Genomic DNA, 131,512 nt, shown 5'->3' on the forward strand with positions numbered 1-131,512 from the left:
CAGATTTGCAGATGTGTATACCCCTAAACAAAACATCTGCATAGACAAGTCCCTAGTACATTTTACCGGGCGCCTTGGCATCAAACAGTACATCCCCAGCAAGCGCGCCCGGTATGGGGTCAAACTGTATAAGCTCTGTGAAAGGGCCACAGGCTATACATATCGTTTTAAGTTCTATGAGGGAAAAGACTCAAAACTGGAGCCGGTCGGATGTCCTGACTACCTGGGGAGCAGTGGCAAGATTGTCTGGGACTTGGTGTCACCCTTTCGGCACTTACATCTAGTCGGAATTTAATGCTGTGGCACCGCGCGACCTAGTCGCCGGGGCTTCCCCCAATGGCTCGGTAGCACCCGACTTGCACGGGGGGAGAGGGCTGCCTTGTGTGACCAAGAACTGCTCGCGGTGAAGTGGAGGGACAAGAGGGACATTTACCTTCTGTCCACCATTCACGCAGACACGACAGTGCAAATTGAAAGGGCAACTGGAATCATTGTGAAACCCCTCTCTGTCCACGACTATAACCTTCACATGGGAGGGGTGGACTTCAATGACCAGATGTTGGCTCCTTATTTAGTTTCCCGGCGCACCAGACGCTGGTATAAAAAGGTGTCTGTATATTTGATTCAATTGGCTGTATATAATAGTTTTGTTCTCTACAGTAAGGCTGGGAGAACAGGATCCTTCCTAAAATTCCAGGAAGAGATCATTTTGGAAATCCTGCATCCAGGAGGGTCCGTGCCCCAAGTCCCTGATGTAGTGAGCTGGCTACATGGCAGACACTTCCCCAGTGTCTATCCTGGTACCCCAACTCAACGTTCCCCAAGAAAAAGATGTTGTGTCTGTAGCAGGGGTGGAATAAGGCGTGACACCACCTTTTCTTTGTCCTGACTGTCCTGACCAGCCTGCCCTATGCATAGGGGAGTGTTTCCAGAGGTACCACACACAGGTACACTTAGTATAGGGATTGCGTGACACAGTACAGGCACACAGGGGTCTTAGGGCCCTTTCACACAGAGCTGCCACAAACCTTTCCTTTCACCTGGGACAAAGTGCATAATGTACTTGCCACATCTCTGGGCGATTTGTGCTTTGCACATTGTCCCATGGGAAAGGAGAGGTAAAAAAAGAAATAAAAAAAAATCACAGGTAAGCAAAAAAGTTAATGTTCTGTTTCAAAATTTAACCGCCTCCGGACCGCCTAACGCAGGATCGCATTCCGGAGGCGGTCGAGTCATTCCTCCTGGACGCATCCGTGCGTCATCTCGCGAGATGCGAGATTATGCAAACAGCTTGCCCGCGCATGCGCATTGCGGGCCGGCAAAAGTTCAAGGAGTATTTCGTCACCAGCCAACCAATGATCATCGCTGGCAGGCTAGTGATTTTCAAAAAAACTAATCAAAAGCCATTTAACACTTTATATTTATAAATATAAGGTGTTAAATGGCTTCTGTGCTCCTCTACTGGTCCTTTTCGTCGGTTGGTCCCAGCAGAGGAGCACAGATCACTGTAAGTACACAAGACACCACACACTTAGCCCCAGATCACTCCCATCACCCCAATTAACCCCTTGATCACCCCTGTCAATCACTAGTGAAAGGGAAAAAAGTGATCAGTGTAAACTGTCACTTTTTTTTTTCACTAGTATTGACGGTTAGGTTTTAGGATAGTTTAGGCCCCTTTGGTAGGTAGTTAGCGTCGGTTAGCGCCCAGCCCACCGCACAGCAGTCACTGATTTGCTGATTAGCGTATCGCTAATCAGCATTTGTACTGTTATAGTATCTGTAAGTGATAAGAACTGATCACAGTCAGATCTATAATAGTATTAGTGTCACCTTAGCTCGCCCTCCACCCAAAACGCAGTGGCCCAGATTCAGGTAGATTTGCCCATTACTTACACCTGAGCCGCTCAGCTGAATTTCTCTGCGCTGGAGCAATTTTGCCAAATTGCCACCTGATTCAGGAATCGTTTGTTCATTTAATTTGCTCCTGTTTAAGGCAAAGCTGAGGGCGCAAGGCCGTGCAAGTCAAAGTGGGTGTGCCCCTATGTAAATGAGGAATTTTCGGCTCAGCAGAGGTTTGCTAGCATAATTTCAGGGCAAATCCTGCTCAGCTGCTTGCACTGAGCAAATAAATAGGAGCAGACTTGCGCAGGTTCTTTGCTGAATTTCATCCTGCTTTTTCCTACCCCCCCTGAGCAAGGAAATTCAGCCCTTTTGCAAGACATGGCACCTCCCAAAGGGACCAAAATAAGGAAGGCCAACTTTGTGGCTGCAGAGATGGACATCCTGATTGCTGCACTCCAGCAGCATAAGGAAGTCCTATATGGTGCCCAGCGGGCAAACACCACCATTGCCCAAAGGAGGGCTATATATGAAGCCATTGCCCTGGACATCAATGCCCTGGGTAATGAAGTGCGTACCTGGGATGACATCCAGAAGAAATTAAATGATATGAGACATTTGGCCATCTTTTGCTAACTTGCCCCTGCTTTTAACAGGAGCAAGTTTGCCCAGGGAAAAAAGCTTGCACGCTTCCAGCGCAAGATGCGCATCACACGCGCATGTTTCTGAATCATCGGCAGTACCTAATTTGCATATTCGCTGAGGGAATTCCATGAAGGCGCAACTTACACCCCGTGCAAAATTGCACGAAAATTGCGCAGGAACAGCTAGGCTGCGTGCGCGGGAAAATGGCCGCTTTTCAGGCTTAACTGGTTTACAGAATCAGCCGCAAATTTGCATAGGAGCAAATCAGTACTTGCGCGGCGCAAATCACACTTGTTCCCGCGCAAGTGCTTCTTGAATCTGGGCCAGTGTTTGCCCGATCAGGCCTGATCGGTCGCCCACACGTGCGTTCACCCACCCCCGCCGCAGTGACAAAAATTATTATTATTTTTTTATCACTGCACAATCACTTTACAAGCGCTGCGGCGATAAAGTTTTGATATTTTTTATCAATCGCAGCGGCTTCCGGTACTTCGCAAGCCTCCAATTTGTAAGACAGGCTTGCTTTTTTTCTTGGGTAGTCTCAGGGAATACCCTCCAAATTTAGTTGACCAAATGGCAAATAAGGGGTATTCTTCTGAAGAGGCCTAAAGGCTTCTGACCCAGTCGGATGAGGAATGGGAACCCTCATTTGACGAATCCAGCGGGTCAGAATACGAACCCGTAGAAAGCAGTGGCATTCTGACCCAAAGTTCGGACGATGAGGTTGAGGTCCCTGATACCACCAGGCGTACCCGGCCCCGTGTTGCTAGACCACAGGTTGTGCAGGATCCGCTTCAAGGGCAGCAGAGTGGGGCTGGCGCTGTCGGATTACGTGGTGAGGCATACACCAGGAGCGCAGCCCATCCTGGACCTAGTACCAGCACTGCCGTACAACATGGTGAAGTGGCGAGCGAGCACCAGAAGGGCAGTTGAAGCTGGTACGGTGGCACGTGCAGTAGTTCCCCCTTCGCAGCCACCGCACAGACAGGCCTATAGAGCCCCTAGAGTCCCTGAAGTGCTGGCAAACCCTGATTGGCAGCCCCCAACTTCAGCCGCACCAGTAGTTCCCCCTTTCACCGCCCAGTCTGGAGTTTGGGATGAGACAGCTCAGATCAGATCGGCACTGGGGTTTTTTGAACTGTTCTTGACTGCGTGGCAGAAACAAATCGGTATGCCACTCAATATATAGCCGCCAACCTGGGAAACTTTTATGCCCAGTCTTTCCGGTGGAAACCCGTCCAAGTTTCAGAATTTAAAACTTTTCTGGGCCTTCTCCTCAACAAAAAAGCATGAATTGCGGTCATATTGGTCCACGAACCCAATTCATCACATGCCCATGTTCTCTGCTGCCATGTCCAGGACACGATTTGAGACCATCCTGCGTTTCCTGCACTTTAGTGACAACAGCACCTCTCGTCCCAGAGGTCACCCAGCTTTTGACCGGCTCCACAAAATTTGGCCCCTCATAGACCACCTTAACACCAAATTTGCAGATTTGTATACCCCTGAGCAAAACATCTGCATAGATGAGTCCCTTATACATTTTACCGGGCGCCTTGGCTTCAAACAATACATCCCAAGCTAGCGCGCCCGGTATGGGGTCAAATTGTATATGCTCTGTGAAAGGGCCACAGGCTATACCCACAAATTTTGTGTCTATGAGGGTAAAAATCAGACCCTGGAGCCGGTCGGTTGCCCTGACTACCTGGGGAGCAGTGGGAAGACAGTCTGGGACTTGGTGTCACCCTTATTTGGCAAGGGGTACCATCTTTATGTGGACAATTTTTACACAAGTGTCGCCAGGGCTTCCCCCAACGGCTCGTTGTCACCCATCTTGCAAGGGGAGAGAGGGCTGCCTTGTGTAACGAAGAACTGCTCGCGGTGAAATGGAGAGACAAGCGTGACATTTACATGCTCTCCTCCATTCACGCAGACACGACAATATAAATTGAACAAGCAACCAGTGTCATTGAAAAGCCCCTCTCGGTCCACGACTATAATTTGCTCATGGGAGGGGTGGACTTCAATGACCAGATGTCGGCTCCTTATTTAGTGTCCAGCTGCACCAGACGCTGGTATAAGAAGGTGTCTGTATATTTAAATCAATTGGCACTGTATAATAGTTTTGTTCTTTACAGTAAGGCTGGGAAAACAGGATCCTTCCTCAAATTTCAGATCATCGCGAACCTCCTGCATCCAGGAGGTTCCGTGGCCCCAACCACCAGTGTAGTGAGCCGTCTACACGAGCGACATTTCCCCAATGTCGTTGCTGGTACCTCAACCCAAGCGTCACCCCGAAAAAGATGTTGTGTCTGTAGCAGGAGTGGAATAAGGCGTGACACCTGCTATTTCTGTCCTGACTGCCCTGACCACCCTGCCCTATGCTTAGGGGAGTGTTTCCGGAAGTACCACACACAGGTACACTATTAGCATAGGGATTGCATCACACAGGACAGGCACACAGGGCTCTTAGGGCCCTTTCACACAAAACTGCTGCAAACCTCTCCTTTCACCTGGGACAAAGTGCATAATGTACTTCGCCACATCTCTGTGCGATTTGCGCTTTGCACATTGTCCCATGGGGAAGGAGAGGTTTGTCCTATAAAGGTTAAAAAAGCAAAAAATAAAATAAAAATCACCGGTAAGCAAAAAAGTTAATGTTCTGTTCCAAAAGTTCAATAAAGTTTATAAAAGTTAATGATCTGTTCAAATGTTATTATAAAGTTCATGTTAATAAATTTATTGCGTTGCGGCCTGTTTTTTTTTTTTTACCTTCTAGGTGGACCAACCGATGAACCAGCTGCAGCACTGATGTGCATTCTGACAGAAGCATTGCGCTGCTGTCAGATTACACAAAAGTCGGTGTATGCGGCGCTGCAAGACGAGATTTCTCCTCTGCAGTAAAAAAGATACGTTTGCCGAGGCTTATGAGCTGAGGGGGCGGTGTTCATATGCTTTGGCAAACACTTTGTATATAAAAAAATAATAATAAATCCCGGCAATGATTTATTCATCCACATCGATTGATGTGAATGGAGAAAACGGGTTTGCCAGGGCATACGAGCTGAGTGGGTTTGGATGTTGGGCGGAGCTCCTATGTCCTGGCAGACGCCTTTCCCCTCCTTTTTTTTTTTTTTTTTTTTTTTTTGGGCAGAGATTTTTTCATCCACATTGATCGATGCGAATGAAGAAATCTGTGCCGTTAATTTTTTCTTTCAGCCCAGAGGCTGAACGGAAAAAAAAATATCTCATTACCCGTATGCTCAATATAAGGAGAATAGCATAAACTCCTAATGCTGGCCATACATGTAATAATTGCGGAGACCCTCAATTGTGCGCAAAGGGGCCCAAATTCTAAAGAGCACCTTTAGGATTTCACAGGGCATTTTTTACACATTTGGATTTCAAACTACTTCTCACGCATTAGGGCCCCTAAAATGCCAGGGCAGTATAAATACCTCACAAGTGACCCCATTTTGGAAAGAAGACACCCTAAGGTATTCGCTAATGGGCATAGTGAGTTCATAGAAGTTTTTATTTTTTGTCACAAGTTAGCGGGGAAAAAAATTTGGTTTTTTTTTTGTTTTTTTTTGTTACAAAGTCTCATATTCCACTAACTTGTGAAAAAAAAAAAACTTCCATGAACTTACTATGCCCATCACGAAATACCTTGGGGTGTCTTCTTTCCAAAATGGGGTCACATGTGGGGTATTTATACTGCCCTGGAATTTTAGGGGCCCTAAAGCGTGAGAAGAAGTCTGGAATCCAAATGTCTAAAAATGCCCTCCTAAAAGGAATTTGGGTCCCTTTGCGCACCTAGGCTGCAAAAAAGTGTCACACATGTGGTATCGCCGTACTCAGGAGAAGTTTGGCAATGTGTTTTGGGGTGTCTTTTTACATATACCCATGCTGGGTGAGAGAAATATCTCTCTAAAATGACAACTTTGTATAAAAAAATGGGAAAAGTTGACTTTTAGAGAGATATTTCTCACCCAGCATGGGTATATGTAAAAATACACCCCAAAAAACATTGTCCTACTTTTTCTGAGTACAGTGATACCACATGTGTGACACTTTTTTGCAGCCTAGGTGGGCAAAGGGGCCCAAATTCTAAAGAGCACCTTTAGGATTTCACAGGGCATTTTTTACACATTTGGATTTCAAACTACTTCTCACGCATTAGGGCCCCTAAAATGCCAGGGCAGTATAAATACCCCACAAGTGACCCCATTTTGGAAAGAAGACACCCCAAGGTATTTCGTGATGGGCATAGTGAGTTCATGGAAGTTTTTATTTTTTGTCACAAGTTAGTGGAATATGAGACTTTGTAAGAAAAGAAATCATCATTTTCCGCTAACTTGTGACAAAAAATAAAAACTTCTATGAACTCACTATGCCCATCAGCGAATACCTTAGGGTGTCTACTTTCCAAAATGGGGTCATTTGTGGGGTGTTTCTACTGTCTGGGCATTGTAGAACCTCAGGAAACATGACAGGTGCTGAGAAAGTCAGAGCTGCTTCAAAATGCGGAAATTCACATTTTTGTACCCTAGTTTGTAAACGCTATAACTTTTGTGCAAACCAATAAATATACACTTATTGCATATTTTTTATCAAAGACATGTAGAACAATAAATTTAGAGAAAATTTATATAGAAATGTAGTTTTATTTGAAAAATTTTACAACCGAAAGTGAAAAATGTAATTTTGTTGAAAAAAAAAAATCGGTAAATTTCGATTAATAACAAAAAAGTAAAAATGTCAGCAGCAATGAAATACCACCAAATGAAAGCTGTATTAGTGAGAAGAAAAGGAAGTAAAATTCATTTGGCTGGTAAGTTGTATGACCGAGCAATAAACCGGGAAAGTAGTGTAGTGCAGAATTGTAAAAAAAGTGGTCTGGTCATTAAGGGGGTTTAAGCTAGGGGAGCTGAGGTGGTTAAATAAAGTTTATAAAAGTTAATGTTCTGTTCAAATGTTATATAAAGTTAATGTTAATAAATTTATTGTGTTGCGGCCTGGTTTGTATGTGTCCGCGTCTATGTCCTATAAAGGTAAAAAAATAAAATAGTCACTTTCCCTACCTGCTTTATGACAGTGGTAAATTTGTCAAAATATTTCATTTTTATTTATAAAATAAATACCAAATTTGCCCAAAAATTTCAATTTTCAAAATATCAATTTCTCAGCTTTTAACACAGGTAGTGATACCTCTTAAAATAGTTATTATTTTACATTTCCAATATGTCTACTTCATGTTTAGATAATTTTGTAAATGAAATTTTCTTTTTTTTTGGATGTTAGAAGGCTTAGAAGTTCAGAAGCAAATCTTAAATTTTTAAAGAAAATTGCCAAAACCCAATTTTTAAGGACCAGTTCACGTCTGAAGTTACTTTGTGGGGCTTACATAATTGAAACCACCTATAAATAGCCCCATTTTAGAAACTATACCCCTCAACGTATTAAATACTGATTTTACAAACTTTGTTAACCCTTTAGGTGTTCCACAAGAATTAAGGGAAAATGTAGATGACATTTTAGAATTTCACTTTCTTGACAAATTTTCCATTTTAATCCATTTTTCCCAGTAACAAAGCAAGGGTTAAAAGCCAAACAAAACTCAATATTTATTACCCTGATTCTGTAGTTTACGGAAACACCCCATATGTGGTCGTAAACTGCTGTACGGGCACACGGCAGGGCGCAAAAGGAACGCCATATGGTTTTTAGAAGGCAGATTTCACTGGGATAATTTTAAGTTGCCATGTCACATTTGAAGACCCCCTGATGCACCCTTTGAGTATAAAAATCCAAAAAAGTGACCCCATTTTGGAAACTGCGGGATAAGGTGGCAGTTTTGTTGGTACTATTTCAGGATACATATGATTTTTGGTTACTCTATATTACACTTTTTTTTAACACGCAGGTTGTTATGGACGCGACAATGCCAAATATGACTACTTTTTTGGTTGTTTGTTTCAGTTTTACATAATAAAGCATTTTGAAAAAAATTATTTTTTAATGTCTCCATATTCTGAAAGCCATAGTTTATTTTTTATTTTTTGAGCGACTGTCCTATGTAGGGGCTAATTTTTTTCAGTATGAGATGACGGTTTGATTGGTACTATTTTAGGGTGCATATGACTTTTTGATTGCTTGGTATTACACTTTTTGTGATTACACTTTTTTTTTTACTGTGTTCACCTGAGGGGTTCGTTCGCGAGATATTTTTATACAGCAGGTTGTTAAAGATGCGGCAGTACCGAATATGTATACTTTTTTTATTTAAGTTTTACACAATAACAGCATTTTTGAAACCCAAAAAAATCATGTTTTAGTGTCTCCATATTCTGAGAGCCATATTTTTTTTTATTTCTTGGGCAGTTGTCTTAGGTAGGGTCTCATTTTTTGCGGGATGAGATGACGGTTTGATTTGTATGATTTTGGGGTGCGTATTACTTTTTTATCGCTTGGTATTACACTTTTTGCAATGTAAGGTGACAAAAAATTGCTTTTTCACACCGTGTTTACTTTATTTATTTTTTAAGGTGTTTTCCTGAGGGGTTAGGTCATGTGATATTTTAGTACCTGGTTGTTATGGACACGGCGATACCTAATATGTTAACTTTTTTTTTCTCTTTTAAAACAATAAAAGCATTTTTGAAACAAAAAAAAATCATGTTTTAGTGTCTCTGTATTCTGAGAGCCATATTTTTTTTTTTTTTTTGCCGGATTGTTTTATGTAGGGGCTCATTTTTTGCGGGATGAGGTGACGGTTTGATTGGTACTATTTTTTGGGGCATATGCCTTTTTGATCGCTTGGTGTTCCACTTTTTGTGATGTAAGGTGACCAAAAAAGGATTGTTTTAGCACAGTTTTTATTTTATTTTTTCTATGACGGCTCAGGTAGATATTGTTGTAGAGCCGGTTATTACGGACATGGCAATACCCAATATGTCTTTTTTTGACATTTTTTTTAATTTTATGTGTTTTATTTTGGATTTTTCTTTTTTACTTGAAACTATTTTTTTATTATGAAAAACACTTGTTTTACTTTTTATTTTTGTCCCATTTTTAGACTTCAACTTCTGGGGTCTGATCCTTTATTGTAATACATTACATGTCAGCTTTTATTCTGACAGCCTGCCCGTGAGACCCAGCCTAAGGGCTGGATCTCACAGGCTTCCGTAGAAGTCAAGCCCCGATGCCTATGGAAGGCATCGGGCTTGTCTTCTCTGCCATCAGGTCCCCGCCACTGCAGCGCGGGGACCCTATGGGGAAGCGGAGGGAACCTGTACCCTCCGCGAACCCTCTGTAAGTCGCAGTCAGTTTTGACTGCGCCATACAAGGGGTTAATACACCTGCATCAGTGTTTTCACCAATGCCGGCGTATGCAGCAGGGGTCTGGCTGTCAGTGACTGCCGGGTCTGTGCCGCTGATCAGGCGGGGAGCAGCTCCTGCACCCGCTCGATCACCCCCTAACCTACTTGCACGGTCAACCTTGGCCATGACCCCACAACTGGGCAAGAATCCCTATATTGAACTATGTGTGAGGGTGACACACAAACAGGGAACAACAAACAGACAAACACTAAGAGAATAGCCGTACTGCAAAAAAGTACAAAAATGTACAACAAAAAAAAGTACAAAAATGTGAGAGGCAAACTGGAAAACCAAACATGCCAAAATGTCAGAACCAGGAGATCAATACAATACCAAGTTGCCAGAAGCCAAAAAACATTGTCAAAATATCAATCAAGAAATCAAAAGATGAAGGAGTCTTCAGAAATACCACAAAGAACAGCAGGGGGAGCTAGAGGACTAGAAATTCACCAACACCTGCACATATAGGCGCCGGCCTCTTATACTAAGGAGAGAAGCAGATCACACTGGTGTCCCTGCATGTTGTGTGGAGCAGTCAGCAGTGGTGCTTTGGAGCCCTGATATGTCACCTCATTGATCCGGCTACTATTTCAGAATGTTCAATTAAGTTGATGACTTTGATTGTGGAATATGAACAAAAAACTTACCTCATTGCAAATGGATATAGAACAGTGCAAACAAAGTCTTACCCAATACAAATCTCTTCCCAAATATGATGAATTGCTACAAAAAAGAATTGTTTCTATTAAAGAATTGGAAGAAAGCATCATTGAAACCAAACATAAAATATTACCCCTAAATCCATTCTGAAAATATCTAAGGCTACTTTCACACTAGCGTTTTTCTTTTCCGGCGCTGAGTTCCGTCCTAGAGGCTCAAATCCGGAAAAGAACTGATCAGTTTTATCCTAATGCATTCTGAATGGAGAGTCAGTCCTTCAGGATGCATCAGGATGTCTTCTGTTCAGTCTTTTTGACTGATCAGGCTTTTCAGAAAAACGTAGCATGCAGTATTTTTACCTCCGGCCAAAAAGCCTGAACACTTTGACTGAACGCCTGATCAGGCTTTTTTCCCATTGACTTGCATTAACGCCGGATCCGGCCCCGTGTGTTCAGTCAAAACGGATCCGGCTTTTGCATGTTAAACCCGAAAAATGTGAAAAAAAAGTTAAAGTCCATAAATGGCGGATCCGTTTTTTCCAATGCATTTTTCCATTGTGATCGAAAGCCTGATCAGGATTCAAATGTAATCCGTTTTCACACGTTTTTCCGGATCCGGCGGGCAGTTCCGGTGTCGGAATTGAACGCCGGATTAAAACAACGCTAGTGTGAAAGTAGCCTAAGAGGAAAAATATAAATCAAGTGAAAGCTCCGACTTTGATTCTTCCGATTTGGAATTTTTGGAAACTACTACTGACACCCAGAATTCAGTCCATGGAAAATCAGGAAATAAACCAAGAGCGACTGTCTCATGAACACAATCTTCTTATTATAAAAAACAGAAAAGCAAATCAAAAGCAACAATTAAGTCAAAAATCGATGCAGACGGGGAGGGTGGAAACATAAGAAAATCACACAATATGGCGACCTGTTTTTAGAGGAAATAATTCCTTAGACAGATTCAAGGGACACTATAGATGTTGTGAATTTGTCTGATGCTGTACTGACTAAATACCAATATGAAGTGTTAACATTGGGTTTGAATTTTGTACCTTCCGCTGACTTTAGACTTGTTCTCCACTTTAATTTACATCAATAAATTTGTCAAACATTTTTATGAAGTGGGGGACGGCTCAGAGCCAGCGGTAAACCTTAACTCTCAGATAAATAATATGTTCACTGGTCTTTCATTCAGGAAACAGAAATCTCTTATGGTTCTCACTGAACTTCAGTCTGAGCCTGATAATGATACTGTGGATTGTGCGGCCCAAGAATTTTTGGGTCACTAATCCACAGTTCTATCCCCTGAAATCACGAACAACAGGCATGGACGTGTTTCAGGAAGTCATTGAAAAAGAGTTATCCCTTATCCATGCACAAAAGAATGCTACTCAGCAACGTAGCAATCTTACTAAACATCAAAGAATAGCATTAACAGAACTAAAAAATAGGCAAGACATTATTACTAAAATGGCTGATAAGGGCGGAGCGGTGGTGGTTTTGGATAAAGGCATTTATAAACAACAGATGATGGATATTGTCATGGACTCCTCCACATATAGAAAATTTGAATCTAACCCTATAGAATCATATAAAAATGAGTATTTAGATATATTGTGTAAAGGTAGGGATTTGAGTTATTTTTCTCACAAAGAATATACTTTAAATGTGGAGTCGCCCATTACTCCAATAATGCACGCCCTACCTAAAATACATAAAGGGTTTAATTAACCACCGCTCCGTCTAATAATATCAGGGATAGGCTCTTGGGGCAATGGCTGGATACTATCTTACAGCCTCTGGTAAAGCGTGTTCCAGGGTATGTCAAGGAAGTTTTTTTGAAAAAAAATGGTCACCTAAATATACTTGGTTAACTACTGACGTTGTGAGCCTAATTCCATCCATTTCCCATCATGTTGCGCTCCTATCGTTGGAATTTCATGTACATAAGTACAGTCATCATAATAGTGAGTTCATTGATTATGTATTGGAAGTCACCAACTTCCTACTTACTCATAATTATTTTTGTTTCAATGATCTGTATTTTTTACAAATACAGGGAGTTTCTATGGGGGCCAAGTTCTCCCCTTCACTGGCAAATATTTCCATGTCATATTGGGAGGAACGTTATATTTATGGTACTGACAATCCTTTCTTGGGAGACATTGAGTGGTATGGCAGGTACATCGACGATTTACTCATTATTTGGGCCGCTGATGCATCTGCCATACCCTCATTCCTAAAATACTTGAAAGACAACTCTTATGGCCTGCGTTTTGTATGTTCACATGATGCGTTGCAATTACATTTTTGGACTTAACTAACAGGTACAGCTAATCAGATAATACAAACTAAAACTTACCGTAAATCAGTAGCTGGGAATGCGATACTTAGACCTAACAGTCATCATCCCATACATATGGTAAAAGCTGTACCTGTTGGAGAATTCGTTTGTGCCAGAAGAAATTTCAGTGAGGACTTTTCATTCCAAAGTGAAACTAAAATGATCACTATGCGGCTTAAAGCTAGAGGTTATCCATCTTGGATGATCTCTAGTGCGCAGACAATAGCACAAAAGAAAAATTGTTGGGATTTATTGTTTAACCACCTCAGCTCCCCTAGCTTAAACACCCTTAATGACCAGGCCACTTTTTACAATTCTGCACTACACTACTTTCACCGTTTATTGCTCGGTCATGCAGCTTACCACCCAAATGAATTTTACCTCCTTTTCTTCTTACTAATCATTTGGTGGTATTTCATTGCTGCTGACATTTTTACTTTTTTTTGTTATTAATCGAAATTTAACGAAATTTTTGCAAAAAAATGGCATTTTTCACTCAGTTGTAAATTATTATTTTTTTAAAACCGACATCTATATATACATTTTTCTCTAAATTTATTGTTCTACATGTCTTTGATAAAAAAAAATGTTTGGGTAAAAAAAACAATGGTTTGGGTAAAAGTTATAGCGTTTACAAACTATGGTACAAAAATTTGAATTTCTGCTTTTTGAAGAAGCTCTGACTTTCTGAGCACCTGCCATGTTTCCTGAGGTTCTACAATGCACAGACAGTAGAAAAAACCCACAAATGACCCCATTTCTGAAAGTAGACACCCTAGGATATTCGCTGATGGGCATAGTGAGTTCATAGAACTTTTTATTTTTTGTCACAAGTTAGCGAAAAATTATGATTTTTTTTTTTCCTTACTAAGTCTCATATTCCACTAACTTGTGACAAAAAATACAAACTTCCATGAACTCACTATGCCCATCACGAAATACCTTGGGGTGTCTTCTTTCCAAAATGGGGTCACTTGTGGGGTAGTTATACTGCCCTGGCATTTTAGGGGCCATAATGAGTGAGAAGTAGTTTGAAATCAAAATGTGTAAAAAATGGCCTGTGAAATCCTAAAGGTGCTCTTTGGAATGTGGGCCCCTTTGCCCACCTTGGCTGCAAAAAAGTGTCACACATGTGGTATCGCCGTACTCAGGAGAAGTTGGGCAATGTGTTTTGGGGTGTCATTTTACATATACCCATGCTGGGTGAGATAAATATCTCGGTCAAATGCCAACTTTGTATAAACAAATGGGAAAAGTTGTCTTTTGCCGAGATATTTCTCTCACCCAGCATGGGTATATGTAAAATGACACCCCAAACCACATTGCCCAACTATGAGAATGAGACTTTGTAAGAAAAAAAAAATCATCATTTTCCGCTAACTTGTGACAAAAAATAAAAAATTCTAGGATCTTGCCATGCCCCTCACGGAATACCTTGGGGTGTCTTCTTTCCAAAATGGGGTCACTTCTGGGGTAGTTTAGATTTTTTTTTTTTTGGGGCACAAGTTAGCGGAAATTTTTTATTTTTATTTTTTTCTCACAAAGTCCCCCTTTCCGCTAACTTGGGACAAAAAGTTAAATCTTTCATGGACTCAATATGCCCCTCAGCGAATACCTTGGGGTGTCTTCTTTCCAAAATGGGGTCACATGTGGGGTATTTATACTGCCCTGGCATTTTAGGGGCCCTAAAGCGTGAGAAGTCTGGAATATAAATGTCTAAAAAATTTTACGCATTTGGATTCCGTAAGGGGTATGGTGAGTTCATGTGAGATTTTATTTTTTGACACAAGTTAGTGGAATATGAGACTTTGTAAGAAAAAACAAAAAAACAAAAAGAAACAATTTCCGCTAACTTGTGCCAAAAAAATGTCTAAATGGAGCCTTACAGGGGAGTGATCAATGACAGGGGGGTGATAAGGGAGTCTTTATGGGGTGATCACCCCCCTGTCATTGATCACCCCCCTCTAAGGCTCCATTCAGACGTCCATATGTGTTTTGCGGATCCGATCCACGGATGCGTGGATCCGTAAAACACATACGGACGTCTGAATGGAGCCTTACAGGGGGGTGATCAATGACAGGGGGGTGATCAGGGAGTGTATATGGGGTGATCACCCCCCTGTCATTGATCACCCCCCTGTAAGGCTCCATTCAGACGTCTGTATGTGTTTTGCGGATCCGATCCATGGATGCGTGGATCCGTAAAACACATACGGACGTCTGAATGGAGCCTTATAGGGGGGTGATCATCCCATATAGACTCCCTGATCACCCCCCCTGTAAGGCTCCATTCAGACGTCCGTATGTGTTTTGCGGATCCGATCCATGGATGCGTGGATCCGTAAAACACATACTGACGTCTGAATGGAGCCTTACAGGGGGGTGATCAATGACAGGGGGGTGATCAATGACAGGAGGTGATCATGGAGTGTATATGGGGTGATCACCCCCCTGTCATTGATCACCCCCCTGTAAGGCTCCATTCAGACGTCCGTATGTGTTTTGCGGATCCGATTCATGGATGCGTGGATCCGTAAAACACATACGGACATCTGAATGGAGCCTAACAGGGGGGTGATCAATGACAGGGGGTGATCAGGGAATCTATATGGGGTGATCAGGGGTTAATAAGTGACAGGGGGGGGGGTGTAGTGTAGTGTGGTTCTTGGTGCTACTTTACTGAGCTGCCTGTGTCCTCTGGTGGTCGATCCAAGCAAAAGGGACCACCAGAGGACCAGGTAGCAGGTATATTAGACGCTGTTATCAAAACAGCGTCTAATATACCTGTTAGGGGTTAAAAAAATCGCATCTACAGCCTGCCAGCGAACGATCGCCGCTGGCAGGCTGTAGATCCACTTGCTAACTTTCTGTGTGCGCGCGTTCACAGGAAATCTCGCGTCTCGCGAGATGACGCGTATATGCGTGACTCTGCCTGGGACAGCCGCCTCCGGACCGCGATCCTGCGTTAGGCGGTCCGGAGGCGGTTAAAGATGTCATTAGTAAAAATAAACAATTGCCCACGCTAGTCTTACTTATAGTAATCAATTTTCTCAAATACAGCAGGCATTTTCTAAGTGTATTTCGTTGCTCTATGAAAATGAAATATTATACAAATTGCTGAGAGATGGACACAGGGTGGTCTCGAGACGTCCTCCTTCTTTTGCGACCTCTCTGTCTCCCTCTCTCTTCACTCATGGTTCCAAACAGAATAGCACCAGAATGTGGTTAAAATATGTCGGGTTCACACGGTGCGGTAGTCATCCATGTAGAGTTTGCAGTTATGTAATTCCTACAAAAACATTCCACGACTCTGCTGGCACAAACCATTTCTCTATCAGGTCCTATATTAATTGCAATTCCACGGGGGTGATATATGTTATTAAATGTAAGGAGTGCAAGTTACTTTATGTTGGTTGTACAGTGAGGAAATTTCAATCCAGACTTTTAAAACATCTGAATTATATCACAAATCCTGCATATGTGAATATCTCTAATGCAGCGAGGCATTTTATCATAACACATAACAGAAGTTTACATACTTTTTCAGCTTTATGCTATTGAACGGGTTTTAACCCTAAGGAGAGGAGGGGATCTGAAAAGGTTAATCTCCCAGAGAGAAGCTTTCTGGATTTCCAGACTCAACACCAGATATCCTGCAGGCTTGGACCTGAGAAAGGAGTTGATGCATATTTATTGATTATATATATATATATATATATATATATATATATATATATATATTAATACTCCTTATTATCTGATGTTTTATATACAGTCCTGATCAAAAGTTTAAGACCACTTGAAAAATGGCAAAAAATCATATTTTACATTGTTGGATCTTAACAAGGTTCCAAGTAGAGCTTCAACATGCAACAAGAAGAAATGAGAGTGAGACAAAACATTTTTTGAGCATTCAATTAACTGAAAATAATGATTAAACTGAAACAGGCTGTTTTTCAGCTGATTGAACTGCATAAGCAGGGTCTCTCACAGCGCGCCATAGCTGCTGAGGTGGGACGCAGTAAGACAGTCATTTGGAATTTCTTAAATGATCCTGAAGGTTATGGAACAAAAAAGTCAAGTGGAAGACCCAAATAAATTTCATCAGCACTGAGCCGGAGGATCCAATTGGCTGTCCGTCAAGACACTGGACGATCCTCGACCCAAATTAAGGCCCTTACTGGTGCTGACTGCAGCCCCATAACCATCAGACGGCATCTGAGACTGAAGGGCTTCAAAAACAAAAAACGTCTTCAAAGACCTCGTCTCCTTGAACGCCACAGAACTGCTCATTTGGACTTTGCAAGAGAGCACCAAACATGGGACATTCAAAGGTGGAAGAAAGTTTTATTCTCTGATGAGAAAATTTTTTACCTTGAAGGTCCTGATGGTTTCCAACGTTACTGGCATGACAAGCAGATCCCACCTAAGATGTTTTCTACGTGCCACAGTGGAGGGGGCGCCATAATGGTCTGGGGTGCTTTTTCCTTCAGCGGAACAATGGAGCTTCAGGAAGTGCAGGGGCGTCAAACGGCTGCTGGCTATGTCCAGATGTTGCAGAGAGCATTCCTCATGACTGAGGGCACTCGTCTGTGTGGTAACGACTGGGTTTTTCAACAGGACAACGCTACAGTACACAAGCCCCGCAGTACAAGGGACTTCTTCCAGGAGAATAACATCACTCTTTTGGCCCATCCTGCGTGTTCCCCTGATCTAAATCCAATTGAGAACCTTTGGGGATGGATGGCAAGGGAAGTTTACAAAAATGGACAACAGTTCCAGACAGTAGATGGCCTTCGTGCGGCCGTCTTCACCACTTGGAGAAATGTTCCCACTCACCTCATGGAAACGCTTGCATCAAGCATGCCGAAACGAATTTTGGAAGTGATAAACAATAACGGCGGAGCTACTCATTACTGAGTTCATGTTTGGAAGTTGGATTTCTGTTTTGGGGGGGGTTTAGTTTTTTTTGGAGGTGTGGTCCTAAACTTTTGATCAACTGAAAAACAGGCTGTTTCAGTTTATTCGTTGTTTTCATTAAATTGAATGCTCAAAAAATGTTTTGTCTCACTCCCATTTCTTCTTGTTGCATGTTGAAGCTCTACTTGCAACCTTGTTAAGATCCAGCCATGCTAAATATGATTTTTTGCCATTTTCCAAGTGGTCTTAAACTTTTGATCAGGACTGTATATGCATTTGCCTAATGTAATTGTCCTATCTTTGTTTTTAATCAAAGAACCTAACATTATTAGTGGAGGTTCAAACACTGCGTTTTTTTGTGGAACAATTGGTTGTTGCTTTTTTCTCTTTACAAACAGTCCAATATAGAGAATTTAGCAAAGTTTAATTAATTATACCATACAGTTTCTTTCACCCCCTATATATGTTTGGGTTTATGTACATATAATTTTACGATAAGTTCAATGTATTTATTCTCTAAAAACAAGGCTAGCCAAGCGATCTATGCCCAATTAACTCCATTATCATATACACCTGAACTTTCCGCCTCCCCCTGTTCTGATGGGAGGGTGGAAATAAATCTTTATATATGTGAGTCATTGGGCTGGTTCGTCAGTCAAGAGTAAGAACATGTTTTGTTCGAAACGCGTAGTCTGAAGCAGGATTTGAGAGGACGTGTTTTACTGCCACTGTAATATTCACTGCTGGAAATAAAAGAAACCTTCACTCAAGAATTCTTTTGGTGCTGGATTTATTTTGATTGTTATTTCAGAATGGGCTGCCCAGCAGCCCTGGTTCCCCCATCAACCAGACCCTGCTGCCAGCCGTGACAATGTGTCTTCAAAAGCTGTAACTTTTATTTTTTTATTTTACCATTTAAATCATTTTTGCATCTTTTTTCAGTGACATATGTGGCTTTATAGTTATGCCATTTTACTATAGTATTTTTATTTATTTTTTTCATACCCAGAAACGTAACCAAAAAAAGCAGGGAGAGATATTATTTTTTTTCTATTTTTTTTATAACACATTAAATGTTGTCCCCTTTCCATTACAGGGGTTAGGCTACTTTCACATTAGCGTTTTTCTTTTCCAGCATAGAGTTCCGTCGCAGGGGCTCTATACCGGAAAAGAACTTATCAGTTTTCTCCCCATGCATTCTGAATGGAGAGAAATCCGTTCAGGATGCATCAGGATGTCTTCAGTTCAGTCATTTTGACTGATCAGGCAAAAGAGAAAACCGTAGCATGCCTGACATGCCTGAATGCTGGATCCGGCATTTTTTCCCATAGTAATGTATTAGTGCTGGATCCGGCATTTAAAATACCGGAATGCCAAACCCGTCCTTCCGGTCTGCGCATGCGCAGACCTTTAAAAATGAAAAAAAAATAAAATACCGGATCCGTTTTGCCTGATGACACCGGAAAAACGGACCAGGTATTGCAATGCATTTTTCTGACTGATCAGGCATTTTTCTGACTGATCAGGATCCTGATCATTTAGAAAAAATGACATCCGTTTGCATACAGTTTGCCTGATCAGGCAGTCAGTTCTGGCAACGGAACTGCCTGCCGGAATCAAACAACGCAAGTGTGAAAGTACCCTTATATAGCTTATGATGGAGCAGGGCTAGAAGCTGTGGTGTGGGCTACTAGTGGTCTTTTTTATTACTTTTATTTATACAGAGTTGTATTATGTCTTTTATTGAGCACATGTAATGAGTAAACATCCACAGTACAGGCAGAAAAAGTAAGTGAATCTGTTACGGATCAGTGAATGTGGACCCACTATGCCAACCAACTGGTTTGGCTTTGAGCTAAAGCCTAAGGGCATAATTTCGGCACTCCCCTGGTATTCACCCTTTAACCCCTGTACAGGAATCTGGACTTACCTGCGGGTTAACAATCAGACTGCTACCTCCTGAAATAGTCCCAGTATAGTTAGCAGCTGACCCCCTGGAGTCAGGCACTCTGGCGCAAGTATCAGAGGCTCTAGGCCAGGGATGCCCAACCTGCGGCCCTCCAGCTGTTGTAAAACTACAACTCCCATCATGCCCTGCTGTAAGCTGATAGGTGTAGGCTGTCTGGGCATGCTGGGAGTTGTAGTTTTGCAACAGCTGGAGGGCCGCAGGTTGGGCATCCCTGCTCTAGGCAAAGAAAACACACAAAAAAGGCACAAGACCGCAGATACAAACTGAACAGTCACTAATACTGATTATGTGGTTTTTGGCAGAACTTGGCTGGAAGCCAGAGATGCTGGGAAACCACACCACCATTGCAGAGGCAATCAGAACAGTCTAGAATACTGGAACTGTAGATATTTGCATCACTGAACTAGAGACAATAGGACAGCTTGCGGGCTAGGTCGTGGTGGATGCAGGAACCAAGACTGTAGAAAAGACAACGCACACTGGGAGAACTTAAAGAGGACCTTTCACCGCTCCTGACCTGCCTGTTTTAATAGCTTCATGCATTCTCCAGGTAATAACAATTCTGGAGCCTCTATTCTTATGAATAATTGCTAGCAGTCTGCAGTAAGGGTACAGAGGGGAGGTAACAGTTGGGGGCGTGTACCTGCACAATCTGAAAATGGCAGCACTGATTGGATAGAGTCACACTGTGCAGGTACACACCTCCAACTGGTTATCTCCATTCTGTACCCTTACTGAAGGCTAATAGCAATGCAGTCATAACTTCTAGTAGAAATAATAAAGGAACGGCATAACATACAGACATAAGAATAGATGCTCCAGAATTGTTATTACCGGGGAATGCATGAAGCTATTAAAACAGGCAGGTCAGGAGTGGTGACAGGTCCTCTTTAAAATGGACTTGAACTGAAAGCTGAACTGCGTGTTCTGGAGTACACAGGCAGGATGGGTACACATCAGGAACACAGACAAAAATACAGGCTGGATAATGCAGGTAAATAAAAGAGAAATGCTCAAAGGATAACTGTCACACTTAGACCCTAATTTCAATTTTCATATATGTAGTTACTAATAACATGATATTCCAGAATCAGTTACTATTAGACTGACTTACCCCATATTTAATAAGATTCAGCCCTTAACAACCAGTCTGCATAAAACTGCAATCTCACTATTCAGTTAAGATGGCCGCCACTGCCCTCACCCTGAGGCTAATCCCGCCTGCCCTCACTAGCCAGTAACAATAGCCCCCCAAAAATGTCAGCAACCAGAGCCCTCCCCCCTAAAGGGTTAATCTCCTGCAGCACAAAGGGGTCCTCTTACCACATGTTGCTTTCATTTATACACTGAGCAGACGGCAGATCTCCCTTCCCTTCCCTGCGCTGCTTCAACTCTACTTCTCCAGCTCTGCTGAGTGAGGGAGCATCTGCCAAGCGCAGGGACAGGGAGAAGTGCACACAGCCCAGGCACTGTTATCGGCTGCTGGGGAGGACCTGGCTTTAATCATTTACTCACAGTCCCTGGCTGTCAGTAATCTGACCTTGCACGCTGCATCCTCCGTCCTTCAACACAGAGACGGACCTGCATAGCAACCTGATTTTAAGCACAGGTAAAAGTAGGCAGTACAGGGAACTAAACTGTGGAATTAAGGGGCAATTGAATACACAGTAAAAAGTTAAAATAGGGCCACCAAGGAGATATTAATCACCACAATCCAATACTCAAAAATAATAATATGACAGTTATACTTTAAGCACTAAGCCTTGCAAACACCTTTGCTGGTCATAGGGAACCTTAAAGCTAAGGCACCCTCTATCTGAAGAGGGTGCCTTAAATACCATGGACTGGAAAGGTTTAGTGAGCATGTGTACTTTAAAAGGGCAGACGGGACTGCGTGTGCACCGTAAGGGCACACTAGGCAAGATGATGGAAGCTGCAACATGGATAGATGTTGGTTACCTGGACATCAAATAGCAGGGTGAGTAAAGTAGCGTCCATGTCCACAAGGGACAGGAGCAGGTTGATGCATGAACTGCAAACCTAACAGAATGTGTTAATGACTCTGTGCTATTTGGAAATAGTAGTTTTAGTTAAGGAAATGAGATTAGAAAGGTGGATTCACAGATGTTTTGCCCAAAAAATAAAGGCATACATAGTCTGGTTACTGACAAATACCTTATTTTTCGCCCTATAAGACGCAGAGTTTTAGAGGAGGATAATAAATAAATAAAATGTTTCCATTACAACTCAGGTCAGACCAGCAATCAGACCGCCAATGTGAGGTCACATGGTGCGCAGCCGACAGCCGAGTGGAGGACCAGGAAGTAGTGAGTACAGATCCTTCACCGCTTCCCGGTCCTCCGGTACTAATGAATTGCTTCCAAAATGGAAGCGCTTCATTAGTATTCGCCCCATAAGACGCAGGGGCATTTTCCCCCCACTTTTGGGGGGGAAAAACTGCGTCTTATGGGGCGAGAAATATGGTATGTTCCTCTAAAAAGGATTAGATAACGTGAACCATGCCGTGATGCAAACAAGTTTCAGGAAACCAGAAGATGTATTATAGACATGTATGAAGCAGGAAAAGGCTACAAAAACTGGTTAAACAAATTATCATCACCTGGAGGAAATTTAGGACCATTGGTACCCTCCCTAGGAGTGGGCATCTTGTTAAGATCACTCCAAGAGAACAACATGCAGCCTAAAAAAAGGTGAGAAGGAGCCAAAGGGTAAGTGCAAAAGACCTAGAATAGGCTCTACAAACTGCAAAAACCTGTCTGAGACAGCGATTTGGACTAGCCACAGGAGTGGGGGTTGCACAGGATGAATGGGACTGCAAAAAAGTTCCTGGGGGGGCATTAAAAAATTTGCTGTGGGGCCCAGTCATTTCTAGTTAAGCCACTGCTGGGTACCATGATTTCAACTGGTTCACTTGCAACTATACAGTATGTCTGACATTTTGATAGAGTTGCAATTTTATTCTAATACATTTTATTGCATAAAAGAAGAAATCTCCAATATAAAATTCTGAGCCTGAATTGTGCTGTTAAGGACATCTATTCTGTGATGTAATTGTACACTAAATTTGATGTTCCCGGTGAAAAAACTAGTAACTTATTAACGTTTGGTATTTTTAAATGATAAGTACTTGTCAGTGTCTGTCTTTAAGAATTGTGAACTCTTTTTGATTTATGGACAGCCAAACAGTACAGAAAATATAGGCTTATGGTGCCATCTACTGGAACATAAATGGAAATGCCCTTTCAGCCATTTCCTTAATTAACATGAATGTATATTGTTGCTTCATTTTATGTTTGAGTTAAGCACAAAATCAATATACAAAAACTAAAATACAGAATACAGTTTCTTTTACAGAAAATTCCTACAGTGCATTCAATACACTTCTTTGCATGCATATTTTGTATGCAGAGCTGAACAGGTACAGTAGATTTATTTTTATGGTGGTGGGGAGGGTGGTCGACGGCTGGGAATTACAGAAGTAATCAGAAAACTTCAACCTATTTTTATTTTTTTCTCCAGGAGTGTCTGATATGACAACCCCATAGACATTACATTGAGATCTTCCCAACATATAACATCTGAGTTCTACCAAGTCTGTCTGTAGCTACTTTCTTGTCAAATAGTAATCATAAAATCTTGAAGTCACACGTATACCAGTTTGCAAGCAATGTTCATATTACTCTATAGTAATAAAATAGCAAGTATTACAAAAATGCTGCTTGATTGATGCAAACATCAGCAGTGACCCGCCTCATCCAGTGGTTGGCCAAGCAGTCATCTCCTGCCATTTCCTTTGTGCTAAGCCCAGACCATGAAGTGGAGACCAGTAGTAATCTGGTAAAAATGGCACTGGCTGTTATTGGGGACCATCACCATACCAATTCTTTTATTATTTTTAAACTATTCAAAACACTTTACTAAAAATTTTCCTGTCTGGACAACTAATTTAAATCTGTTCCTGTAGTATGGGAAACATTATCAGCTAGAGTAGAGGGCTGCTGCAATGAGATTCTCCTGCTCTAGCTGACTTGACGTGACTACCTAGTACATGGTGGCATATTTATTTGAGTGGGTGCAATGAAATACATTACTTTTGCTGCAGCCCCTGGATGGGGAAATAAGCGCTGCACATGGCTTGATGAAAATAAAACAGAGAAGAACCTTGTGGCTTTTAGGGTACATTCTCACAGGAATATTTGTGATTTAGGCTAGCTCTGCATGGCGAGGACCAGAAATAATGTGCTCACGTTATCCTGTGGAGCTCTCTGTATGCTGCTGTATTTTAGAATATTTATGCAGAGACTCTAGGGGAGCATACAGATTAATATAAGGCAACCAGATTGACAACATGGACATGCAGGAGGCTTTAAGCCCCTCATACACTTACAAAAGCTGTTGCTTGTCTGCTTCATACCTATGCTTTTCAGTGGGGAGTGAGAATATGCTGCTGCCAGAAGAGTCAGGCACAAAGGAACAGGGGATGCTGAAATTCAATATACCTGATCCTCCTTTGTCTTGACATCTGGAATCAGGACAAGGCCAGGAAATCCACATGAACTTTAGACTCTGATGGCAATAATGGGCCCCAACGGTCTTGAAAAAAAAATAAAAAACATTTGGCGCTTGCCACTAGGGTCTATTTCTATGATTCAAAACCTATTTGACATTATGATCTGGAGGTTAGGTCCTGAGAATAATTTCCTCTGTTGGGCCCATGGAACACCAATCCGATACTGCTAATAAGTATGGGCATCCTTAGTCATACCCACAGGAGCAGCAATAGGTGAGGTGATCAGAGCTTCTTTTGACTTGTACACTATGGGACACATACACTGAACAGTTTTTTTGTTCAAATCTTTGGAAATTTACTTTTCAATTTGCTTCTCACACAGTATTATAAATGTTTGTATTATTATTTATGAATATTATACACTGCCTGTCCAAAAAAAAAAGTCGCCACTTGGATTTAACTAAGCAAATAGTTATGAGCCTCCTATTGGATAATTACTGCATGGGCGATTATCATTCATCTGACAATAAGTTATTTAACCCCAACTGGTGCAATGAGTTGCTTCTCATTTCTTAAACATCCATGTCGAAAGACACATCTCGTGGTTGTGGAAAAGATGTTAGTCTGTTTGAGAAGGGTCAAATCATTGGCATGCATCAAGCAGAGAAAACATCTAAGGAGATTGCAGAAACTACTAAAATTGGGTTAAGAACTGTCCAACGCATTATTAAAAACTGGAAGGATAGTGGGGACCCATCGTATTCGAGGAAGAAATCTGGCGGGAAAAAATCCTGAATGATCGTGATCGGTGATCACTTAAACGTTTGGTGAAATCAAATCTAAGTAAAACAGTAGAACTCAGGGCTATGTTTAATAGTGAAAGTAAGAGCATTTCCACACCCACAATGTGAAGGGAACTCAAGGGATTGGGACTGAACAGCTGTGTAGCCATAAGAAAACCACTAATCAGTGAGGCAAACCAGAAAAAAAGGCTTCAATTTGCTAGGGAGCATAAAGATTGGACTCTGAAACAATAGAAGAAGGTCATGTGGTCTCATGAGTCCAGATTTACCCTGTTTCAGAGTGTTGGGCTTATCATGGTAAGAAGAGAGGCAGATGAAGTGATGCCCCCATCGTGCCTAGTGCCTACTGTACAAGTCTGTGGGGGCAGTGCTATGATCTGGGGGTGCTGCAGTTGGTCAGGTCTAGGTTCAGCAACAGTATGTGCTCCAAGAATGAGGTCAGCGACTACCTGAACATACTGAATGACCAGGTTATTCCATCAATGGATTTGTTCTTCCCTGATGGCACGGGCATATTCCAAGATGACAATGACAGGATTCATTGGGCTCAAATTGTGAAAGAGTGGTTCAGGGAGCATGAGACATCATTTTCACACATGGATTGGCCACCACAGAGTTCAGACCTTAACCACATTGAGAATCTTTGGGATGTGCTGGAGAAGGCTTTGCGCAGCAGTCAGACTCTACCATCATCAATGCAAGATCTTGGTGAAAAATTAATGCAGCACTGGATGGAAATAAATCTTGTGACATTGCAGAAGCTTATCGAAACAATGCCACAGCACATGTGTGCCGTAATCAAAGCTAAAGGCTTCTTTTTTGTGGCGGGCAGTGAATAAAATTTTACAAGAGCATTATACAAGAAAACAGTCAGCCATCACTCATTGGGGTGTAACTCAAGATGGGAAGTTGCAAAATGAAATGTACAATGCTTCAGATGTGCACCATGACTATCCTTCAAAAAATAAACTGTACTTTGTCTTGACTGCTGTGTGCTACTCACCCTCCTTCCTTCCAAAACTTGGCTTTACATTTGTAGTTCCATCTCCTATTCCACTAGGGGGCAACAAAGCACTTTAGAATAACGTGAGACTGATAAAACCTGTTGGAATTCCTTTCATTGAGTACTTGTTACATCTTCAGTGGATCACCTCTTTTACTAGATGGTCTTACCTATCACAGAGCTGTACCAAGCCCAAACAGCCAAAATTATATTTACTCCTTTTAGAGTTATTGAAAAGTTAGAAAATTGGTCCAATTGCACACAGGGTTTCCCACTGTCATTTCCATTAGTTCTTAATCTTGTGAAGATCTGGCTAGTAGGGAGTAGTGTTGGACGCGAATATGCGAATCGCAAATATTAATCGCGAATATCGGCACTTTGAGAATTTGCGAATATTTAGAATATAGTGATATAAATTAGTTTTTTTCCCGAATATTCTAGATTTTTCTCATCTGAACCCATGATCCCTCCCTGCTTCTTGCTTGTGGGCCAATGGGAAGGCTGCAATGTCTTTGTCTGAGCTTAGCAACATCCCTAGCAACCAATAGGAAAGTTGCCTACCCCTTACTATATCAGAACCTCCCCAGAAGCCATTTTCTACCGTTTTTTTAAAGTTTTGAGAGAGAGACAGCAGTGTCATTGCTGTGCTCTGTGCTTTCCACACTACATTAGATAGATAGTTAGATAGCTCATATATATACAATACAGATAGTTAGTGGGAGATGTTCCAGTGCAGGGTGTTAGGTAGTGTGATAGGTTCTGCTGTCCATACACAACATGCAGACCTGCTAAAATGTGAAGTTTCACGTATTGCACCAAAATATTTGCATAATTAGTGCCGATTAGCGCAATCGCAAATATATTGGAGCACTCTAACTGCATATAAAGCTATTGTAATGTTCTGCCGTGCCAACCATTTTCTCCAAACTCAGGAAACTTCTAGCAGCGGAAAATTTAGCAAAAGTGACCCATGTCTGTATTGCACGCGCATTAAGCAAATATTACATTGCCGATTTTTGCAATCAAGAAAATAATTGCGAATTCTCAAATTTGTGAATATATGACCAATAGTCTACAAAATATTTGCGAAATATCGCAAATTCAAATATTCCCCCTGCCGCTCATCACTAGTAGGGAGCTGCCCTCAAATCTGAATGCACTCCTGTTATCCTTCCTTTTCCATAGGCTGCTTTTAATTACAGTGGAAAAAATAAGTATTTGATACACTGGTGATTTTGCAAGTTTTCCAACCAAAAAGAATGGAGAGGTATGTCATTTTTATAGTAGGTACACTTCAACTGTGAGAGACAGAATAAAAAAAAGAAATCCAGAAAATTACATTGTATGATTTTTAAATAATTCATTTGCATTTTATTGCATGAAATAAGTAGTTGTTAGCAATTACAGAGGTCAGACGTTTGATGTAGTCTGCACACACTGCAGCAGGGATTTTGGCCCACTCCTCCATACAGATTTTCTCCAGATGTTTCAGGTTTCGGGGCTGTCGCTGGGCTACATTGAGTTTCAGCTTACTCCAAAGATTTTCGATTAGGTTCAAGTCTGGAGACTGGCTAGGCCACTTCAGGACCTTGAAAAGCTTCTTACAGAGCTACTCCTTAGTTGCCCTGGCTGTGTGTTTCAGGTCATTGTCATGCTGGAAGATCCAGCCATTACCCATCTTGAATGCTCTTACTGAAGGAAGGAGGTTGTTGGCCAAAATCTCGGGATACATGGGCCCATCCATCCTCCCTTCAATAGGGTGCAGTCATATATATATATATATATATATATATATCTATATATATATATATAATCCCTTCCCATTCCCTTTCCCTTCCCTTCTCCTCTCCCTCCTCTCACCATTCAACGAACCCATTTCAAATGCTATATATCAGTTTCTTTAAATTGTAATCATAAATAAAGAATGCCTATCTTTACATGTTATATGCCCAATTTGAATATCAGAATAGTAACATTAGATATACTAATCATATGTCTTTGAGTAATACATCATATTCATATAATCTATATTATTGATCGACATCGTTTATGTACTTATGCAATCATAATGGTGACTGTGGCGAAAGCCACTTCGCCACAGTGTTTTGGAGGGGGCAGTTTGCCCGCCTCCTGCCCCTGGATTATGACCCTTTAAGAACCATCTGGGGACATACTGTGGAGTTACTGGATGGCCACCATTTCATGTATCAGAGGCACATGGTGAGAACAATGGATGAAGCACATGGTGAGAACAATGGGTGGCGGCCATTTTTAACTCACATACACTGTTTGGACTTTTCTACATGGTGCCATCTCGCCGGTATTTGGTGCACAATGACATCGGGCAGTAGTTTTAAACTATACAACAGGGGACACATTATACAGTAATTATTTTTTATATAGCCTGTATATGTTCTGCGGAATCTGCATTAAACTGTATTTCTCTGCCTGTGATAATTATATTACCCATTGTGTTCAGTAATCATATCACAGGCAGAGGGGAGGATTTTGTGTGGGAGTGTCTGTGTATTGTACGGATTGATTGGTTGTATTTCAAAACCCTGTGGGCAGTACTGTTTGTGGATTGTGAATAAAAGAGGCTGTATGTGCCAGTACAGTCAGTTCTGCTTGACCTCAAAACTAAGTGTCGTCTCATTATTGTGGGAATTGGATTGTATGCTGATTGCCAGGAGTGTAAGCTGATTGTATGCTTTTCCTGTTCAGCGGTTTCCAGTGTTCATGTGTTTCCTGTTCGGGAGTTGAAGGATTCGTGTAGTTTGCAGTTCGGGAAATTGGTGCTTGCAGTAACTGCCTGTCAATCTGAAAGGAGGATATCGTCTGAACGGAGTTGTGTGCTGAACGGTCTGTTACGGTGACGGATACCCTAATTTGCACTGTTTAAAGCTTGTAATACCTTTGTTATATTTCTCAATAAAACAAAAGTTTACAACCAAAAAGTTCTATTTTGGTCTTATCTGACCACATGACATTCTCCCATGCCTCCTCTGGATCATCCAGATGGTCAATGGCGAACTTCAAATAGGCCTGGACATGTGCTGGTGTGAGAAGGGGAACCTTGCGTGCCCTGCAGGATTTTATTCTATGATGGAGTAGTGTGTTACTAACAATAATCTTTGAGACTGTGGTCCCAGCTCTCTACAGGTCAATGACCAGGTCCTCCCATGTAGTTCTGGGCTGATTCCTGACCTTTCTCAGAGTCAACCTTACCCCAAGAGGAGAGATCTTGCATGGAGCCCCAGACCGAGGAAGATTGACAGTTATCTTGTGTTTCTTCCATTTTCTAATAATTGCTCCAACAGTTGTTGCCTTCTCACAAGCTGCTTGCCTATTGTCCTATAGCCCATCTCAGCATTGTGCAGGTCTACAATTTTGTCCCTGGTGCCCTTAGACAGCTCTTTGGTCTTGGCCATGGTGGAGAGGTTGGAGTGTGATTGATAAAGTGTGTGGACAGGTGTCTTTTATACATGTAATGAGTTCAAACAGGTGCAATTAAAAAAGGTAATGAGTGCCGAATAGGGGGGCTTCTTAAAGAAAAACTAACAGGTCTGTGAGAGCCAGAATTCTTGCTGGTTGGTAGTTGATCAAATACTTATTCCATGCAATAAAATACAAATTAATTACCATATTTTTTGCCCCATAAGACGCACCTAGGCTTTAGAGAATAATAAGAAAAGAAAAAAATTCATTAGACCTCAGGTCAGAACCCCAATGTTAATCAGACCTCAGCTCACAGCCCCTATCAGACCCCCAATGTTAATAAGACCCCAATAAGACCTCAGATCAGACCCCAATGTGAATGACCCCCAATAAGACCTCGGATAAGAGCCCCATGCCCCTCATCAGCCCCCATTGCTTCATATCAGACCCCATATACCTCTCATTAGCCCCCTGTCACGGCTGCAGATGGGGGAAACCCTCAGCTGTGCGGTACCCCTAGATGTTTGGTTGCTGCTTGGCCAGGACCACAGGATCAGGGAGCAGGTCACCTCCTAAAGCCTCCCTAATCTGACCCTAACTCCTAGCGGCATGAGCCGACCTTAAAGGTAGGAGGACTCATGCTCTGGAACCTCGGGTCCCTACTAACCCTCCGCAGGTCACTAAGCTAGGAGCTGGGTAGACTACCTGTTCCTCCTGGACATAGAGAAACATGAGCCTAGAATGGCCAAGCTGTAAATAAGAGGAAACCAATACAACTTATGGCAGTGGCAGGTACGTGGAAACTACAACCTCACCTACCTGCTATAGACACACAGCCTGGAACCCATGTGCAAGTGCTGCTATCCACAACCAACACAAATGACAACAGCACACACCATACATCACACGGGAAACCAGGAAACCATAAAGTGCAATAAACAAGCAACCGCATACACATAAACATCACATCAGACAAGGTAACAGTTTATGACCAGAAGGGTAGCCCCCACTGGCAGTTGGTAAATAACCGGGAGGATGTCTCCAGCAAGCATGGCTGAAGCACCCTCTCTGACTACTGCCTTCCACTGAGGCTTTATAGGGCCAAGAAGCCACACCCAACAGTCAGACACACCCAGTGCACACACACACTAGGAAAGAAGTTAACCCTTCCAACACCAGGGAAGGGAAAACAGCAACTTAAAGGGGAAGTGCACACAATAACCCCCGTGCACACCAGACAAGGGAAGTGCACACAAACACACGTTGCCAAGGGCAACCGCACGCATACCTGTTGTCCGCGGCAACCGCACTTGAGGCAAACAACTAAGTGCCCCCAGCTGCGGTTGACACAACACCAAACCGCGGGCAACTGCATGCGGCTCCCAAGGAGTCACGACCATGACCAAGGGTCGTGACACCCCCATATGAACCCTCATGCCTCTCATCAGCCCCCATATGAGCCCCATGCCTCTTATCAGCCCCCATATGAACCCCCATGCCTCTTAGCAGACCCCATGCCTCTTAGCAGCACACAAGCCCCCATGCCTCTTAGCAACCCACATATGAGCCCCCATGCCTCTTAGCAGCACACATATGAGCCCCCATGCCTCTTAGCAGCCCCCATGACACAGAGAACTTAAAATAAAATAAAAACACTTACCTCTCCTGCTCCGGACACCGCCGCTCCTCACCCATAGTGCGATCCTCTTCATCCTGCTGTTGGCTGTGCTGTGATCTGACGCGCACAGCGTGAGGTCACAGAGCGCCCTCACACTTTGCGCAGTCACTGCACAGCCGACGACCAGTAAGCGGTGAGCACAGAGCCTTCACCGCTTCCTAGTCCTCCGGTACTAATGAGCGTTTCCAAAACGGAAGCGCTCATTAGTATTCGCTCCATAAGACGAAGGGGCATTTTCCCTCCACTTTTTTTTGGGGGGGGGGGTGCGTCTTATGGGGCAAAAAATACGGTATTTAAAAATCATACAATATGATTTTCTTTTTTTTCTAGATTCTGTCTCTCCCAGTTGAAGTGTACCTATGATAACAATTACAGACCTCTCCATTCTTTGTAGGCAGAAAAAAATGCAAAATCGCCAATATAGCAAATACTTATTTTACCTACTGTACGTGATACTTATAGCTGAGTTAACAAGTAGCAGCACAGTATATCCGTAGTTTCTGTTCTTCTGTATTTAGATACCCATACAGCATAGAGACAGGTAACGAAAGGAGCATATTCCTGCCCACATTGGCTGGGCTCAGATAATTTTTGATTATAATATATTTGCTAGGAACTTCATATTTATGTGGTGTTAGTTGATATATAGTTTTTGCATTTAGGCTAATTTCACATCTGCAGTAGAGTTCTCCGGATCTGGCATTGCTGGATTCTGCCGCCTGCCCACCGGACCCCATTGACGATAATAGGTTCCGACAGAAATCTGGCCACTATCTGACAAATATTCTGGAAATTGGCCGGCAAAAAACACTACACACAGTTTTTTTTTTGGTCTGGCCAATTCCCAGCATTCTCTGCAGCAACAGCCAGATGCAGGTGTGAAGCTACACTAAAGGTGTAAGAGTGCTGCTATGTTCTGTCTTTCTAGGGAGCCATAAGAGCAATGCTTCCTTGGAAGGAGTCTGCAAAAGCTCCTCCAGAAGGAAAAAAACTGTACTTATGGGTGACTACTACCACTAGAGAGTGCACAAGACATATCACACAGCCAGCTAGAGCCCAGAATTCTACATGCCCAACTTTAATGTACATGGGCAGCTTTACTTTACCCACTGACTGTGCACCTGTTATAGTGTAGACATCTTACAGTAGACAGTGTGCTCTTGTTTTTCTGCAGATCCGCTCTATAAGTGCTATATACACTGTGTCTGCGCCTAGAATCAGTCTAAAAAGTGGTGCAAATTGGCACAATTTTGGTAGCACGAAAGGGGAGTGGCTTCATAGAAAAGAGGGTGTGACTAAAGATGCAACATTTTGTGTCAAAATTGCGCCAGAATTCTGGCATGAAATTCTGTTTCAAAGTAAGCCAATAGCTGGTACAGACAAAAGTGTCTCTCCCTGCAGCACATTTACCATCCAGCCTCAGCCCCTGTGATAAATCTGGTGCAGGTATAGACAGCCTAAGGCTACTCTAGCTATAGGTTAAGGAAGTCTGCCCCAATATTTGAAAAACGCCTTGATTTTAATTTTTGTTTAGCTTTAGTATTTTTATGAATTTTTTAATAGGTCCATAAACATAAAAATATCACATAATGTTCAGAGAAATACCACAATAATGTACATTGTAGACACCCAGGTAAACATGTTCAAAGTAGAAACTAGGACAAATATACAGAACCAAATTCCATATTTTAAGGGTTTTGCAGAGAAACCTATGTATATCTTGTCTTCATTTTTCGATGTGTCATCCTAGGAAGATAATATTTCACATCGTATAGCTTGTGTAAGTTCCTGTTTAAATGTTTAGTCTGATTTGAGCTGTCCAGCAATGAATACCACCTCCTATGTATACACATTGTTAGTCTCAAACTAGTATAAATCTGCATTTTACATTATCGGCCAACTCTGATGTGTTTTACTGGTAGAAAACAAGATAGAGAAAAGAAAGACCACGTCTACCCATGGGAAAATCTACTCATTCCTTTCATGTATTAAAAAGTAATAATTGAGCCAAATCATGTTAAGAAATATACACAGGACTGATTCCAAAATGATATCATATATAAATATTTAGTCCAGTGCAAGTTGAGAACTGGGTTTCAAAATATATAACGTCCTTACAGCGCTCTCCCAAGATAATTAACTATCTCGGACAAGCCTTAAAACAACAAATTATGATTTACTTACCCCTTTCCCCACCTGTCCATCTGCTGCTGATTGTTTACATTGACACTCCGACATGTACAATAGACTGCTGAAGACAGTGATTGGCTGCAGTGGTCATTTGCCGTATACTGGCACATCACCCCTGCAGTTTGTAAACAAGCAGCAGCAGTAGTACCAGACTAAACAGAGAAAACAGGGAAAGTATAACAGAATGTATTATTGTAGGCAATTACGGGGAACAACCCCATTATAGAGATCACCAGATCCACCATATTAAGTGGCCCCTATGTCAAGATCAAGCTCTTTTACAAGCCTTAAAAGGGTTGTCCAAGTTATATTTATTGATGACCTATCCTGGGGTCCGACACTTGGCACCCCCGCCGATCAGCTGTTTGAAGAGAAGGCACGCGCCTTGCCAGCGCCACCTCTTCACTGTTTACCTGCTCGCAGTTGCATCTGCAGCGGTGAGCAGGTGTAATTACACCCAAGCTGTCCCACTTGTATGGGAGCGATCCATACCATTGAAATGAATGGGACGGCTTTGGAGTAATTACACCTGCTCACCGCTGCAGATGCAAAGTCGAGAAGGTAAACAGTGAAGAGTAGGCGGCGCTGGCACCAGCCAATCTGATATTGATGACCTATCCTGAGGATAGGTCATGAATAAATATAACTTGGAAAATCCCTTTAAGGATGTGACAGGGAAAGACCTAAGCCAGGTATCCATCCACAGACAACTGGTTCAGGGTGTTGCGCCTAATCAATGTGGAGTAGTATTCTGGCTAACTGGGAGCAATGCCTTGGAGACCACTCAAACAAAACAATAGCTGATCTTACGGAGACCAGCTACAAAAACACAGGGGAGCCTCATTTAAGAGTCTCAACACAGCAATCCAATACCGAAACCATCTATTTAAAGGGGTTCTTCGCTCTTCCTATATTGATGACCTAGCCTCAGGACAAGTCATCAATATCAGATCTGCTTTTAATGTAACATGTATGAGTTGCTCGTTACGTCCTTTCTGGAATTTTTTATATAGGCGATTCCCCGATGGGATCAATGGGTTGCTGGGAAAACCCGGAAAACCTTAAAAAAGTCCTCCAGATCCTTAAGCAGATATTAAATGTAAGTTTTCTACTACATAACCAGGACTTTGAAATAACTAGGTCAGACAAAGCCCATTTTTTTCAAGATCCCCCTTTCAAATTCCAGTCCGTTAGGTGAAGGTTCCCTAGCTCTGGATGATGGACTAGCCCCTGAAAGAGAAGATCCTGCCTGAGGAGGACCCAGGGATCTAATACCAACATTTTTCTTAGCCAAGCGAACCAGGCTCTCCATGGCCAAAGGGGACAATTAGATTAACTCTTGCCTTAATTTTTGGATTACTCTGTGAAGGAGGTTCAAAGAAAGAAAGGCATATGACAGGAAACTGAGCCAAGGAAAAGAGGGGGCTTTTATCCCTGTAGGGACATCCCCGGGACTCAGGGATACATTTACTATTTTTTCTGCGACCAAGAACCGCATCAGAGAATGCAAAAGTATGCACCCTATAGAACTTTGTGAATGTGTGTAAGAAGGACCACGTAGCTGCCCTGCACAATTGCAAAGGGTTGGCCTTGTGCCATACCATCCAAAAAGCACCAACCGCCCCGGTTGGAATGGGCCGCCATCCGGAGAGGTGGCACTCTGCATTTGGAACAATAAGCTTCGGCGATAGACAACTTGATCCAGTGACTGATAGCGGACTTCACGTCCGCTAGAACGTGCCGAGGCCTGTTAAGGACTATGAGGAGGGAGTCTAACTTGTGAAAGGATGTCATTCTGTCCAGATAGACTTTGAGTGCCCGGATCTGTCACGGCCACGGTTATGGCTGTGACTCCTTGGGAGCCGCATACAGTTGCCCGCGGTTTGGGTAGTTGTTTCAACCGCAGCTTGAGGCATGTTGTTGTTTGCCTCAAGTGCGGTTGCCGCGGACAACAGTGATGTGTGCGGTTCCCTGGGAGTTGTGTGCTTGTTTATATGCACTTTTGTATGTCTGTGTGCACTGTGTTGTTTTGGTGTGCACTGACATCATTCCCCTCACTGTGGTTGCCTGTGGCAACGTTTGGTGGTATTGTGTACATGTGGTGGCACTGTCCCGGCCTTCGGGCTGACTCCCAGGACATGGTTGCCACCCATGTCGTTGCCAGCGGCAACAGCCACAGTGTGTGACGTTAGTTGGCCACTTCCCCGTTTATGTGTGTTTTCCCTTCTGTGGTGGTGGAAGGGTTAACTCCCTTCCCAGTGTGTGTGTTGTGTCACTGGGTGTGTCTGACTGTGGGGTGTGGCTTCTGGGCCTATATAGCCTCTCTCTTTGGCATGGCTCAGTAGGTTGCTTCAGCCTTGCTAGCTGGGGCAGCCTCCTGTGTTTGTTATCTGCCAGTGAGAGCCACCACTGTGGTCATAAAGTATTGTTGCTAAGTTTAAGTTTAGTCTGTGTGATGTTCCGTTTATGTTTTCCTGTATTATTCTGTGCAGCCATGTATCTGGGTTCCTGTGTGTGGATGAGTTTGTGCTGAGTTCTGTTTGTTTATTTGTGGACTTCAGCTTGCCTGCACACGGATCCAGTCAGCAAGGCTGTGGCAGGTGGCTGGAACTACTGCAGCACCTGCCATATACATAGGCCTGCATTTGTTCCCCATTCCTTGCTGCTTGGCCATTGAGACTCCTGCTCCTCCGTGCCTAGGAGGAGTAGGTAGTCTTACCCAGCTCCTAGCTCAGGGATCTGCGGAGGGTAAGACAGGGCTCCGAGGTTCCTGCGCATGGGTCCTCCTACCTTTAAGGTCGGCCCATGCAGGTTAGGAGTTAGGGTCAGGGTAGGGACGCTGTAGGAGATGACCTGCTCCCTATCCTGTTCTCCTGGCCGAGCAGCCACAACATCATCTGGCATCGCACGGCTGAGGATTTCCCCCATCCTCAGCCGTGACAGGATCATGTCAAAGGTGTGAAGTGCTTTCTCCTTTCTCCCAGGGCTGGACAGAAGAAAGGAAGGACTATCTCCTCGTTCAGATGGAATACGGAGACCACCATTAGCAGAAAGGAGGGAACTGGTCTCATAGCCTGCAGGAGGGATATACGAGGAGAAGGGGTGCCACCTAGGGCACAGCCTACCCGTTTGTACAGCTGAGGGTCCCAGGAGTAGGCCAGAAGATGTGTGCCTTCATCCAAGAGCTGGGAGGAGGAAGAAGAGGAGGAGGCAGAACAGAGGTGGAGAAAAAGAGCAATGCCAAAACCAATGGTAGGGGGAACCAGGGGGCACGTGGGTGATGGGGAAGCCTGGGAAACCTCCCCATAGTGGCTGGAGTAGCACCTCTCCCCTGGTCTCAGGCTTGCTGGAGCCAGTGGTGCGCCATGAGACCTTACAATGATATAAAATAAATATGCAATATTTGCAGCCTCCTGCAACTCTTCTGCCAACACTTCCCTAGTCCCCCGCTGGTCTCTGGTCACCCTGCATTAGAAGTGATGTTTTGACATGACACGTATAGCCAAGGATTGGCTGCAGTGGTGACCTCAGTAGTGCAGACACATGATTGCTACAGCAAATGATTGGCTGCATCAGTGACATGTTGTGCCAAGTAAAGCAGGATATTACCCATTTAATTTTACAGTATAGTCAGATCTAAGAAAGGGATGCAGATGAGCTCTTAACCAGCTCTGCCTCTAATGCCACGAGATGTAAGGCAGCTTTCCTAGAAGTCAATGTTCGATGCTTTAAACAGGCCTTGAGACATGACTTGGATATTAAATAAGCCAACACCCCATCTGCCTAAGGCTGTTTTGGGGTGATTGCCTCTAATAAGATCTAAAAAATTGTCATGGGGCTGGACAACTCCTGGACATTTTAGGCATACACAAGTTTCCTGAAAAAGCAAATTCCTTCCGGACAGATTAAGTAAATTTCCAACGTGACATTGCCAGTGGTTTCGAATACTGGTTTAGCAGAAAACAACTATTCAATATATTTTTTTAAACTGTGTAAATTTCAAGTTCAGCGTTTAGTGCTGGCTGTTTATCTGTATTTATGTAAGAGTCCAGCCAAAAATGAGAACTCTTCCACACCCATGGATGTTGTCTACTGAAAAATCCAAGGTCAAACTGAATCTGTGTAACACTGCAACTGCAAAAACAAAAGCTCGCAGACAAATGTGACATCATTCTGATATTCTCAACTACTACAAGTTACTATGAAACAAGAATATGGTAACCATCCATCAAAAATGACAAGTTGTTCATCCTGCAATTGTTTTTCTTTCATGTTAATGCCTGTTCACACCACCGCTACCGATTTCTGTTGTTCTGCAAAACGATGAAAATAACGGAAGTGACGGATTCTGCCCATTATTGACCTGAACTGAGTCAAACAATGCCCACTGACTCTGATGCGGTCTGTTAGAGAGCCTGCATTATTACCAGAGAAAAACAGCCCTGCGTGCAGGACTTTTCTCTCCACTGTTTTTGACGGAATCTGCATCAGAAGCCCCGAACAGAACCTCAAATGCAGATGTGAACAAGTCCTTACTAAGGGAACCAGAACAAATTATTTTCTAGATAATCAGAAAGCATAATCAATTAAACATTTTGGCAAAATGCTGCTTGTGGATTCGAAGGTCAGAGATGGAGAAAAGTGTAAAGCTAGGGAAAACAGACCATCCTGTGCACTGACCAGACCTGCAGAGTTCAGCCAGGTTCGAGGGCCCCTAATCAACTTCAGGAAATCAGAGGTGATGCTCTTTCGGGATTGTCCCCTAAGATCATCGGCCACTTTCCATCAAAATCCTGGAAAGTGGTTTTGGTAAGAGATGTTCTTCTAAAGTCATGATTGATGGCTTAGGTATATTTAGCCAAAAGCTACCATCTAAGCCCCTCCCCCATCAAGGCTTGTGAGTGGCTGCAGCAGTGGGCAATATAGGAGTATGTCACCGCTGCAGCCAGGTGGAGGGGACAGAGAGGCTGCGCTGGTGGGGGCTCAGGGTGGTAAGTTTTATTTAATTATCAGTTTCCCTGAATTTTTATTTTATTTTTAAGAATAACATTTTGGACAACCATTTTAAAGGAAATGTGTCACCAAAAATGTTATCTTCCAGTTAAAACCAGATAGTAATATACCGTATATCCTTTTTTTCTAATTATAGATTTTTTAATTCTGTTTCCTGAACATAATTATGGGGGCCCATCTTGCCTGTACCTCTATACACTGAGGTGATATCATTACAGACAGGATTAGAATGACAGATAAGCAGGGAACTGCAGTAAAGTGATCTGTACAGACCAAGAAGTGGTGCCTATTAGGCTTAGTGGCCAGTGCCAATAATACAGGATTTTATGGGTTTTATTTAAATATAGATATTGACATGAAAAATTAAAAACATAAAAAATTCTTTAAAAATTTTCAACATTAAACCGTGATTCAAACAATAAAGCATTTTCTGATGACACATTTACTTTAAAGGGTTTCTGTCTAGATTTACCCTATTAAGCTAGCTGACACTAGCGATGTGCTATTGTGAGCACAACCTAACTAGCCTAATCCTACTTTTATCTATGCCCCCGTTACGCCAGAAATCAAACTTTTATAATATGCTAATTAGCCTCTAGGAGCAGGGAGGGGGGGGGGCGTTGTTCCTGCTCCTAGAGGCTCCGTTCTCCCACCTTTGTCTCTTCCCACCAAGTCCTAATTGACAGGGCCCTGCAGCGCTCGCATCGGTCTGCCAGCCCTGTGTTCTGGTGAAATCTCGCGCCATTCAGCGCAGGCGCGGTGAGGGAAAGACGCTCGCAGGCTGCCAGCTTCCTCACCACGCCGAACACTGAACAGCGTGAGATTTCACCGGAGCGAGCGCTGCCGGGCCCTGTCAATCAGGACTTGGAGGGAGGCGACAAAGGTGGGAGAACGGGGCCTCTAGGAGCAGGAACAACGTCCCCCCCCCCCCCACCTGCTCCTAGAGGCTAATTAGCATATTATACAAGTTAGATTTCTGGTGTAACTGGGGCATAGATAAAAGTAGGAATAGGCTAGTTAGGTTTACATTGCTAATGTCAGCTAGCTTAAAAGGGTTAAATCTTATTTTTGGTAGGATTACAACACACCCGATCCTCTTGTCCTCTGGAGTCCAGCAGCAGCTTTCTCCCCTCTCCTCCTTCAGAAGGCATGCACAATCCGTCGAGCATGCATTCGTGTGGGTGAGTAATGAGAGACATCCATCATCCCACCCATTGTTCATCCAGAAGGTACTTTGTGTATGTTCAGCAGTGCTAGAGGCCCAGGCCTTTACCTCTAAAAGTCTCAGTGCTCAGCACTGCCATCACGTGATCTACATTTTGTAACCTCCAACCACTTCTGATACAGTACAAATATGAATGAGAATCTTCAACCGCTCGGGGTCCCCTTCTCTCTGCGCTAAGCGCTGCCGCTCTCCACATATACTTCCTGTGTGGTTGTATAAATAACGAGTACAGACTGCTGGAGCGTACCGTGCGGCGACAGCGGAGCAGAGGATTGCATTATCTGCTGTGGCTTCTGTGACATTTTCCACTTACAGAAAAAGCTCCTGCAAATTCAGTCTGCAAAAACCTTTAAATCTGCAAGAAAAAAAGTTTCTGTAATGTATGACCAGTCTCATGTGCAACACCTCGGAGCACCCCATCATATATCCCATGAGGCTCCAGGGACAACCCCCTGTCTCCAAATAGATGGTGGGATGGATGCCAGTGCTCCACCAATCACATAGTGATGGTGTTCTTTGGGTGATGTGTTGGGTTTGCGCCAGACATAGCGTTTTCTTTGATGGCCGAAAAGTTACATTTTAGTCTCATCAGAACAGAGCATCTTCCTCCATACATTTTGGGAGTCTCCCACATGTCTTTTCGCAAACTCACAACGTGCCTTTTTGTTTTTAGCTGAAAATAATGGCTTTCTTTTGGCCAATCTGCCATAAAGCCCAACTCTATGGAGCAGATACTCCAGTCTCTGCTGTGGAACTTTGCAGCTCCTCCAGGGTTACCTTAGGTCATCAAAGATTTGGATATTTTTTTATAACCTAACCCTGACTTGTACTTCTCAACAACATTGTCTCTTACTTGTTTGGAGAGTTCGTTGGTCTTCATGGCAGTGTTTGGTTAGTGATGCCTCTTGCTTAGGTGTTGCAGCCTCTGGGGCCTTTCAAGAAAGGTGTGTATTCGTAATGACAGATTATGTGACACTTAGATTGCACACAGGTGGGCATCATTTCACTAATTATGTGACTTCTGAATGTAATTGGTTGCACTAGAGCTTTTTATGGACTTCCTAACAAAGGGGGTGAATACATACGCACATGCCAGTTTTCTGTTTCTAAACAATTGTTTTTTTTTATATATTTTTCTTATTTCTCATTTCACTTCACCAACTTAGACTATTGTGTTCTGATCCATCACATACAATTCAGATTAACAAGACATTGAACTTAAGGCTGTAATGTAACAAAACACGTCAAGCCCCCCTTGCAAAGCACTGTACATATTGATTTAGTCGCACGACACTTGTCACGGTCAAAGTCACCGTGTAGTCCCGTCCTAAAAGACCCAAATGAAGTGGAACTACTCATATTTCCACACATACCACAGTACATATGAGAAGAGCGTTCAAGAAGACAACCCCTTTTAAATATAAACGGGCCCGGGGGGGGGGCCCTGAAGTGGCAAAACCCCTTTAAAGGGTGTAGTTTTTTTGGGGACTGGGGAGGGGGGGAATGGGGGTTCTATCACTAGGAATCTCACCAATTACAAGAACGAGTACCTGTATTCCTGGGAGCCCCCCCAATGAACAGCGTCAGGTCGGCTGTCTCCAGAAGTCCTGTAGAGCTGAATGAGCGCTAGTACATATGCCTGACCCTCTGCTTATTTTGGGGTGCTACCTGTTTTCGTGATCCTACCATTGGGACCCCCGCTGATCTAGTTATCACAAGGGATAAGCTAACAGCCAGAATACCCCTTTAAGGCCCTGTTCACACGGTGTCTTCGGAAGAAAGAATTTGGCGCACCAAGAAGTATTTAGGCCACCGAATACCATCATAGGCTGCGACCTATGGACCCGTCCTTCCTTGGGGGTGGTCACAACAATCTCTATCATGAAGAACAATGGGAGGCAGATTCCACGCTGCCGCCAGCGGCTTTTTGTGTGGCATCTGAGCAAAGTTCCAGCATGTGAACAGGGCCTAACCCAACGCACTTCAGCTGCTGAAGTTTAAACAAGTTAAAATATGTTGATCGTCCACTGCAGAAATGCAAAGAGGCACCCGGAGCCACTGCCGACTAATCTTCACGTGGGGAAAGGCAGCGTGCTGCAGGGTTCAGGTACACAAATGTTTTTGTTTTTTTAGCCCAGATGCAGAACCATTCACTTCAATGGAGCCGGATAAAAAAAACGGAAATGACACTGTGCATTCCGTTTCTGTATGTTAACATGTCAGTTCCACAAAAAACACAGAACATGTCCTATTCTTGTCCATTTTGCAGACAAGGACAAGAATTGTTACAATTCATCCCAAAAAAATAAAAAATATGATGCATTTGTGCGGATCTGTGCATGTAAATACATACGGTCGTGTGCATGAGCCCTTACTGTACCACACGCTGTATTGGATCACATTGACTAAGCCAAGCGCACCGCCAGGCGGTATAATGGGGTTTAATAAATGTGTAGCATGCACTAAATTCTACATAAGAGAAATATAAGTCAACTACAGCAAATCCCCCCCCCCCCCCAAATGTCGCAGGTCTCCCGCGTTGAGGAGGGCGATAAATATCACTAAATGCCATTTACAGCAGCACAAGTCCATCAGACACATCCCCTGTGCAGTGAGAAACTTGAACCAATGGAAATTGAGAAGCCTTCACACTACAGCTTCAGGAGGTGCAGAAAACTACAAATCCCAATACTCCTCTGGCCGGCAAAGCATGCTGGGACACGTAGTTCCACTGGCGCCTGCGAGCCACAGGTAGTCAGCTACCTCAACCCCCCAGATTGTGTCACTCAGGACATTCCCTTCGAGCGCAACTAGTGGAGAAAGCGACGCTCGTAGGCGGTAACCGGTCTACGCCACGCCGCTGCACTCCCCTCCTCTCCCGGTAATGGCGACAGGCCGGAGTACGGCGCAGAATTTCTGGCCTGGAGCTCTACCGCGCCTGCGCAATACGTCACTCCCGACGTCTGCGATCCACCGGCCAATGATCAGCCAATCAGCGGGCGCCTATGGAGCAGGATTGAGCGCTGCCATTGGTGGGAGACAAGGGCCAGTCATCATCCGATCCAGCCCAGGTAAGTGAGCGGACCGGCGCTGCGTCGTCGCGGCCCCGTTGCCCTTCCCCCTCCCTTCTCCGGTCTTCATACCCCCCCTCCTCCCCCCCCCCCCAAAAAAAATGGTTGGGTGGGCCCGTGTGTTGACCCACCCGTGACTACGCCCCTGGCCGGGCACCGCGGGCTGTGACCTGGTTGTGGGAGGCTGGTATTGTTGTGGTGTGCAGGTGCCGCAGACGTCTGCTGCCTGGAGTGTAAGCCGCATCGTGTGAATAGCGGTGTAAACACAAGCAGACGCTGTATGGAGAGGGCACACGGGGACGTGTATGGTGCAATGCATGGTGTCACAGACTGTAGGATATGCTGTGACAGCAGAGGGCCCCAGGGCCACACAACCCTGCATTGTGGACTCCTTGATCGCTTCATTCTGTGGGTTGCCGTGACCCTCTGTCCTGACACAGAAAACGCATGCGCTTTGCGAGTTTTAGGTGACCGTTCATATAATGTATTTCCGTGGGATCAATGCGACTGCTACAAACAATCCATCCAAGGCGGGTATTTTTGCAACCGTCTTGTCGCAGCAGTTCGCATTGTGACCCCATTGAAATCCGTTATATGAAACGGTGAGCGACATCCGTGTCGCCATGTAGCTGTATCCTTACCTTAGTGCTCATGCACACGGCCCGCAAACAGCGGGTCTGCAATATACGGGCACCGTATCCCGGATGTGGACCCATTCGCTTAAATGGGTCCGCAATCCAGAAGGTGCGGTCCAGAATGGACGGGGGGGGGGGGTTCTGTCCGTGCATGCACTATTTTTTTGTGTTGCGGATAGCAGACCCCCTTGAAGTGAAAGGGTCCTGCGTCCGCATATGTGTTTTTGTCCTGCACCTGGTTTTGGCTCACACTAACCGATCAAACACCACCGACTGAGATAGCGGTCTTAGGCCTCACTCATATGTCCTCATTTTCCATGGACAGGACGTGTAGCCATTTATTTTCACATATCTTTATATTTTTTAACTAAGGGCTCATGCACACTGGCGTATTTTTCATCCGCATCCAATCCACGTTTTGTGCACTTCGGATGCAGACCCATTCGCGTCAGTGGAGCTGCAAAAGATGCAGAGAGCACGCCGCCCTCATCCGTATGTCCGTTCCTCAATATGCGAAACGCACATGGCAGTTATCTGTGTTTTGCGGACCGCAAAAAGGTCTGTGGGCCTGTGCATGAGCCCTAAGAGCTCGTTCACACGAACGTGTAAAGGCCGTGCCCGTGCCTTGGACCGCAGATTGCAGTTCGCAAAGCACGGGCACCACGCATGGGGATCGCAGACCCGTTCACTAGAATGGGTGCGCGATCCTTCCGTTCCACAAAAAGATAGAGCAAGTCCCATCTTTTTGCGGTACGGAGGCACGGAACCCCAGAAAGCACTTCGTAGTGTTCCGTTCCGCATCTCTGGATTTGCGGACCTATTGAAATGAATGGGTCCGCATCCGTGATGCAGAATGGCCACGGAACGGTGCCCGTGTATTGCGGATCCAGAAATGCGGAAACGGGCAGCACACGTTTGTGTGAACGAGCCCTAACCATGAGTCAGTGAAAAAAAAAATCACAGAGAGGCCTATTACACACGACCGTATGGCTTTTTCAGTATTTTGCGGTCAGTGAAAAATACGGATGACGTCCGTGTGCATTCCTTTTTTGCGGAACAGAACATCTGGCCCCTAATAGAACAGTCCTATCCGTGTCCCTTATGCGGACAATAACAGGACATGTTCTATCTTTGAACGGAAACAGAAGGCATATGGAGTACCTTCGGTTTTTTTTTTTTTTTTTTTTGAGGATCCATTGAAATGAATGGTTCTGTATACAGAACGCAAAAAACGGAACGTAAACGGGGAAAAAAAAACGTTTGTGTGCAAGAAGCCAGACATGCACTACTTTGGCTCGTGATGCGGCCCAGACACCTCCACTGAAGTCTATGGGTCCCTGAAATATGACCAGGCACGGATGGTCTGTTTTTCACTGACCGCTGATAGGAGATGCTCTGGAAATTTTCAGCTGAGCGTTGTCCGTAGAATATGGGTGATTTTTTATTTATTTTTTCTCAGATGTCAAACGGAAATGTGAACGAGGCCCTTTGTGTGAATTCTCATGCAGAAAATCTACAGCGTAAGGCCTCATTCACGTGTCCATATTGCAGTCCAAAAACCCCGGATCCACAAAATACAGAAGCCTTCCATGTGCAATCTACTTTTTTCTCAGTCCCATCACTTCTCGTCCACAATACGGACAGGAATAGTATATGTTATAGGACACATGGGACCCGTAGGGATGAATGGGTCTGTGTTCAATCAAAAGCAAAAAAAATAAATGCAGAGCGGATATACAATACCGTCGTGTACGAGGCCTAGTGCGGTACTGGCAAAGTGAAAAGGATTTCTGAAATGGACCTGTACAGACCACATCCATAGCCGTTTCAGCGCAGGTTCGGTCCAGTTTTTGTCGCTAAAGTCCGCGCAAAAAAAACGCTGTCTGAACCTACCCTAGGAATGCATCCAAATGTAGCCGTAAAATCCACTGCAGTTTTTGCTCCGTTTCCGCAGCTAATCTGCGTGTATTACATGGGATTTTTGCTGTGGAGAAGGCAGCGGACTTCACCCTCTCCATTAGGGCCCATGCACACAGCGTTTCTGTCCGCGTTTTTTGCAAATTAGATGCGATCGCATTTACTTCAAACGGGCCGCAAAAGTACACCATACCATGTACTGTCCTTTCCATAAAAAAGAAAAAAAAAGAACATGTCCTATTCTTGTCCGTTTTGCAGAAAAGGATATGACATTTCTACAGAAGTTTAAAAATAAATGGCGGCATGTACTTGACCGGGATCCTTGTTTTCGAGGCTCCACGATTTGTGGAGCGCAAAACACTTACAGCCGCGTGCATGAGCCCTTATAAAGGGGGATGTCTGCTGAGGAGAACCACGGCATAAGGCGCCATGTCTGCATTGTGTCGGCAGTATATGCGGGCACCGGCCGAGTGTGCCCCGTATCACTTGAATAGATCTGCAGTTCAGAAGATACCGTGCAGTGCGGAATAGAGAAACAGATCGGAAACTTATGGGTTTTCTGTCTGTACCTCCACACCTCAAAAAAATAGTGCACGCGCTATTTTTTGCGGTGTGGATCGTGGAGCCCATTCAAGTAAATGGGTCCGCGTCCGCAGATGGAGGGGCACACGGTTGGTGCTCGTGCATTTCGGACTGCCATTTATGGTCCACAGTGTGTGCATGAGGCCTAAATTGACATGCTGAAGATTTCAACCACCCGCGGTTTTTGTACGTAATGCGCGGATGAGATTTCTTAAAATTGCATCCGCTTTGAAGGTACTGTACAACAAAATGAAAATCCGTGATGGCCGATCCACAGCTATTCAGTCACTTGTGAACCTGACCTTAAAATCCGCAGCATGTCCTTTGTTTGTGTGGCTCCAAAGCTGATGTCACATGGTGTCATCATAGACTTCAGTGGGGTCATTTAAATACAGAGAGGGGCCGCTTTCACACGAGCCTATTTGCAATCACGATATGGTCCGGATTTTATGTCCCGTAATCCGCTGCTAATGTTAATGAATGGGGCTTTTCACATGGGCATATAATTTCTGTCAGTATTAGAAATCCGCAGCATGTCCGAGTTTTTTGCTTATTTTTTCTAAATGCGCACATTACAGTCTATCGGAGGAAAGAATATGCATGGAAATCCTGCAGCATTATGGATGGTAAATCATCAGAAATCTGTGCATAAGGGCTCGTTCACACGACCATGTGCTGTCCGTGCTGTGGACCGCGATGCACGGGCACCGACCGTGGGGTAGCCGCATGCGAATCGCGGACCCATTCACTTGAATGGGTCGGCAATCCGTCCGTTCCACAAAAAGATAGAGCAAGTTCTATCTTTTTGCGGTGCGGAGGCACGGAACGGAATCCCACAGAAGCACTCCATAGTGCTTCCGTGGGGTTCTGTTCTGTGTTTCTGTTCCGCACCGCATCTCCGGATTTGCGGCCCCATTTAGGTGAATGGGTCTTCTTCCGTGATGCGAAATGCACACGGCCGGTGCCCGTGTATTGTGGACCCGCCATATGCGGGCCGCAATACGGCAACAGAGGGGCAACGGTCGTGTGAACAAGCCCTAATCCAGAGCCAGAATACTGATGGATTTTAATAGGCTCGTGTGAAAGCGACCAAAATCCAAACCAAAAAAAACGCACAAAAGCCACCGTAAACAGTGTTGATTTATGTGCAGTTTTTATTTTGTGGATTTTCTGCACACAATTCCGCACCGTGTGCATAAACACTTAGTGGCGTTCTTTGCACGTGTGGCTTTTGGTGCAGTTTTTGCAGTTGTCTGTAGGAAATATGTAATGCAGAGCAGCCTAGCCGGCCCCAGGTTTGCATAATTGCACCGCTACGAGGCTGCCCGCACTTAAGGGTCCATTCACACGTCCGTATGTGTTTTGCAGATCCGCATTTTGCGGACCCCACATCTTCGGCACTTTCATAGAAAATGCCTTTTCTTGTCCACAATTGCATACAAGAATAGGACATGTTCAATTTTTGGGGAGACAGCACATTCCGGCCCTATTGAAAATGAATGGGTCCGCACCTGTTCCACAAAATTGTGGAACGGATGTGGACCCATTTTGTGGATGTGTGAATGGACCCTTAGTGTCCATCACACGACCAGGACAGATTTCCATTGTTTGGAAGGAAACGTTGAGGTTCTTATTGAATGACTGCAAGCAGAGAGCTTGACGTGTGGAATACGTGGCGTACATTAAAAAAATGTAATAAGATGTAATAATTTGTCGAACCCTTCTAGCCCTAGTGATGGCCCCCTCCTGGCCGGAGCAGCTGAATTCTGTAGTAATACATGAAAACTTGTTGGGTCTCATTATCAAAACTGTCAAACAAGAAGACCTAGGCCTGTTTCACACTTGTGTTGTTTTCCGGTATTGAGGTCGTGCAGTGGATCTCAATACCAGGAAAAAACCTTTCCGTTTGGTCCTCATGCATTCTGAATGGAAAGAGATCAGGATGTCTTCCGTTCCGTCAGCATTCCGTTTTGTGACTGGACACACACTCTGCAAGCTGCGGTTTTGTGTCCGTCGTAAAAACGTGAATAAAACAGATCCATCACTGAAAACAATGTAAGTCAGTGGTGACGAATCCGTTATTTTAGGAGCCTAAAAAACGGATCCGTCACCAGTTGACTTTCAATGTATTTAGTGATGGATCTGTTTTGGTTTTTTTTCCCCCCGTTTAGATTTCGCCCAACCGCATCCTAACGGAATGGATGCCTCCTGATGTGCAGAATCAAAACGGATCCGTTTAATTCCGGTATTGAGAGCCTTTGCCGGATCCCAGTACCGGAATTGACAACGCAAGTGTGAAAGTAGCCTTAGAACAAGGGGTCAGCAACCTCCAGCACTCCCAGCTGTTTTGAAACTACAACTCCCGGCATGTACACTTGCTCGGCTCCGTTCGGAGTGATTGGAGCATGCAGGGAGTTGTAGTTTCACAGCAGCTGGCCTGTCGGAGGTTGCAGACTGAGAAGGTAGAGGTCTTCTTTCTTCAGGTTTAAAGGGGTGGTCTAACATAGCCTGTTATTGGGGTCCAGCGTGCCACCTCGTTACATGGAGGTTTTCTTGTATTCCACACACCACATTACCTAGAGAATCCAAACCCGTCCGTCCCCCTCCACCCCCCCCCCGTTCTCCGGACGTCCTCCCATTCGCCGTACATGTACCGATCATTGATTATTCCAAGGCACCAGAATTCCCGTAGTTTTATTCAAATCTTCATTCAGATGACCATCCTTGGGACATTTCGGCCACAGTTGGCCTTTTATCCAGCAAAAATAGAAATGAAAGAAGAGACAAATATTAAGGGAATCCAGAACGTGAAGCAACCATTCTCCAAACTCCCACTGGGCACTCGTATAAATATGCAACGTGTTACCGCGCCAAATCCTATCGATCTGCATGTACATGGGGTATCGTCTTTGACCGCAACATGCACATTGCAGACCCATCGCAGTTAAAGGGTCCGCACCACGATGCAGGGTGTACACGCTGGTGTCTGTGTTTTGCGAATACGTCCACGTGACTAGCCCCTGAGCTTTACGCAAATTCTGGTGCCTTGGAATAAATTATTTTCAAAACTGGTGTAAAGGAAAACTAGCTTAGTTGCCCATAGCAACCAATCAGATTCCACCTTTCGTTTTTGACAGCTCCTTTGGAAAATGAAAGGAGGAATCTGATTGGTTGCTTTGGGCAACTAAGCCAGCTCTACTTTACACCAGTTTGATAAATTTCCCCCACTGACCTAAAAAACCACCACAAACCAGAAGGCAGTGTCCCTTTTAGTATGTTACTGTAGACCGCAGTGATTGTGATCAAAATGGCACAGAAAACGCCGCAAACTGTGTGAATCCGGACTACGAGCGTCTTCACACACAGCAGAAAATGTCTGCGCCTGAATGGGGCTTGCAGAAATCCATGTGCTTCTCGCCAAAACAACACCAATCAGATAAATGGAACTGATTTTCATTTGCAGAAATTGCACATAAATCTGCTCAATATTGCGGATTTTCGTGCGGTTTTTCTTTTTATTACCCAATTGACGTCTATGGGGAAACCTAGTTTGCAGAAGGTGAGGAATCAAACTGCTGCGGATTTTATAATCCGCTCACCAGGTCAATTTCATAATGCTGACAGAACTGTAAGGCCCCTTTCACACGGGCGAGAGGTGAACGCATTGCACCCGCACTGAATCTGGACCCATTTACTTCTATGGGGGTGTGCAGATGAGCGGTGATTTTCACGCATCACTGGTGCGTTGCGTGAAAATCGCAGCATGCTCTATAGGCCTCATGCACACGACCGTTGTGTGCATCCGTGGCCGTTGTGCCGTTTTCCGTTTTTTTTTCGCGGACCCATTGACTTTCAATGGGTCCGTGGAAAAATCGGAAAATGCACCGTTTTGCAGCCGAAGCCGTGATCCGTGTATCCTGTCCGTCAAAAAAATAGGACCTGTCCTATTTTTTTGACGGACAACGGTTCACGGACCCATTCAAGTCAATGGGTCCGTGAAAGAACACGGATGCACACAAGATTGGCATCCATGTCCGTGATCCGTGGCCGTAGGTTACTTTCATACAGACGGATCCGAAGATCCGTCTGCATAAAAGCTTTTTCTGATCTAAGTTTTCACTTCGTGAAAACTCATTTCCGACAGTATATTCTAACACAGAAGCGTTCCCATGGTAATGGGGACGCTTCTAGTTAGAATACACTGCAAACTTTGTACAAGACTGCCCCCTGCTGCCTGGCAGCACCCGATCTCTTACAGGGGGATATGATAGCACAAATAACCCCTTCAGGTGCGGCACCTAAAGGGGGTAATTGTACTATCATATTCCCCTGTAAGAGATCAGGGCTGCCAGGCAGCAGGGGGCAGACCCCCCCCCCCCTCCCCAGTTTGAATATCGTTGGTGGCACAGTGTGCGCCCACCATCGGCCCCCCCTCTCTCTATAGTAGTAACAACCATTGGTGGCAGTGTGCGGCCTCCCATTCCCCCCCCCCCCCCCCCATGACTTGGAAGCGCCATCGCAGATTCCAATGATGGCCACCATGCTAGAACCTGACAGACCCCATTATAAGTTAGCAGGGTTCGCCTGTGTCATATGGCGGGTCTGGCACTCTGGCATCGTCAGCCCTCTGTTCTTATCATGGCAATAACGTTATAACCACTGGGGCACATTTATCAAGCTCCCCCCCCCCCCCCCATCATTGGTGGCAGCGGAGTTCCGATCGGAGTCCCAGTTTAATCGCTGGGTCTTCGATCGGTAACCATGGCAACCAGGAAGCTACTGCAGCCCTGGTTGCCATGGTTACTTAGCAATAGTACAACAGTAGAAGATTCATACTTACCTGCTTGCTGCTGCGATGTCTGTGACCGGCCGGGAGCTCCTCCTACTGGTAAGTGACAGTCCTTTAGCAATGCGCCGCACAGACCTTTCACTTACCAGTAGGTGGAGCTCCCGGCCGGTCACAGACATCGCAGCAGCAAGCAGGTAAGTATGAATCTTCTACTGTTGTACTATTGCTAAGTAACCATGGCAACCAGGGCTGCAGTAGCTTCCTGGTTGCCATGGTTACCGATCGGAGCCCCAGCGATTAAACTGGGACTCCGATCGGAACTCCGCTGCCACCAATGATGGGGGGGGGGGGGAGCTTGATAAATGTGCCCCAGTGGTTATAACGTTATTGCCATGATAAGAACAGAGGGCTGACGATGCCAGAGTGCCAGACCCGCCATATGACACAGGCGAACCCTGCTAACTTATAATGGGGTCTGTCAGGTTCTAGCATGGTGGCCATCATTGGAATCTGCGATGGCGCTTCCAAGTCATGGGGGGGGGGGGGGGATGGGAGGCCGCACACTGCCACCAATGGTTGTTACTACTATAGAGAGAGGGGGGGCCGATGGTGGGCGCACACTGTGCCACCAACGATTTATTACAATAGAGGGAGGAAGGGGGGGGCCCGATGGTGGGCGCACACTGTGCCACCAACGATATTCAAACTGGGGAGGGGGGGGGGGTCTGCCCCCTGCTGCCTGGCAGCCCTGATCTCTTACAGGGGGATATGATAGTACAATTAACCCCTTCAGGTGCGGCACCTGAGGAGTTAATTGTGCTGATCACGGCCCCCTGTAAGAGATCGGGTGCTGCCAGGCAGCAGGGGGCAGTCATGTACACAGTTTTTCAGTATATTCTAACCTGAAGCGTCCCCATCACCATGGGAACGCCTCTGTGTTAGAATATACTGTCGGAAATGAGTTTCACGATGTAGCTCATATCCGACAGTATATTCTAACGTAGAGGCGTTCCCATGGTGATGGGGACGCTTCAAGTTATGTTCGGGTGTCCGCCTGGCCTTGCGGAGGCAAGCGGATCCGTCCAGACTTATAATGTAAGTCAATGGGGACGGATCCGTTTGAAGATGACACACTGTGGCTCAATTTTCAAACGGATCCGTCCCCCATTGACTTTCAATGTAAAGTCTGGACGGATCCGTCTGAGGCTATTTTCACACTTAGAAATGTTTTAACAATATAATGCAGACGGATCCGCTCTGAACGGATCCACCGTCTGCATTATATGAACGCAAGTGTGAAAGTAAAGGGACTCCTGACTTTACATTGAAAGTCAATGGGGACGGATCCGTTTGCAATTGCTCCATATTGTGTCAACGTCAAACGGATCCGTCCCCATTGACTTGCATTGTAATTCAGGACGGATCCGTTTGGCTCCGCACGGCCAGGCGGACGCCAAAACGACTTTTTTTTCATGTCCGTGGATCCTCCAAAAATCAAGGAAGACCCACGGACGAAAAAACGGTCACGGATCACGGACCCACGGACCCCGTTTTTGCGGACCGTGAAAAAAAACGGTCGTGTGCATGAGGCCATATTCTGTGTTTTTCACGCAACGCTGGCCCCATAGAAGTGAATGGGTCTGCGTGAAAATCACAAGCAAGTGCGGATGCGGTGCGATTTTCACGCATGGTTGCTAGGAGATTAAAGGGATAAAAGCAACCCCGGACTCCATTAAAGTCTAGCATTCGTAATACAGAATGCTTAAGTTAGTAGAATGTGGCTTGAGGGGTTAAAAAAAATAAATTGACTCACCTCATCCTGTTGTTCACGCAACCAGCATCATCTTCTTTCAGGACCTGCAAAAGGACCTTTGATGACATAATCGCGCTCACCACGCAGGTCCTGCTGAATGAAGATAGAAGATTTCTAGGAAGCATTCTGCATTAGGAATGCTATTATATTCCTTCATAACCATGTTAGAAGGGAAAATAATAAAATGAATAGAACAGTAAACCCAAACTTCAGTAAAGAAGTTCGGGTCTGGGTACCACTTAGTTTTTTTTCTCACGCGCGTGCAAAACTCGTTGCACTTGAGCTGAAAAAACGGAACATATTAAGGCAATCGCAGTCAAAACTGACTGCAATTGCGTGCCTACTGGCGCGGTTTTCCCACAATGCACACGCGACGCATCCGGAGCAAATCTGTAACGCCCATGTGAAAGAGGGCTAAGGGTTACATAGCACCATAAATCATTGTAATGCTATGCGACCCCGGCAGTGCTGGAAGGTCAGGACTGGAAGCTGCGAGTATGGAGCGTGACATTCGCTTGTCTGAAAACGGCCTAAGGCCTCTTGCACACGAACGTATTTTCTTTCTGTGTCCTTTCCGTTTTTTTTTTGAGGACGGTATGTGGAACTAGGGTTGGACGATATCAAAAATATTCAGACGATAACGATATTAAAAAATTTATCGCGATAAATACCCGTTTAAAAGAAAAAAAACCACAAGGAGACGTTATACTGTATGGGGGGCCACAAGGAGACGTTATACTGTATGGGGGGCCACAAGGAGACGTTATACTGTATGGGGGGCCACAAGGAGACGTTATACTGTATGGGGGGCCACAAGGAGACGTTGCACTGTATGGGGGCAGCCACAAGGAGACGTTATACTGTATGGGGGCAGCCACAAGGAGACGTTATACTGTATGGGGGGCCACAAGGAGGCGTTATACTGTATGGGGGGCCACAAGGAGACGTTATACTGTATGGGGGGCCACAAGGAGACGTTGCACTGTATGGGGGCCACAAGGAGGCGTTGCACTGTATAGGGGGCCACAAGGAGGCGTTACACTGTATAGGGGGCCACAAGGAGGCGTTACACTGTATAGGGGGCCACAAGGAGGCGTTGCATTGTATGGGGGCCACAAGGAGGCGTTACACTGTATGGGGGGCCACAAGGAGACGTTATACTGTATGGGGGGCCACAAGGAGACGTTATACTGTATGGGGGGCCACAAGGAGACGTTATACTGTATGGGGGGCCACAAGGAGACGTTGCACTGTATGGGGGCAGCCACAAGGAGACGTTATACTGTATGGGGGGCCACAAGGTGGCGTTACACTGTATGGTGGGCCACAAGGAGGCGTTACACTGTATGGGGGGCCACAAGGAGGCGTTACACTGTATGGGGGGCCACAAGGAGGCGTTGCACTGTATGGGGGGCCACAAGGAGGCGTTGCACTGTATGGGGGGCCACAAGGTGGCGTTGCACTGTATGGGGGGCCACAAGGTGGCGTTGCACTGTATGGGGGGCCACAAGAAGGCGTTGCACTGTATGGGGGGCCACAAGAAGGCGTTGCACTGTATGGGGTGCCACAAGGAGGCGTTGCACTGTATGGGGGGCCACAAGGAGGCGTTGCACTGTATGGGGGGCCACAAGGAGGCGTTGCACTGTATGGGGGGCCACAAGGAGGCGTTGCACTGTATGGGGTGCCACAAGGAGGCGTTGCACTGTATGGGGGGCCACAAGGAGGCGTTGCACTGTATGGGGGGACCACAAGGAGCGTTATAATAAGGTCTTATGGGAGCGAGGAGGAGGGAGAGCCGGGGCGGCCGCTGCGGGAAGTAGTAAGTTTATAACTTTGTCATCAGACAGAACGCACTAGTGAAGCAGCCGCAGGAAAAGTCTCTCCAGAGACAGTACTCACACAGTACTCACACGGCGCCCGGCACTGGTGGGTGACGACGGTGATTATGTCAGATGGTGGGTGGAGACTTGACTAAGGGAGGCGGAGCAAGAAGGAGGCAGGCCAGGAGCGAGAGGAAGAGCAAGGTGCAGGGGCGGGCGGTAAGTGATCAGTCAGTTCCTGAAGGCGAGTTGGTAGAAGCGGGCGGACGCACGTTTAGAAGAGGTCAGCGCTCAATGTGCGCTGACCTCTTTGATGACGTCACAAAATACCGCGGTATTTAGGAAACGGCGATATCGCCATATCGCCGTTTTTTTAATACCGCGGTATATCGTGATACCGGTATATCGCCCAACCCTATGCGGAACCATTAATTTCAATGGGTCTGCCATAAAAACGGAAGTTACTCAGTGTGCATTCCATTTCCGTATTTCCGTTCTGTAAAAAAATAGAACATGTCCTATTATTTATTGTCCGCATTGTGGCCAAGGTTAGGACTATTCTAATAGAGGCCGGCTGTTCCGTTCCGCGAAAATACGGAATGCTCGCAGATGTATTTTTTGCGGATCCGTTTTGTGCGGACCACAAAATACATACAGTCATGTGCATGAGGCCTAAGGGTTCCTTCACACATGTTTTTGTCCTGGCGTTATTTTCGCTAAAAAAAAAACTGATTTAGCCTAGCTTGTTTAGTGCTGTAGTGTTTTTTATTTTTTTTTTATTTATTTATTTATTTATTGTTAGGCTCCTTTCACACTAGCGTTCGCTGGTCCGCTCGTGAGCTCCGTTTGAAGGAGCTCACGAGCGGACCCGAACGCAGCCGTCCAGCCCTGATGCAGTCTGAATGGAGCGGATCCGCTCAGACTGCATCAGTCTGGCGGCGTTCAGCCTCCGCTCCGCTCGCCTCCGCACGGACAGGCGGACAGCTGAACGCTGCTTGCAGCGTTCGGGTGTCCGCCTGGCCGTGCGGAGGCGTGCGGATCCGTGCGGATCCGTCCAGACTTACAATGTAAGTCAATGGGGACGGATCCGTTTGAAGATGCCACAATGTGGCTCAATCTTCAAGCGGATCCGTCCCCCATTGACTTTACATTGAAAGTCTGGACGGATCCGTCCGAGGCTATTTTCACACTTAGCTTTTTTTTTTGCCATTTTAATGCAGACGGATCCGTTCTGAACGGAGCCTCCGTCTGCATTATTATGAGCGGATCCGTTCAGAACGGATCCGCCCGAACGCTAGTGTGAAAGTAGCCTTAGATGTTTTTGCCCATATTGTATGTTTTAGCCCCTGGCATTTTTTTTGTATACCTAGTGCATTTATATTTATTTAGAGGAAATAATTTAGTAATGTTACTTCCTCTGTACAGCTGTATTGAGAAGAAAAAAAACGTACGTGTTTTTGTTTTTAAAAAGTGGGGAAAAAAGGCCACTACAAAAAACGCCTCTTTGTCTTGCTTTTAATATAGTCTTCAATGCAACATCTGGAGCTTAGAGAAAAAAAAACCAAGGTGGTTATAAAGATTTCCCCATTCCAATGAAACTGATGATTATCTTTTTCTTGTGTAACCAGCAGGTTTCCTGCCAGTGCAATCACATCAGCATACTGCACATGTGAACGTGGCTCTAATGTGACGCTGTGGGAAACCCTTTCCATGTCCATAGGTGACGTGGGATGCAGTAAAGCTCGGAGGCTTTCGGTTTCTCGGCAGCTTGAAGTGGCTGCTTCCAGGGAACAATAGATGCATTCGGCTGCGCAGCAAAAGCCGGATGAAATGGGTTCATTATTTTCTAGCAGTTTGTGGCGGCAGGACCTGGACTCTCATCATTCACTGCATCTCCCATTACATCAGCTGTCCACAGAGGTCCCTTGTTATGTAGGATCCGCTCCCTGCGTCACGTGCCAAGGCCAGACACATACGTCTCTGCATTTCCCAGCCCATGTATAGTAGACGGGACACATCCACGCGTGACAGAAAGCACAGAGGAGAAGTCTTCTGCGGATCTTGCAATTGATTTGCAGCAAAAACACACTTATTGTGGGTAATTTATTAAGACCCTTAGGCCTGTTTTACACTGGCGTCACAGATTTTGTTCAGATGCGTTGCGGCAAACCCGCGCGAGTAGGCACGCAATTTCAGTCAGTTTTGTCTGCAATTGCGTTCCATTGTTAAGTTTTTTTTTTTCTGCACGAGTGCAATGTGTTTTGCACGCTCGTGAAAAAAAACTAAATGTGGTACCCAGACCCGAACCCGGATTTCTTCACTAAAGTTCAGGTTTTGGTTCGGTTTTCTGTAGATTTAATTATTTTCCCTTATAACATGGTTATAAGGGAAAATGATTGCATTCTTAACTCAAATGTCCATTGAGGGGTTAAAAAACAAACAAAACAAAACAAAAAACCTCGCCTCATCCACTTGATCGCCCAGCCGGCATCATCTTCTTTCTTCTTCCTGCAGGACCTGCGCTGTCGTCATTGCGCTCACCACGTGGTGAGCGCTGTGACGTCAGCGCAGGTCCTGCTGAATGGAGATAGAAGGTCCTTCTACCTTCATTCAGCAGGAAAACTCGCTTGTGTGAAAGGGGCCTTATTTTTTGTTGCAGCTGGAAGATGCGCCTAATTTATGACGGCACATCTTTGGTAGTCCTTACGCCTGCCGAACAATCTACACCAGTTCCCGCCTCTCCCTCAACATTCCTTTGTGTTGTATGCAGCGTATAAACACCCATGTGACACATTTAACAAGTCGCAAAAAAGGGGACATGCGACAATTTTACGCCAAAAAGAGACTTAAAACTGATAGTAAATGACCCCCATTATGTTTTTTTGGGCAGCGGAAATGACTATGGATTCCCCCCTCTGTATTGCAACCGCATTATGCATCTGTGTCCGATCTGCATGTTTTGCGGATTGCACGTGGGCCCATTCATTTCTATGGGTCGGCGGAAAAAAATGCACAGCACCCGGATGTCATCCATGTGTCCTTTCCGTAAATTACAGAACATGTCCTATTATTGTCTGTATTATGGACAAGAAAAGGCATTTCTCGTTAATGGGAGTGAGAAAAATGCCTCACGGAAGGTGTCCATATTTTTCGGATCTGTGGTTTGCGGACACAGTCATGTGTATGAGGCCTAAATTGACTGACATAGGTAAATTTTCATATACCGTATATATATTTTTTTCTTAAAATCTCATCATCTTTGCTGGTACTGTACAGCTCTTCGCACGAAAATCTTTAGAAGCAAATCTGCAGCATTTCAGTCACGTGTGGACATGACGGAGGTTTATTCTATAGACGCGTGCGCGCTGTCGCTAGTTTCCCAGCCTGTATATTTACCCGGAAAATACCCATGTCAACCTGTCAGACAAGCTGAATGTGAAGCTGGCCGTAAACATAGCCATTAGGCCTCCTGCACACTAACGTGTGCGCCCTGTGGTCGTGCTGCGGCCCGCAAAATGCGGGCCGCAATGCACGAACACAGTCCGTGGGGCAGCCGCAGCGGATCGCAAACCCATTCACTTTGATGGGTCCGCAATTCGGCCGTTCCGCAAAAAGATAGGACATGTTCTATCTTTTTGCAGAACGGAAGTACGGGGTGAAACCCCACGGAAGCGCTCCTGTAGGGTTCTGTTCTGCACCATTCCGCATCTCCGGATTTGCGGACCCATTAAAGTGAATGGGTCCGCATCTATGATGCATAATGGCCACAGAACGGCCCCCGTGTATTGCAGATCCGCAAATGTGGTCTGCAATACGGCAGCGGGAAGTTCGTGTGCAGGAGGCCTTATAGTTACTGATCTGAGCAATTAATATCAATTTACTATAAGTGTTCTGTCTGTTTACGGTTAAGGGGGTTGTCTGAAACCCAAAACCTATAACATGGTGCCTGGGGAGGGTGTAATAGCTAAAAAATAAATAAAAAACTGCGCATTTTCAGTGGATTCCAGTTCATCTGCTTCCCATCCCCATTGAACTAGAATTGTGATGTGAAGATTACATACAATCGCTGACCTCCGTTGTGACATGTGACCGCTTCAGCTTAAGGGCTCATGCACACGACCGTTGGATGTTTTGCTGTCCGTAAATTGCAGATCTGCAAAATACAGATACCGGCCATGCGCGTTCCGCATTTTGCAGAACAGAACAGCTGGCCTCTAATAGGACAGTCCTATCCTTGTCCGTAATAGAACATGTCTGATTTTGCATTTGTTTGCAGAACGGCCATACAGACACGGAATGCATTTCCGCTTTTATTTCCGACCCCATTGAAGTGAATGGTTCCGCATGCAGGCCGCAAAAAACATAAGACTTAATAGACACGGAGGGAAAAAATGTTTGTGTGCGTGAGGCCCTAACAGTCATGTGCCGTTAAAGCACTCGTCAGCGCCAAGGTTGTTAACTGGCCCATATTCAGAGGATGGAGAATAACTAACTGATTGGTGGAAGGGTCCTGCTGCTGGGGCCCCCACTGACCCATTCATTCTTGATGGGACTGCTGAGGAATAGAAGGGGAAAAAAAACACAATCATCTGAGACATTGGGTCAGATTTATCATGACTCTGACAGCTCACTCCACTTTAACATGTGGCTAAAGTCAGTTTTAGCCAAGTCAGATTTATGATCGGCCCTTTAAGACTGTAATAAATGTGGTTTGACGGTAGCAGGTTATCCGTCAGTAAGCAGCTTTACAAAAGTCGCACGTTTTTATGAAAAAGTCGCATGTTCTATTTAAAACTCTCATAAGATAAGCATGGTCCTCACTGGAGTGAAATTGCGACTTTTTAAATAGTCCCAATAGTAAATCTGTCTAGAGATTCATTTACATAAGAAAACACGCCCACTTTCAGAAAACTGGCGAGCATAGTGCAGAGCAGAAAAAAAGTTGCAAATTTTTGCGCAGTTTAAGCGATTGCGCAAAAATTTGCGACTTTTTCACTCCATTATTCTGACTTGAGCTAATGATAAATCTGGCCCATTGTCTCTATCTCCATTCATTTTCTATGGGGCCGCCAAAAATAGCCGAGCACTGGCTCAGTTATTTCCGTTGGGCCCATAGAAGTGAATGGGAGCGGTGGCCGGTCATGCTCGGTGCCCTCCCATTCACTTCTATGGAGAGAGCGCTCGGTGGTCGCCGGACTGGAGTCCTCCAGCCACCACTTTGCCCGCTTAATTCTTGATACAGGTGCGGGTCACAGCGGTGGGAGCCGCACCTATCAGACAATAGCGATATGCCCCCATTGTTTCAGATGAGAATATCCCTTAAAGAGCTCATGCACACGACCGTATGTATTTTGCAGTCCGCAAAAAAACGGATCTGCAAAAAATACGGATGACATCTGTGTGCATTCCGTATTTTACGGAACAGCTGGCCCCTTAGAATAAATGCACACGATCAGGATTGCGTGCGGATTTTCCGTGCGGAAAATCTGCACCGTAGGTCATGTACATTGTATTCTATGAGAATTTGATATTCTCAATGCACACAATGCAGATTTTTTTTCCTTGTGGATTTTTTTCCTTTATTTTTCCTGACCGGATTTTCTTCATTCACTTAGTAAAATCTGCACCAATTGATGCGGATTGACTGCACAGATTTGCCTGCGACCACCTGCAGATTTCAGTGTGGATTCTCCGCACATAAACCCTGAACGTGTGCATGTACCCTAACAGAACAGTACTATCGTTGTCCGTTACGCGGAACGGAAATACGGACATATGGAAATGGAATGCACATGGAGTAACTTTCGTTTCTTTTGTGGACCCATTGAAATGAAGGGTTCTGCATATGGCCCGCAAAAAAAAACAAAAAACTGAACGGACAGGAAAGAAAATACATTTGTGTGTATGAGCTCTAAAGTCAAGAATCATCCTAAATTGGAAAAAAAAAATAAGGGCACCTGTCAGCAGGATCAACAGTAGTAAACCAGCCATGATGCTTGGTAAGTTTGATCCTACTGATAAAAATAAAACCTGTGAAAATCGGTTGTGTCCTTCCCAAGAAAAAAGAAAATGAGCGCTTCAGTGCACTGAGGGTCGGGCGGTGCACGAGGGGCTAGGCCCTGCCCCTTTAGTATGCTGAAGCCCTCATTTGCATAAGGAATGCATGTGGTTTTCCTTGGGAACCACACAGACAATTTTCACAGGACAGGTGTCATTGTGATCAGCAGGACCAACCCTACCAGGCAACACAGCTGAATTTAATAGGGCTGATCTTGCTGACAGAGGTGCCTTAGTTTAGTGTATTTATGTTGATGTAAATTTAGAGGGACATAACACATGGCTGATGCAGTTTGTCCTCTGACCTTTACTAAATGCAGGTTGCCTCCTGGCACCATACAGTGTGGTGACTACTGCATGGTAGTAATGGTACGTGCCCATGTGGCACTACTACCGCCCTGCTCTAACCACATTTATTTGAACACCTAACTTTATGTATTTTGGCCACAATCCTGATCACAGCTTTTTATAGGTGGCCCTGACCTGACGCAGCAGCAGGATGTCCTGCGCTCCCGGATCAGATCCTCGTTAAGGAAGCACTTTAGTATTTTTGGCTATAGAGAGCAGCCTATGTGCGGCCTGGTCCGTGTGGCCGCCCTGCAAGAGATAGAACATGTCCTATCTGTGTCCGCAACATGCGGATTGCAGACCTATTGAAGTCAATGGTTCCGCATTGTAGTGCGGGGTGAACATGGCCGGTGCCGTGTTTTGTAGATCCGCTGTTCGCGGTCCGCAAAATGGACACGGCCATCACGCAGTCGTATAAATGAAGCCTTAAACTTTGAGACACATTTTTACTCCAGAATTGTGACGCAATTTATTGCAAAATGGCACCTCTTAGGCTCACCCCTTTCCGTTAAAGGGCTTATCCAACCCCTATAATGACCCCCCCCCCCCCAATGCCCCCCAAGTGTACATTATACTTACCTTTTCCCCGGCACCCGCTTCACTCCCTAGCGTTGCCAACGATACGAGGGGCCCAGGCATTGGGGGGGGGGGCATTATAGGGGTTGGATAACCCGTTTAAGCTAACCCGTGTGCCAAGATTTTTGTCTAGAGCTGTTACTCCAGTTTTTAGTATGCCGCCCCCTGGTGGGGATTGTGCCTTTTTTTTTTTTTTTTTTTTTTTTTTTTTTAGCTTTTTCACAAGTTTTGTTTGTTAAATCTGGCATGAACCCAAGTAAGGCTACTTTCACACTCGCGTTTTGGCTTTCCGTTTGTGAGATCAGTTCAGGGATCTCACAAGGTCCAAAACGGATCAGTTTTGCCCTAATGCATTCTGAATCTAAAAGGATCCGCTCAGAATGCATCAGTTTGCCTCCGTTCAGTCTCCATTCCGCTCTGGAGGCGGACACCAAAACGCTGCTGCTTGTGTGTCAGGACAGATCCGTTTGGCTCAGTTTCGTCAAGCTGACAGCAAAACACTGCAAGCAGAGTTTGGTGTCCGCCTCCAGAGCGGAATGGAGACGGAACGGAGGCAAACTGATGGATTCTGAGCGGATCCTTATCCATTCAGAATGCATTCACTGACACAATCTGGCACAATAGAAAACGGATCCGCCCTCCATGGACTTTCAGTGGTGTTCAAGACGGATCCGTCTTGGCTATGCTAAAGATAATACAAGCGGATCCGTTCTGAACGGATGCATGCGGTTGTATTATTGTAACTGATCAGTTTTTGTAGATCCATGACGGATCCGCCCAAAACGCGATTGTGAAAGTAGCCTAACATAGCTGACCTCACTGGGGCACATTTACTGAGGGACTTGCGACAATATAGTTCCCTCTTCTAACCAGCTGTGCGACAGTATTTAGACGTACAGCCGGTTTTACACCGTGTCCGCAAGTTGGGCGCACGCCTCATCCTAGATTACACAAATCTAACGGCATCGCAGAGGGAGAAACTAAGAAAAGAACTGGACTCGGTAAATGTGCCGCACTCACTTTTCAACCCACTCTTCCAACATGTCAAGAATTTCAGCAAATCATAAAAAGTCTCAAATATTTTATGCAGAAATGGAATTCTGGCAGGAATGACGATCAGCAGCACTGGGCCGACGGGGAGGGTGCAGCTGGGTGGGGAGGATTCCGATGATGTCATCCTGTAGGTCCTAGAAAGTTTCTTCAAATGTGTTGCTCCTTTTTGATGCTGCATATCCTGCCCTTAGTCCCATCTGGGGCATTTGAACCTCATAGAGGAGGTTCCTCCTTGTGGGACCCATGGAGCTGCCGCTAACATCTGTGAAGCCAGTGCAACTGTGTATTACATGGTCCGCTTGTAATATTCCAATGCTGTAGAAGTTGATTATACCTAAATCCATATGGTACCAGTTCCGTTGGCCAATTGGCTTGCTGAACAGACTTTAGGGGACCTCCAAGCTCCTGAAAGGTGGGTCCCTATGGACAGCTGTAGACTTTAGTATTCCCATGAAGGTGGAGAGGCTTCACATAATATCTGCTGACAGACGGGTGTGACTGAAGCTAATTGTGCAGATTTGGGGCTACTTTACAAATGGTCACGCTTGTGTTGTCTCCGAAAACGGATGCTTTTACTCCTGTTTGCTTATGTAGGCCACTCCCACACGACCTTGTGCCTGCCGTCACTTGAATGGGGTCTGCGATCAGCATGCAACGGTCTGTACCGCAAAAAAAGTAGTGCATGCACTACTTTTTTGTGGTGCGGAGACACGGATCCGTGCCTCCGTTCCACACCGTACCTCCCGGATTGTGGACCCATTCAAGCGAATAGGTCTGCATCCGTGATGCGGTGCCCATATATTGCAGACCCGCTGTTTGCGGGCCACCTACGGTCATGTGCATGAGCCCTTAGGCTAATGTCACTCGCCTGCGGTTTTTCTGCAGGTTCTTTGTAGATGTTTAAGGCTGGAGATACACGGCAATATTTGCAGCGGCACACAAGCCGCAAGTAAAAAAAAAAATCCAGCAATGATAGATATTTTTGCAATTGCAGTCGCATCAACTCGCGAGTCGCACTATGCCCCCCTTTCAGTACAGTGGCAGCACTGCCACATGTGGAGCCCAGGCCTACAGGGGTATTTCCAACAAGGTTACCTGCACATGGCAGTGTAGTTTATTTTGGATTTTTTTTATGTTTTTTGCCACATTTTGGTACCAAAATTCGATGTGTTACTTGCAGATTTTGACGCAGATTCTCCCCAGATCTCGCCTTTTGCAAAGAAAATCCGCACAAACAGTTGACATGCTGCAAATTTCAAAATGTACACCGCAGGTCAATTTCCGCGCTGAAAATTTCAGATTTTGTAAAATCGGCCATAATACTCAATACAAAAACGGAAGACATGCCTGAACGCCGGATCCGGCATTTTTTCCCATAGGAATGTATTAGCGCTGGATCCGGCATTCAGAATACCGGAATGCCGGATACGTAGTTCCGGCATGTGCATGCGCAGATCGGTAAAAATGTACAAGACGGATCCGTCGGTCCGCATGACAAGCGGAGAGACGGATCCGTTTTTGCAATGCATTTGTGAGACTGATCCGGATCCGTCTCACAAATGCTTTCAGTCAGCGGCAGATCGACAGAACTGCCCGCCGGATCACACTGCCGCAGGTGTGAAAGTAGCCTTAAAAATTTGGAAATCATGCGCTTGTGACTTTTTAAGTGTAACTTATTTATGTTTTTTATTGTCGCATAACTCGGCTTTTATGCAGCCCTCACCACTTTCCTTAAAGGGGACGCGACTAATTCATATTTATTTACACCGGTTTTCTGGTTCAAATGAAGCCAGAAATCTACTGCAGCTCTGCGTTGTTGTACATTTCTGTTTAGGTGCACAGACTACAGATGCACCTAATTTATGGCAAGGCGCGCACCGTGTCATAAATTAGGCGCATCCTTTGGCAGTACAGGAGATGTCAAGAACAGCGCAGAAGGCGCCGATCTTGATAAATCTCCCCCTATGTGCATAAACCGTGAATGTCTACACATAGGTGCGGTTCCTATATCTTCTAGCTATGCCATTGATGTCCAAGTGGGCAATACCCCCTTCAGTTGTTTTATCCTTAAACATCACATTGGGGAGCTGTGTCGGCAAGGAAACATCCACCGCATTAGCCATTGGCCGCTCATTAGACGCTGTGTAGATGGCCCACTTATCCAGCGTATGATCTCCGGGATGTGACCTCTGTGACCCCCACCCATCATGAGAACAGGGCTCCCCATGTCCACTGTGGGATTGTGGCCACCAGTCCGTTCACCTCCAGTGGAGCAGATGATGATAGCCGAGTGGCTGGAGCAGTGGCCACACATATACACTGGCTCTCCAGCAGACTCTGAGACCACCGCTTTTGTGATCATTGGTGGTCCCATCCTGTAGACAGGTAATAAATGTTGTCCATGTGCCGACCCCCTTGCCCAAAGTGGAATCCATACAAACAATACAGTCCCATTTTTGTGCTGAATGAATCGGTTTGCATCGCTGTATCCGAACCCGATTCTTGTTAAAAAATAACGTAAAGAATATGGGCTCCGTCCAACTGTAAAATGTATCTTTCCAAAGTTTCAGCAAATATCGCGACACTTGCTTCGTCTCGCTTCTTTCCCGTGTCCCTTCGTTTATTCACAGAAATGACTGTATCAAAATACTCGACTTCGTGCCTCATTAACGAAGCCGAGTTCAGCTTCGTATTGTGATACAGTACAAATGCGCTGATGTGAAACTGGCGTCCGTATAGCGGGTTTCTTTCTCCCAGGTGATACGGTCTTGTGTTTTTCTGACGTAGCTGTCGAGGGAGTAAATCCCAGTAGTTCTGGAACAGCTGCGACTGGGAGGATTTTCTTTTCTATGCATTGTCGGTCTCCTCTTCCATTTCCATCTGCAGCGTCTTCTGTCCTTCTGAGCCGCCATCGCTCTCTCTGATCCCGTATGTAACGTAAAGAACATTTACTGGTAAACCACATGCAGTAGTGTCTCCAGCAGACAGGTCAGTGGCGGGATCTGGTTTCCCGGGGATTGTTCTTTTCGGCATGTAAGGTATTTGCTGGGTCTGTTAGCACGGCCTATGGATACGCATTGTGTCAGGCCAGTTTCACACCGTGCTCAGTCCAGTAGTGATGGCTGCATTTCCCAGACTGTACACCGCTCCTCTGACCTGAACTCACAGCCTCATTATGACTTATGATGCTGTGAGTTCCTGCCCGGTCTACTGTCCTGTATTCACGGTATTATGTACAGTACAGTAGACCTGTGGTTTCAGCAGGAACTCGCAGCCCCAGAAGTCATGATGAGGTCAGAAGAGCGGTGTACAGTCCCGGAAATGTGGCAATCCCATGGGGTATGTTCCATGGACCAAATACACTCAAGCGAAATTGGCCTTTGGCCTCATGCACACGACCATATTCTTGGTCCCTGTCCACTTCGAATTGCACGCTGACCCATTTAGCAAAAAAAGAAAACGGACAGCACGCAGATGACATCTGTGCAGCCAGGCTGTAAATTATAGACCCTGTCTTATTCAGTCCGTTTAGAGGACAAGAATAGGCTTCTTTTTTTTTTTACAGTGGGTCTCGTGAAAATTGCGGTGTGCATACTGACTGCTTTCATATTTTCCGGATGTGCGATTTGCGGACATCAAAACAGATACACTAGTGTATGGGAGGTAGCTTCTCCACATGCTCTTCTTAGGGCTCATTCAGACGGCTGTATGTTCTGCAATTTTGCGGAACAGGTGCGGACTGATTCACTTCTGTGGGGCCGCAAAAGATTTCCGCATCTGTGGTTCCGCTCCATAGAAAAGATGCAGCATGTCCTATTCTTGTCCGCAATTGCAGAGAAGAATAGGCATTTTCTATTATGGTTGGAGCCATGTGCGGTCCGCAAACTGCAGAACCGGTATCCGTGTTTTGCACTACACTACAATACTCTCTTAAATTGAGACGTTAACTGACATCCTGTTACACAACTACATTCCATTATAGTGTAAAACTTTGTGGCACTCTGCCAATATACGCTTGGAGTCGGGTTCCCACCCCTCGTGTCATAATGAAGAAAACTCCAGCAGTTATGTTGCAAACAGGTGAATCGTTTATTCGAGGTGCGGCCTTAACATACCGTAACAATTCGTCCGGATTTGGCCTTTATCAAACGGAGAAAACCGTGTGTCAATATATAAGCAACTCATTAGAAAGTATAATACGGGCAAATGCAGTACTCTGCGGCCTCGTATGGCTAGTAGAATCCACGAGGAACAACAAGACGGGGTATCTAGTGTGGTCATATAAGGAAAACGGTCCAAAATATATACATTCCGGTATTTATGCTGCAAGATATTGTGTTAACATTGGTAAACAGGTACTATGCATCAGAAGGTAGACCAAGGCATAGCCATATCTGAGAAGGGGCAGTTGTCAAAATTGTGCCAGGGAGGCTGAGAATTCATCAAGTGATCCAAAATAAACCGGAAACCAGAAAAATGATTAGATACTGTCAAGAAGATCAACATGGTGGAAGTGCTAGTAATTACCTGTTGCTGGTTTTGTGAAGATGGAGAAGTATGGTAAGAAAGCTGCACTCGATAGGTGATGGTGGCGGGCAGTTGCACGGGTAGGTAAATGCGCCATGTGTAGTGAGGAAGGCGCCTATTTGAATCAGTCGGACGCGCCTAATTCCCTTTTGTCACAGTTTGATAAAGGCCATATCCGGCCGAAACGTTACTGTATGCTAAGGCCGCACTTCAAATAAACGATTGTTTTGCAACATTAAAACCACGTTCCAGTAATATTCTGTTCTCTTCTATATATTCCGCGCTTACATTTATTAGCTGGAACGTTTGCTGATATCATGTGGCTTATTGTAATTCATAACCGAATACGTATTAGGCTACTTTCACACTTGCGTTTGGTGCGGATCCATCTGGTATCTGCACAGACGGATCCGCACCAATAATGCAAACGCTTGTATCCGTTTATAACGGATCCGTTTGCATTATTCATAAAAAGAAAAGTCTAAGTCAAAACGCATCCGTCCTGACTTACATTGTAAGTCAGGACGGATCCGTTAGGCTCCGCATAGTCAGACGGTCACCAAAACGCTGCAAGCTGCGTTTTTAGTGACCGTCTAAAAAACGCTACGGAGACCAAACGCAGCCAAATTGATGCATTCTGATCGGATCCTTATCCATTCAGAATGCACTGGGGCTGAACTGATCTGTTTTGGGCCGCTTGGGAGAGCCCTGAAACGCATCTCACAGGCGGACCTAGAAACGGCAGTGTGAAAGTAGCCTTAGGCCCCTTTCACACGGGCGACTTTTCCGTGCGGGTGCGATCCGTGCGGCGAACGTATGGCACCCGCACTGAATCCTGACCCATTCATTTCTATGGGGCTGTGCACATGAGCGATGTTTTTAACGCATCACTTGTACGTTCAGTGCAAATCGCAGCATGCTCTATAATGTCCGATTTTGACGTGACGCAGGCCCCATAGAAGTGAATGGGGTGTGTGAAAATCGGATGGCATCCGCAAGCAAGTACGGATGCCATGCGATTTGCACGCATGGTTGCTAGGAGACCATCGGGATGGAGACCCGATCATTATTATTTTCCCTTATAACATGGTTATAAGGGAAAATAATAGCATTCTGAATACAGAATGCATAGTAAACCAGCGCTAGAGGAGTTAAAATAAAATAAAAAATAATTTAACTCACCTTAGTCCACTTGTTCGCGAAGCCGGCATCTCCTTGTGTCTCCGCTGCTGATGAACAGGACCTGGGATGAGCTGCTCCATTAAATAGAGCTTAAGGACCTTCGATGACGTCACTCCGGTCATCACATGATCTTTTACCATGGTGAATCACCATGGTAAAAGATCATGTGACGTACCATGTGATGACCGGAGTGACGTCATCGAAGGTCCTTAACCGGTATTTAATGGAGCAGCTCATCCCAGGTCCTGTTCATCAGCAGCGGAGACACAAGGAGATGCCGGCTTCGCGAACAAGTGGACTAAGGTGAGTTAAATTATTTTTTATTTTATTTTAACCCCTCTAGCGCTGGTTTACTATGCATTCTGTATTCAGAATGTATTATTTTCCCTTATAACATGGTTATAAGGGAAAATAATAGCAATCTTCAGAACATCAATCCCAAGCCCGAACTTCTATGAAGAAGTTCGGGTTTGGGTACCAAACATGCGCGATTTTTCTCATGCGAGTGCAACGCATGACAATGTTTTGCACTTGCGCAGAAAAAATCGCGCATTTTCCCGCAACGCACCCGGCTCTTAGCCGGGCCAAAAAAATGACGCCCGTGTGAAAGAGGCCTTAGAGTGTCACCGCTTCAGCAAATAAAGGTTATTCATTGTGCAATGGAAAGTTTCCCAGTTTTTCCAATACACATTCTGCATCAGTTTCTTGTGGTTTGTAAGATCTCTGCTTGCTGTCATTCAATAGTTACCTTTCTTGTTTAGGCTGCTTATAACACTCGCGTTTGGTGCGGATCCGTCATGGAACTGCACAAACGCATCCGCTCAGATGATACAACCTCATGCATCCGTTCAGAACGGATCAGTTTGTATTATCTGTAACATAGCCAAGACGGATCCGTCTTGAACACCATTGAAAGTCAATGGAGGACGGATCAGTTTTCTATTGTACCAGATTGTGTCAGTGAACACGTTTGGCTCCGTTTCGTCAGCCGGACACCAAAACGCTTCAAGCAGCCTCCAGAGCGGAATGGAGGCTGATCGGAGGCAAACTGATGCATTCTGAGCGGATCCTTATCCATTCAGAATGCATTAGGGCAAAACTGATCCATTTTGGATCCCTGAACAGATCTCGCAAACGGAAAGCCAAAACGCCAGTGTGAAAGTAGACTTACTTCTAGGGGATGAGCACATGTCCTGGTCATGTGGTGGACACACAAGTGCAGGGCTAGGTACAGAACAGTCCTCACGGCCGTGTCTTGTAACCTGCGTTCATCACCAAAAAATAAAATACAAATTGGTAAATGTAGGAAATTTTTGCCAATCTTTTCTGCACCACGTCCTTAAGTGTGAACAAGGCCTAAGTGTAATTTTATGTCTGGTGTCTTGGTGACCTACACCAACCCTAGATATCGCCCTGTCACTGCTGACTGTCCTGTCCGTAAAGGGGTATTCCATACACAGGATATGCTATAAATGTTTGGTGGGCGTGCGACCTCTGTGAAGGGAGGGTGGCTGCTCTCTCCACTCACCTCTGTCAGCGCGCTTGCTCAGCTATTTTTGGAAGTCTCCCAGAAGCGAATGTAGTGAGCCATTCCTGAGTGACTACTAGACGGGGCCCCTTCTGGAAATAGGTGCAGGTTCCTTCTCTGTTTCTTCAATACATCAGAATGTTACGTATATAGGATTCCTTCCAGGAAGAAAATAGTGAGGATCATCCATTGTTCAGCTCGGCCATAGCAGTATAATCAGTTCATATACTTGACCTCCAATGATTGACGCGTCCTGCATTACTTGAGTACCTAGTGACCTTCTCTCATTGTAATGTTTTGCAGATCAGCGAAAACAGATAAGAGGATGGCTCGTCTAACAAAGAGGCGACAAGCGGATACGAAAGTCATTCAGTACTTATGGACAGCTATAGAAGTGATCAGGAACCAGAAACAGATTGCAAATATTGATCGAATTACTAAGTAAGGCACCTTCCGGCATGTCCTCCTAAGCCATCCCTACCCATTCAGGGGCTTATTGGAACCTATTCCTCTTCTGCTAAATTAATTTAAAGTGGGTCTCTCACCTAAATTAGCTGTCCAATGAAAGGCCAGCATACTACAGGCACAAGTCTGGTCTACAGAAGAATCCAAACATATTGAATGTTGAATCGGCGCATGCCCAGTTCAGAGCTCAGCCTGCTGAGTTGCGAACTGCATTCACCATTTCAACATTCGCCATTGCATGCGTCAGATTAAAGGGCCAGGCAGGGAGAGGGTGAGGATGCCAGGCCCTCTCAGTCAAGGGGATGGGGAAAGGGGGTGGTGAAGCGGTGCTCAGAGGGGCCAAGCCTGCTCCTTGGCGATCGGAAGACCTCATTAGCATATGCATTAAAGTGCAGATTTCTCTACAACAGATCCACCGATTTTCAAATACAGAGGGGTTGGTTAACTCAGCAGGATCAACCCTACCAGACAGTATGTATCGTTTATTAGGGTTGATCATACTGACAGATCCTCTTTACTTCAGCAGACCTGTGTTGGTCCGTAGGCAGCCCCCCGATTCCCAAATAATTGATATGTATCATACCTGCACTGTATAATACTATAATGTATGGCCTAGTGATGTTCTAAAAGTGCTGTGAGGCGACTGCAGGAGACATGGAAACTGTCGAGTGGGCGCTGGAGAGGTCAGGGCTCTCAGATGGCGGTAGCAGCCATTATAAGTGGTCCCTATAATTATATACCGGGGAATTGGGATTTTACAGAGGTGAAGCAAGGCTGGATCCTTCAGTGGCTGCATCCGCATAGTCTCTGGGCTGGAAGTGCCTGAGCCCTTGGCGTTCTGCCATGCCCCGTTACGGTAATTCATTGCTTATCGATCACATTGTACTCCAGGGCGCTGTTTCCACCTCATAATTGAAATATTTGTTAAGAAACGGAAGGAGGTTCATTAAAGTGAAATTCTATTTGCTAAAAGCTGCTTGGGAAGTATTTCCCTCTCGGCGGTATATAACGCTCGCCGCTCCGCCGTGCAGTCACACATTATATACCGGCGTCGGAGGTTTCATCTTCATTCTTCTGGGATTCTCTGAGGGCTTCCGTTTGTGGCACGGAACGTGTCCTTATCCTGCTGCAAACACAAATTCAGACAGAGATCCAAATTCATTCTTTCTATTCCAATTTGTAGACCGGAAGCTGTAGGGGAGTTTATTATGGCGGGTGTGTCATACGCCGGGCGTAACCCCTTCAGGAACGGCCTGTCTTGGGTCTTCAGGGCGAAGCTGTTTTTTCCTTACTGCATTCCAAGAGCTATAACCTTTTTACGTTTTCATTTATTTAGCTGTACAACGGCTTGTTTTTTTGCGGGCTGAGATTTGGGGGCTACATACAGTACAGTTTATTGATGAACTTGTACTAACTCTTTCTAGGGGGATGGGGAAAAAACAGCAATTCTGCCATTGTATTTTGCAGCGTTCACCGATACCAAATTATATAGTTTTTCTTCTTTACGTTTTACTACTTTTGCACAATAAATGCACTTTTTATTAACTAAATCATTAGCTTTTTATGTCGCTATCCTAAGAGCCAGAACTTTTACATTTTTTAGTCAACTAAAGCATGTGAGAGCTTGTTTTTTGTGGACAAGCTATATTTTTTTTTTAGACTTTTTCAACATTTTATGCAATTTTTTGGGGAGTCGGAATGAATAGAAAACAGCAATTCTGGATTTTTGTGTTTCATAGCTTTGACCATGTATTGTTTGTGATACAACATTTATATAATATTTTTATGTTTTACTACTTACACAAAAAAAAATAATATATACTACTTGTGCAAAAAAAGGGTTCAATGTAAATCCAGTTAATCCGTGCTGACCACAAAAATATGAAACAAATTACAATTACATTAGTACAGTATAGTAATGTATAAAGAGAGGACACTAACCTTGCTTGTGATGACTTCTGGCATGGAGGAGGGAGGGAGGCAGTTATTCATTGGAGGGAGAGTCCCCCTCCATAATGACATCAGGGGGAACTGTACAATACAGTAAGTACAGTACTGTATGTGCTAAAAAGCACACCAAAAATAAAAAAATCACTTAAAATGTTTGCAGAGTACTCACAGTACTTCTATCTGTGTCTCTTCTTCTCTCCACGGTCTTCCTACAGGAAGTCACGACCATGTGACAGCCTGGAAATAGCATTAAAATGGCCGCGGCTCCTGTTCGTGAACCGAGGCGGAGTTCGTGAACCGGAGCATATTTTTATGAACTTTTCTGTCCGTGAACCGAGTTGTTTGTGAACAGAAGCGTTCGTGAACCGAGGTATCACTGTAATTGAGATGCCAAATTTAGATCCTTCTTTACGTTTTAGGGTACTTTCACACTTGCGGCAGAGCATTCCGGCAATCCGGACGCAAACGGGTGGCATTTGTCTGCATTGAAATACTGGATCCGTCTCTCCGGTGTCATCCGGAAAAACTGATCCAGTATTTAAATTTTTTCACAGGTTTAAAGGTCTGCGCATGCGCAGACCGGAAGAACGCATCCCTCAATGCGGCAATTTTAATGCCAGATCCAGCACTAATACATTTCAATGGAAATTAATGCCGGATCCGGCATTCCGGCAAGTGTTCATGCTGCGGTATTTTCTCCGGCCAAAAAACATAAGAGGGGCTGAACTGATGCATCCTGAACGGACTGCTCTCCATTCAGAATGCATTAGGATAAATCATTTTTTCCAGTATTGAGCCCATGTGACGGAACTCAATACCGAAAAAGAAAAACGCTAGTGTAAAAAGTACCTTGACCCCATTGGTTTAAAAAAAAAATAATAATATGTTTTTACCACCATTTTCTAAGAGCAATAACTTAGTTTTCACCTGCGTCCCTCCAGACCCCTGCACGGCTGGCGCTCCATCTCCTCGTTACACGGATCAAAACATCCGACGACGGGGGGAGCAGCCAATAGCAGGCCGTGACAGTGACCAGCCTCCCCAGCGTCCCCCGATTTGGATAACCCCTTAAATTTTTGGGGAGGCAGAATGCACAAAAACTGCAGAATTTGGCAGCATTTCGCTTTGTTTTTGTTCTTTTTACAGCATTCACTGCACAGGTAAATTACCCAATACCTTTATGTGACTGGTTGCTACAAATGCAGAGACACCCAATTTCTTTAGCTTTTTTTTTTGTTGTTTTCTTTATCCCTCAATGTTTTTTTTTTTTTTTCAACTCTTAAAAATGTTTTCTCTTTTTTTATATTCATTTCAAAAGGCAAACAAGCAATCCTTTAATCACATGTAGTACATAATATACAACACTGCTTACATAGCGCACTGTATCATGCCCGCCAATGTGCTACTGACTGGTAGCCTATTAGACCCTGACTCCTGCAGGGCCTAATAGGTTTCCTTACTTGGCACAACCGATGGCCATTGAAATCCCCTCGGTCTGACCGCTTGAATGCTATAATCACTATTGACTGCCACAGCTTAGGGGTTAAACAGCCGAGATCTTGCTCCAATCTGGCTGTTGTAGTGGTAGACCAGCTGTATATTACGGAGGGCTATCAATGGCGCAGTCACAACTGATGTACCCGCTCCATCCCTGCAACGCAGGTGCATGTCAAAGTGCGGGGAGCTAGCCATCCCCTCGGTTCAGGAAGGCGTTAATTAGAAGAGTGTTGATGTAAGATGTCCAAATTTATTAAGAGGCGCATCTTCTGGCACTCGGTGCACTAGCTTCTGGTGTAAATTATAGTGAAGGTTTCGGGCTGCAGGAGGCCATGCCCACTGTTTCCGAATGTGGCGAGAGCTACGTAAAAATTATTTTTCTGTTGCCAGATGTGGTAGAGTACCCTTTAAACCATTATCTTCCTTTGTCAACTGCCAGGTACATGACCCGTGTCCATGGCATGCACCCAAAGGAAATATCACGTCAACTCAGCCTAGCTGTAAAAGATGGCCTGATAGTGGAGACGCTGACTGTTGGATGTAAGGGATCGAAAGCTGGTATTGAGCAGGAAGGTTACTGGTTACCAGGGGATGAAATTGTAAGTATTAACCCTATATATATATAGAAGCGAATGCTTTCTGTGTATGAGACAAACATCCACATACGGTTATATGGCATGAACAAACCTGTATGGCTTTTATTCCATCTCATTCATTACATATATTTGTGTTGCTTCCTTTTTGTCTTACATCTCTGCATTATAATCCTAAACTGAAGCTTTATCTTTAGTGAACATTTATGTAGGAAATTGCATTGAAATGACCTAATACATTTGTCTATTACACAAATAGGGCTCCTTTTTTAAGCAGGTGAAACCTTGCCCTGAGAAATCTTTATCATCGCTGTTCTTCTTCACTTGTGAAAGGAGAGACAAGGGGGGAAATTCATGGAGGCTGGGGTTTCATAGTCCTCAGAGAAAATGCTGTGGATTGAAATGCATCAGACGCATTAAAGGGGTTTTCTGAGAGTATATATCCTCAAAGTACCGCCGAGGCGATGACCATATACTGTGCGAGGCCTTCTAAAAGTACAGCCTGAGGACAGTGCAAGTACCCCATGTTATGTACCCCCGCCACAAGTCCAGAGACCTGACTAGCTGTCCCTTAACCCTTTCTGTCCTCTAGTCGTATAGTGTGTGCGTCTTTAACCTGTCCATTCCCTGTTGAAATGTTTGTGTCATTTATTCTTCCTGTCAGGTAATTAGACGGAGGACACACTGGCAACAAAAAAAAACATCCCATAGAAAATTCTTTCCACATTTATGGCAAAATCACTGTTTCCGCCGACTGTTGTCAACCACTAGAACGGTCACATTCATATTGACTGTGGAAGCGGAGTAAATGTGACGATTATTACAAACGATCATATGGTGAAGCATCACATCATTATATTTGTATCCCACATTATCTTCTGCGACTTCACCTAATACTTGTACCTCTTTCAGGTTGTTAGTTCTGTTCAGCCTTTTCGTCCTTTGCTAGTAGCCTCCAGGGCAGCTGCTTTAGGGCTTCCTCCTTAAAGGGCATCTGTCAGTAGATTTGTATCTATGACACTGGCTGACCTGTTACATGTGCACTTGGCAGCTGAAGGCCTCTGTGTCGGTCCCATGTTCATATGTACCCGCATTGCTGAGAAAAAGAATGTTTTCATATAAACAAATGAGCCTCTAGGAGCAACGGGGGCGTTACCATTACACCTAGAGGCATGCTCTCTGCAACTGCTGCACCCTCTGCATTTTAATAGGTACAAATCTGCTGACAGATGCCCTTTAACCACTCCAGGACCGCCGTACGCAGGATTGCGTCCTGCCGGTGGCCCTGCTCTTCTGGGTGGACGCATATATGCGGGGGCACGGCGAGTTCCTAGAATTTTTTATTTTTTGTCACAAGTTAGCGGAAAATGATGATTTTTCTTTTTTTTTTTCTTTTTTCCTTACAAAGTCTCATATTCCACTAACTTGCGACAAAAAATAAAAAATTCTAGGAACTCGCCATGCCCCTTACGGAATACCTTGGGGTGTCTTCTTTCCAAAATGGGGTCACTTGTGGCGTAGTTATACTGCCCTGGCAATTTAGGGGCCCAAATGTGTGAGAAGAACTTTGCAATCAAAATGTGTAAAAAATGGCCTGCAAAATCCGAAAGGTGCACTTTGGAATATGTGCCCCTTTGCCCACCTTGGCTGCAAAAAAGTGTGACGCATCTGGTATCGCCGTACTCAGGAGAAGTTGGGGAATGTGTTTTGGGGTGTCATTTTACATATACCCATGCTGGGTGAGAAAAATATCTTGGTCAAATGCCAACTTTGTATAAAAAAATTGGAAAAGTTGTCTTTTGCCAAGATATTTCTCTCACCCAGCATGGGTATATGTAAAATGACAGCCCAAAACACATTCCCCAACTTCTCCTGAGTACGGCGATACCAGATATGTGACACTTTTTTGCTGCCAAGGTGGGCAAAGGGGCACATATTCCAAAGTGCACCTTTTGGATTTCACCGGTCATTTTTTACACATTTCGATTGCAAAGTTCTTCTCACACATTTGGGCCCCTAAATTGCCAGGGCAGTATAACTACCCCACAAGTGACCCCATTTTGGAAAGAAGACACCCCAAGGTATTCCGTGAGGGGCATGGCGAGTTCCTAGAATTTTTAAATTTTTTGTCGCAAGTTAGTGGAATATGAGACTTTGTAAGAAAAAAATAAAAATAAAAAATCATCATCATTTTCCGCTAACTTGTGACAAAAAATAAAAAGTTCTATGAACTCACTATGCCCATCAGCGAAGACCTTAGGGTGTCTACTATCTGAAATGGGGTCATTTGTGGGGGTTTTCTACTGTTTGGGCATTGTAGAACCTCAGGAAACATGACAGGTGCTCAGAAAGTCAGAGCTGCTTCAAAAAGCGGAAATTCACATTTTTGTACCATAGTTTGTAAACGCTATAACTTTTACCCAAACCATTTTTTTTTTTTTGCCCAAACATTTTTTTTTTTATCAAAGACATGTAGAACAATAAATTTAGCGAAAAATTTATATATGGATGTCGTTTTTTTTTTTTGCAAAATTTTACAGCTGAAAGTGAAAAATGTCATTTTTTTGCAAAAAAATCGTTACATTTCGATTAATAACAAAAAAAGTAAAAATGTCAGCAGCAATAAAATACCACCAAATGAAAGCTCTATTAGTGAGAAGAAAAGGAGGTAAAATTCATTTGGGTGGTAAGTTGTATGACCGAGCGATAAACGGTGAAAGTAGTGTAGTGCCGAAGTGTAAAAAGTGCTCTGGTCATGAAGGGGGTTTCAGCTAGCGGGGCTGAAGTGGTTAAGAGCAGCCTCCCTGGTCATGCTGTGATTGTCCTCTTTGGAAAACCCATCTCTGAGCTTATCAGAAATGTCCTGCTGTTTAGACCACCAGAGATCATCTGTGATCTGTGAGTAAACCCAGCAGCAAATGTTCAGTTTTCCTGCAGCGCCGCCACAGGAGAAATAAAGGATTACACCGCTAGCATTGAATTCAGTGAGCTGTCCATATACTGCCAGAATGGGATGAGCTCATTAGAACGGGAGACACGCTGCCAGGTGGACCTGACTTAACTCTCTAAAACCAGACAGCCCCTTTAAGGGGGTTTTATGTGAGTTTAATACTGAGGACCTATCCTCAGGATAAGTAATCAGTATCTGATCGGTGGTGGTCTGACACCCGGGACTCCCGCTGATCAGCTGTTTGAGAAGGCACCGTCCCTCCTGTGAACGCTGCGGCCTTCTCTCAGCTCACCAAGAACAGCGCCGTACATTGTATAGTGGCTGTTCTTGGTATTACAGCACAGCCCCATTCACTTCTATGGGGCTGAGCTGTGTCTAGGCCACGTAACTGATGAACGTGTCGTCCCTCGGCCTAGAGAAAGCTGCAAGAAGGCAGTGGCGTTACTTAGAGTGCCGCTGCATTCTCAAACAGCTGATTGGTAGGGATCTCGGGTGTCTGACCACCACCGATCAGACACTGGTGACCTATCCTGAGGATGGGTGATCAGTATTAACATCTCAGAAAACCCCTTTAACAGACAGTTCATAACTAGGTAAAGTTGGGATTGAGTCTGGTAAACCTGAGAGACCATCACCTGGGAAACAGGCGACTAGGAAATTCATCCCAGGTTCCTTGCATATCAGATCACAGAGACTTTAAGCTGGCCATGCACATTATTATACAGTGCATAATGCAGGCTCGGCTGAGCATGCATGTGTTTTGAATGGCAAGAGGGGAGAAAGGTGCTGCCAGATACATCCTGCAGCAGCTCATCTCCATTTGGACATGTTAAAAATCCATCTGCTCAACCCTCCTTTTTCCCAAATCAGGGGACAGTCAGGAGGCCCCATACACATTAGACTGGAATAAATTGAATGCGTGTGGCCAGCTTACGGTTACATACATATAGACATGTGGATTTTGCTGATGATTTCAAAGGGTGACATTTGCTGCCATTCGACAAGATAGTAGGTGTTCTACTTTATACAAAATGTTTGGTATGTTATAGGGATATATCAAAAGTTGTGATCTGTGGGGTCTGAGTGACAACTAGAACGAGGGGAGAGGAGCCAGAGACGGGCCCGGCGAGGATAGAGAACGCGATATGTACACACTTCTCTCCCCTCGGTCCAGGTATCAGTGGTGGTCTCAGCACTCCGATCCCCACCAATCACAACTTTTAAAACGTCTGTATGACATCAAAAGTTTTGTGCAATGTTAGTGACTCTGAAAATTCGATTATTGTAATTTTTTTCTTTGTGCTGCATGTGGATTGAGTTTTGGAGACCCCATTTACATGTATTGTAACCGATTTTTTTAGTGCCATTTTGTGACAGATCAATAGACCCTGTTGTGTGGGGTTATCGGGAGGTTTAAACCAATGCTAGGATCTTTAGAATACAAGCATATGACATATGGTATCTTGTATATATTAAAAGGGTTGTCCATAACTTTTTTTTTATTTCTTAACTGTCCCCCCTCCATGTGATTAAGTACTTTAACAATAATAATGTTCCTACTGGGCCTGCACCGCCTAACTTTGCAGGCACTTCCTGGATCATGATCCTAGCCTGCTGGTCACAACCCATGAACTACATGGGTTGCGCCTGCACAGTTAAGCAGCCTCATGAGCAGTGTCATGGGTTGTAACCAGACTAGGATCAAGTGTCGGCACATGATCCAGGAACTGCCCACAACCTAATTAAACTGAGGAGTGCAGCAGGAATATTTTCAACCTTGTCACTGTTAGGCTCCATTCACACGTCCGTATAATGGGTCCGCATCCGTTCTGTAAACGAGTGCGGACCCATTCATTCTCTATGGGGACAGAATGGATGCAGAGAGCACACTATGTGCTCTCCACATCCGCATTTTCAGAGCGCGCCTCCAATCTTCCGGTCCGCGGCTCTGGAAAAAATAGAACATGTCCTAGTCTTGTCCGCAATTGCAGACAAGAATAGGCAGTTCTATGGGGGTACTGGCCGGGTGTATTGCGGATCCGCAATGCACTACGGACGTCTGAATGGACCCTTAAAGCGCTTAATCACATGAATGGGGGACCACTCAGAAATGTTTAAAAATTGCGGATAACCCCTTTAACATGTGTTGTAGTTAACACTGACGGCGGTGCGAATTTCCCTTCCGTCAGTACACATACTTACGTTTGGTGACCTGCAGAGAGCGTCCCTTTCAGTGGGAAATGAAGAAATCTGTCTGGAATGAGAGGTGCATCGAAACGTTTGAAGGCCCTGCTCGTCCGTGAGGCGGCCCTCTTGTGTCATAGCATTATTCTAACCACTTGTATTCATTTTACCTGATGACTTTGCAATCCCTCCAGAATATGCCAATTCTGTTTAGCACAACACTTTTGTAAATTATTGCAGATGAAACATCACCAAATTAACGGAAGAGAGGGAAAATCAGTGAATGCACCTGAGGTTTGTTAAAGTGCTTTGATTTCAAGCTTTGCAAGTATGTAAGCCACCAATTTCTTTGTCATTTTCCATAGTCAAAGCAGTGGGACTTTACGAAGTAGCCTGATAAAGTGGGAGGCAAGTCTGCATTGGGGTTAATGGCAATAAATTACAGTTCACTACTCATTTCCCTCACTAATATTAACACAGGGTGTGAACACGTAGACGCAGCGTTTTGTAACCCTTCAGTGACGGAGCCTTTAATGTGTTGCCACTAGATGCCCCAAATACTTCTGGTACAATTGTGTATATATATTAGTATCTAGCTTGTGACAAGGGATCAGCTAAGCTGTAGCTGGTCATCTATATGCTCACAAGGTCTTCTCCAAACCAACTGGGGGACTGCTTAAATTTGTTCAGGGATAGCCTGTCAAGATTTTAAAGCATGGATGAATTCTTCTCAGTTACCTATAGAGTACTGTGTACTTAAAGTGCGCCTTCACTTAGAGGAGTATTCTGGGTTCATGATATTGGTGACCTGTCCTCGGGATGGAGTCCTCATGGTCCTTCAAGTATGAAGGTGCTTGCAGAAGGACTGTTCAGCCCGACAGAATATGACCCCGAATGTCTGATAGGTGCAGGTCCTACCTCTGGGACCCACGCCTATCGTTAGAATGCCCTTCTTCTCTTTGTAGGCTCAGTTTTAGAGATAGGTGCAGGTCCCACAGGTGAGACACGCACTACTAGCAATATGACCCCAATATATGAGGTGACACAACCCCTTTAAGGAAATCCGGATTCTTTGAAACAGGATTTCAGCCCAGGATGGACCTTTGTCAAGCCATATCTCTGCAGTACCCCCATTAGACACCCGGTTGCAGGAGCACACAGTTCTCTCAGTGCACTAGTGGTGGTGGCCTTTCCCTGCGCCATACTAGGCATATATCTACATCAGATTTCACTTCACAAAGGTCCGTCCTGGACCGAAACATTGTTTGTTTCAAAGAATCTCGATTTCCTTAATCTATGCGGAGAACAACAGCGCGCTCAGTTATTTTCAGAATCCTCATAGACATGAATGGGAGCTCACCACTCTTGTCTCGCCAGCGCTTCCATTTACTTCTATGGTTCTGACGGAAATAGCCGAGCCAGCGGTCAGCTATTTTTGGTGGCCCTATAGAAATGAATGGAGGGCGGCCGCGCCATACATGGTGCGCCCTCCTTCACTTTGCCAGCTGTGTTTACCAGATGGGTGCGGCCGTGCGGGTCCCACCTCTGGCGATATGCCCCCATTGTCTGAGATGGGAAAACCACTTTAAAAGTACTGTCGTCAGGACAGGTCATCAGTAGCAGATCAGTGAAGGTCTAACTCTTGGCACCACCTACTGATCAGCTGTTTGAAGGGGCATGCGGTGCTAGGATAAGAGCTGCGTTCTCTTCGGTCTCCACCTGTGCCTTGTAGTGGAGGTGCAGCCTAATTACAGCTTCCTCTGCCATTCACTTGTACTAGCACCGCAGCCCCTTCAAACCGCTGATCGATGGAGGCTCCAAGAGTCAGACCTTCGCCATCTGACACTGATGACCTATTCTCAATTTCATGAAACTGGAACACCCCTTAAACAAAATAAGTGTAATATGGCGCAGAACCCAGATGCATGGTTTCATCATCTCTCTCTTTAGCCGGTTTACTGCCGTTCTGTATGTATTGCAGCTCGGACGTGCTCAAGATTATGGCGAAGGACAGACGCCCTGCCTATTCTACAGAGGCCTCTGTTACAAAGCTCCTATGTGTTACCATACGACATATGTTGAAAAGCAAGGTCTGGGAGCATAGGAGACGGGACGTTTGGCATTCTTTATTTTATGAAAGCGCGCAGCCCGATTTTGATCAGATCTGCGCTGCAGTATCACATGAATGGAGGGAAACTTCCAAATTACACATCTGCAATATATAATAGGAGGAGCACTTTTAAGATTCATACAGTGGGGATCATGTATAACCCCATCTTCTAGAACAGGGAAGCTCAACCTGCCGGCCACAAGTGTAGTGACTGTGAGTGCACAAGTTGTCGAATATATTGTGTACTATTCAGTTCTTATTTTATGGGGGCTAAAAGACTTTCCCTCGAATTGAAGAGCAACACATTGCAAGCTCCTGCTGACTGATAGGTTCACCTCTCATAAGAATTGTAATTCTACTGGCTAATTGAAACTTTAGGTTAGCTACTTACCTTCCCAAACTCTTCCACCAGTTGCCTTGCCAAATAACCCTGTGTTTCTCCTAGGATTGGGAGACAGAAACTCATGACTGGTACTGTTTTGAATGTCATTTACCCGGAGAGGTGATGATATGTGACCAGTGTTTTCGTGTCTACCACCCTAAATGTTTACCTGATGACTTAAGGCTCAGGGATAGCAACAATCATTGGCAGTGCCCGGTTTGTAAGGTAAGGTCACATCTGATTTTATAGTAAAATACGTAAACCGCGTGCAAAAAACTAATGCGTGAGGCCTCATGCACATATGCCGCATTACGTGCGGATTTACCGACAGAAAGTCTGCAGCATATTACAATACCAGCATAGAAGCGGACATTGTCCACCCATAGGTGTGACATGTGGAGCAGGTTTTAAAATCGGTGGCGTGTAAATTTATTTAGCGGATTTGAATTGCAGATTTCATTTTCATCAATGTCATGGGTGAGATCCTCTGCAAATCCACCATGAAATACGGATGTCATACTGCGTCTACAGTGGAAATATCCTCTTCATGGGCAGATACCGTTAGGGCTCTTTCACATCAGCGAGTTTTCCGTCCGAATGCGATGTGTCTAGCGAACACTTAGCATCCAGGCTGAATCCTTACCCTTTCATTTCAATGGGAACGCATCATCTCTGCATTCAGGAAAAATCGCAGAATGTTCTATATTGTGCATTTTTCAAACAGTCCTGGCTCCATAGAAGTGAATGGGGCTTGTGTGAAAAACAGAAGGCGCCTGGAGGCAATGTGTTTTTCACTGATGGTTGCTGGGAGATATACTGTAGATTGTTATTCTTCAGTCTTAATAAAAGCCCTATACCTAGCGGTGGATCCGCTGGAGTTATAAAGCAGTGCCGGCCTCTCCATAGCTTCTGCGCATCCACCGCTGCTTCTAAATGTAGGCCAGCTTCCGAGCTGTCTTACATTTAGACCATTTTCTATGCCTAAGGTTCCATTCACACATCCGTATGTGTTTTTCGGATCCGCAAAACACGGACACCGCCAATGTGCGTTCCGCATTTTGCGGACCGCACATCGCCGGCACTATAATAGAAAATGCCTAATCTTGTCCGGACAAGAATAGGACATGTTCTATTTTTTTTCGGGAACGGAAATTGCGGACCCGGAAGTGCAGGTCCGCATTTCCGGATCCGGACATCACATCGTGTGGTCTCATAGAAATGAATGGGTCCGCAATTCCGTTCCGCAAAATGCGGAACAGAATTGCGGACTTGTGAATGGAGCCTATACCAGACGGGCCTGCCGACCCATCCCCTTCCCTGCCTACGCCACGCCCCCTTTTTTTTAGACCTGGCATGAGCGGGGAAAAGTCACAGATTCCGGCGCAACTAATCACTGCACCTCATTCTGCGCCTAAAATACGCCTAAGGCTACTTTCACACTAGCTTTATTATTTTTCGGTATTGAGATCCGTCATTGTCAATGGGGACAAAACTTTAAGGGGTTATCCGAGGTATGAAAAAAAATAATATAGCACTGAAAAACTGATGGGCAGCAATATATAACTAAGCTAAGCAAGTTTTATGCAAAAAAAAATATATATATATATATATTTCCTCATTTCCCTGGTTCTTTTCTGGCCCTTTGTTTACATGCAATAAAAACAATCTCTGCCCCTCCCCCTGCACTGCTAAGGGAGTGAATACAAGAGCTGCCCTGAGTGACATGTCTGCCTGCTGGGAGACTCTGCAGCATGTTGTATGTGTAGGACTACAAGTCCCAGCTGTACAATGACACTGCTAAGGGAGTGGATACAAGAGCTGCCCTGAGTGCTGGGAGAATCAACAGCAACTTGTAAGTGTAGAACTACAAGTCTCACTTGTAAAATGACACTGATAATACACACAGGATCTTCCCCCTACCTTCTTGTGCAATGCTCTCTCTAGTCTGTCAGATCCTGTGCCCAGAATTGTCACTGCTGCAGCTGGCTACCCAGTATGTGCAGCTGAAGGGGATAAGAATCTTAGGAGAGAGAGAGCAGACAGCGGTGAAGGGGGCGTGGCCAGCACAGTGACCTCTTGTTTACAGGCTTGTAAACGACCTTTATCAGAGCAGGGAGAGAAGCTGACATCACAGGTCATGTGGCCCTCAGTGAAATCTGAGAAACCAGCCCCTGGAGATAAAGTGAGTTAATTGGAAAGCTGTTACATTTGCTTAGTTAGGAACATAGACAGAACAAAAAAATAACTCGGATAACCCCTTTAACTGAACAGAATGCTCCAAAATGCATTTCGTTCCGTTCTCATGCCGGAGAGCAAACCACAGCATGCTGCTGTTTGCTTTCCGTCCTGGGATGGGGGGAGCAAGACGGATCCGTCATGACCCACAATGCAAGTCATCAGGGACAGGTCCGTTTTGTCTGACGCAATCGGACACAATAGAAAACGGATCCGTCTTCCATTGACTTTCAGTAGAGTTCATGATGGATCCGTCTTGGCTATGTTAAAGATAATACAACCGGATCCGGATGCAGATGGTTGTATTATCAGTAACGGAAGCGTTTTTGCTGAACCCTGCCAGATCCAGCAAAAAATGCTAGTGTGAAAAAGTAGCCTAATATAGGTGTATTTCAGATTAATAAATGACCCCCAATGTTTTTATCTATAAATGAAATGATCGCAATCTATTATTATCTATATATAAATATAGGACGTATGTATGTGCTGCGATCACTCAAAAATGCAACGATTGATTTCAACGAAACTTGGTATACACATCCCTTGCTACCTGGAAAGAAATCTTGTGGGGGTCACAGCACTTTAGCACGTACAGTTCCTGAAATATTCCCCAAAAATGCAAATATGGCACATCACATGACCTATATTAGCCAATAGAAGCCTGCAAGTCTTTCGCTTCCTATCCCAACTGCCATACACACGGTCACATGTCCCTTATCAGCCAATAGAAGCTCGCAGGTCCTTAGTCTCCACATACACACAGTTTTACACCAGGTTTCCATAACAACCCAGCCATTTTTCTTCACTGCTGCAGGTCAGCTTTAAAGGGGCAGGGCGCTGTGGATGACACTGTTAAGGGAGCGGAGTGCTGTGGAAGTGATAGCTCAGGGGGCAGGTAGGGTGGCCATTCAGGCCACCCTCAAAAGACGGACTTAAAAACCCCACCCCCAGGACCCGCTAAGCCAAGCCCCCAATTCGCTCAGGCCACGCCCCCTCCTACACAGGGGAGGGAGGGTGACTTTCACAGTGCTGCTGTCTGAGAGTGAGCTGTTCAAAAGGACATGTGTGAAGCCTGGTCACATGACCCTTATCGGCCAATAGAAGCTCGCAGGCCCTTAGACTCCACATACACACAGTTTTACACCAGGTTTCCATAACAACCCAGCCATTTTTCTTCACTGCTGTAGGTCAGCTTTAAAGGCGCAGGGTACTGTAGAGGTCACTGTTATGGGGGATACTGTCGATATCTTTTAATGACGCACGCAAACCTTAAATGAAATAGATGACATATACCCCTGTAAAGCCGGGTCCTTCTGCTAGTTCTTTCTAAATCAACAAGAAAGTTTATTGCATGAAATTAAACGACAGCGTAGAGAAGCAATACGATTTGTACACAAAAGCATCTGACAGCATCATACAACACGTGTATACATAGCATCATCAGTGAATACTCTCGAAGTACATCGAGATTTTATTTATTTTTTTAAGCATGTGCATGCCGTCTTTACATGATTATACCGTATATGTTTTTATATAGGTTGCCTAAATGACAGTGAATAAGACTCTATCGACTTTACCTCTCTTTTGTACTGCAGACTATGAAGAAGAAAAGCTCCAACAAGCAGGAGATGGGGAAATACCTGCGGTTCATTGTGTCCCGTATGAAGGAGAGGGTAGGTTTTACATCTGGAGCACGCTGATTCCACCATGTCGCCTCGAGCACATGGTACTCACTTGTTGCAGGAGCCGCATTCATATTCATACCTCGCTGTCCGCACACACCGCTGTACGGCGGTCACTGGGGGTTATTTCCTGAGGCCTCATACCCACGACCATAAGTGTTTTGCATTCCACAAAACACTTACTTTCATGTCTACTGTCTCTGGCCATAAATATTCCATGCTGGGCAGTGTGCGGAGGTCGGCTGTTTTACTTCGTAACTAATTATACCTATTGCTAGCTGCTCATTAAACCTGAAAACGCGATGGTACCAATCAGGGGCTGAATAGTGACTTTTAGGCCTTGCAGGATGATTTTATTGTCGGTGTAGACCAGGAATCCTCAAACTGCGTCCCTCCAGCTGTTGTAAAACTACAACTCCCACAATGCCCTGCTGTAGGCTGATAACTGTAGGCTGTTCGGGCATGCTGGGAGTTGTAGTTTTGCAACAGCTGGACGGCCGCAGTTTGAGGATGCCTGGTGTAGACCAAGACAAGGCTATAAAAGTCTTGTCATAGGACAGGGCTGTCCCTTTAATAGGAGAATCTCAGTTTACCACCATTTTTATTACATTTTCCATCAGTCTGACAGTGTGGAGTCAATATGGTATCCTTCAGTATAGATAACAAATGTCCCCTGCCAATCGGCTCTGCATACTCTATATCCAAGGTATACAGGGACATATGTCGCCCACTGAATCCAATCCACACAGTACTTGATTTCTCGCAGTAGTCTGTGTAGGAAAGCATTCTGCTGTACTTGGGAAAAGAAGGTGTACCAACGCCAAAGGGGTTGTCTCGCTATCAACAGCCCTGCTTTCCATTTGGACTAATGTCCTAAATGCCTTTATGTCCTAAAAGGGGGCATATGGCCATTATGGAGGGACCCCTGCTCTAAACCCCCTCTGTGAGCCAGATCAATATCGGCAGCTTCCGCTCTGGCTGAGGAACGTGCATGGCTGGCTGAACATCTCATGGTGCATGATATCCTGTGCAGATGACTATGGTGATATGTATCCCTGGGCAGTGACCAAAGTTATTACAGTACAGCCATGTAGTTTATCACTTTTATGATTGACACAAAGAAAATATTAATGAAACAGCTAATTGATAGATATGAACTTTGAACTGTGGTTTAGCCCGCCATCATAGATTGAGTGCGTTATTACTAGGAATTGTGGTCTAGACCAGTATAGAGCGCGAGGAGCCCAGTTACCACTCCACTCTGTCTGTGAACTGTTATGACGCTTGGTTCACGTCGTCTCACTGACCGGCCCTAATCCAAAGCCTAATGGGGTTCTCCGCTATGCATGAATGTGTAACACAGGAGAAACCCTTTCTTCTTTGCTCTTGTTTGTTCTGATAATGTTGAACTCCCTCATGTTGGTTGAAATTTCAGTTCTGATGCACATAGAAATGTCTAATGCTTTGCTACAGTTTATATTTCTGTTATATGGTCCTGTCATACAACAGACCAGTGGATGTGAATTATCGGCCTCACACGTCTTACCAGCTATGTATGTTATTCTAGGCCTGCTGGTCCATTGTATGTCATGCTCGGCAATTTCTTACTGTTACCCATTATACATAAAAGTAGTTTATAAAACATAAAAGGTGCTCTGGGCCAAGGCTCTTTAACCATATGTCACCACCATGAGGTCCTAACCTTATGTCACCACCATGAGGTCCTAACCTTATGTCACCGCCATGAGGTCCTACCCTTATGTCACCGCCATGAGGTCCTACCCTTATGTCACCGCCATGAGGTCCTACCCTTATGTCACCGCCATGAGGTCCTACCCTTATGTCACCGCCATGAGGTCCTACCCTTATGTCACCGCCATGAGGTCCTACCCTTATGTCACCGCCATGAGGTCCTACCCTTATGTCACCGCCATGAGGTCCTACCCTTATGTCACCGCCATGAGGTCCTACCCTTATGTCACCGCCATGAGGTCCTACCCTTATGTCACCGCCATGAGGTCCTACCCTTATGTCACCGCCATGAGGTCCTACCCTTATGTCACCGCCATGAGGTCCTACCCTTATGTCACCGCCATGAGGTCCTACCCTTATGACACCGCCATGAGGTCCTACCCTTATGTCACCGCCATGAGGTCCTACCCTTATGTCACCGCCATGAGGTCCTACCCTTATGTCACCGCCATGAGGTCCTACCCTTATGTCACCGCCATGAGGTCCTACCCTTCTGTCACCGCCATGAGGTCCTACCCTTCTGTCACCGCCATGAGGTCCTACCCTTCTGTCACCGCCATGAGGTCCTAACCTTCTGTCACCGCCATGAGGTCCTAACCTTCTGTCACCGCCATGAGGTCCTAACCTTCTGTCACCGCCATGAGGTCCTAACCTTCTGTCACCGCCATGAGGTCCTAACCTTCTGTCACCGCCATTGAGCTCTAGGCTTATATATACTGAAACTCTTATTGATTGTATGAAAATAACCAAGCTGTCGAAACCTCTTTGCACATATAAAAATCAGCTTTAAAGTTGAAACAATTAACTTTTTCAGGCTATTGAACTCAACAAGAAGGGGAAGGACAGTAAACATCCCATGTACAGACGGTTGGTGCACACAGCCATCGATGTTTCCACTATTAATGAGGTATATATTTCAGTTCAGATCTGGCAGGCTCTTCCCGTAGCCTGTTCCAGCATAAAGTCTGGCAGTTGGACGGACAAAAACCGGTGCATGCGGCAGTATTTGTCTATCCACCACCCTGCATTTTTGCCGGAAAGTGGTCGGATCATTGCCGGATCTTGTTGTAGTCGATGGGGATCCGGCAAAGCCAGATCTTTCAAAATCCGGCAGGCTGTTCCAACTGAACCGTTGTTGCATATGTGAATGTACCCTTAAAGGGGATGTCCAATTTTTCCTATAGATGATTTATCCTCAGAATAGCCTATCAATATCAGATCCTCAGGATATCGATATCAGATCAGTGGGAGGAAAGGACATCCATAGTAAAAAGCGGACAACCCCTTTAGCTTAATGAGTTCTCACACACACACTCTTATTTCGTCTTCCTCCTCAGACAAGACATTTGTCAGGTCAGTTAACCATATAATGCATATAAATCAAAGTAATCATATGGAGGCCACTTACTGTTATGGGAACTACTGGACATTTCATCTGTATGGTTATACACGGTCAGCAGATTAGGGTCACTTCTACCCTTAGAAGTAGTGCTTTTTTTTCATAGAATTTAGATGGAATCCGGTAGAAATAGGCCACTGTATGAAGTTGACATGCACTGGAGCCGTACACAGCTCTATGGGTGCCCTGTAATACTACTGTGAACTGACTGCCCTTCTTTCTGGAAATAGATGGTTTAATATAAGTATTCCAGTGACACAGTAACCCTTTAATACATATAACTAGTTATGCTTATCTTGCTGCACTTTACATTGGACAGCCCTTTTTCTTAATGGAACACTAAACCTAGAAATGAATGCTATTAGTAAATAAGAAATATACAGTGGATATAAAAAGTCTACACACCCCTGTTAAAATGTCAGGTTTCTGTGCTGTAAAAAAATTAGACAAAGATAAATCATTTCAGAACTTTCTCCACCTTTAATGTGACCCATAAATTGTACAACTCAGTTGAAAAACAAACTGAAATCTGTCTGGGCTATGGGGTAGAGTGGCAAGACGAAAGCCTTTTCTTACAAAGAAAAACATACAAGCCAGGCTACATTTTGCAAAAACTCATCTGAAGTCTCCCAAAAGCATGTGGGAAAAGGTGTTCTGGTCGGATGAAACCAACGTTTAACTTTTTGGCCATAATTCCAAAAGATATGTTTGGGGCAAAAACAACACTGCACATCACCAAAAGATCACCATCCCCACAGTGAAGCATGGTGGTGGCAGCATCATGCCAAGGGGCTGCTTTTCTTCAGCTGGAACTGGGGCCTTAGTTAAGCTAGAGGGAATTGTGAATAGTTCTAAATACCAGTCAATATTGGCACAAAACCTTCAGGCTTCTGCTAGAAAGCTGAATATGAAGAGGAACTTCATCTTTCAGCATGACAACGACCCAAAGCATACATCCAAACCAACAAAGGAATGGCTTCACCAGAAGAAGATTAAAGTTTTGGAATGGCCCAGCCAGAGCCCAGACCTGAATCCGATTGAAAATCTGTGGGGTGATCTGAAGAGGGCTGTGCACAGGAGATGGCCTCGCAATCTGACAGATTTGGAGTGTTTTTGCAAAGAAGAAGAGTGGGCAAATCTTGCTAAGTCAAAATGTTCCATGCTGATAGACTCATACCCAAAAAGACTGAGTGCTGTAATAAAATCAAAAGGTGCTTCAACAAAGTATTAGTTTAAGGGTGTGCACACTTATGCAACCATATTATTTTATTTTTATATTTTTTTCTTCCCTTCACCTCAAAGATTTCAGTTTGTTTTTCAATTGAGTTGTACAGTTTATAGGTCACATTAAAGGTGGAAAAAGTTCTGAAATGTTTCATCTTTGTCTCATTTTTTTTACATCACAGAAACCTGACATTTTAACAGGGGTGTGTAGACTTTTTAGATCCACTGTGGGTGCCCTCTCTTGTAGAAATCCTGCAGAGAACAAAGGGTTTCATCTCCTGCTGATCTGCCCCATGAGTGGAGGAGGCAGGGGTTAGGAATCTTTTTGTCCTGCTCCTGCCACTTCTCTTACTGCTTGTCTGACCTCTTGGGACACAGAGAGAGGATTTCTTTATATAATTCTCAGTTTTAAGTGTAATATGAGACACAGTAGGACTAAGGGAAAGGAGGGTATGAAGGGAGGAACTGCTGGGATGTTTTTTTCTGTGTTTAGTGTTCCTTTGATAACGCCCATACAGAACCCTTTACATATCTTCCAGTGTTGTGTTGGGTACCTGGCACTAATATCACACACAGCTATGCTTCCATTTCCCTTTAACTACTGCTCTGACGGATTCAATAGTTATTTTTATTTTATTTTTCTATACAGTACAAGCAAATGCCTTCAGTTTTTCCCCTGCAAATCTTTAACTTTTTTTTTTTTCAGAAAGTAAATGAAGGAAAGTATAAGAGTTATGAAGAGTTCAAAGCCGACGCTCAGCTTCTTCTCCATAACACCATTCTTTTTTATGGAGGTGACACTTTTTATTTCTTATCCTATCCAGACAGAATATCTACTTGAAAAAGGACACATTTAGAATATTATTGAAAGCATTTTAGACCAGGGTTATATGGCCACCGACACCTCTGTACAGCATGTGATAGTGTCATTTGTAGGTCCGATGCAGAGCAGCCGTGATGCAACCGAGTTGTAGTAGCACGCAATACGATGAGCAGACCAACTGAAGAAATATGGGTGTCGGGGCCGGATTGGCCTTACCAGACTATTTAATATATTACTTATCTGGCCAACTACGGCTCATTCACACCTTGTTTACGACAGAGGACCTTCCCATATCAGGGGACTTAAAGGCCAACCTTAAATGTAAGGCTACTTTCACACTGGCGTTTTGGTTTCAGTTTGTGAGATCCGTTCAGGGCTCTCGCAAGCGGTCCAAAACGGATCAGTTTTGCCCTAATGCATTCTGAATGGAAAAGGATCCGCTCAGAATGCATCAGTTTAGTCTCCGTTCCATCTCCATTCCGCTTTGGAGGCGGACACCAAAACGCTGATTGCAGCGTTTTGGTGTCCGTCTGACGAAACTGAGCCAAACGGATCCGTTCTGAAACAATGTAAGTCAATGGGGACGAATCTGTTTTCTATGACACAATCTGGCACAATAGAAAACAGATCCGTCCTCCATTGACTTAGTGTTCAAGACGGATCCGTTTTGGCTATGTTAAAGATAATACAAACGGATCCGTTCTGAACGGATGCATGCGGTTGTATTATCTGAACGGATCCACACCAAACGCAAGTGTGAAAAAAGTAGCCTAATACCTTATGGGCAGTATTAGAAGGACCAGCTAAATTCCAAAAGCCAATGCTACCAGTACACAGACTGGCTCAGACGGTCTGGAAAGAAGCCAAAGCACTTGCCAAAATTAATGAGGTAGCCTCAGACATACCTTTGTGGGATAATCGGATTATACCGACTATGCAGGAAGTAATGGGAGCGGACAAATGGAAATCGGCTGGAGCCAGGACTCTAGGTGACATATATGAGCAAGGTATCATGATGACATTTGAAGCCTTGACTCAAAAATATGACTTACCACGTACCCATTTTTTCTCCTATCTGCAACTTAGGGCTGCAGTTCAGATCAAATTCCCACACAACAGCACCAAAGTATCCAAGTACCCACTTATAGGAGTCGTCAAAACCCAGGGCCCCAAAGGACTAGTATCGGCAGTTTACTCCCATTTAGTGCAGAACCTCTACCAGTAATTGACAAATGGTAGAGAAGGATACCCACACTTACAAATGAAACTATAACGGATTTATTAGAGTCACATCTACAAGTATCTCCCGCAATAAATAACAAAATAATTCAACTCTCTATATTATTCATCAGTCATATCTAACACCAACTAGGACAGTGGTGGCGAACCTATGGCACGGGTGCCAAAGGCACTCGGAGACCTATCTGTGGGCACTCACACCCTGGAAAAAGTCTATGGTGTACCAATATGCCTTAGATTTTTCCTGCCATTCATCAGCGCAGGGCGCACCATGAATGGTACTGAATGTAGGTAGGCTGTTATAGCTAAATGATAAAGTGCATGGAAGATATACTATATTGGACTGTAGTATTTAGGTTAAATTGCCGTGTTGGCACTTTGCGATAAATAATGGTTTTTGGGTTGCAGTTTGGGCACTCGGTCTGTAAAAGGTTCCCCATCACTGAACTAGGATGTACAGGATGGGCAGAACTGCATGCCCGAGGTGTGGGGAACTAGAAGCAGACTTCTGGAGCTGCAACATGACAGCTACATTCTGGCGGGAGATGGCGGAGCTTCTTTCCTCACTACTGCCATTCCAGGTGCCGTGCACTCCTGAGGTCTGCCTGTTGGGTCTACTGAGTGATGATAATTGGGATCACTATATGACAATATTCCTAAGGGAATCTCTGTTTATGGCACTGAGGTGGTACAGTCCTAATACACCGACTCTGACCATGTGGAAATTACAAATAAATCCGATTCTACCCAACATAGTATTATTTTTTTAAACACCGCAATAAGCCACAAAAATTTGACAAAGTGTGGGGCAGCACAAACTATGTATTCGACCTCGAGATTGCGACAGGCAATCGCAACAGCTCGTGGGGATACGGCTCAACAGGTGTAACGGGAACCCTGTATGCATCGAATCACTATATTTCAAGTGTTATTAAAAAGTAGATGGCGTTGCAATGGCCGGTCAGAAGAAGAGTTAAGAATTATTGTTATTCGTTTTTTGTTTTCTCAAGAAACTCGGACCATAAAGGTCTTTAATCTGTCATGTATATTCTGTACGTGATAACATAAGTGCATACTGATGTGGTACTGTTAACTTTGTCAATAAAGACAGTTAAAAAAAAAAATCAGCCGAGGCGCACAAACGCCACTGGCCCGCGTACAATATCACCCAAAAAACAATAGTGGACCGAATGTGCACTGTGGCCGATTTTGCTTTGATCAGTGTCACAACCCTTATGACTCCCTGAAGGCGCAACATTTTTTTAGGATCACAGCCATAGGTGTTTTTTTCGTCGGCAGCTATACGAGGGCTTGTTTTTGCTTTGATCATTAGTGTCATATGCTGCAATATGTATCTACTGCATTGTATTTTGCTAGTCAGCCTACAGCTTGCAGGGTCTAATGGGTGTGCAAATAGGATGGATGTGGGGGCTGTTATCCCTGATCCCGACCGTTGTGGCAGAGAGCCATCTGTATGTTACAGCTGACACCCACTGCTGATGGCAACGGCTCAGATCCCCAAGTTACACCATTGTGATGCCGTAATAGTATGGTATTTCACGTTTAGGCACTCATACTATTACACAAGATGAAAAATAAAATTAGAACACAAAATCCCCTCATCACATGGTCAAGGACAGGCAAGCACTCTCCTCCAAACATTTCGCTCCATCCCCTACATACATAGGTTTATTACATAGTTACTGTATTTATGAGCAATGATTAGTTCTCAGACAGTAACAGAACCAAGCTTAAACGGGTTGTCCACATCAAACATTGGTGGCATGTTGTTAGGATATGTCACCAATGAGTGCTTAAAGTCTACAAAAGCACACGGTTCATGCGCTGCCGCCCTTCATTTATATCTATTGAAAATAATCAAGCCATGCACTCACCTATTTTTGGAAGAGCGGACCACCCAAGCGCTGCCTGAGCTCCATTCACCTTTATGGAACTGCCAGAAATAGCTGAGCCAGAGATTGGCTGTTTTTAGCACTCCAATAGAAATGAATGAAGGGCATCTGCGCATGCGCAATGCGCTCTTGTTCACTTTGGGAGCTCCGTTCTCTAAGGTGGGACCTGCACCTTTCTGACATAGATAGCATATCCGAACAATATGCCACCAATTGGTTAAGGTGGGGCAATCCCTTTAACACATAGATATGGTAATAAAAGACATATTTTTGTCTAGCTATAGTAGTAGAACCAATCTAAGCAGGTTTTCTAAGGGTACTTTCACACTAGCGGCAGGGGACTCCGGAGTTTCGGCGGCAGCGAACGCTGAGAGGCAGCCGGACTAAAAGTACTGCATGCAGTACTTTTAGTCCGGCTGCCTCTCGCCGTGCGCTGCCTTGCCGCCGCCGGAACTCCGCCCCCATTATAGTCATTGGGGACGTAGCGGCAGTCCGGGGGCACAAGTGAACTAGCGGCAGGACGGATCCTACAGGCTGTTCACCCGCCGGAACAGCCTGCCGGAGTCCCCTGCCACTAGTGTGAAACTAGCCTGAGATGTAAAATATGTGCACATATGCTTAAATTTCAAAAATTAAGAATACAGTCCAGTCTTGACACCCCCATTCCCCTATCACTGGTCTGATTTGTCCATGTAATAGTAATGTCCATATGAGTGGAGCAGAACCGTTGCAGCCACTTGATGTGTCATCCTTATGGATGTCTCCTCATCATTAATGGAGAAGCAGGAAGAGGGACTTGTGAGACCAACAGTAGGTGAACGGGGTACAGACAGCCCAGCATGGGAGACTATTGTGCCAAAGTCAATAGTGTTCTAGTTCTCCAAGTTTACTTAATTACACGTTCATTGACATTGGCCCTGATTTATCATGCCTGCACTCCAGAATCCTGACTTCAAAAAGTCGCAAAATAGGACTTTTGCAGCTTTTTGCACTCGCTTGCTCAAAATTGTTGCAACTTTCTGCATTTTGCACCACTCCAGTTTTAAAGTGTGGGTGGAAAAGTGGATGTGGTTAGCTATGGTAATGAGTTTCACTCCAGATTTATCACCTAGACTTCTTTTTTTTTATTTTATTTTTTTATTTACACAAAAAGTCTCAATCAAACTTCAGTAGGAAAGTGGAGTAGGAAAAGTCGAGCAGCTTTTCTAGACAAAAAGTTTTAGTAAATGCAGAAAAAAGACCAAAAGCGGACCACATGCCAAAACTTCACCAGTAGTACACCAATAATTATGGCTAAATTGGGGGGCCGCTACAAAATATCCTAGTACAAGCTCCTAAGCAGAGAACTAGACTTAAATAGAGCTCAAAAAGTACATGTAAAAGGTATGGTATTTTATTAATCACAAAATATTAGACAAATGTCACATTAAAAGGAAGGTGGCAGTGAGAAACACACCATCCTGGCAGTACCCAGACTAGGTATAGGAGTATACTACAAAGTCTTATATAGAAAATTTGTACGGATATGTCCCATATATAGTGCAGCAATAACAAGTGTCAAGTACCCATAGTGACAGTCAGCACCGGTTAAATGAGAAATAAAAATGAATGTAGTAACAGGGAGCGAAATCACATACATTCCCTTACATGGAAAAACTAGGAACTGCTGCATGGAACTCACCCAAAGAAACTGTGCACAAACCAGGATAGGGGATACCCCGACGCGTGTTTCGGCGTGCCTTCGTCCATGGGTAACGGCATCACTGTGAAACCTGATGTTTTAAAACCCTTCCCCACCAATAGGATACATCACTGATAAGTCACAATGTAAGCGGCAGCACGATGCGCGAGTGTCCCCGTCAGACCATCCCCCCCCCAATCTGGCGTCCCATCGCAACGTCCACAATCACCTGACAAGGTCACGTGATGCGGCGGAATTGACGTGTAGACGCACAGATGGGAGGTGCCGAATGCAGCACTGTGCATCGCGTGCACGCACTCAGGTGAGGGAAAGAGAACCTCCGAAGGGATTGAGCTCCCTCTACTGGTGGTACACAGTATGTCCAGTAGTTCTCTCCATAACTGCTGCAAGTGTTTGTCGTAAAAGGTCCATAAGTCCATTATTATAAGATAAAAACGCCTCTGCCAAATACCCTAATTGGATTATAACATACATGATGAATGAGAGAGGAACATTGCTAATACATTATATATTAATAAATAACTTCTATTTCATATGTGATGTGCAAGATAATTCTTAAAACAAAAAAATCCATCAATAGTTAAAAAAAATCATAAATAAATAGATAATATCCAATATGAAGATCAAAAAGTGAGGACAAAAAAAATCAATATAATTCATAAAGAGCCTATAATTCAAAGTGCATGATGAATGTGTGGAGCATGACCAAAAATGCAGCAAGCAAGTTGATCATCATACATTCAAATGAATGAGATGAACGTGCAAGTGAAGTAACGTGTTATATTGAGGGGTGAAAAAATAAAAAAGTTTAAGGATAATATAAATTTATCAAGCAACTTAGGACATTTGATAAATGTGACATAAAGTACACCAACGCAGACTCACGCAAAACTGACTTCAAATATTCCCCTCACAATAAATTCGCCCCATTGTCTTTATCCTGAAATGAGATCGCTCAGTTATTAAGGCCTGAGGAATTAGACTTGATCAGGAGTAGGAAGGCAGGACTTGCCAGTAAAGTTTCCTTTCATTTTAGACGAGCCGCTTTTGGGTACATAAGATATTCATACGTTAGCTAGGGTTAACAGCTACTGCATTGTTAATGCTGTAGGCAAGATGACCCCAAACTGTGATGTGCCCGATAGCCTCACATTCTGCCAGTGCCACTGGAGCAAACCACCGTGGCTGCAGGCCATGCTAGGCTAGAAGCGAAGAATTACAATCACACTTGTCTCTGAGTCGTGGCCCCATGAATTTGTGTGCAAATACCCTGCTTTCCACTTTGCAGTATGATTTTTCATCTTCATGGTGAAAAATCCCCGTACTCGCTGGACGCAGTTCTCTAGCTACACTATATAAGGCTGCAGACATGATTTGAGGATAAGGCATCGGTTAACGTGTCTGTGTTGTCTTTATTACAGATGACAGTGAGCAGGCCGATGTGGCAAAGGTTCTGTACAAAGACACTTGTCATGAGGTAAGCTGAGCCGTGACTTGGTTATTCAGGAGGATACAGTCCAAGGAGATGTTAGAATACCATTTTTATTTTTACACTGATTATGGGAGTATATATCATGTCATATGTAGGGATGAGCGAACTTTACGTTTTGGAGTTCGGGTATATGGTGAAATGCGTTATGGATTCCATTACCACAGACCATAACGCAATTTAATGACGGAATGCATATTGGAATGCCTTTAGAGACATTCCGTCATAATAGAAGTCTATGGCCAGCATAACGGAGAGGAGGGAACTCCTGCATAACGAAAACCGGATGGATCCCTTATGCTGGCCATAGACTTCTATTATGATGTAATGTCTCTAAAGGCATTTCATTATGCATTCCGTCATTGAATTGCGTTATGGTCTGTGGTAATGGAATCCATAACGCAATTCACCATATACTCGAACTTCAAAAACTGAAGTTCGCTCATCCCTAGTCATTGTCACGTTCGGGGGTGAGGGAATAAGACCTGGAAACTAGGGAAAGGAGAAGGACACCTAGTAAAACCCTAATCAGTCCTGACTAACTAACTACCAGTATGAACAGACCGCAGAGGTAGGTGAGTTCATACACAGGAATACCTAAAGTCCTAACTCACCCTATAGTACCCTGGTACTAATGACAGGAATGAGACAACCTGTTCCTCCAAAAGGAAGGACGAACAGGAGTCTCCCTCAGGCCTTAATAAAAATGACAGGGAAATGCAACACACAAAATACAGAAGGGAAAGAAAACACTTAGAGGACCTTTCACCACTCCTGACATGTCTGTTTTATTAGCTTCATGCATTCGCCACGTACTAACAATTCTGGAGCATCTATTCTTATGTCTGTATGTTGTGCCATTCCTCGGTTATTTCTACTAGAAGTTAAGAGTGAATTGCTAGCAGTCTGCAGTAAAGGTACAGAGGGGAGGTAACCAGTTGGGGGCGTGTACCTGCACAGTCTGAAAATGGCAGCACTGATTGGACAGAGTGAGACTGTGCAGGGACCCCCCCCCCCCCCCCAAACTTGTTACCTCCCCTCTGTACCCTTACTGCAGGCTGCTAGCAATTCATTCATAACTTCTAGTAGAAATAACAGAGGAATGGCACAACATATAGACATAAGAATAGATGCTCCAGAATTGTTATTACATGGGTGGTGGTGAAAGGTCCTCTTAAACTTCAAGTGGCTATGACAGCACCAGGAACTCAGCTGAGATCCACACACCAGCTATCCACAACTCAAACTGAAGCTATAACCGCATAGCGTAGTGGGCGAAACAACAATAAGTAGAGAAGGTTAAATGACCATAACAGTCGCACCTGGGGAAAGAAGGTGTGACAAGCACCAGAAACAACACAGACGTCATTTGATGTAAACAGAAAACATGTCAGATCAAACCACTTGTTGCCAGTCTCACCGATCTCATGCCACCTGTCGCGGGAAGGTCGGTGACAGTCATATTCCACCACCTCTTTGGCTTCCTGTGTGATTATATGCTGCAGTAAGTTGCCTGGAAGTAAGAAGTTCCCTCTCCAGACCTACTGACATATATTTCTTAAGAAGCAACCATTGCAGTGATAGTCATTGGAATAACAACCTGATAATTGGCCCGATTCTCAGCTGGTGGAGGTGGAGAAGTCACCCACAGCAGTCAGTCACGGTACAAAGAGGCCTGAAATAATCTGATTGTTTACTTTGTGAAGCTCCAGCACTTTTCCTATCCGCTGATCTCCAAAACTCTACCCCACTGTGTCCTTAAAGGTTTTTTTTCACTTCAGTAAGTTACATATATCATGTAGAGAGTTAATACAAGGCACTTACTAATGTATTGTGATTGTCCATATTGCTTCCTTTGCTGTCTGGATTCCTTTTTCCATCACATTACACACTGCTCGTTTCCAGGGGTACAAACCCCCCTGCAATCCATCAGTGGTGGTCGTGCTTGCACACTATAGGAAAATGCGTCAGCCTTCTCTGGTGTCCAGGACCAAGGGAGCGCACGTAGGCGCTTGACCACCACTGATGGATCGCAGGGTGGTCTGTAACCATGGAAATGAGCAGTGTATAATGTGATGGAAAAATGAATCCAGCCAGCAAAGGAGACAATATGAACAATCACAATACATTAGTAAGTGCCTTGTATTAACTTTCTCTACATGATAAATGCCACTTACTGAAGTGAGAGAACCCCTTTAAGAGAAAAGCCCTTCATGTATTGTTCTAATAAGTGTATGTGACTTTATTCTCTTCTTTCAGTTGGATGAGCTGCACTTGTGCAAAAATTGCTTCTATTTGTCGAATGCTCGGCCTGACAATTGGTTCTGCTATCCATGTGTACGTATACAAAGTGCCTTTCTGTTTGACTGAAGGAAATATCTATTTTATTTTTGTTGTCTCAAAAATGAGGTAATAGTGTATATGGTACACACACACTCGGAGGGGTATATTCAGAAGGGCTGGAAAATTTCTGGAAATTCCACAGTTGTTAAGTTTTTCTTTTCTTTTTAAAACTGTGTGTGCATTGTAAAACTCCATTACTTTCATCGTCCTGTGCAGATCAGCAGATCAACCACATATGAAAACTGCTTTAAAGAGGACCTTTCCCCACTCCTGACCTGCCTGTTTTAATAGTCATGTATTCCCCCTGTAATAATAAATCTGGAGAATCTGATCTTATGACTCTAAGATGTACCATTCCTTTATTATTGCTACTAGAAGTTATGAATATATTGCTAGCAGTCTGCAGTAAGGGTACAGAGGGGGGGGGGGGTCCCTGCACAGTCTGACTATAATAGAAGGTCAAGAAGGCGGCACTCACCCATGCAGTTCTATAAAAATAATCCGGGGTGAAAATTTAATTTCAGCAGACTGCACAGACTGACTCTATCCAATCAGTGCTGCCATTGTCAGACTGTGCAGGTACACCCCCCAACTGGTTACCTCCTCTCTGTACCCTTACTGCAGACTGCTAGCAATTAATTCATAACTTCTAGTAGAAATAATAAAGGAACGGCACAACATACAGATATAAGAATAGATGCTCCAGAATTGTTATTATATGGAGAATGCAAGGAGCTATTAAAACGGGCAGGTCAGAAGTGGTGAAAGGTCCTCTTTAACTTTAGCAAAATGCTGGGACACTTTCTTTAATTGACCGAGCCGTTTTGCAAAAAACTTTGTGACAAACAGCTCCAGCGCATGCTGAACGATTCCCCATATTCATGAGCTCCTTGCTCTCCCTGCCCACTTGCTGCTGATTCATATGGAAAAAGAAACTGTCAATCAGAGGCAGGTGGGTGGGGAGAGCCAGGAGCTCATGAATATCAGGACTCATTGGCTGCGCTGGAGCTGTTGGAATCTAGCAGCAGAAAACTGCTGACAGATTCCATTTAAACTGGTAGTTCCGGTAGTTTTACACTCTACATATCAATAATATTGATTACCTATCCTCTGGTCATCAATTTGGTGGAGGTTTGAGACCCAGCACCTCCCGACAATCGGCTGTTTTCAGCAGCTGCCCACGCCAGAAGCGAAACAGTGGATGGAGGCAGCAGTAAGCTCCCTCCACTGCGCGGTGGCCACGCCAACATATAGCGATCAGCCCCTTTCATTTGCATGGGAGCTGAACTGAGCACGCCCACTACAGCTCAGGCAGCTGATCGGAGGGATAGCCAACTGTCAGGGCCCCACCAGAGGATAGGTCATCAGTATCTACAGAGTGGAAAACCCTTTCAAGGAGTTTTTGAGTCCACTTTTTCTCTGCAATATGAGCTAAAAATGGTATTGTGTTACTTTGTTTTCCTTTTTTTTTTTATGCATTGTCTTTATAAAAAGCTGATGGCATTATTGCTGAGAGCAGATCTGATTATCAACGGCATTTTTTTCCTATTTATTTTTTTGTTTTGCAGATCCCTAATCACGAATTGGTGTGGGCCAAGATGAAGGGCTTTGGCTTCTGGCCTGCAAAAATCATGCAGAAAGAAGACAATCAAGTCGATGTGCGTTTCTTTGGCCATCATCACCAAAGGTACCAGTTCAATTAGGGAGGGGCCAATTTGTATTGGAATTGGGCTACGACCCCACAGTGTTGCTGGCCACATGGGGCAAAGCCACGCCCACCTGTGGCAGCCAATAACTGCACAATTTTGCAATAAAACTGTTTTGGCTTTGGGTGTCGTGGGTGGGTGTGGTATAACCATAGAAAAATACAGTGGACCTTCCGCAAGCTCTGTGTAAATCAAGTGAATTTAAGAAATTAGACAAAACATTTCTCTTTCTTTCACTTCTAAGCCACCACAACTACTGTATTTTTCGCCCTATAAGACAGAGGGGGGCAATAGGAAAAAAATATTTGTCATTAGACTTCAGATTAGGCCAGCAATCAGACCCCCAATGTTAATAAGACCCCAATAAGGCCTCAGATCATCACCCCATGCCATTTATCAGCCCCCATGCCACAGGGCAAATAAAATAACCACTTACCTTGTGAGACCCCTAGTGACTTTACTGCTTTTTTCAGGTGGATGCTGGCATGTTTTTTTTAAATGAAGTGATATTAGAAATTTGCTAGTTACACCATAAAATGAAATTGTGTGAAAGTACACGGACTCTTTAAAGTATACTAACTCAGCGATACTTTGTAAAACTGCTATCATAACACAGGGCCTGGATCCCTTCTGAGAATATTCAGGAAATTACTGTAAATGTGCATCAGCTCCATGTAAAGCGAAGCATGGGCTGGAAAAAAGCCTGTGATGAGTTGCAGCTGCACCAACGCTTCCTTCGTGAAGGGCGATTCTGGAAATCCAAAGGAGAAGATAAGGGGGAGGAAGAAGCAGAATCAAGTATCTCATCTACTAGTAATGAACAGGCAAGTGGGCTGCAAAAAGTGCATTTATGGTACAGTAGTTTAAAGAGGTTATCTGGCCTAGAAGACAACAACTCCAATGGTCCTAACCTCACAGAGGCCACGCCCAGGAAAGCTGGGCAGCCATGCCGGCTCAGTGGGGCCACAGACAAGTCAGTGTAATTTTTTTATGTGGCAAAGGTTAGGACTATTGGTTGGGGTTCAAGGTCTATGTGGTGCATTGACTGTTTTGTACACTGTGCTTGTAGCTAACTGAAGATGAGCATTGTGAGGATCGCTGCCTGTCAACTGCTGTTGGCCGGTCAGCATTGTTGAGCTCTTCACAAGACTACACCCCCCCCCCCACCACACACACACACACACACACACACCAAATATTCCGCTTAGTTTGATCCACTTCAGAGGGGCTCTAATACCCGAATGGCTTTCTTTTTTTTTTGTCATCATCTACACTGGTCTAAATAACAGCTCTGGAGAGACATTACATTGACTTAGTTACAAAGTGCAAATATAGAAATATATTGGGATCAAATGAGATTTTGTACTTGACGGCACATAGAATGTGTTTTAGGGGGATTTTGTAGTTTATGAATTCGTCTTAGCACAGATATTACAGGAGGGCAAAGCATATTGCAAATCATGTTTGTGTCAGTCAGAGCACCTTGCAGCGCCGGGGTCCTAGGTTCGAAACTGCATGGAGTTTGTATGTTCTCCCAGTGTTTGTGTGGATTTCCTCCGGTTTCCTCACACTCCAGACGTACTTATAGGGAACTTAAAGGGGTTTTGCCATCTCAGACAATGAGGGCATATCGCTAGGATATACTCCCATTGTCTGATAGGTGCGGGACCCACCTCCTAGGACCCACACCTACAATGAGAATGGAGCAGGGAAATGAACGGAGGGCGCACTGCACATGCGCAGCCGCCCTCTATTCATTTCTATGGGGCCGCCGAAAATAGCTGAGCGCTGGCTCGGCTAGTTCCGTCTGCCCCATAGAAATTAACGGGAGCAGAGGCCGTGCATGCGCTCCCATTCACTTCTATGGGAGCAGTTCTTGGTGGTGGACAGACCCCGGGAAATCCGGGGTCCTCCAGCCAAAGCTCTCTCTGCTCTGTTCTCGTTGTAGGTGCGGGCCCCAGAGGTGGGACCCGCACCTATCACACAATGTGGGCCTATCCTAGCAATATGCCCCCATTGTGTGAGATGGGAATACCCCTTTAAAGAGGACCTTTCACTAGTTTAAAAACTAACTATATCAGTGGGCAGAGTGGCGCCCAGGGGTCCCCCTGCACTTACTAGTATGGGTGCAGGGGGACCCCTGGGCGCCGCTCTGCCCACTGATATAGTTAGTTTTTAGTTTTTAATCTAGTGAAAGGTCATCTTTAAGTTCTGAGCAAAGGCATATGTACACCAAAAAGGTAACAACAAAAATGAGTGCTTGCCCCACAAAAAACAAGCCCTGATAACTCTGTAGATGGAAAGCAAATATATAAGTTCTGAGTGTTAGCAGGGCCAATTCTACCTCTTCTGCTTCCAAAAATTTAAATGTCGCCCCCTCCCATTAAAAAATTAGTATGAAAGCCAAGTAGCCACCGAACTCCGAGACTGTCCTGACAGATCTGGGGTGGTACAAGTACAGATAATGTTGTTGATATCACCTGAAGTCCTATGTAACACCACAGGTGACACAGTGATACGTCTCTGAGTACAGATAATGTAGTAGATGTTACCTGCACTCCTATGTAACAGCACAGATAACACAATGATGGCTATCTGAGTACAGAAAATGTAGTAGTGTTACCTGCAGTCCTTTGTGAAACCAGATAGCATTAGTACTGATAATGTGGTAGTGTTACCTGCAGTCCTATGTAAAATCACAGATAACACTAGTGCTGATAATGTGGTAGTGTTACATGCAGTCCTATGTAAAATCACAGATAACACTAGTGCTGATAATGTGGTAGTGTTACCTGCAGTCCTATGTAAAACCACACATAACACTAGTGCAGATCATGTGCTAGTGTTACCTGCATTCCTATGTAAAACCACAGATAACACTAGTGTAGATCATGTGCTAGTGTTACCTGTGTCTTAATTGTGCCTCTCCCACAGGACTCCATGCTGGTGCTGCTGCCTCCTCTTCCTTCTTCTTGCCCCACACAGAACGTCCTGATGCAGCTGCGTCAAGACATAGGAACACTGTGGGCATGGTGATGGTGACACACAGGGAGAGACAGACACATATGTGCCCCCTTTACAGTGGTAATACCCTCTTTGTGTCCCTTCACAGTAGTAATGCCCATTGTGCCTCCTTCACAGTACTAATGCCCATTGTGCCCCCTTAACAGTAGTAATGCCCACTCTGTGCCCCCATAATAGCTATGCCCTTTGTGCCCCTTTCACATTAGTAATTCCCCATTACAGTAGTAATGCCCATTGTGCCCTCTTCATAGTAGTAATGCCCATTGTGCCCCCTTCATAGTAATAATGCCTTATGTACCCCCTTCATATTAGTAATGCCCACTGTGCCCCTTCACAGTAGTAAAGCCATCTGTGCCCCCTTTATAGTAGCAATGCCTTCTCTGCCCCCTTTAAAGTAGCAATGCCCTCTATGCTCATTTATAGCAGCAATGCCCTCTGTGCGCTTTTATAGTAGTAATGCCCTCTGTGCCCCCTCTATAGTAGTAATGCCCTCTGCCCCCTTTATAGTAGTATTGCCCTCTGTGCCCCCTTTATAGTAGTAATGCCCTCTTTATAGTAGTAATGCCCTCTGTGCCCCCTTTATAGTAGTAATGCCCTCTGCCCCCTTTACAGTAGCAATGCCCTCTGTGTGCTTTTATAGTAGTAATGCCCTCTGTGCCCCCTTCACAGTAGTAATACCCTCTGTGCCCCCTTCACAGTAGTAATACCCTCTGTGCCCCCTTCACAGTAGTAATACCCTCTGTGCCCCCTTCACAGTAGTAATACCCTCTGTGCCTCCTTTATAGTAGTAATGCCCTCTGTGCCTCCTTTATAGTAGCAGTGCCCTCTGTGCGCTTTTATAGTAGTAATGCCCACTATTCCACCTTCACAGTAGTAAAGCCCTTTGTGCCCTCTTTATAGTAGCAATGCCCTGTGTGCCCCCCTTGTGGTAGTAATGCTTACTGTGCCTCATTGTAGTAGTAATGTCCTCTGTGCCGCCTTTATAGTAGTAATCTCCTCTGTGCCCCTTTGTAGTAGTAATGAATGCCCTCTGTGCCCCCTTTGTAGTAGTAATGAATGCCCTCTGTGCCCCCTCTGTAGTAGGAATACCCTCTCCTCTGTGCCCCCTCTGTAGTAGGAATACCCTCTCCTCTGTGCCCCCTTTGTAGTAGGAATGTCCTCTCTGTGTTAAAAAAAAAAGAAAAAGAAAAAAACCACAGTACCTACTCACCTTGTCCCGTTCCTGAAGCTGACAGTCCTTCTCTTCGCTCTGCAGCCCTGTGGTGGAGGAGCTTAGGCAGATTACCGGGCTGCAGGCTCCTCCCACACAGGCCGGCAGCGCGATCTGTGCCTGCAGGCTGAATGGAAGAAGTCTCCCTGCATCACCATTCTCTGCGCCGCCGGCCTGAAGGAGGGGAGGAGCGCGGGGAGCTGAGAGGTCAGTGACAGGACCGTAGCTCCCAGCGCTCATGGAGGGGCAGCTTAAATGGAACAATGGCAGCATCCACTGCTGTGTGGATGCCGCCCCCTCAAAAATACTGAAAACTGGCCTCATGGCAGAAACAGCCCTGGGTGTTAGACTACGGCGACACAAGGCACATTTTCATTCAACGTTCTTTATTGTTTAAAAAGTAATAAAGCATAAGAAAACATTGTGATGGTACTGACCCACACTGTTAGGCCTCATGCACACGACCGGGGGGGGGGGGGGGGCTATATGAACAGAAAATTAAAAAAGGTATGGCTCGAGGAAGATGGGAAGGAAAAAGAAAATATGAAAATGGTTAATTAACATTACTATTTACTAATAAAGGCTCTGTTCACACACCCATTGAAATTCCCATTTATTTTGTTCCATCAATGGAGCCCTGGAACCCAGTGACCTATAATGAGTCCATTGATTTCTTTCCTGGTGTCTGTCATCCCGGCAGCAGGAATATCGCAGTATGCTTTGCTGTTTTACCCATCAAATATGATGTAATTTCCAACAGACATGTACACCACTGTCATATAAAAGTATAGAAAAAACACCGTTTTTCTTTTTAGCTCCTTTCAGCTGCTGCCATAATTATGTTATTTAGTAATGTAACTCCAGAAGCGACAGATCACCTGCAGTACACCTGGAGTCCTCACACGACCCCTTCACAATTTGTTCTAGTTTCCTGCAGACATAAAGAGATATATTGTCTGGGCAACAAGACAAGTCTGTGAATTGTGTCCTGCAGCTCTTCTTATTGAGACCCAGACGAGCTATAAACAACGCAAACAAGCGCTGTACAATTTAAAGATTATCTTGTCGCTGTGTATTTCTGCGGGATGAAAAGCATGTTTGAAATCTGCTTAATGTTAGCAGGATTACACTGACCTGGTATCCTTAATCTTTCAAGCAGAAGGCAACTCAGGAACCAAGAGCCAAGAAGGGGCGTCGCAACCAGAATGTGGAACCCAAGAAGGAAGTAAGTTCTCCTTGCTAATAATACTACGGTATTATTCCTGTAGGTAGGATATTTTTTCTTTTAACGCTTGCTTTTATCGGCTTCCAACATAAAAGCCAATATATGATCAGCCATAAGCCACTAAAGGAATAAGTGTTAATGAAACATTTATCACGTCATACGTCCACATTAGGGCTCAGGATTTACAGCCAGATAGACAAAAAAAGACACCAAAAAGATAAACACACAATATGATGAATAGATACGCAGATGTACATGACCTCAATTAAAGGGGTTTTCCCGGATTTTTATACTTATGAACTATCCTCAGGATTCCTATCATCGGTATCTGATCGGTGCTGGTCCAACACCTGGGACCTCCGACGATCAGCTGTTTGAGAAGGCAGTGGCGCTCCAAGCACAGCTCTGTACATTGCTTGGTATCGCGCTCAGCCTCATTGAAGTGAATGCGTCAACAGTATCAAAATCTCAGAAAACCCCTTTAAAGGGAGTCTGTCACCTACTGGCCATGATTTAAAGGGGTTGTCTCATCATGGACAGTGGGGGCATATCTCTAGGATATGCCCCCATTGTCTTATAGGTGCGGGACCTGCACCTATATCGAGAACGGAGCCCAGCAAGGTGGTGGCTGGAAGACGCCAGTCCGGCCACCACCAAGCCGGCTCCCATAGAAGTGAATGGGAGCAAACCACGCATGCGCAGCCCCCGCTCCCATTCATTTCTATGGGGCTGACAGAAATAGCCAAGCCAGCGCTCGGCTATTTTTGCCGGCCCCATAGAAAATGAATGGAGGGCGGCTGCACATGCGCAGTGTGCCCTCCTTCATTTGTGGGGCTCGGTTCTCGATATAGGTGCGGGTCCCACCATTGGCTATAAGACAATGGGGGCATATCCTTTACTCTCAGTGCTATACTGATATTCACCAGCAGGCTGCTTCAGAGAGCTCTGGGCCATTATAGCAGGAGTGTGGCTCTAATGGGATAGCCAAGCCCGTCTGTCTGCTGCATGGGTGATCCATTCAGCGCTTAGACTGGGCTGACTGGGCTGCTCATGTGCACAGACCCATTGAAATAAATGGGTCTGAATTGAGTGCGGGTGCTATGCGTTCACTTCACGCATTTCACCAGTGCGGAAAACACGCTCGTATGAAAGGGGCCTTAGAAGTTCTTTAGCATTTTATAGCATATTGATGCTTTTTATGTGACCAAAACATTTGTGGCCAGACCATCCACCTGCATCCATTCATTAGGTAACACTGTGCATGGCATGGGAGACTATCACATGCACAGTGCCATGTGTAGTGTTCTTCAGGGGAGACCCTGATGGACTGGTCTGGTCATTTGCCCTTCCACCAGCCGAGTGGTGACACTGCTCACTGGGGGACGTCGAGGATGGAACTGTAATATATATCGGTGAGGTGCTTGTTTTGCTCTTTAGAGTGCATTTGCAGCGGTTATATTAAAGGAAACCTGTCATCACTTTCTAAGCCTATTTATTCACTCACTTTTCTATAAATACTTTTTAATACATTAATAATGATATTAAAATCAATTCTGAATGAAAAAACTAAAATAAATGTTCCCGCCATATATGTAAATGCACCTTTAGATGAGTCCTGTCTCCTCCATGCATTCTCTGACTCTCGTAGTGCAGCCACGCCCACAAACTTATAAGACACACCCTCTACGATGGCTTGTCTCCACCCCTTCTCTTCCAAGTCTCGCAGCTGCGCAGTATACATTATATGACCAGTGTGAGATGAGGAGCGAGGTGACTGGTTCTGCACATGCGCGGGATTTGGGACGTGAGTTCGGGAGGAGGGTAGGATCTTTAGATGCCGATGATTCTTATGGTTAAAAACCAGTGACAGGTTCCCTTTAACCCTTTCAGGACCAAGCCATTTTTTACCTTAAGGACCAGGCTATTTTTTGCAAATCTGACCAGTGTCAGTTTATGTGTGAATAACTTTAAAACACTTTTACTTATCCAGGCCGTTCTGAGATTGTTTTTTCGTCCCATATTGTACTTCATGACACTGGTAAAATTAAGTCAAAAAAAAATTTTTTTTTGCACAAAAAAATACCAAATTTACCCAAAATTTGGAAAAATTAGCAAATTTCAAAGTTTCAGTTTCTCTACTTCTGTAATACATAGTAATACCCCTAAAAATTGTGATGACTTTACATTCCCCATATGTCTACTTCATGTTTGGATCATTTTGGGAATTACATTTTATTTTTTGGGGACGTTACAAGGCTTAGAAGTTTAGAAGCATTTTTCGGAAAATTTCCAAAACCCAATTTTTAGGGACCACTACAGCTCTGAAGTCACTTTGTGAGGCTTACATAATTGAAACCACCCAAAAATGACCCCATTCTATAAACTACACCCCTCAAGGTATTCAAAACTGATTTTACAAACTTGGTTAACCCTTTAGGTGTTGCACAAGAGTTATTGGCAAATAGAGATAAAATTTGAGAATTTCATTTTTTTGCCTAATTTTCCATTTTAACCCATTTTTTCCACTAACAAAGCAAGGGTTAACAGCCAAACAAGACTGTATCTTTATTGCCCTGACTCTGCCGTTTACAGAAACACCCCATATGTGGCCGTAAACTACTGTACGGCCACACAGCGGGGCGTAGAGTGAAAGGTGCGCCGTATGGTTTTTGGAAGCCAGATTTTGCTGGACAGTTTTTTTGACACCATGTCCCATTTGAAGCCCCCTGATGCACCCCTAGAGTAGAAACTCTATAAAAGTGACCCCATCTAAGAAACTACACCCCTCAAGGTATTCAAAACTGATTTTACAAACTTCGTTAACCCTTTAGGTGTTGCACAAGAGTTATTGGCAAATAGAGATAAAATTTGAGAATTTCATTTTTTTGCCTAATTTTCCATTTTAACCCATTTTTTCCACTAACAAAGCAAGGGTTAACAGCCAAACAAGACTGCATCTTTATTGCCCTGACTCTGCCGTTTACAGAAACACCCCATATGTGGCCGTAAACTACTGTACGGCCACACAGCGGGGCGTAGAGTGAAAGGTGCGCCGTATGGTTTTTGGAAGCCAGATTTTGCTGGACAGTTTTTTTGACACCATGTCCCATTTGAAGCCCCCTGATGCACCCCTAGAGTAGAAACTACATAAAAGTGACCCTATCTAAGAAACTACACCCCTCAAGGTATTCAAAACTGATTTTACAAACGTTGTTAACCCTTTAGGTGTTCCACAAGAGTTATTGGCAAATAGAGATGAAATTTCAGAATTTCAATTTTTGGGCAAATTTTCCATTTTACTTTTTTTTTTCCAGTTACAAAGCAAAGTTTAACAGCCAAACAAAACTCATTATTTATGGCCCTGATTCTGTAGTTTACAGAAACACCCCATATGTGGTCGCAAACCGCTGTATGGGCACACGGCAGGGCGCAGAAGGAAAGGGATGCCATATGGTTTTTGGAAGGCAGATTTTGCTAGACAGTTTTTTTGGGCACTATGTCCCATTTGAAGCCCCCCTGATGCACCCCTAGGTTAGAAACTCCAAAAGAGTGACCCCATTTTGGAAACTATGGGATAAGGTGGCAGTTTTGTTGGTACTATTTTAGGGTATATATGATTTTTGGTTGCTCTATATTACACTTTTTGTGAGGCAAAGTAACAAAAAATAGAAATTCTGAAATTTCATCTCCATTTGCCACTAACTCTTGTGGAACACTTAAAGGGTTAACACAGTTTGTAAAATCAGTTTTGAATATCTTGAGGGGTGTAGTTTCCAAAATGGGGTCACTTTTTGGAGTTTCTACTCTAGGGGTGCATCAGGGGGCTTCAAATGGGACATGGTGTCAAAAATACCAGTCCAGCAAAAACTGCCTTCCAAAAACCATATGGCATTCCTTTCCTTCTGTGCCCTGCCGTGTGGCCATACAGCAGTTTACGACCACATATGGGGCATTTATATAAACTACAGAATCAGGCCAATAAATATTGAGTTTTATTTGGCTGTTAACCCTTGCTTTGTTACGGGAAAAAATTGATTAAAATGGAAAATTTCCCAAAAAATAGGTGTTTTGGCACTGTTTTTATTTTTTATTATTTGCAACGTTCATCTGACAGGTACGATTATGTGCTATTGTTATAGAGCAAGTTCCTACGGACGTGGCAATACCTAATATGTCTACCTTTTTTAATTTATCTAGGTTTTACACAATAAAATCATTTTTGAAACAAAAAAAATCATGTTTTAGTGTCTCTATAGTCTGAGAGCCATAGTTTTTTCAGTTTTTAGTCGATTGTCTCAGGTTGGGTATCATTTTTGCGGGATGAGATGACGGTTAGATTGGTACTATTTTGGGGTGCATATGACTTTTTGATCGCTTGCTATTACACTTTTTGTGATGTAAGGTAACAAAAAAATGGCTTTTTTGACACCGTTTTTATTTAATTTTTTTTACAGTGTTCACCTGAGGGGTTAGGTCATGTGGTATTTTTATAGAGCAGGTTCTTACGGACGTGGCAATACCTAATATGTCTACCTTTTTTTAATTTATCTAGGTTTTACACAATAATATCATTTTTGAAACAAAAAAAAATCATGTTTTAGTGTCTCCATAGTCTGAGAGCCATAGTTTTTTCAGTTTTTAGGCGATTGTCTCATGTAGGGGCTCATTTTTTGCGGGATGAGGTGACGGTTGGATTGGCACTATTTTGGCGTACATGTGACTTTTTTGATCACTTTTATTATCTTTTTTGGGAAGTAAGGTGGGCAAAATTTCTATTTCCTCATAGTTTTTATTTTTTTATTTTTATGGCGTTCACCGTGCGGGGAAATTAACATGATTGTTTTATAGATCAGGTCGTTACGGACGCGGCGATACCTAATATGTGTAGCGTTTTTTATTTATTTTATTTTTATTCAGTGATAAATGTTTTTTTTTTATCTTTTACTTTTTTCACTTTTTTTAACATTTTTTTTGACCCAGACCCACTTGGTTCTTGAAGATCCAGTGGGTCTGATGTCTGTATAATACAGTACAGTACAATATACTATACAGTACTGCACTGTATTTTACTTACAGTTTGCCTGAACAGACCTATGCTTTCAGCATAGATCTGTTCAGTACCATGGACAGCAGGATGCCTGAGAAGGCATCCTGTTGCCATGGGAACCTTCCCCGTCTGTCACAACTGCGCAGACGGGGAAGGGTGAGGACGGGGCTGGCGGGGGGCTCTCTGGGGGCTCTCTCCCTCTCCCATCGGGGGCTGCAAAGGCACAGCAGCCCCCCGATCGGAGAGGGAGGGAGCTCTCTCTTACTGTTAACCTTTTCCATACAGCGGTCCGTACGGACCGCTGTATGGAAAGGGTTAAACGGCTGACATCGCATCAACGATGTCAGCCGTTTATACCAGGGTGCCAGCAATGTGCTGGCACCCTGGTATACCCACTGTACACCAACGATTATTGAAGGGGAGGCGGGCGGGGGATCGCGATCCCGCCTGCCGCACCGCCCGCCTCCCGCACGGCCCGCACCGCCCGCAACCCTCCCCCTGCACCACCCGCCCACATAATACTATTCAGGGGTGCAGGGGGGGGTAAAAAAACTTGATTTTGGCAATTTTAAAGTTTCTGATCCCTGCGGTCAGGGACCGCAGGGATCAGAAACGGCATAAAGCGCTAAAAACCGCAGGTCTGAATTGACCTGCGGTTTGAAGCAATCGCCGATAGGGGGGGGGTCACAGGACCCCCCTCGGCATTGACACTGGGTGCCTGGCTGTGTGTAACAGCCGGCACTCAGCGCTGTCACCATGTCTGCAGACATGGTGACAGTTTAATGCCATGACGAATATACTCGTCATGGAGCACTAACTAGCAGTGTTTTATGACGAGTATACACGTCATAGGTCGGGAAGGGGTTAAAGTGGCCATCCCCTTTAATTGAGCCGTGGTATTTTCAGTGATGGACTGGGGAGCACCATCACCAAACTTAAACCTTATCGATTCTGAATGGTTCCTTTCAGCATATATTTTATGTAGATCTCTGTGAATTTTTTTCTTTAAATCTGTGTCCATCAAGCTCCAATCAATAATAATTATTGTACTGTGAACCATGCCTACTGCAGATATGTGCTTCACCAAGACCTAAACCAACCTGTTCCGTCCGTAGGATCCAGAGCCAGAACCTGAGACGGAAGCTGTGAGCTCAAGCCAAGAAATCCCTTCTCTGCCGCCACCAGTTGAAAAGGTGTCTGTCTGTACACAGACAAAGAAGCAAAGTGCCTCATCTCCAAGAATGTCGCACCGCAGCACGCAGACCAGTAATGACTCCGGCGTGTGTCAGAACATGTGTCATGACAAGTACAGTAAGATCTTCAATGACTTTAAAGAAAGAATGAGCACAGACAACAAGAGGGACACGGAAAGAGCCGTGCGGGAAGCCATTGACAAGGTTAGAATGAACTAATCTCTTATGGAAAGTGGCTGTATCCTAAGTGCAGTGATTTAAAGGACCCCCTTAGGATGAAGGGGTTCCATACATTAAGTATGTTTTGAGCAGTATGTCTTCTGCGGCTCTCTGTACAGAGGTAGGCAGGAAAGCAGGGATCGAGCACAAGTTATACGTATTCAACCACGGAATCGACTGTGACTGAATTGTGTGTGGTCCATGGTGACACCCCTCTACAGTTCACTTCCCATAAAATCCAGCATGCCAGTCCTGGTTTCCCCAACATCTGCCTTCAGGGGAGAGTCAGCCCATCGCTACACACATAATGGGCGATCCTGCTGACATTACCATGAAGACAGAATCTATTCATCTCCATACGCATAAGATAGTCAGGCGGTCCTGCCACAATTGGTCGGTTTGGCTGACTTTGCTCTTATGTGTATGGGCTCCTTTAAAGGGGTTATCCCATGACTAATGTAAAAAATGAAAATCAGACATCATATAGTAAATGACAGTCTCTTTCTAATAAATCTAGAACCAGCCCTGTACCTCACATGGATCCAAAGATGCCATTTATTGCTCTGCTAGATTTATTAAGCTGACAGCTCAAGGGGAGTGTCTTTTCTGCTGCAGCTCAGGGGGCGTGACCATGCTCTGCCTATCACAGCTCAGGGGGCGTGACCATGCGCTGCCTATCACAGCTCAGGGGGCGTGACCATGCTCTGCCTATCACAGCTCAGGGGGCGTGACCATGCTCTGCCTATCACAGCTCAGGGGGCGTGACCATGCTCTGCCTATCACAGCTCAGGGGGAGTGTCTATGCTCTGCCTATCACAGCTCAGGAGGCAGTTGAAGGATGAAACAGCATGTGCGGCCATCTCAGTGAGCAGGACAAAGAAATAATAAGAAAAAAAAAGATACATTTTATTGAATAACTCAGGGGCTATGCTAAATTTTTTATTACATGCAATTACAAAAGTATTCAGCGACAGATGCTGGTTTGAAAAATTTAGAATATTTTTTGTGGGACAACCTCTTTAAGGTAATTGCAAGCCTGAACCAAACATGAAGGGTTGGATGAAAAATAACTATACATTATCCATATCGGATCATCTCGTCTTGTTTTCTGATGCATCAGGTGCCATGAGAGCAGTCAGCAGTAAAGTTGGCCATAGACAAGACGTGACTACTGCCCCCCTTTAGCCACTGACAATGTGATCTCCCAGCGGGTACACACGATTGAACACTCTTTCATTAAGAAGTGCTTTATTGGAACAAATAGGGGGAAGCTGCTAGATGATCACTACACCTTGCTTTGACCAGCTTTCTTTGGGCGAGTCATGCCATGCCTAGAGCTTACTAGTCTTCAGACTTCTAGCGAGACATATGATATAGCCTATCGATATGCCATTATAAGTTTATGATCTGTGATTATCCTGGAGTCCTAGAGGTCACTCATTTGAATGAGGCTGTGCTGCAGCACAGAGAAAGACTATGAAGGGGTCTGCAGCATTAAAACGGGTCTTTAGGCCTTATGCACACGCTGCTTGCCTGGCCGTGCCTGTATTGCAGCCCGCAAGCAGTGGGTCCGCAATATACGTGCACCAGCTGTGTGCACACCGTCTCATGGATGCAGTCCCATTCACTTGATGGTGCCCATGGATTTTGAGGTCCCCAATGCACTGTGCGGCTCTATGCATTAGGCCTTATTCCCGGGGGGGAGTGCGATACCCCTTTAATTTATTACCTTTTTCCCCAGCTGGCAGCTATTATTTCATGAAATACTATTGATTTAGTATCAGGAAGTTTAACCTATGTTATTTGGTTACTGATTTATGTATTTTTTTATTAAATATATTAAAGATGTAGTCCTAGTACTGTTCTAGAAACTTTGTAATACATCACTGTCCTTTATGTAATGTAATGGGGATTTTTTTTATTTATCCTAATGTCCTATTGTAATGGCCTCTTAAGTGTTTGCTCTGCAGATCAACTTGGTGAATGGAGACCTGAATACTAATGTGACGTTTTCGTCTTCATGTCACTTTGCTTTGAACAAGATGAAGTCAGTCCGTGTAGTTCAGTGACTGATACAAAGACGCTGCTTTGTCCTATGAGAGTCTTTACTTGTCTTTGCAGCTGCGAGCTGAGATGGAGGAGGAGAAGAGGCAAGCCGTTAACAAAGCCGTGGCCAATATACAGGGGGAGATGGATAGAAAGTGCAAACAGGTGAAAGAAAAGTGCAAGGAAGAGTTTGTTGAAGAGATTAAGAAGTTGGCAGCACAACATAAGCAGCTGATATCCCAGACCAAGAAGAAGCAGTGGGTAAGAGGCCTGTTCTCCATTCCGATGAGGCCAGTCTGTGCAGGTGCTCCATTTACACAAAAGTTCAGGGTGCAGCTCAAAGGGTGCCAGAGCTTTAGAGTCTGTCTTAGGGACAAATTCCCTTTTTTAAGTTGGCTGTATGTGTGACTTTTTGCCAATTCAATTAGTATTCTTTTCTGATTTCTACACTCGTCAGGAAAGGTATCCGAGAAAGAAATTCCCATGATAGGAATAATTTTTTCATATGAAAAGAAATTGCATTGCCCCTCGTGTACTCTTGTAACTTTCCATTCGTTAGAACCTGTAGTTTTTTGTACTATAAACATTTTGTAGACATTTATTAAGACTGGCATTTGATACTGTTGTCCATTATCATCAGATTCGCCACAGTTAGAGGAGCATGCCTTTTAATAATTTTGGTATATTTTGGGCCATGGATGATGTGGCAGACCTGAAATCTACTACAGCTGGGACCTGACGATTTCAGGTATAATTTATGCCAGTTATCTGGCATAAATTACAATAAATGTATTGGTCTGCCTAGGCCCCACACCACCAATGTTCCACCCCGCACTGTCTACCATTTTGAAAAGTGGCGCAGAACCACAAAGAAAAAAATCTGAATATTTGCACAAGTGTGGCTGGCTCTGCTTTAGGACTAACAGAGTGTATCCGTTGTACATCAGGTATTTCTGTTCCGTAAAATCTGATACGAAAAATGAAACACATTTTAAATCGTATTGTTTCTACAGCCCCTATGCAGACTATGGGGGTAATTTATTAAGACCAGCGGTTTTTACATCAGTATTAATAAAGGCCTAAAAATGGCGGTGGATCACCAAAGTTATGTATAGGCACAGATCTCTTCATAACCTCGGCGGATCCTCCATCACTTCTAAATGTAACACAGCTGCTGAGCTGTCTTACATTTAGACCTTTTTCTACACCTGAAAGAGGCGTAAAAAATGGTAAATGGGACGGGCTGGCGTGAGCGGGGAAAAGAAACAGATTGCTGAGCAACTAACCATTGCACTCCAATCTGTGCCTGAAATACGCCTAATTTAGGCGTATTTCAGTTTGATAAATGACCCCCTATGTGACTATATGGTAACAGACAGCAAACCGATTTTGTGTAGTGTATTCCTACATTCTTGCAGCCTTAGACTTTCTTCCCATCTGTCCCATATTTTGTGCTAGCGTATATTTGCTAGGCTAGGCTAGGCTACGTTCACATCTTCAGTAACCTGATCCGGCAGGCTGTTCTAGCAGAGAACAGCCTGCCGGAGTTCACCAGATCTGGCAATGCCGGATACTGCCGTTCACCACTGGACCCCATAGGCTATAATGCACTAGTTTTCTGTCATGCTGGAAAGCGGCCAGATCCCATTATAGCGTATGGGGTTCGGCGGTGAACAGCAGTATCCGGCAATGCCAGATCCATTGAACTCCGGATGGGGTCTGCCTGATCAGGTCACCCGAGATGTGAACACAGCCTTATCCAGGAGTAGAGGCCAGATAGAATGGAGCATGACTGAAGGATCACATTTCACAGTTTGCTGTCTGTTACCATGGCGGTGCATAGATCTGCATGCATGCTGTAGAAACAAAATGTCAGGAACTTTTTGATTGTAAAGTTGCATTAGATTTTGTGTGTTTTGAGAGAATAAACCAAAATTGTTTGCAGCAATGACTGTACCCCTTAGGTCAGGCTCTGTGTCTTTTGCGATGTCCGTGTATTATTCAGCCATGTAGGTTTATACATTTTCATAATTGTTTTTTTTTTTTTTTTTTTTTTTTTGTTATTTTTTTGTTATTTTACCTCCACAGTGCTACAACTGTGAAGAGGAGGCAATGTACCACTGCTGCTGGAACACTTCGTACTGCTCCATCAAATGTCAGCAGGAACACTGGCACGCTGAACACAAGAGAACCTGTCGCAGGAAAAGATGAATGGTCCCCTCCCTCTCGCGTTGTTTCCTTGATCTCTCTCCTCAAACTCTGTGTTTTGTTTTAATTTCCAGGATGCCGTACCCGCTTTCTATCTGCATACCGTCTCCGAAGCAGCTCCTAGTTTGCTCAGTACTGGAAGATCTGCCGATTGCACAACTCCAGTACTGAAGCGCCAAAAACTTTTCTCCACAAAGAAATATTTTGCACAATCTTCCCTGTGCTTGTATTCAGTCTCTAACCTGTCGGCTGCCAGAGGACCCCGCACTGTATTTTATTCCAATACGTGCATGACATCTCTTCTGAAAACCACCAAGGTTAGACGTCGTTCCTTCCTGTACTAACACACGAGAAGTTGGAAGCGCGTTTTACATTCATAATGGAATTATACACAGTCGTTTTTGCTAGTCGATTTTTGCATTTCAGGTTCAAGGCGTTTGTTTTTTATTTGTTTAAATGTTTTGACCATTTTAAGATAATTTTTAGCAAATCTACGCCAGCCAAGCAGCAGGTCTTAATGCTCTCCTATTAAAGCAGAGGCAAAAGAGGCACCATATTTTGGTCTCATGGAGTAACCCTGGACCACAATTTTAGCTGTTAGCAAAGATCAATACACAGTGAGCCAAATGTGTGGTGCCAGTCTGTGAATGTAAAGAAACCAGAGGGGGAGTGTACTACCTTTTAGGCAAAGCCTCACATCTGAAACCTGCCAAGCTCGCGTCATTGTGTTCCTTCTACCTTGAAAGGCATTTTTAATTCATTCTGTACCAGGGGGTTTTAAGATTTTTGGGAACAGGGTTCACTTAAGCAAGAAATGTTTTTTTTTTCTTGCATATTTTATTTTAATATATATCCCATGTTTGTTCATTACTTATTTTCAATATATAACTTTTATAAAGAAATGAAATATATTAACTTTGATTGCATAGTTTTAAATACAGGTAATCTAATCTTAGATCATAGGCGTTACTTTACAATTTGCACAGTTCATAGTCCTATGGAGGCACACTTAAGAGACCGTTCAAACCAAGAATCGACCTTGGATGACTTTTTACAGGGTTTATTAAGCTCTCATGTGTGCCGTTATTGTACCTTTTTAGAATGAATTCACCCGTTCACACTACTGCTAGGCATGCACATTTGTCACCAGGGGCGTTTCTCAGGGTCACCTTGCTCTGGGAATCTAGGACTGATGCCCCAAATATATAGGGGCTTCGTAGGTAGGAAGTGTGGTTAAGCTTCTAATCATTTACAGAATTTTAAGTATCAGATATCTGGTGTCGCAGGTTACCGTGTCACACTAAGTATGCACAAGATCAGGGCACCACTGCCATTTAAGCTAATACAATCAATACATACGATATGTGTAATGTTAAGGTGACCACTGATTTTGCAACAAATTACTTCGTAAATTGGGCTAAGAAGCCTACACCATAATTCGGATACATGAAAGGGGTTTTCCCATCACATACAATGAGGGCATATCGCTAGGATATGCCCCAATTGTCTGATAGGTGCGGGTCCCACCTCTGGGAGCCGCACTTACAACGAGAACGGAGCAGGGAAATGAACGGAGGGCGCACTGCGCATGCGCAGCTGCACTCCATTAATTTCTATGGAGCCGCTGAACATAGCCGACCGCTTGCTCAGCTATTTATGTCTGCCCCATAGAAATGAATGGGAGCAGGGGCTGCGCGTGCGCTGTGCACTCCCATTCACTTGTATGGGAACAGCACTTGGTGGTGGACAGAGACCGGGAAACCCGGGGTCCTCCTGCCACAGCTCTCCCCGCTCCGCTCTCCTTGTAGGTGCGGGTCCCAGGGGTTGGAACCGCACCTATCAGACAATGGGGGCATATCCTAGCGATTTAATTTTGAGACCAAAACCAAAAATCTGTTGGTAGGCAGCACCTGGTTACAATTAAGCGGCATTAAGTTTTTTTTTAAATGGTAAATGAACTAACCTTGCAAATAGCCTGTATCAAAATACTTACAGATATTATGAAGACCTTTGTGTCTCCATAGTAACAGACTACGCGCAAACTGCTGTGTGTGAGCCTCCAGTCATATTACCCCCCTTGCTAACCTATGTGTTTATATATGAGTGTTAGTAAGAAGTATAACTGCACTGCAGGATCAGACAACACAGGGCTTGTTTGTAGTCTGTAACCATGGTAACCCAGGCACTGGAACAATAAAACAAATGTATTATTTAAATATGTTGGCAAAGTTGAACCTGTACTTTAAAGGGGTTTTCTGACACTTATGACACTACGACTGTTGCAAACCTACAAAATACAGTCAGTTTGTCATTTCCAACAGTGTCGCTGTTCCTGCTTTCAGGCACAGGTCACACAGTATCTACCAAGTACATTGGTCCCGTGGTTGGCATCTTCTAATCAATTCCCCCAGTGTACAGGGCGTCATCAGAGATGTAGTACCCAGGGGGCTTGTTAATCTAATGGCAGCAGTAAGCGATACAGAGTGTAGCCACAGGACTGTTGACTTCTGGGATTTATAGTTTTCAGCTTCTTGCCGAAAATACAGACACTCCCCACACACGAAAGACAATTATAATGTGAATTCCTTCCAGACCATGAGTCTGCTGAACTGTATTCACACCATTATGTGACTCAGGTTTAGCAGACTAATGATCTGGAAGGAATCATAAATCATTATGATTCTGCGAATCCACTTCGGATGAGCAGCATCCATAACGGGAAATACAGCTCCCACATGGAGCGTGTTTCCCGCAGCGACCGCGCTCGTCTGAAACTGGCCTAAGCCTACAAAAAGGTTTGATTTGGCAACGAGATGCTGAACTAATGAAAACGGTACCATTGATATTTAAGGGCATTTCTAGTTCATTCCCAGCCTACCAGAAACTAGTAGGAATTTCCTTGCTGTTGGCGTCCCTAATGTCTGCAGTCAAATACCCAGCAATTACTTTCAGGAAGAGCTTTGCGACGCGTCGCTTCCTCCACACACGCACTGACGATTAATGCATGCCAGTTTTCTTGTCAAATGTCAGTTTTTGCAACATCTTAAGAACATGAACCATAGGAATGGATCGATAGTTGACTAGTGTTTTCACCGAGAAATCTTTCACCATGTTGGGAGAGGGGTTGCCTTCCAATCCACGTCATTAGCCACTTTTATCATTGTTGTATTTTAATTCTTCTTATGTTTTTAGGTGTGAAAGGAAGTTCGTTTGTTTCTTTTTTTTGTTCTGTTTTCATGTGAGGATTCTGAGCAGGAATGTAGAGAAATCTAAGACGCTAGCTATTTGGAGAGAAGGATACCGAGGAAGACTTGTACATATATTTAGATCTTTGATATTTATTGCAAGTGGTTAGAAAATGGCATTGGAAAATGTCAACCTGGGAGCCGTAGTGAATACTGACACATGGGTAACAGCCAAGTTGCTGTGGGATGCACGTCACCTATTGGTATGCTCCAGCCGTGTCATATTTAGCTTTATACGTTACAATCAGACATGACATCAGCACCTTCCTCGTTCCAGCCACATAAATGATACCACTCCACTGCTGTAATGGGCTATGGTACAATCCTGACAGAGCAGATACGATATCTGCAATATCGATCCAGACCTATGAATGAAAGTGTATCGTGAAATAAATAAATAAATACTTTGATGTAATATCATTCCAAGAAACATACAATATTACGGTTATCTGCATGAGATTAAGACTTGTGTTATCTGGGCTTCTTTTCCTGTGTCTTTTGACATGGTTGCACATTGCAGAGTCAAATCTGTGTGAAAACAAAAAAAAAATATATCAATTAAGATTGTGGCCTGGTTTTGTATATGTTGTAAGTTAAAGTGAAAAGAAAAATGACAAAAAAAATGCAAAATGTTTTGAGACAGTTACTACAAAACTGAATTCACTTCTGTTTCTTAAGCTGTACTAAGATGTTAAGCTTGGCCACTATGCACATTGTAATTATCCATTGTGGCTGGTCTAGTTCTTTCACACATTCTGCCATTTTGTAAGCTGCTCTTACTAGCAATATGTGTTAACATTTGTTAATAAATGTATTTAAAATTACTTCATGGCATCCTTGAAAGTACTTCTATCCAGTGTCGATCACAGGTTGTGTTCTTCACAGGTTCCTGTGAAGTCAATGTCTTTTTGGTAGTAGGTGAGGGAACCGAATTAACGTCACTTTACAAGACAGAATTCAAAGCTCCTGCTAGATGAGACCGTTTGGGATGGTATAGATATTGCTCGTGATGTACACATTAAACGTGTTCATAGGGTTACATTAGCTTAATTGAAGGCAAAAAAGTGTGCTTTAGGCCTCCATCTGGCTGTTATGTTATGTTCCACGGTATGGAACAGCATAGAAAACAAAACAAAAAATTATGTTAAATGTGTATTTACAGTGCCTTGCAAAAGTATTCCCCCCCCCCTTGACTTTTTTCGTATTTTGTTACATTACAGCCTTAGGCCTCTTTCACACTACCGTGTTTTTGTTTTGCAGGCCATTTTTTGCGTTCCGTGTACGGAACCATTCATTACAATGGTTCCGCAGAAAAAAAAAACGGAATGTACTCCGTATACATTCTGTTTCCGTTCCGTTGAAAGATAGAACATGTCCTATTATTGCCCGCAAATCACTTTCCGTGGCTCTATTCAAGTCAATGGGTCAGCAAAAAAAACTGAACACATACGGAAATGCATACGTATGTCTTCCATATCCGTTCTGTTTTTGCGGAACCATCTATTGAAAATGTTATGGCCAGCCCAATTTTTTCTATGTAATTACTTTATACTGTATATGCCATACAGAAAAACGGACCGCAAAACACTGAAATAGCCATATGGTTGTGTGAAAGAGGCCTTAAAGTCAATGTTTTGTTAATCTGAATTTTATGTGATGGATCAGAACACAATAGTCTAAGTTAGTGAAGTGAAATGAGAAAAATATTTAAATAAAACTATTGTTTAGAAATAGAAAACTGGCATGTGCGTATGTATTCACCCCCTTTGTTAGGAAGCCCATAAAAAGCTCTGGTGCGACAAATTACCTTCAGAAGTCACATAGTTAGTGAACTGATGTCCACCTACACTCACCTAAAGAATTATTAGGAACACCTGTTCTATTTCTCATTAATGCGATTATCTAGTCAACCAATCACATGGCAGTTGCTTCAATGCATGTAGGGATGTGGTCCTGGTCAAGACAATCTCCTGAACTCCAAACTGAATGTCAGAATGGGAAAGAAAGGTGATTTAAGCAATTTTGTCTTTAACTGTTTTTATTAAGTTTTCAAATATTTAAAGAATAAACATACAAACAAAGGCAGTGTCGCACTGCTACCATTGGTATCCATTCTTACAAGTGCAAAGTTACCAGTTGTAGTGTCCATGAACATACAGAGGCTGACAAAAACCCAACTAAGCTGTCAGTATTAGCCGTCCGCCTCCGTGGGATACAATAGCCGCCATCCCCGAGAGAGCCTTAATATTATAGACTGATATGATCCCCAGTGGGCTCCCGGGGTAGATGCCCTGATATTGTCTCATTCCTATTGTACCCTGTAGTAGTGAATTAGAGAACGACACAGACAAATAAAGAAAAGGCTAGAACAAAAACGGAGATGCTCGGGACTGTTTGGGCTCAATGATCCCCCCCCCCCACCCCCCAATCAGGATAGTAGAACCGGTTCTTCGCCAGCTGTCATCTGTTGCAGAAACCATGTGGTCCCCGAAAAGCATTCGTGTATGGCCTTACGGATATGTAACGGCAGTATATTAATAAAGCTTTCCCACACCTGAAAGAAATGTTCTACTTTTTTGTCTTTTTGGTGTGACGCCTCCACCCAGTCCATGCGCATGATATAAGATAGTTTCTCCAAGAATAATTTAAAAGGGGGAATTGTGGGCTGAAGCCAGACTTGCAAAATTGCCTTGGTGCCCGCCGCTGCCACAAAGTGTAGCAGTTTCCTACATCCCGGGGTGCAGTTGTATTTGTCCTTATCCAAATAACCGAACAGCGCCCAAAGTGGGTCGCGTGGGGTAAAATTGGTCAAGTGTGCGTTAGTGAAGGTGATGACTCTGTCCCAGAACTTTCTTATCATTGGACAGTCCCATAGACAATGGTAAAGTCCAGCGTCCAAAGTCCCGCATTTAAAGCAATTGGTGGTGTCATATATACCCATTCTAAACCCCCTTCTCGGAGTCAGATATGATCTATGACAGATTTGTAGGATCATCTCTGTGTATCTTGCTACAGGTAAATGTTTGTATGAGAATTCCAGTGCCCGGAGTATCACTGATGGGGTGGCTTGTGGTACCTCTGTCTGCCATCTAGTCATGGGAACTGTGGATGTGGAATAGTCAATTGGTACATGGAGGAATTTGTAATTTGTTGAAATTTGTTTCTTCCCCTCATTGGGATTCGAGAACCATTTTTTAAAGTATGGACTCCACTCACGTTCCGTCAAGGCGGAAATCACTTCATTGATATAGCTTTTTGCTTGTAAGTATGGGAAAAAGGGAAAAACTATGTGTGGGTATTCCTTCTGCAAGTCCTGGAGTGGTTTAACCATTCGTGTTTGCGTGCTTATAAGTTTGTCAATGTTGGTGATGCCTTGCGATTGCCAGCATTTGAACGTTGAGTGGGAAGATCCGTTCTGAAATGAGGGGTTCCTTACTAGTGTCAGATGCACCGAAAATGATGCATGTAATTTACACAGAACTCTTGCCCTGCACCATGCCCGCCATGTTGTCATGAGGAGAGGATTTGTTTTTACTATTTGAGGGAGATTTCCGAATGAGATATGCAGTAGGTTCGGTAGTGCTATATGTGGAATAAAGGCTTGGTCCAGCGTAACCAGAGTGTATTTCGACGTAGAGTGTAGCCAGTCTCGTACCACTCTCATCAGAGCCGCAATATTGTATAATCTAATATTAGGAAAGTTTAGGCCCCCATTTAATTTTGGTTGTTGTAGTATGTGCCAAGCTATTCTAGGGCGCCTCCCATTCCAGACAAACATCCTATATAGATAGTTTATCCTTTTTTCGTCTTTAGGCCTAAGGCAGATGGGCAGCATTTGGAGGATATACAATAGCCTGGGAAACTCTGACATTTTAAGAAGGTTTGTCCTCCCCACATATGAGAGTGTGAAATGTTTCCAGGTCGCCAGGGTAGACTCCAGAGAAGAGAGATAGGGTCCTATGTTACAGTTATACAATTGCGATGGTTTTCTGGGGATAGAAACCCCTAGGTATGTTATGGTCTTATCGTTCCATGAAAATGGGAACGCCCTTGTCCATATCGGCCTCCCAGGTCCGCTCACTAGTAGTGCCTCCGTTTTGTCCAGGTTAATGGTATATCCTGATAAAGCACCAATATCCTGGATCTCAGCCAATAAAATTTCAAGTGAATTTTTGGGGTCGGAGATCATCAGCAGGACATCGTCTGCAAATGCTGCCGTTCTCATTTCCGTGTTACCTATCGTCACCCCACGAAAACTATGCGTGGATTGAAGATGGTATAGGAGCGGATCCAGGGACAGATTAAACAAGATTGGGGAAAGGGGGCATCCTTGTCTCGTACCCCTAAAGAGGTCGAGGACTCCCGAGTTTTTCCCGTTAATAGTTATCATAGTTGTGACATCGGTATATGTATTAGTTATGAATTGCCTAGATTTAAGCAATTTTGAGCGTGGCATGGTTGTTGGTGCCAGACGGGCCGGTCTGAGTATTTCAAAATCTGCTCAGTTACTGGGATTTTCACGCACAACCATTTCTAGGGTTTACAAAGAATGGTGTGAAAAGGGAAAAACATCCAGTATGCGGCAGTCCTGTGGGCGAAAATGCCTTGTTGATGCTAGAGGTCAGAGGAGAATGGGCCGACTGATTCAAGCTGATAGAAGAGCAACGTTGACTGAAATAACCACTCGTTACAACCGAGGTATGCAGCAAAGCATTTGTGAAGCCACAACACGCACAACCTTGAGGCGGATGGGCTACAACAGCAGAAGACCCCACCGGGTACCACTCATCTCCACTACAAATAGGAAAAAGAGGCTACAATTTGCACGAGCTCACCAAAATTGGACTGTTGCCTGGTCTGATAAATCTCGATTTCTGTTGAGACATTGAAATGGTAGAGTCCGAATTTGGCGTAAACAGAATGAGAACATGTATCCATCATGCCTTGTTACCACTGTGCAGGCTGGTGGTGGTGGTGTAATGGTGTGGGGGATGTTTTCTGGGCACACTTTAGGCCCCTTAGTGCCAATTGGCCATTGTTTAAATGCCACGGGCTACCTGAGCATTGTTTCTGACCATGTCCATCCCTTCATGACCACCATGTACCCATCCTCTGATGGCTACTTCCAGCAGGATAATGCACCATGTCACAAAGCTCGAATCATTTCAAATTGGTTTCTGGAAGATGACAATGAGTTCACTGTACTAAATGGCCCCCACAGTCACCAGATCTCAACCCAATAGAGCATCTTTGGGATGTGGAACGGGAGCTTCGTGCCCTGGATGTGCATCCCTCAAATCTCCATCAACTGCAAGATGCTATCCTATCAATATGGGCCAACATTTCTAAAGAATGCTATCAGCACCTTGTTGAATCAATGCCACGTAGAATTAAGGCTGTTCTGAAGGCAAAAGGGGGTCCAACACCGTATTAGTATGGTGTTCCTAATAATTCTTTAGGTGAGTGTATGTGCAATCTAAGGGTCACATGATCTGTCATTGCGAATACACACCTTTTTTTTTTTTTAAAGACCCAGGAGGCTGCAACACCTAAGCAAGAGCCATCACTAACCAAACACTGCCATGAAGACTAAGGAACTTTCCAAACAAGTAAGGGACAATGTTGTTGAGAAGTACAAGTCAGGGTTAGGTTATAAAAAAAAAATATATATCCAAATCTTTGATGATCCCCAGGAGCACCATCAAATCTATCATAACCAAATGGAAAGAACATGGCACAACAGAAAACCTGCCAAGAGACAGCCACCCACCAAAACTCACGGACCGGGCAAGGAGGGCATTAATCAGAGATGCAGCACAGAGACCTAAGGTAACCCTGGAGGAGCTGCAGAGTTCCACAGCAGAGACTGGAGTATCTGTACATAGGACGACAATAAGCCATACGCTCCATAGAGCAAACCCAACACATCACATCACCCAAAGGACACCATCCCCACAGTGAAACATGGTGGTAGCATCATACTGTGTGGATGTTTTATTTTTTTAGCAGCAGGGACTGGGAAGCTGGTTGAGGCAAAGATGGATGGTGCTAAATACAGGGATATTCTTGAGCAAAACCTGTACCACTCTGTGTGTGATTTGAGGCTAGGATGGAGGTTCACCTTCTAGCAGGACAATGCCCCCAAACACTGCTAAAGCAATACATGAGTGGTTTAAGGGGAAGCATGTAAATGTGTTGGAATGGCCTAGTCAAAGCCCAGATCTCAATCCAATAGAAAATCTGTGGTCAGACTTAAAGATTGCTGTTCACAAGTGCAAACCATCCAACCTGAAGGAGCTGGAGCAGTTTTGCAAGGAAGGAATCCCAGTGGTAAGATGTGGCAACTGCTCATAGAGACTTATCCAAAGTGACTTGGAGCTGTTATTGCCGCAAAAGGAGGGGGGTGAATAGTTATGCACATTGACCTTTTCTGTTATTTTGTCCTATTGTTTGCTTCACAATAAAAAACATCTTCAAAGTTGTGGGCATGTTCTGTAAATTACATGATGCCAATCCTCAAACAATCCATGTTAATTCCAGGTTGTGAGGCACCAAAATATGAAAAATGTCAGGGGGGGGGGGGGGGATACTTTTTTGCAAAGCACTGTATATATAATTTTGAACAATGGCCCCTATTTGATGGATGTCACTTTATGGAATACTTTTAAGATATATGTCCAGCATATTCCTTAAATGAAAAGATCATTGCTTTAGAAATAGTGTCATTATTAGGATATGTATAGTGTAGGGTTGGGCGATCTCAAAAATATTCAGACGATAATGATATTAAGCAATGTATCGCCATAACGATATATATCGCAATAAATACCCGTTTAAAAGAAAAAAACCTAAGGAGACGTTATACTGTATGGGGTCAGCCACAAGGAGACGTTATACTGTATGGGGGCCACAAGGAGACGTTATACTGTATGGGGGGGCCACAAGGAGATGAAATACTGTATCGGGGCTACAAGGAGATCTTATAATAAAGTCTTGTGGCCACAGGCCACCATACATACAATAATGTCTTCTTGTTGCTCATGTTTGGGGGACCCATGTGACTCATTATTCCCTAATGCCTGCTATTATAGATCAATGTGATTGACACTATTCTATACTTTTTAGGGTCTCTCACTCACTCCTGTTCCTCTGCCTGGACACTCCTCGCAGGCCAGGAGTCGGGCGAAGTGGCGAACTCTTCTACGGAGGGAGTCTGGAGAGACATTTCCCACGACTGCCACGCTTAGGTGCTCTGATTCTGACAGCAGATGTTGTTGGGCGGAGATTTGAATATGGGAGCGAGGAGGAGGGAGAGTCAGGGGCGGCCCGCTGCGGGAGGTAATACGTTTGTAATTTCGTCATCAGAGCACACGAGCAAGGGAGCCGCAGGAAAAGTCTCTCCAGAGACACCCTACTCACACAGAGTTTGCCACATACAATAGAACCGACACGGGTGGGTGACGGACGGTGATGTCAGATGGTGGGTGGAGTCTGGAGACTTGTATAAGGGAAGCGGAGCAAGAAGGAGCGAGAGGCGGGAGGGGACGTATGGTGATGTATTTGTACTCAGCGCTATGCAAGGTGTAGGGGCGGAAGCAGATTTAGAAGCGGCCAGCGCACATGACCGCTTCGATGACGTCACAAAATACCACGGTAATTAGGAAACAGCGATATCACCATATCGTCGTTTTTTAATACCGCGGTATATCGTGAACACCGGTATATCGCCCAACCCTAGTATAGTGTGTGTATATATTTATGTTCTCCATTATTATTTGCCTTTGTCCATCTTATCAGGATTTAGTAAAATAATGTGAAGTGAGTTCACACTTGTTATTTGGTCAGTTTTTTCAATCCGTTATTGTGAGCCAAAGCCAAGTGTGGATTAAGAACACAGAACAGGTGAAGATCTTTCCATTTTACCTTATCTTTGGGCAGCTTCACTACTGGTTTTGGCTCACAATATCTGATGGAAATAACTGACCAAATAACTGAAGTGTGAACTTGGCCTAACATTGTCAGGTTTGTAGACATAAATTGGACCAGTGATATGTATCTGTGGGCCAAAAATATTAATCTCAGAAACCCTACTATCAACAATCTGTGGTAAGTAGTAAGAGGCCTGACTTTTGTATTGTATATCCTGTAGTAACCTAAGGCTTCTTGCACACGACCGTATGGCTTTTTCAGTATTTTGTGGTCTGCAAAAAATAAAGATGACGTCAGTGTGCATTCCGTTTTTTGCAGAACGGAACAGCTGGCCCCTGATAGAACAGTACTATCCTTGTGGACAATAATAGGACATGTTCTAGCTTTGAATGGAAATACGGAAACGGAAGTCATACGGAATACCTTCAGGTTTTTTTTGCGGATCCATTGAAATGAATGGTTCTGTATACGGAACGCAAAAAACGGAACGTAAACGGCAAAAAAAATAAACGTTTGTGTGCAAGAGGCCTAATTGTTATAACTTCACGATTACAAGAGCGGAACATTATAATATCGCTTACGGCATATCATGTAGTTGTGTTTCTCAAAGAACTGCCATATGCACTCATCATCTGACAGCTAAACCTTCCAACTCCAAAAAACTTGCACTCCCCATCAGTGTCTCTTTTTTTTTTTTTCCCCACTGGGGAGAGGGTGATGGCTGTGACGTATCTCCTGTGGGGGGGAAAAAGGATCCCATCATAAAATTAAAACATGCCAGATCCTTATTTTCCCTGTCGTCCTAACCAGCAACACAAGTCGGGATTCCTTCCCTGTGAAGCTGGTCAGGACAGGCGGACTTTTTGTTGAAAAAGAAAATTACTGCCAAGTATCGTTAATTAACTAGTTAAACCCACCCCTATATAAGATTCCCCGCCCTGGGAACCTAGGACAGGCTAGACTCCCAAGCTGGAGTCTGTTTATATCTTTCTTAAATTTACTGCTTTTGATTTTTCTAGGATACCTGCTGAGATGCCCTTGGCATGACCTGAGACCAGGCCTCTGTGATCATGGGGGTGCCATGACGTCATTCCGTTCTTTCTTCTGCCGGCTGCTCCGAAGTTCTAGCTTCAGGCGACTTTCGGGTGGGTGCACGGCGCTTGCGGCCGCTAGTTTGGTATTTTCTTTACCTCCTGTCCTCTATGCGTGTCTGAGGACAGGAGGCAGGGGCCAGATATATTTATATTTTTATGTATTGTTTTCCTAGAGTGCCGCCGGAGCGGAGAAGGATCTTTTCCTTCTGACCTCACTTCCGGGTAGGAGGTTATCTCTCCGCCCTCTGGCTATTTAAAGCCAGTCTGCCTAGTTCTGTGGCAGGAGTAAGGATTCTACTCCAGTCACATTCAGAGCTGCACTTCCCAGTTCAGGTGGTCAGTTTGAGAGATCCTGCTAGTGTACTATACTTTGTCTCAATATGACATCTCCAGGTTCTGGATATGGGAAATCTATGCAAAAACAAAGGCATCTTGCGTGTTCTAATTGTGGCAATACGGAGCCTACAGTCTGATATGTTTTCCTGGATGAAGGATTTTATGGACACTTCTATTACAGAGATTAAGAATGCGGTCTCTGGTAAGAGACCTAGACAGGGCTCTCCTGGTCCTGTCTGAATGTCTGAAGAGGTTATTTCGGTCGAGGATGATTCCTCTTTTGAGGATGAGGGTTCGGCTTTTCTTTTTTCAGCCGAAAAGACTCAACGTCTACTACGCTTAATCAGGCCAAGGGACCAGGATGTTGAGCAAGGGGAAGCTCCAGAGTCCACTTCCAGGGGGCCAAGGGCCTTTAAAGTGGACGAGTCTCTAAGGAAACTAATGACAACGGAGTGGAAATACCCCCAAAAAGAGTCCGATTCTCACCAAGAGATTAAAATTAATGTTTCCCTTGCAGGGAAAATTGTCTGATCTATAGATACCAGCTCCGAAAGTCGATATATCTAAACTTTCTAAGAGGACCCTCGTGCCATCCAATGGCAGTAATCTCCAGGACCCCCTGGACAGACGAGCGGAATGCACCCTTAGGTGCAATTATACAGTCACAGCTGCCTCAGCATCAGTTGCTATCGCACCGAGTGAGGTAAATTTTATCCGCGCCAGTGTCCTTCGGATCCAATCCGATTTAGAATCTGGTATGGCCAGAAATTATGTCCTGAACCATTTCAAGACCCTCCTCCTTGTAATCAATTTCCTATGCAATGCTGCACCCCAACATCTTAAGCTAGCAGCCAAGACAATGGCTCTTTCTTTGGCCAGTAGATGGCCCCTTTGTCTCAGACCGTGGGTGGCAGATAACACCTCAAAGTTCAACCTGTGTGGTCTCCCCTATGAGCCCGGAAAATTGTTTGGGTCTGAGCTCGATCGCTTGATGGAGAGCTTGGCTGACCAAAAGGGGAATTTCCTTCCACAACAGGCCTGTCGAGAAAAAGCTAGAGGAGGGAGATAGAGTTCGTCCAGGTCCCAGAAACGCTCTGAGAGCCGCAGACGCGGTAGAGGTCGCGGTCAAGGGAAGAACCGCAAGGCTGACCCATGACCTCATCAGCCTTCTACAAGTCACCCTACCCCCTCCAGTTCCTTTGCACATGGCGCTATCCTCCAGTCGGAGCACGTTTAAGTTTGTTCAGGAATTTTTGGCTTCAAGAAATTCCGGATCCCTGGGTTTTGGATGTAGTGTTTTTACGGCGGCCCAGTCTAAGCGCTGCACGGCTCCCCATCATCGCGCCGCCTGAGCCGGGCAGCACACAGCAGGGACACAGGCCGGAAGAGGCCTGCTTCACATCGCTGCTGATGGAGGTAAGTATCCATTATTGTGTATTGGTTTTTTTTTGGGAGGGGGGGGAGCTGGCACTATGGGGGCATCTGACAATTCTTTCAGCCCAATTTTTTTTGGGGGTGGCATTTCTTACTTGATCATTATGGGGGGGAGAGGAGCAC

The 131,512-nt window shown here is 44.4% G+C and overlaps 1 protein-coding gene across 2 annotated transcripts; it reads left to right on the forward strand.

The window, feature by feature from the left end:
- The first annotated feature begins 42,435 nt into the window (after positions 1–42,435).
- ZMYND11 (zinc finger MYND-type containing 11) lies at positions 42,436–121,420 on the forward strand. 2 transcript variants are annotated; one of them, XM_044295616.1, is made up of 16 exons: positions 42,443–42,714; positions 69,845–69,982; positions 73,893–74,052; positions 79,421–79,474; positions 81,736–81,897; positions 85,503–85,580; positions 88,156–88,248; positions 90,671–90,758; positions 97,063–97,118; positions 99,390–99,467; positions 101,042–101,160; positions 101,796–102,003; positions 106,573–106,638; positions 112,801–113,082; positions 115,219–115,404; positions 117,232–121,420. In XM_044295616.1, the coding sequence occupies exons 2-16, from the start codon at positions 69,867–69,869 to the stop codon at positions 117,352–117,354; spliced, it is 1,869 nt and encodes a 622-aa protein (XP_044151551.1). In that variant the 5' UTR covers positions 42,443–42,714; positions 69,845–69,866; the 3' UTR covers positions 117,355–121,420. The 2 variants fall into 2 exon arrangements, with proteins under 2 accessions (XP_044151552.1, XP_044151551.1); XM_044295617.1 differs by lacking the exon at positions 79,421–79,474 and having other exon boundaries at positions 42,436–42,714.
- Positions 121,421–131,512: the final 10,092 nt, after the last annotated feature.

Source organism: Bufo gargarizans, chromosome 5, assembly GCF_014858855.1.
Source record: "Bufo gargarizans isolate SCDJY-AF-19 chromosome 5, ASM1485885v1, whole genome shotgun sequence".
Taxonomy (NCBI): Eukaryota; Metazoa; Chordata; class Amphibia; order Anura; family Bufonidae; genus Bufo; species Bufo gargarizans.

Coding starts and splice junctions, on each gene's coding strand:
- ZMYND11 (XM_044295616.1), top strand. CDS start 69,867: ATGGCTCGTCTAACAAAGAGGCGACAAGCGGATACGAAAGTCATTCAG. Junction 102,004..106,572: donor CATCTACTAGTAATGAACAG/GCAAGTGGGCTG, acceptor TCTTTCAAGCAG/AAGGCAACTCAGGAACCAAG. Junction 106,639..112,800: donor ATGTGGAACCCAAGAAGGAA/GTAAGTTCTCCT, acceptor TTCCGTCCGTAG/GATCCAGAGCCAGAACCTGA.